The sequence below is a fragment of the Tachyglossus aculeatus genome, chromosome X1 (assembly GCF_015852505.1).
Source record: "Tachyglossus aculeatus isolate mTacAcu1 chromosome X1, mTacAcu1.pri, whole genome shotgun sequence".
NCBI classification, from domain to species: Eukaryota; Metazoa; Chordata; class Mammalia; order Monotremata; family Tachyglossidae; genus Tachyglossus; species Tachyglossus aculeatus.
This window is the reverse complement of record NC_052101.1, coordinates 75,027,177-75,171,355: the sequence shown is the minus strand read 5'-3', so window position 1 is coordinate 75,171,355 and position 144,179 is coordinate 75,027,177. Positions and strand designations below refer to the sequence as shown.

At 42.9% G+C, this 144,179-nt stretch overlaps 1 protein-coding gene and 1 non-coding gene across 3 annotated transcripts; one reads left to right on the top strand and one right to left on the bottom strand.

The window, feature by feature from the left end:
* Positions 1 to 28,146: 28,146 nt before the first annotated feature.
* On the bottom strand, positions 28,147 to 124,046 carry IL17RD (interleukin 17 receptor D). Of its 2 annotated transcripts, XM_038739853.1 has the most exons (13): positions 123,924 to 124,046; positions 58,209 to 58,263; positions 54,829 to 54,954; positions 43,875 to 43,993; positions 42,978 to 43,098; positions 42,315 to 42,359; positions 42,066 to 42,217; positions 36,741 to 36,806; positions 36,014 to 36,068; positions 35,295 to 35,405; positions 34,263 to 34,447; positions 29,952 to 30,894; positions 28,147 to 29,156 (listed from the first exon to the last, which is right to left on the bottom strand). In XM_038739853.1, the coding sequence occupies exons 1-13, from the start codon at positions 124,044 to 124,046 to the stop codon at positions 29,041 to 29,043; spliced, it is 2,217 nt and encodes a 738-aa protein (XP_038595781.1). In that variant the 3' UTR covers positions 28,147 to 29,040. The 2 variants fall into 2 exon arrangements, with proteins under 2 accessions (XP_038595781.1, XP_038595782.1); XM_038739854.1 differs by lacking the exon at positions 54,829 to 54,954.
* LOC119920083 lies at positions 112,819 to 112,956 on the top strand. The gene has a single exon (XR_005447850.1). It is a non-coding gene; the product is annotated as a small nucleolar RNA SNORA7 (small nucleolar RNA).
* Positions 124,047 to 144,179: the final 20,133 nt, after the last annotated feature.

Here is a 144,179-nt window from a genome sequence, read left to right as displayed (position 1 = left end):
GTCCATACTGTGTGCAAAGCACAGTACTCAGTGCCTGGGAGAGTATAATACAATAGAGTTGGTAGACACATTCCCTGCCCACAAGGGAATGTACATAAATGCTGTGGAGCTGGGGGGGGGCGAATATCAAGTGCTTAAAGGGTACGGATCCAAGGGAATAGGAACGCAGAAGGGAGAGGGAGTAGGGGAGATGAGGGATTTGTCAGGCAGGCTCAAATTCACTCATTCAATCGTATTTATTGAACACTTACTGTATGCAGAGCACTGTACTAACAGCTTCGGAGAGTACAATATAACAATAAGTACACATTCCTTGCCCACAACGATGTAAAGACCAAGTAATGTAAAGCCCATTAATGCATTCCCAAGATTGAAAGTGACTAAAACAATATACCTATATTCAAAAAACTGGTTAAAGAAATCAACACTATAGTTACACGATGATAGAAATGCACATTTGTGCTGATAATTGTGTATTTTGAATTATATGTTTTATGTGTACATATTCAAGTATTTCATTTTCAAAAGTTTTACCTTTCCCATTCTAAGCAGTGAAAACGCACATTTGGATAATACACTATGGATCTGTTATTATCTATGCTAAACAGACCTTCCATTATTCTAAATTGAAATGAACTCTAATCACCTTGTTCAAGTCACTCAAAATACTTCAAAGGTTGAGGAGGAGAGGGAGGACTGGTTAAGCCCAGTAAATTTTGCAGGACTATCTCTATAAGAAACTAGTTTTTCTACATCCTGATATGGTTTCACATGGCCTAACTTTGTTTATTATAGCATTCTCTTCTTTAACATCATAACATGGTTATCATTTCTACATTGTGAGAAAATGAAGACCCAGGCCCAGGATATTTTTTGTCACACTCCAGAGATCCGTGCCACAAGCAACCCACTGAAGCAGTTAGTATTTAAAATGGCACCATTTAAAGTGATGTTATGAGGTCATATCAATGAATTTCACCAACAGTTTCAGAAAAAAAAAACTACTTAATTAGGCCCAAGGAGAAAAGAAAGTGAGGTTTGATTTTGGAGAAAAAAAATCTCCCCCAAAGCATCCTATATACATATGCACACATGTATGTATGTATGTTTAGGATACTTATTAGGGTAACCTCCCTCATTCTGTCAGACCTATGGGAATGAAGTAGCATGGAGAAGTAGCATGGCCTAGTGGATAGAGCATGGGCTTGTGAGTCAGAAGCACATGGGTTCTAATCCCAGCTCTGCTACTTGTCTGCTGTGTGACCCTGGACTAGTCATTTCACTTCTCTGTGCCTCAGTAACCTCATCTGTAAAATGGGGATTAAGAAGGTGAGCCCCATGTGGGACATGGACTGTGTCTAACCTCAGCACTTAGTACAGTGTCAGGCACATAGTAAGCACTTAACAAATACCATAAACAAACAAACAAAAAAGTAGTGTCCAGCCCTGCCAGAGTGGAGAGTGGGCAGAAACTGAGATATGAGACCCACATGGCCTTATGGAAATAAGACTGGGGTCACCTAATGGCCCGGATTGTCTCCCTCCTCCTTACCAACACCAATGGTGAAGCCTATCTTTCCAATTTACAGAAAATAGGGAAGGTGGGGCAGTTTTTAACCAAGGACTGTTAGCTGGAGCAGAGAGGAGCCTGAACACTGTCCCCTGCAAGTTGCTTTAAGCCACTTATTTTAATGTTCATAATTTGGATTTTTTTTAATCTTTAATTTTCTCTCATTATTTTTTATAATTTAATGTTGTTCTCTGTGTCTGTCTTTCCCCACTAAAATTGTAAGCCTCTTGTGGGACAGGGGCTGTATCTGAATTGTTTACCTTGTATTTACCCCATGCTTAGTACAGGGCTTGACACATATTAAACACTCAACAAATACCAAAATAATGATAACCTGTCAGGACAGAAATGTTTGACTGGAAATATGCCTGAAATGCACTAGATTCAGGCACATATGGACAGATATAGAACCAAAACAATGTTTTAACATGTAGAGAAGAGGAAATGAGTGCTCTTGGGCTATTTAGACTTTTGTGCATAAACTGATTTTTACAAGAACATACAAGAACATGCAAAGACTAAAGTGAAATATTTGTGCTTGGCTAAATTTAGACACACAAAAAAACAAATGCAAGGACTCCTAAAGTTTTCTGTATATGAATCACTATGCACAAGGAATATCAAGAAGCAGCGTGGCCTAATGGATAGAGCGCATGGAAGTCAGAAGGACCTGTTTCTAATCCTGGCTCTGTCACCTGTCTGCTGTGAGACCTTGGGCAAGTCAATTCACTTCTCTGTGCCTCAGTTACCTCATTTGCAAAATGGGGATTAAGACCGTGAGCCCCATGTGGGACACGGACCATGTTCAACCTGATTAGCTTGTCTCTATCTCAGTGCTTAGTACAGAGCCTGGCACATAGGAAGCTCTTAACAAATACCATAAAAATAAATATCACTAGTAGGCATTTTTCATCTAGGATAATAAGCATTTGCTGGACCTTCTTTCCTTAGGAGACTTATATGTGGGACACTGTAGAAACCCAAAAGTGTTTGCTTATTTTTCCCCAAATACCAAACTCAATGTTTTACGTTTGGTGCTAAAGTAAATTTCCCACCACACAGAAGCAGAAAGTCTGACTTTAGGCATAAATAGGGTAAAATGCTTCTTCTGTCCATATGCCTGTGGTTCCCCACTTTATCTCAACTAATAGCAGCTGCTTGGTTATCTTGTCATCTACCTCCTCACAAGTTCCACCTGGCATAAATACATGCTACAAGCATTGTTTTGAGGCTGGTGGGCTTATTACAATTTAAAACCTCATACTTTGTGATCCTGCTCTGGCCCCAGTTGGTAGCACCGATAGAACTGATCTAGAAGTTAGATGTGCTGAGCATACTAAGTCTAGGTTTCAAACTTGAAAGAAGGTTGGACCCTACCATTGATCTAGACCTTCCGTTTGATCTGAATCCTGATGTCAGTTTGGCTCCACTTTCTCTGAGTCTCCCAAAGAGCACTCTGACCTTCTTGAGTCAGTTTTCTATCATTTTATCTTTCCTTACATCATTGGACAATGTGTTGCTTAGACAACATAATTCCATGACAACATTCAATTTTGAGCTGCTGGTGGAGAGTCATAGCCTTGGTCTTTTTCATTGTCTGTCAGTGAGTCTTTGATGATTCTGAAAAATGGTCCACAATCACCTGCTTGCCTCTTGTATGGGTGGCCTCTAGAGTATAGTCATTGGTGTATACCTGACTGACCTCAAGGGTTTTCTTCAATGATGTTCTCCTCCAATTGTCTCCTTAATCCCCTCCAATTTGTTCATTCAGATGTATTTGAGTGCTCACTGTGTGCAGAGCACTGTACTAAGTGCTTGGGAGAGTACAATACAATAATAAAAAGACACATTCCCTGCCCACAATGAACTCACAGTCTAGAGGAAGGGAGACAGACAGTGATACAAATAAATCAATTACAGGTATGTACATAAGTGCTGTGGGGCTGGAAGGGGGAAAGAACAAAGGGAGCAAGTCAGAGTGTTGCAGAAGGGAGTGGGAGAAGAGGAAAGGGGTACTGAGTCTGGGAAGGCCTCTTGGAGGAGATGTGGTTGCCAACTTGTACTTCCCAAGCGCTTAGTACAGTGCTCTAAACACAGTAAGCGCTCAATAAATATGATTGAATGAATGGTCATGAGTTCAAATCCTGGCTCCACCAACTGTCAGCTGTGTGACTTTGGGCAAGTCACTTCACATCTCTGTGCCTCAGTTACCTCATCTGTAAAATGGGGATTAAAACTGTGAGCCCCCTGTGGGACAACCTGATCACCTTGTAACCTCCCCAGCGCTTAGAACAGTGCTTGCACATAGTAAGCACTTAATAAATACCATCATTATTATTATTGTTAATAAGGATTAGAAGAAGGGGAGAGTAATTGTCTGTTGGACTTGAGGAGAGAGTGTGTTCCAGGCCAGAGGCAGGACGGGCTAGGGGTTGGTGGTGAAACAAGTGAGACTGAGGCACAGTGAGAAGATTAGCATTTGAGGAGCAAAATGTGCCGGCTGGATTGTAGAAGGAGATTAGGAAGGTGAGGTAAGAGTGGGCAAGGTGGTGGTGTGCTTTAAAGCCTATGGTGAGAGTTTTCGTTTGATGCGAAGGTGGATGGGCAACCACTGGAGGTTTTTGAGGAGTGTGGTGACATGTCCTGAACGTTTTTATAGAAAAGTGATCTGGGAAGCAAAGTGAAGTATGGACTGGAGTGGGGAGACAGGAGGCTGGGAGGTCAGCAAGGAGGCTGCTACAGTAATCTAGGTGGGGTAGATTGAGTGATTGTATATATATAATGGTATTTCTTGTGCTTACTATGTGCCAGGCACTATACTAAGTGCTGGAGTGGAAACAAGCAAATTGGGTTGGACATGGTCCCTGTCCCACATAGGGCTCACAGTCTTAATCCCCATTTTAAAGATGAAGTAGATGAAGCACCGAGAAGTGAGGCGACTTGCCCAAGGCCACAAAGCAGACAAGTGGAGGAGCTGGGATTAGAACCCACGACCTTCTGACTTCAAGGCCTGTACTCTATCTACTACGCCATGCGCGACAGCAGTTTGGATGGAGAGGAAAGGGCAGATTTGGTTTCTATCCCCTTCACTTCACAGGAAAACGCCCTCTCAAGCGTCACCAATGATCCCCTTCTTGCCAAAGCCAATCAGCCTCTATTCCATCCTAATCCTCCTCCACCTCTCAGCTGCCTTTTACACTGCCAACTGTCCTCTTCTCCTGGAAACATTATCCAACCTTGGCTTCACTGATATTGTCTTCTCCTGGCTCTCCCCCTATCTCTCTGGCCACTTATTCTCAGCCTCCTTCGTGGGCTCCTCCTCTGCCTCCCACCCCCTAACTGTGGGAGTCCCTCAAGGCTCAGTTCAGGGTCCCCTTCTATTCTTCATCTACACCCAATCTTTTGGAGAAGTAATTCCCTCCCATGGCTTTACCCTCTCTATGGGGATGATTCCCAAATCTATATCTCCAGATCTGATCTCTCCTCCTTCTCTGCAGTCTCACATTTCCTCCCTCCTTCCAGACATTTGTACTTGGATGTCCTGCCATCACCTCAAACTTACCATGTCAAAATGAAAACTTCTTATCTTCCCACCCAAACCCTATCCTTCCCCTGACTTTCCCATCACTTTAGACAGCACCACCATCCTTCCTATCTCACAAACCCTGTAACATTGGCATTATCCTTGTCTACTCTCATTCAACCCACATATTCAATCTATCACTAAATCCTCTTGGTTCAACCTTTACTACATTGCTAATTTTTCCTCCATCCAAACAGCTACCATGTTGATCCAAGCACTTATCCTATCCTGCCTTGATTACTGCATCAGCCTCCTGGCTGATCTCCCAGTCTCCTGTCTCTCCCACTCCAGTCATTCTCATTCTACCGCATTTATTGAGTGCTTACCGTGAGCAGAGCACTGTACTAAGTGCTTGGGAGAGTTGTTCTGAGAGTTCAGAACAATAATAAACAGACATATTCCCTGCCCACAACAAGCTTATAGTTTAGAGGAGTGGCGGCACGGAGACAGACATTAATATAAATAAATTATAGGTATGTACATAAGTGCTGTGGGGCTGGGAGGGGGGATGAATAAAGGGAGAAAATCAGGGTAATGCAGAAGGGAGTGGGAGAAGAGGAAAGGGGTGCTTAGTCTGAGAAGGCCTCTTGGAGGAGTTGTACCTTCAATAAGGCTCTGAAGGTGGTGAGAATAATTGTCTGTCAGATTTGATGAGGAAGGGCTTTCCAGGCCAGAGGCAGGATGTGGGAGAGGGGTTGGTGGCGAGATAGATGAGATCTAGGCACAGAGAGAAGGTTAGCATTAGAGGAGCGAGATTTGTGGGATGGGTTGGAGTAGGAGAGTAGCGAGGAGAGGAAGGAGGGGGCAAGGTGATTGAGTGCTTTAAAGCCAATGGTAGTTTTTGTTTGATGTGGAGGTGGATGGGCAACCCCTGGAGTGTTTTGAGGAGTGGAGAAACAGGTCCTGAAGGTTCTCTCTGCTGTATGGGTCATTTTTCTACGAAAATGTTCAGTCCATGTTTCCCACTCCCGACTCTACCAGTCTCCACTTTGGGAGGGAGAGTCAAGCAGAGGCATACTTATTCCTTCCCTAGCTTGAGCAGTGGCTAGTGAGGGGAAGGCAATCTGCTTCAAGTTAAAACTCGCCTATGCTGGGCAGCAGCACATGGGAGAGAGTTAAGGGCGGAGACTCAAGCTTGCTACATGGAAAAGGGCAATGGTAAACCATGCCCATATTTTTACCAAGAAAACTCTGTAGATACACTTCCAGAATGATTACAGGTGGAGGTGGGGCATTCTGGGAGAGATGTGTCCATGGAGTCACTATGGGTCAGAGATGACTCCCCAAGCACTTAGTACAGTGCTCTGCACACAGTAAGCGCTCAATAAATACGATTGACTGAATGAACGAATGCCTCGACAGCATAAGACAAGTCAAGTCTCCCCCTCTAGACTGTAAGCTCGTTGTGGGCAGGAAATGTGTCTGTTATAATGTTATATATAAGGGCTACTCTCTCAAGCCCTTAGTAATAATAATAATTAATGATGATTGTGGGACTTGTTAAATACTTACTATGTGCTAAGCACTGTTCTAAGCACTGGAGTAGATACAAGTTAATCAGGTTGGACACAATCCCTGTTCCACATGGGGCTCACACTCTTCTCCCCGTTTTACAGATGAGGCAATTGAGGCACAGAGAAGTTAAGTGACTTACCCAAGGTCACATAGCAGACATGTGGCAGAGGAAGGACTAGAACCCAGGTCCTTCTGAAGCCCAGGCCCGTGCTCTATCCACTAAGCCAAGCTGCTTCTGACTGATTGATTGATTGATGTTCTTTGTGTTTGAGAGAAGAATGTTCTGAGGGAAGGAGTGGAGTCGAACAGACTCGAACAGAAGTCTTTGTTATCTGGTACCTAACCACCTAGAAACTCTAGAAACCGGCACCTCTGAAGGCCCTCACTTCATCTACTGAAATGTTGTGGTGGAGTTTAGGACTGCTCCCCTGGGGTGTTTGCATAAACTCTGCTAATCTAGTTAACAAAGGGCTGTAACTTGCCATCAGTCAGTGAGCTTCAGCAACAGGTTATCTCCAGGTCTGATCAGTAAACCGTTGTCTGTCCTTGCAGCCTTCCATGTGATTATGTAACACCCACCCCGCCATGCCCTGATTCTTAGCTGTATCTGTTATTGACTAACCCACACCTCCCCTCCTCCAGAATGATCATTTACTGTACTTCAATATTTTAAATAAATGAATTTTTTTGGTTTTTAATTCCATCAGTTGTACTTACTGAACACTTACTGAGCACAAGGTACTGAGTATGAGAAGCAGCATGCCATAGTGGATAGAGCAAGGGCCTGGAAGTCAGAAGGTCATTGGTTCTAATCCCGCCTCTGCCACTTGTCTGCTGCGTGACCTGGGCAAATCACTTCACTTCTCTGTACCCCTGTTCCCTCATCTGTAAAATGGGGATTAAGACTGTGAGCCCCACATGGGGCAGGGACCATGTCCAATTAGATTTGCTTGTATCCATCCCAGCGCTTAGTGCAGTGCCTGGCACATATTAAGTGCTTAACAAATACCATCATTCTTACTACTAAGCACCTGGAGACAACAACAAAAGCGCAAATACAGGTTCCCTACCCACAAAGAGTTTACAGTTTTTCAACAAAAACCCTACAGTGACTGCTTTGTTAAGTTTCTATTCAATCAATCTCTGTTTTGCTTTAATCTCTGTTACTTCTCTGGGTTTCTCCACCGAATCTGCCCTCTCAAAGGTCACCAATGATCTCCTTCTTGCCAAATCCAATGGCCTCTACTCCACCCTAATCCTCCTCCACCTCTTACCTGCCTTCAACATTGTCTACTACCCACTTCTCCTGGAAAGGTTATCCAAACTTGGCTTCACTGACACTGTCTTCTGGTTCTCTTCCTATATCTCTGTCAGCACAGTCTCATTCTCTTTCACAGGCTCCTCTTCTGCCTCCCACCCCGTAACTGTGGGAGTCCCTCAGGGCTCAGTTCTGGGAACCATGTATTTTCCATCTACACCCACTCTCTTGGAGAACTCATTTGCTCCCATAGCTTCAACAACCATCTTTCTGCTGATGATTCCCAAATCTGCATCTCCAGGCTTGATCTCTCTCCTTCTCTTCAGTCTCGTATTTCCTTCTGCCTTCAGGACATCTCTATTTGGATGTGCTGCCAACACCTCAAACTTAATATGTCCAAAATAGAACTCCACCTATTCTCACCCAAACCCTGCCATCCCCCTGACTTTCCCATCACTATAGACAGCACTACCATCCTCCCTGTGTCACAAGCCCATGTCCTGGGCATTATCCTCAACTCATCTCTCTCATTCAACCCACATATTCAATTTGTTACCAAATCCTGTCAGTTCAAACTTCACAACACCACTAAAATCTGCCCTATCCTCTCCATTCAAATAGTGCTCTGAACATAGTAAGCACTCAATAGAAGTGCTCATAGAAGCATTCATTCATTCAATTGTATTTATTGAGTGCTTACTGTGTGCAGAGCACTATACTAAGCACTTGGGAAGTACAAGTTGGCAACATATAGAGACGGTCCCTACCCAACAACAGGCTCACATCTAGAAGGGGGAGACAGAGAACAAAACAAAACATGTGGCCAGGTGTCAAGTCATCAGAATAATAGAAGTAAAGCTAGATGCACATCATTGACAAAATAAATAGAATAGTATGTACAAGTAAAATAAATAGAGTAATAAATCTGTACAAACATATATACAGGTGCTGTGGGGAGGGGAAGGAGGTAGGGCGGGGGGGGATGGGGAGGGGGAGAGGCAAAAGGGGACTCAGTCTGGAAAGGCCTCCTGGAGGAGGTGAGCTCTCAATAGGGCTTTGAAGGGAGTAAGAGAGCTAGCTTGGCGGATGTGCAGAGGGAGGGCATTCCAGGCCAGGGGGAGGATGTGGGCCGGGGGTCGACAGTGGGACAGGCGAGAACGAGGCACAGTGAGGAGGTTAGCGGTAGTGTTGCCTAGTAGATAGAACGTGGACCTGGGAGTCAGAAGGACTTGGGTTCAAGCACTTAGTACAGTACTCTGCACACAGTAATCACTCAATAAATATGATTGAATGAATGCTGTGTAACCTTGGCCACAACTTCTCTGTGCCTCAGTTACCTCATCTGAAAAATGGGTATTAAGATTGTAAGCCCCATATGGAACAGGGACTGTGTTCAACCTGACTACCGTGTATCTAGCCCAGCACTTAGTGTAGTGCCTGGCACATAGTAAGCACTTAACAAATGCTAAGAAACTAAGACAAATTAAATATGATTGATTGATTGGTTGCTGCCACACTAATCCAAGCACTTACCTCATCCTGCCTCAATTTCTACAACAGTCTTCTTGCTGACTTTCTAGCCTCCTGTCTCTCCCCACTCCAGTCCATACTTCCCTCTGCTACTCAGATCATTTTTCTACAAAACATGTTTCCCCACTCCTCATGAACCTCCAATGGTTGCCCATCTACTCTGTATCAAACAGAAGATCCTTCAAAGCTTTAGAGAAGCAGTGTGGTTTAGTGGAAAGAGCATGGGCTTGGGAATCAAAGATCATGGGTTCTAATCCCGGTTTCGCTACTTGTCAGCTGTGTGACTTTGGACAAGTCACTTCACTTCTCTGTGACTAAATTACCTCATCTGTAAAATGGGGATTAAGACTTTGAGCCCCACGTGGAACAACCTGAATACCTTGTATCTACCCCAGCGCTTGGCATGTAGTAAGTGCTTAACAAATTATAATAATAATAATGATGCCATTTGTTAAGCACTTACTATGTGCCAAGCGCTGTTCTAGCACTGTTCTAAGCACTGGGGTAGATAGAAGATAGCCAAATTGCCCCACGTGGGGCTCACAGTCTTAATCCCCATTTTACAGATGAGGTAACAGGCACAAAGTTAAGTGACTTGCCCAAAGTCACACAGCTGATAAGTGGAGAAGCCGGAATTAGAACCCACAACCTCTGACTCCCAAGCCTGTGCTCTTTCCACTAAGCCATGCTAAATAGCATTGTTATTATTATTATTATTATTTAAAAGCACACCTCCAATCAGTCAATCAATTGAATTTATTGAGTGCTACTGTGTGCAGAGCCCTGTACTAAGCTCTTGGGAGAGTGCAATATAACAGAGCTGGTAGAAGTTGTTAAATGCAATTTTTCTGCCCTGTGGCCTTTGGAAATTCAGGGGCAGTAGTCGGACCTTTCTGTGCATGGGTAGCTTTCTGGCTCAGAGTGAATCAAAGTTTGAACTACTATAGCAGAAGCATATATCAGTGTCTTAAGGGTGCTCATTCTGGCCTGTAAATGAGTACAATAAACTCACCAACAATTTGTTTTGTTTTAACTAGCTATTGCTCTTCATAGATAGAAAATTCAGTGAAGTCAATATTGCCAGGAGACCTGGGTTCTAATTCTGATTCCTCCACGGGCCTGCTGTGTGATCTTGGGAAAGTCACTTCACTTCTCTGTGCCTCAGTTACCTCATCTGTTAAATGGGAATTCTATACCTGTTCTCCCTCCTACTTAGATTGCTAACCCTGTGTAGAAACAGTCCCTGTCTCTGACCTGATTATCTTGTATTTTCCCCAGCACTTGCCACATAGTAAGCTCTTAACAAATACCACTGTTATTATTATTATTAGATACATTCCCTGCCCAAAACAGGTTTACACTCCAAGAGGCCTTTCCTGACTAAGCCCTCATTTCCTCTTCTCCCACTCCCTTGTGTGTCACCTTCGCGCTTGGATTTGCATCCTTTATTCACCCTTCCCTCAGTCCCCCAGTATTCATGTACATATCCATAATTGATCTATTTATATTAATGTCTGTCTCCCTCTCTAGACTGTAAGCTCACTATGGGCAGGGAATTTGTCTACTAACTCTGTTTTATTGTACTCTCCCAAGCACTTAGTACACAAGTGAGTGCTCAATAAATACCACCAATTGATTGATTTGATGTTTGTTTTAGGAGATAGCCCAGCCTAGCTCCCCTGGAAGCCTGGCTCTGCATTCTCCACTGCCTTCAAAAGGAAAAGCAAGCACTTATACTGGTTGAGACAGTTCTTTGGCTCCTCACCTATCCAGGCAGAACCACCCTCGGTTTAATCCACACCCTCTCAACATGTTTAACTGTTGTGGAGGCAGGTTTATGCCTGTCCTTCACTTCTGCAAGGGACAGGGCTCCTCTTCTCTTCCGTAGTGGCAATCAGGAGGGAGTGTTCTCGAGCATGGCACCATAGAATATATTGAATAAAACAGAACTCAAAACAAATTCCTGCTTTATTCCATTGGCAATGAGGAAGGGATCAGACAAGACCCTTTCAATTCTGATAAAGTCAGTCATAGAATTGTGGTGTAATCTTTGAAGAGTAAACATAAGGTATGGTTATTGCTGTCATATAATAATAATAGTCATATTTGTTAAACACTATATGCCAAGCACTGTACTAAGCACTGGAGTAGATACAAGATAATCAGGCTCCACATGGGACTCACAGCCTAGGAGGGAGGACAGGTATGGAATCTCCATTTTACAGATGAGGAAACTGAGGCACAGAGAAGTTAAGTGATTTGCCCAAGGACACACACAGCAGGCAAGTAGTAGAGCAGGAATTAGAACCCAGGTTCTCTGACTTCCAAGTCGGTGTGCTTTCCACTAGGCATGCTGCTTCACCATTGTAATGGATGCCTGCATTTCTGGGGGGCATAAAAATGAAGGAGAGAAAAGAGGTAAGCTGGGGAGTAGTAGGAATGCATATTCTAGCATATGCAAAGCACTGCACTAAGTGCTTGGATAGCACAAAATGATTAGTTCAAACTTGGTGGCTGTCCTCCACAGACCCTCGATTGAAGTGGGGGAAGATAGATACAAAGAATAATGAGTGAAGGTCAAGAACAAGAATAAACTATAAATTAAACAAATCAAGATAACAGTATTACAATAAACAAACCAACATTGCTACAATAACTAAAATAACAGGTCTTGGGAGGGAGGATCCTTCTTACAGCCCCAGGGAAGAACTCTTAGTTGCAGCCCCTTTACCTCCTGAAAGTTGTAAAAGACTTTAAGGCAGGCTCTTTATGTTCTGGATAGTAGTAGAGTATCCGGTCTGGGAGCTTCTGATCGACCTGAGAGTCTGGGATACACGATTTTCTGTACTTTCTACCCAATTCCCTGTACTTTCTACCCACCCCTGACTCTGCAGGGGTCAGGGCTTTCATCGTGGTGGTTTTCAGTCACAATGTGGTGGGTTGGCTGGCCCTGGAGCTTTTAGAGCTTAAAGAGGTTCTGGATCATGTGGGGGACTGGACTTTCTGCCCATCCCCCCATTCCTGCAGGAGACAGGGCTTCTATGGTGGTTTCTGTTGGCAATGGGATTTCAGGACTAGCCCCCAAACCTTCTGATCTTACAGAAGTTCCTGGACACTTGTGCCTGCACTTTCTGCCCATCCTCCTGCTTTAGAAGTGTACCTAAAGATATGTTATATTTATAGTAATTCATATGGTATTTGTTAAGTGTTTACTATATGCCGGGCACTGTACTAAGTGCCATAATTGTGGTATATGTTAAGCCCGTACTATGTACCAAGCACTGTACTGAGTACTAGGGTAGACACAGGATTATCAGGTTAGACACAGTCTCTGTCCCACATGGGGCTCCCAGTCTAAGTAGGAGAAAAAACAGGACTTGAATCCCATTTTACAGATGAAGAAACTGAGGCACAGAGAAGTTAAATGACTTGTCCAAGGTCACACAGGCAAGTGGCAGAGTCAGGATTAGAACCCAGGTCCCCCAACTCTCAGGCCTCTGCTCTTTCAACTAGGCCATGCTTCTTTTCTTGTATTATGCTGTCGAGTCATCTCTGACCCAGTGACACCATGGACACATCTCTCCCAGAATGCCCCACCTCCATGTTTTGTTTTGTTGTCTGTCTCCCCCTTCTAGACTGTGAGCCCGTTATCGTAGGGACCATCTCTATATGTTGCAAACTTGTACTTCCCAAGCACTTAGCATAGTGCTCTGCACACAGTGAGTGCTAAATAAATACGATTGAATGACTGACTGAATGAGTGAATCTGCAATCGTTCTGGTAGAGGATTCATAGTGTTTTTTTGGTCAAAATGCAGAAGTGGTTTACCATTGCCTCCTTCCGTGCAGTAAACTTGAGTCTCTGCCCTTGACTCTCTCCCATGCCGCTGCTGCCCGGTACAGATGAGACCATGCTTCACTGCAGTTCATTATGAAGCATAAGTTTTGTTATCAGGACTGCCAACTAGTTCTAACATATTAAGAAGGCCTCCTTGACTGAAATTTGGGGAATTAATGGTCTAGATGTTTTGTAATAGATTTATAAAAGACACCTCAAAGATGCTCTGTGCCATCACAGTAGCCCTCTTCAAGCAAGGGAAGTCCAAGTTCAAGGACCAATGTAGACAGTGAATGGTCACTTCTTCAAGATACTGGCTACCAAGCAATCGTCAAGACAGTTGTTATGGTAAAGAGACACAACTGAGGCCAGTTCAGTTCGAATGATTTGGAGGCTAAAATGCCACTCACAGCAAAACAAAGCATCCTTAGGATAGTCCATGAGAGTATGATTGATCAAGTCAGGATTGGAGGTGCTCAGTCCGACACTCACCATCATGGAGAAGCAGCATGGCACAGTGGATAGAGCACAGGCCTGGGAGTCAGAAGGTCTTGGGTTACAATTCCAGGTCTGCCACTTGTCTGTTGTGTGATCTTGGGCAAATCACTTCACTTCTCTGGGCCTCAGTTACCTCATCTGTAAAATGGGGATTAAGACTGTGAGTCCCATGTAGGACAGGGACTATGTCCAACCTGATTGCCTTGTAACTACCTCAGTGCTCAAAACAGTACTTGGCACATAGTAAGCACTTAACAAATGCCATCATTATTATTTGAATTAGTCAGTCAGTTGTATTTATTGAGTGCTTATTGTGTACAGAGCACTGTACTAGGTGCTTGGGAAAATACAATACAATGATAAACAGACACATTTCTTTCCCACAACAAGCTTGTGATCAGGGGTATCAGTATGGCCTAGTGGAAAAGAGGACAAGCTTAGGAGTCAGAAGGCCTGGGTTCTAACCCTGGTCCTGCCACTTGCCAGGCTGAGTGACTTTGGGCAAATGAACTCACTTCTCTGGACCTCTGCTTCCTCAACTGTAAAATGGAGATTCCATACCTGTTCTCCCTTCTACTTAGATGGTGAGCCCCATGTGAGTCAGGGACTATGTCTGACCTGATCATCTTGGCATTTAGTATAGCGCTTGACATGTGCTTAACAAAAATTAGTCTTATTATTATTCATCCTCATGAACTGTTTAGCGCTGCAAATGAAAAAAAAAAATCCTTTAACCTGAAAGGTGAGCAGGCATCCTGGGTTGGGGGAAATGTTGGCAAGCAACAGATGTCTTCAGGGTGGCCGGGGGGATCAGGCACTGCACCCCTCCTTGGCCTGGAAAAATGTAGGTAGAGCAGGCCAAAGAAACACTGGAGCATGAGTACTCGACAGCCTGCAGCCGCTGTGATAATATAATAATAAAGTAGCTTTTCACCACCAGATACCCAGCCAGTGAAGAAGAGGCATATGTGTCTCATAAACCTCAGTTGGCCACCCACGATCTGAGTAAACCAGGGCAGTGTCATAAGTCCAGTCCTGTTCAATCTATTTAAGCTTCTTCAGTCATTATTTGTATTTATTAAGTGCTTACTGTGTGCAGAGTACTGTACTAAGCGCTTGAGGACAGGGATCATATCTACTCTACTGTACTCTTGCAAGCATTTAGTACAGTGCTCTATTACTGATTAATAGTCTATACAGCATCAAGTTTGAAGTTATAACGGGAAATCTGGAAGCTTGAGTCAGACCATGCTCCCAATACACTGGGAAACTCATTCAACTAAATAGGCTATGAGCATTATCTTAAGTCCTTGAGTCAGCTCTTCAGGAACTCCTGTGAGCTTCTGATGCACAGACACAAGAAAATTCACAGATGATTATGAATTGCTTCCCACAATAGGGAGAGCAGTGTGGACTGAGAAAAAGCCTGAAGAAAACTGAGGATATGTTCCAGAACACCAGTCTATACTCAGAAAGCCCTAAAACACTCAAAGATTTTTCCACCACCAACAGAACTTAATACTCTCACTGAATTATGGTTCCTAAGCAGAATATTATCAAATGGGGCATGGATAGACAGACAAATGGGAAAGCAAACAAAGAAAAGCAAGTCAAACATATGATGAAAACAGTTTAATGACAACAGGACATCTCTAGATTGTAGCCTTGTTATGGGCAGAGAACATGTCCACTAATTCTGTTGTAATGTACTCTCCCAAGTGCTTAATTCAGTGCTCTGCACTTAGTAAGCACTCAATAAATACCATTGATTGATTCACTGATCAATAATAATAAAGAATAATTATGGTATTTACTAAGCACTTAGTGCTTAGTATCGAGTATCGATACTCTGTATCGAGTATTGTTCGAAGCACAGGGGTAGATACAGATTAATCAGTATGAACATGGTCCCTGTCTTACATGGGGCTCACACTCTAAGTAGGAGGGAGGACAGGTATTGAATCTCCATTTTTACAGTTGAGGAAACTGAGAAACAGAGAAGCAAGGTGACCTATCACACAGTATCCAGCACTTAAAACAGTGTCTGGCACACAGTAAGCACTTAACAAATACCACAATTATTATTATTAGCAAGTAAGTGACAAAGCCAGGGTTAGAATCCAGGCTCCCTGACTCCCAGGCCCATTGTTTTCCCACTAGGCCACACTGCTTCAGGTTGAGACTTACATCTTACACCTGGTTTTAAGCTGTTTTGCTCCCTGTCTGATTCAGATATGGCACCAGACACCTTTATCAATTGATCAATCAGTGGTATTTATTGAGCACTTACTATGTGCAGAGTACTGTACTAAGCTCTTGGGAGAGTACAACACAACAGAAGTAGCAGACACGTTATTTTAATTTTAGGCACATAGATTCCCTCCCTCTCAGTCAGTCAGTTGATCACATTTATTGAGTGATTACTGTGTGCAAAGCTCTGTACTAAGCATTTGGAAGAGTACAATACAATAACAAACAGACCCATTTCCTGCCCACAAAAAGTTTGAGTTCTGAGTCTGAGAAGTGGCATTCATCTTCAGGAAGACCTGGGAAATGCACACAATGGCTTTAAAGCAAACAGTGGAGGTGAGAGATCCTGCCAGAAAAATGCTCTAAATTCAGGTGGACTACAATGGGTTTGGGATTCAGAGGTCATGGGTTCTAATTCCAGCTCCTCCACTTGTCAGCTGTGTGACTTTGGGCAAGTCACTTAACTTTTCTGTGCCTCAGTTACCTCATCTGTAAAATGGGGATTAAGACTGTGAACCCCATGTGGGACAACCTGATTACCTTGTATCTCCCCCAGCACTTAGAACAGTGCTTGGCACATAGTAAGTGCTTAACAAATGCCATTATTATTATTACTATTATTATTATTACAACAAAATGTTCTGTATGTTATGTTACATAGCATTGTTATGTTACACTGTGGGCCCGGCCTATCATGCATAATGGTCTGTGTATTAACCCAGCTTGGCCTAATGGATAGAGCAGAAGCCTGGGAGTCAGAAGGACCTGGGTTCTAATCCTGACTCTGCCACTTGTCTGCTGGGCAAGTCACTTGACTTCTCTGTGCCTCAGTTACTGTATCTGTAAAACGGGGATTAAGACAGTTAGCCCTATTTGGGACAGGGACTATGTCCAACCTGATTATTTTATATCTACCCCAGAGTTTAGAACAGTGCTTGACACATAGTAAACACTTAACAGATGCCATCATCATCATCATCATTATTAGATGAGATGAGAAATAGCAACTAGAGAAGGAAAATCTCTGGTGTCCTGGATGAATGGGGGAGGGGTTTATGAGCCATCCCACACTTTAGAATACCATTGATCAATTGATTGATTGATTTAGAAGTGGACAGCAACAGCAGAAGAAGGGGAAGGGGAAGGGGGAGGGGGAAGCTCAACTTCCCCTGGGTTGGAGAGGGTTGGGCAACCAGTAGGCAGCCTCTGTTGTTCCAGAAGGGGGCAGAAACATGGTCCCAAACTGAGGATCTCTTCCCTCTCATTCATTAATTCATTCTTTCAATCAATTGTATTTATTGAGTGTTTACTGTGTGCAGAGCACTGTACTAAGCACTTTGGGAGATTACAATACAACAATAAACAGACCCCATTCACATTTCATGACCACAACAGGCTTACAGTCTCCTGCTGCTGGGCTCTCAGCTAAGCCTGGAACTCTGGCAGAGAGGGATTCCCCAGGAGCTAGAGGGCCATTGGGTGGAGAATGGGGTGAGGATCCCCACCTCTCCTCACTCTAGCAGACCAGAAGAGGGATGAAAATGGAGAGCAGAAGAGGGTTCTCCCAGGGACTGTCCAAGCAGGATGGTGGGTTCCCAGATTGGAGGTCTTCCCCTTTCCCAATCTCCCCGAATAAGCAGAAAAGGCAGAGGGCAAGGTGGAGGACAGGTAGGCACTTCACAGACTGAAGGGTGGGTACAGGAGAGGTTGATCATGTCCTGTGACCTTGCCTTCAGTTAAAGGTCTGGACTATCTTGTAGTAGAAACTCCTGAGGTTCACTGAAGGAGTTTTAGTTCAAAGAGAAAGAAAATCTGGGAGGGTTGCAGGAGAGTGCTACTTGGAGACTCCTGGGTTGGGGCAGGGCCTGGAACCATCTGGCCTGGAGGTTTTTTACAGCAGGCCCAATTCCTCAGGCACCCTGGAAAGGTCAGGTGAGCTGATCCCCTGCACCACCACCCCCGCCCCCCCCCCCCAGCCCCCAACAGTCTCACTTTTGATAGAAGAGATATAATGTAGCCTGCCTCTCTGAGGGTAAGTTGTTTCACCTTTCAGTCTCAAGAAGAGAGAGAAAAAAGAAAAAAAAAAGCCAGGACAGACTAGAACAGGGCAGGTGGAACAAGAACAATATTTTCAACTCTAGGCCTTGCTTTAAAAACTGATAATAATAATTATTATGGTATTTGTTAAGGGCTTACTATGTGCAAAGCACTGTTCTAAGTGCTGGTAAAAAGTGTCTGAAAGAATGCCTTCATGTGTAATAACAAGGGATTTTTCTTCTGCTCCACTTTAACGTGTTCATGTTTGGCAATACCTAGTGCATAAAAGGCTCAGACCTGAGATCTGAAGAGATCAGAGACATCATGGAGAATTTATCATACTAGAATGAAAACCAGGAAATTCATTGTGCTTAAAAAAGAACAGGCTACCTTGATTTGAACTTGCAGCAAATATTTTGCTTGCTGAAAAGAGATACCCCAAAACACTGAGGAAAAAATGGTAAGAAACAGAACAGTTGTCAACTTTTTCTCCCTTTCTGGTTTCACAGGAAATGAGGCATATACACACAGTGACCAAACTGCTGTCTGGGATTGTCAGTCCGAACCATGATTTACAACTGTGTCTGTTTATTGTTGTATTGTACTCTCCCAAGCGCTTAGTAGGGTGCTCTGTAGACAGTAAGCACTCAATAAATACGATTGAATAAATGAACTGTGTTCACCTAACATTCCAACAGCAAATTTCAGACCTTGGAGACAATACAGGTAAACAGACACACCCAGTGAGCATAATCATGTAATATGTGGTAGCCACCTCCTTTTCTGTATGTATGGCTTTAATTCTGTTTACTTTTTCATTCTTTGCTCTCCAATAATAATCACAACCTTTAGCATAATGCATAATCTGCAAGGAAGTGTGAAGTTAAACAATTGAAACAGAAATGTTGAATTCTCATGGTTCCTAAACCTATTACACAGTCTTTTAGATTCAGCTCTCCATGATTGGTTTGTTGGATTCAGCTGCAGCAAAGCAACCTAATCACAGCTGATCTGGAAGTCCTTTGAGAGCAAAAACCTTGCCAAATAATTACACGCTTCCAAAAAGGATTATAAAATAGTCAGAAAACAAGTTAGATGCATCTCTCATGATTTGCACTCACTTTTTAAATAATATATCATTTTAAAGCAGACAGGTGACATGAAAAAGGTGGAAGTGTATACCACTGTATATATGCCATTTTGTAAGCAAAAGTCTGCCATAAAGAATGGCCTCATAAATCTTTAGAGAAACTGGGGGGCCGGGTGAGGGGGGTGGGGGGGGGAGCATACACCTAAACCTGACCTTGGTTTCCTTAAAAGTCTGTTGAGTTGTATGTGGCTTTTGTTTCTTACATTTGAAACGTAGCCCCCTCACTCTTTCCAGTGCACTGTTCAGTTCTGCTGGTAAGACATTTGAAGTTAACACCTTTACCACTTAGAATGTTTGCTAGAAACCTTACTGCATAGGAGGAGTTGCATTTCTCTTGGATGACTAGCAGTGTGTGTGTGTGTGTGTGTGTATCTTTCTTTTTGGAAACGATAAAAAAAAGCCCTTGAATATAATAGGTGATTGTTTGCATTAATGCCTCAAGCAAACCCGACTTGAGTTCACATTGAACGTGGGGCACATTCATCAAATTGGTATGTGGGCAACTCTAGCAGCCATTACAGGGAAAGAATCCTCAAAATCAAGAGCAGAACATGTCAAGAAGAATCTGCTAAACCATAATTCTGGCAGGCACTTGAAGCCGAAATGGTTGGACAATTCAGCATGCATTAATTTTGCCAAACTAGCCCCTTGTTGAGCCTTTACATTTACTGGTCTCAGCTCCGCAACATTGCCAAGATCTGTCCTTTCCTCTCCATCCAAACCGCTACCCTGCTTGTTCAAGCTCTCATCCTATCCTGTCTGGACTACGGCATCAGCCTCCTCTCTGATCTCCCATCCTCGTGTCTCTTCCCACTTCAATCCATACTTCACGCCGCTGCCCGGATTGTCTTTGTCCAGAAACGCTCTGGGCATGTTACTCCCCTTCTCAAAAATCTCCAGTGGCTACCAATCAATCTGCGCATCAGGCAGAAACTCCTCACCCTGGGCTTCAAGGCTCTCCATCACCTCGCCTGCTCCTACCTCACCTCCCTTCTCTCCTTCTACAGCCCACGCCGCACCCTCTGCTCCTCTGCAGCTAATCTCCTCACCGTACCTCGTTCTCGCCTGTCCCGCCATCGACCCCCGGCCCATGTCATCCCCCGGACTTTGAATGCCCTCCCTCTGCCCATCCGCCAAGCTAGCTCTCTTCCTCCCTTCAAGGCCCTACGGAGAGCTCACCTCCTCCAGTAGGCCTTCCCAGACTGAGCCCCTTCCTTCCTCTCCCTCTCATCCCCCTCATCTTACCTCCTTCCCTTCCCCACAGCACCTGTATATATGTATATATGTTTGTACATATTTATTACTCTATTTATTTTGCTTGTACATATCTATTCTATTTATTTTATTTTGTTAGTATGTTTGGTTTTGTTCTCTGTCTCCCCCTTTTAGACTGTGAGCCCACTATTGGGTAGGGACTGTCTCTATATGTTGCCAACTTGTACTTCCCAAGCGCTTAGTACAGTGCTCTGCGCACAGTAAGTGCTCAATACGATTGATGATAATGATTATAAACTCCTTGTGGGCAGGAGAGCTGAGTTTTGTTTCTGTTGTGTTTTCCCAAGCACTTAACTACAGTGCTTTGAGTAAAACTCAGTAGGTGCTCAATACCACTGATTAATTTATTGATTTTTATTACGTTTTCTTATAACCCCACTACAAAAGATATTCATTACTGTGTATTGTGCAAAACTTCACTAGCTACTAAAGAAATGTTTATCATCACCCTCACTGAGCATTCAGGAAACACTTATGCAAGATTTCTGTGCAGGGAAAAAAAAAAACACACTACCAAACTTTAACACAACACATTTTATTTGAGACAAATTCCTAAAATATCACAAAAGTACATTTTACAGATATCACCAGTTTACATCAATATACAAAAGCAAGAAAGTCACTAACTTTATCCACGTACAAGTACAACATATGGCTACATCATACATCAACTCTTCACTTTTTTCCCCACAGAAACCTACAGAGAACATAACATTTAATAAACTCATCACAAAGAACATTTTCACAGATTATTTCTAGGACCTAATAGTCACAACAGGTCTTTTTCCCTTTGAAATATTCAGCTTGGATCTGACTAATAACAATAGCTTGGCTTGCAAGGACCCACTAATAACAGTTTGACAAAATGGTACAGAATCCACATTTTTAACAGCCTTAGCTATAGTTAAGGATATAACTATCCTGCTGAATAGCTAAATAGGAACATTTGATACTAGTACTAGTCACAGTTTAGCAGGACGACATAAAAGCATTAGGTTGACCTAATGGAAACAGGCAGTTGGTGTTTTTCATTTGAAATTACATCCCGGGGCATGCCTCCAGTTTCACCTGGAAGTCCACCTGATTGCTACTACAAAGGGATGCTGAAAGGCTCTGAATTGCCTCCCTCCACTATCATCATCTTAATCAAGAACTTATTGAGCCTCTATTACCAATGCTCAGTCCCCTTTTCCCAGTAGGTATAGCTTCAGACATTTGGCTGCCCAGAGGCAGGGAAAAATTTGCCACCCTATCCCATTCTGCACGGCATCACTGCGAGAGCATGCGTTATCACATGATGACATCATACAGAAGTCCGTTCAAGCCTCCAAACCCTCAAGTGTTTCTCTGGAAGGGCCCCTGACCCACCTCCAGTGGTCCAGAAATATTCTCTCCCCTCCCTAGTTCCTGTTCCCGCAGGTGCTGCTTCCCAAGAGCTGGAGGCTTTTCCACTTCTACCCACTGGCCACCCCTCAGCCCCTCCCCTGGTGGACCAGCCTTACGCAGTTTGCCTGATGTCAGCCCCCAGTGTTAGCCTGCCTGGACTTCAGTAACTGCCTTTATTCCCCACCCCCCAAGATAGCAGCAAGGAGGGAAAATCGTACTGGGGGTGGGGGGAGAGAGGAGGGCTGAAAAGCTCTAAACAGTATCAGATCCTGTTTACAACAGGATTTCCTCTGAAGTGGGACTGGTAGTTCAGGATTCCAAGAGCAAATGTTCCATCTGCAGAAAATTTAGCCCACTAAAATCTAATTTGGAGCCCAACATTGGGTCTCTAACAGAAAATTCCCTTCAAAACGGATATTTGTCCTGTGCAGACATGGTTTTTGAAAATAATACCTCAAAATGGAAAAATAAAAGGGTGTTTTATGAGGTTTTGCTACTGGCCTCATGAGAAACGTAACTGGATTTATGTAAAGAAACTTCCTGCTTTTGAAAAGCACCATAAACCCATCCGATTAAAATTACTGGCAACTTTCTGGACCGACCAATTGGAATTACCAACTTTGTCAAACTCATACCTGAGAAAAGGTTACTTTTCCTTTTTGAAACCTCTTCGTTAGAATATTTCTATTTGATCAGATCACCAATTATAGGGGAAATTTGTCACAGATCATTCTGGGCAGTGCTTCCTTTCAGGATTCTTAAATGTGAAGAAACATTCAGAAATTGCAAATAAAAATAAAAGTAGTAATCAAACAAGACCTTTAAAGCAAAGGTAAGGTTGCATCTCCAAAGACTGCCAAAAATTCCCCTCGATTTGGAAATGCTTAATATTACAGGGTTTGGTCAGAGCCATATAGGCCCAAATGGCTTTCTTTTTATTTAACCTTTCCACCCTGCATTTAATTGTGCCTGGAAAGACACTTTATGAACAATTCTTGCGTCGTCATCTCCATCAAAAGTGATAAAATATTTAACCACCTACAAAACAGCATGGAATCCTAAAATCATTACAATAATTTTACATGCTGAGATGACATGATTCCTGATTTATCCGTTACATATTTTAGAAATGTAAAATCCAGGAGGGTGAGAACTCTTCTTGCTTTAACTTGCTTTACCATGCCGTTTACAAAAAGCCTTGGTTAAACAGTGCTCTGAATCTTAGTGACAGCAGTTTGTGGTAGAAAGGAGACAAATGTTTGCTGTAAATGAAACACCTTCCCTTAATATTAATATTAATAATAATAATAATATAGTGGCATTTGTTAAGCACTTACTATGTGCCAAGCACTATACTCAGCACCCGTATTAAGCTAGATCACCCCTTCCTACTTTTTCCAATATTTTCCCCCCACTATACCCCAACTCACACTTTTCATTCCTCTTGAGATAACCTACTCACTGGGTCTTGTTCTTATAGCTCCCACTACTCACCTCTCTCTCTCTCACAGCCTCCCTCCTACCAAGTGCTCTGACAGACCTCAGATCTTCCCACCTTCAAAGCCCTTCTGAAATCACATCTCCTCCAGGGGCCTTCCTCAATTTCTAATCTATCTGATATTTGCCTCTTCCTCCTACCCCCTGGTCTCACTAGACTTAAGCTCCAGGAAGGCAGGAATCATGCCTACCAACTCTATTATACTGTACTATTCCAAGAGCTTAGGATAGTGCTCTGCACATAGTAAATCCTCAATAAATATCATTGATTGATTGATTGACTTTAGCACTTCTGAGCAACCTATGCACTTTGGTACTCACAACCTCTGGTAGCAATTATATACATATCTTACATACCCTATATACTTAAGCACTAACACACATACATATACATCCTCTTTTCCTGCTTCTTCCTATCTGTAATTTATTTTAGTGTCCACCCCCCCGACTGAATTATAAGATAACAATAATAATAATATTAATAATAATAATATAGTGGCATTTGTTAAGCACTTACTATGTGCCAAGCACTATACTAAGTGCTGGGGTAGATACAAGATAATCAGGTCCCACATGGGGCTCACAATAAGTAGGAAGGAGAACAGGTATTGAATGTCTATCTCCCCCTCCCCACAAGACTGTTAGCTCATTGTGGACAGGGAATGTGACTGTTTATTGTTGCATTGTACTCTCCCAAGCGCTTAGTACAGTGCTCTGCACACAGTAAGTGCTTAATAAATACAATTGAAAGAAATCCCTATTTTGCAGATGAGGGAATTGAGGCACAGGGAAGTTAAGTGACTTGACCAAGGTCACACAGATACGTGGAGGAGCTGGGATTGGAACCCAGATCCTCTGAGCCCCAGGCCTGCAACCTTTCCACTAGGCCACACTGCTTCTTTGTCAGCAGGGATTGTGTATAACTAATCATTTTGTATTCTCCCAAGAGCTAAATAGAGTGTTCCACACATAGTAGGCATTCAATAAATACTATTGATTGATTACCCTGCACCATGCACATATATAAAATCCAGAAAGTGTTTCATTGATGCACAACTGGTTTAGAAAAAGGGATTACCAATAACTCAGTTTAGAAGAGACAGTGGCAGATTTCTCAGGGTCTGTCCTGGGTTAAAGATTACACAATTCAATATATGAATCTATTATTTGGATGAGAGCTCACCTCCTCCAGGAGGCCTTCCCAAACTGAGCCCCCTTCTTCCTCTCCCCCCCCCGCCTTACCTCCTTCCCCTCCCCACAGCACCTGTATATATGTATATATGTTTGTATGTATTTATTACTCCATTTATTTATTTTATTTGTACATATTTATTCTATTTATTTTATTTTGTTGATATGTTTTGTTTTGTTCTCTGTCTCCCCCTTCTAGACTGTGAGCCCACTGTTGGGTAGGGACCGTCTCTATATGTTGCCAACTTGTACTTCCCAAGCGCTTAGTACAGTGCTCTGCACACAGTAAGCGCTCAATAAATATGATTGAATGAATGAATGAATGATGAAATGAAGACCAAAGAGGAAGCCAAACAGAGAGGGACTGGCACCACAGATATTAGAATTAGAACTGAAAATGGCATTGACCAAAATGACCAAATAGAAATATAACTGGAAAAAAAACCCAAACAGGATAAGGTGTTGTACGGACAAGCACTTGGAGGAAAAATAAACCACCTACACATAAAATAAGGAATGAAAAGGTAGTGGACATGAGTTAAATGAAGTCTATCACTCAAATCAACACTGCTGGGTGGTACAGAGTACCATATCCAAGCCAGGACAGAACATTTTAAGAGGAATATAGAGAAACTGACACAGGTCAAGAGAAGCAATGAAAATTATTAAAGATCTATAAGTTAAATTTAAACACAAAATGGGAATTCAGTCATGAAGATTTTTTAACAGAAGGGTGGTGACCAGCTGTTCTCCTACCACTAACAGCAAAATGAGAGGATTCGATGTCACAGGGACATGTCAGTCAGCAGTGGAAGGAACTTTCCTTTTGACTACCAGGAGAGTTCAATTCTTGTGCTTGCTACTGAGGGATGTTCCAAAGGGTCAATCACTGAATCGTGTAGAATAAGCTGGAATGCCATCTGTTTAAGATCGCTCAACCACAAAGGTAGGGGGAATGGCCTGGATGAATCTGGAGCCCCTTAAGACCAACTCCTACTCCGAAATATAGACAATATCAGCCAGACTCTTCCTTTGTTTATCTCCACTGCATGTTTGAAAAAGAGAAGAGCAGGTAGGACTACTCTAACCTTTCCTACTTATTGTGAATTGGGTTGAGCTTTTTATTAGCTATCTTTTTCCACATAACATTCAGGTCACTCACAATTTTCCTATAACACTGAAAATTTGGATTAAGTGTTGTGGCAGTTTGGTGGTGAAATGACTACCTTGGTCAGATTCAGTTTTATGAATCAGCAAATTAATCTAAGGTAGCCCTTCTAACTGCTGCGAGACTGGCATCATAATCCTGAAAGGAGTTGTTATTTCACTACTCATTCAGAATCATCTCAAAACTCCTGATAATTAAAGCTTGTACTTTCCAAGCACTTAGTACAGTGCTCTGCACATGGTAAGCGCTCAATAACTATGATTGAATGAATGAATAATTGTGGAAAAAACAGAAATATTCCAGAAAAGATAGTGATGACAGTCTAGAAAGCTAGAGCTATTATACACAAGTCCCCTTATTTTCTAAATGGCACCACAGTACTAAAAGTTTTAAGTAACTTTCCTAGAAGTCTGCAGTTTTGGCCTCAAAAGCAGAGAACTATTTTGCCACCCAGAAGCAGAGGCAATTTCAAGAAAGAAACGGAACTGGCATGGGTCTTGATCTTTTAAGGAGTACCATAGGACTATTTAACAGGGAGATACAACTAAAACACTAGTTTAAGAGAAAGGGAGGGACAATTGTGTTCAAAAGTACACATTAGCACATTCTACGAGTTTTGGCTCTGGCAGCAATCTGCCTGTTTGGCAATGCTAAATGTTCACCTGCTGCTGATTTGAGTTTATAAAGGAGAATCTCAAGATCAAATTATACTAATGAAAAATTATATATTAGCTTCATAAAGGATTCAGGACAGTTTAAACACATCTTTACCTACCTACAAGTGTAAAAATCTCAGTATCATTAATTGGATCACAAATTCAAATTATTTTACCCAAGGTGCAATACTGAATTTGGATGAATAAACTTATAGCCATAGCTAGCTTCTGAGGCTACCTGGACTTGTCTTTTGAATCCCCTTTTCAAAATTATCTTTGTATACAACATTCTGACTTGTGTCGAAGCCAAGGACTTAGGACACATCAGACTCTTGCCCAACACCCACTGAATGACTTCAATAATTCCCTTACGAGGGGTTTCTACTTCACAATTTAACATCAAATTTTCCATGTTACAGATCTGATGATTCCTATCTGACATCCCCTCACCCTCCACTCTAAACTGCCAAACAGCTGCCGGTTGGCCTATCACATCTCTGATGCACACAAACAGATAAGTACTTTGCTGAAACATGAAGCTACCAGCTGCTACTATAAAGCCTTGAGCTGACCAATTTGCATCAGATGGCATTTGGATGGCTACTTTCAGCAAAAGCCTCAAACTCTTTTCCTGGTGGGAAGAGTTGGGTTGGTTTTCCAGCTCCATTTTTCAACGTTGCCATAGATGCTGACGTAGAGTAGCAGAGGCAGCAGTCCCAGTTGTTAGTGGGGAAATGTTACATTAACAGTGGCATAGATGGTGACTCCATGAGTGATGGGGGCCTTAGCATCCATGGGTTTCCAGCCGTAGAGGCAAAGCCAGAGTTTGTGCATCCATTAGCTTTAGGGTTTAACAACCAAGCCTCACTCATCCCAGGTCTCAGACAAAACCCAAGTAATGTTTCTATGTGAGGCTGACTGAAATCAGGTCAGAAATTACTGTGTCCTCCCCCTACCCCCCCCCCCCCCCCAAAAAAAACCATCCTAACCTCACTTGCTATCCTAAAAGTTCTGCTTCCCTTTTTACCCTAAAAATGAAGATTTGGCACCACTGAACAATAGTATTCAAGAACAAGGAGGCAAGCATTTATGCTCTGAGGTCAGATAAAAATGAGCATGTCACTCACTGTACACCAGCTTCATTGGATTCAGGAGGAGAGCCAGAAATGTCACTCAAGAAGAACTTGAAAAGCATTTCCAGGACTGAAAACATCTGAAAAGGGGTTATTTATAGCAACTTTCCTCCTAGAGTGGTCTCCTATTTATTACTACATAGGGACCAGAAAATGACAGCGAATCCAATATTGCAACTATTTAAGATAGGGGATGGGGATGTTACATTTTGCAACTTCAGTTTTTACAGACATGTTTTCTTCTTTAGAAAACTATTCAGATGGTTGATTAGCCATTTTCTTGTCCTGTTCTTAAAAGCCCATTTTATCTGTAGAAATGGCTTAACGTACACTCTGCACTGTTTTTTCCTCAGAGGAGAGATTGTACTACAGATAAATTGGCCATCATGCTTGTGTAGTTTGCAAAAAATTCATCCTTATTACCAGGCAATAAGCCACAGCTCTAATATACCATCACTAATCACTAATACAAGAAACAACTTCACTTTGCTTTTTTTTCTTTAAATAAACTCCAGTGACACCAACATCTAGGAAACACAACTATAATTAGCACACCTGGACACTTTGTTAACTTATGGTCAGATGGGAAAGAGAAACATGCAGCACCAAGATAAGAGCATGAATACATTCCCTATGCTAGAGTCCAACAGCTAATTAAAAAAACCCAACAAAAAACATTTAGTGGAATGAATGCAGAGGCGGGTGGGGAGGGAAAGGAGAGACAAGGGACAATTTAGGGATTGGCCCCTTATTAACTAGATATAAAACACAATCCCCCAAGTAACCAATTGCTTTCCAAAAAAAAGTGAAAGGTATATGTACTGGTGTGTACACCTGACCTTTCGTTTATTAGTAAGTTCAATTGGATCATAGACTAGCAGCAGAAATCTGATTCCTGAGATATTTCCTACTGTTTTCCATTCCAATCTAAATATCTCAGGACAAAGGGCTTTCCTGTTTGCTATGACATATGATCATTTATCGCAACTAAATTAAAATTCTCAAAACAGTAAATCTGCATCTGCTTATTTATTAAATGTGGCTGCTCAATTAAATATTTTACTAGGAAGGGGGGCGGGAGGGAGAGAGGGGGGAGGAGAGACACCGATATGAGATTTTTGAGATGCCAATTCCAAATGGACAGTTGGTAGTTGGCCTCTCTCTGTTTCTATGCCCACATGTTAAGAGGTTTTTCAAAATATTGTTTTAAAAGTTCAAAAATGCAGGGATGTGTGAACACAGTACAAGACAGGTGATAGAACATGGAAAAAAATGTTTTCAGAATCTATATGTATCCCCTCTTTGCATTCTTCTGTAAAAGGTTTGCAGAGAATTGTGAAGATTTTATCATGAGAACAAGGTGGGTGGTAGGAGGAGAGGGGAAGGAGGAGAATCTACTGGTCAAAAACACAACATCCAGTGAATAGATTTCAGATACGGGGATGATGTGGTGGTTAAGACAAACATTGTTGCTAAAGTGGCAATGCATTAGAATCTTCCATTGGGTTATAAAGGTGCAATTGCCTGGAGTTCATCAGTGTAGATTTGGCAATTCAGTTCTGCTTTACACACATCAGAGATGACGAATTTGGTGGCAGCAAGAACAGACGTTTCTTCCTCGCCTATGAAAAGAAAAGAAAAAAGGGCACGAGGAATGATTTTGTTGCATCTATTTAGCAGTTAACTCTCTGAACTGAGCAACAGCAGAATTTTGATGGAGTTTAGCTGGATGCAATATTCCTCCAATCTCTGAAGGCCTTTAAGGATTTTCCCCAAACCTTTTTAGAAAATGATTTCACATAGAGACAGAACTCTCATTTAGTTTGGTCTTTGTCAAAAAAACAACAAAAAAAAATGGTCTAAGAGGAGGTAAATTCTTGCAATGTGGTTTCCCACACAGAAAATTTTAGGTTTGTGATTTATGAAAGGGAAACTGCTGAGGAAAGGTCATCTGTGAGCAGAATAATGTCCTCCTAGGTTTAATCTATCCAAGGTTGTGTCCTTAATGGGATCTGAAATGATTCTCCATCAGTAGGAAAAACTGATTATTTATAGATTGTTTAGCCTAGCAAATGTTCCTACATGTGATTTGGGTTTATTCCTGCTACAATGCAGATAAAGTAATTCACTATGTAATGTGACTGCCCAAAAGGGAATTAAGATACCCTAGTGTGGACCCAATGAGAGAATAAAATGTCTCTCAAGGGTACTAGATTGGTTTGTGTCAACCCATTTTGAACTGAGGTTGATGAAAAGAGCTCAGGAGGATGCTATTTAGTAAGTAACCTAATACATTGTTTCACACCACGGGCTAGGATTCATCAGCAGAACTGATAATGCCTCCAGGGTAGGGACAGGAATTGCACTGAATGTGTTAGGTACTACCTAAAACACAATGTTAACCTCCTGCATCTTACCCAAGCCTGAAGAGGAAGAGACACTCCCTGCAATGGAGGATATTTCTATCTGGTCCGTTAAAAGTCCTTCCATGAGTGTTAGAGACAGTTCGGATGATGGGACAGAAGAGTCATAGATCCCCGAATCTCGAGGCATATCAGGGGGGTTGATGGCTTTTACAGCATGCAACAGTGGGTGGCGAACAGAGCTGCCTTCGCGAACATCCCGAGACACTGTGTCTTCTTCCAGACTTAAATGCTGGATGATCAAATGAGAGTCTAAATTGACTGCCCCAAGACAGGCTGCATTGGGTTTCAGGAAGAAATCACCCTCCAACATCTGTTTTCCAATGACATCATTCAACACCAAGCCAGAGTCAAACTTCTCCATAATGGGCTCATGGTAATTGAGTGGAGGAGGAGGAGGAGGGAAATGAATGAATTGTTTCTCAAACCAATCGGGTTCCAGATCGATGAACTGATGCATGTTGCAAATGGCAACATAAAGAGATCGTCCAGATTTGCTCCGAAAGTAGTTCCTCTTACTGATGTTGACAGCAGACAGCTCTGAATCCTGAAGGCCAAGGTCTCGCGAATGTAAGTGAGAGTAAAGCTGAGGAAGGTGATCCATGAGTTTGTATTTGGCACTCATATCCAGGACTCCGGGAATATCTCCCTCACAGGAGTAATCAAAGTAGACAGCAATGAACTTATAGAGCTCGTGTGAACTCTGCTTGGCCTGACGGAGTTTCTCCACTATGGTGGACATGGCCACCAGAAAGAGTTCATTTTGCCCCATATCTCGGTTTCCTCCCCTATGCTTACTGTTCTTCTTCTCCACAAAGTACTTCATTCCTTTTGAACACACGACAATGATGAACTGGGAATCTTTGATTTTTTGAGTCACCCACTCTTTCTGTCCCTCTCTACAGATCTTGAGGTCTTCCCACAAATCCAGTGCCACCTGGAAGAGCAAACGGGATCTTGGTTTACAATGATTTAACATTTATCGAGTATCCACACTTTATTAGGAGCTGCAGATGAAGTAAGATGGACATCTTGAACAGAGTACAGAACTACTGTACCACCAACTACATTAACTGATTAACAGGAACTTGAGGAGGAAGTAGTTTAGGCCACTAAGAAAAAAACATAACTGGCTTTAGAAGAATCAAGTGGATCATGTTCCCCAAGTCCCAAAATGTTGTTCAAGAACCAAACAGACTTTGAAAAATGACAAGTGGATTTGACATCCAACATTGTCTTCCTCGATTCTCTGCTTATTGTTATGGGCTCTAGCCCTGATATTCTCAGAGGAAGGGTCTATGGTCACAATTAAGCATGGCTGCCCATTGGAGAATTGTTGCCAAAGAGGGTGCAATGTCTGTAGTAGTTTGGTACAGGGTAATCACTCAAGTTCCTAAGTAGACTATGAATGATAGCTTAGGACAATGTTTCTCAATCTTTGAGTCTGGATCTCTGGAAGAGTTGCAAGAAATTTATGTGAGGGTTGTGGAGAACAGAGTTGAAAAGATCTGAACAGTTGTTCAGTGGTGGCTATTAACTGGAAACAATGATGGACCATTTTCTTGACCACTGAGAAAGGGTGGAGTGTGGTGGGGTTTGGTGGGGGGTGGAGAGATGAACAGTGCATTACACTTCCCAAAGAAATCTAAAATCTACTTTCAACTGCCTCAAAACTAAGCATGTACGGTAGTTAAATCATTTTGTTACTTCCGACATGGGCTTTCTGTGAAACAAAGAACCTCTGTGGTTGAGTGTATATGGTGATGAAGTAGGAAATGGCTAAAAGAGTCTTTTCATAATCAGAATGCTTGCAGCTATGATCTTTTTAGGGAAGGAGGGTGGAGAAAAAAACCAAAAGCATGGCAATCACTTTGCCCACAATAAAATGCTACTAAACCCTTCAATTGCAAACACCCTCATCCAACTCCACTTTCAGCTTAGCACATTACTCTGCATACTATAAGCACTCCAAAACTATTCGATTCCCCAGATGTTGAAGGCATAATATGCTATGAAAAAGTACTTCATCATCAGCACCATGCAGGCCTTAGGTAATGTAAGGGGGAGAGGGAAAGTAAATCAGGAGGCTGCATAAACCATACCATAATACAATGTATTAATGCTGCCATACTCAGTGAAAGAAAAAAAAAACCCAATAGATTGTGAATAAAGTGTTTAACACTGGGGGCAAAGTGATTGGACAAAAAGCCTTCTAAGAGAAATCAATCCCTGAATTCTGAATAGGCTTCAATTACAATCAATGTTTAAGGAGAAGTGTAAGGTTCGGTCACTCTAGTAGGATCACGACTTGGGCTTCTAGAAGAATGATTAACTGAAAATCTCTCTCCCTTTAATGTGTCTCATCTTGGAAGCTTTTAATTTATAGGCTGCCTAAAATTCTTTTATTTTTTAAAAAAACAACAAACAAAAACACGGCAGAGACTCTGCACAGAAAGGGGTAACTCCAAGAAAGACGACAGGAGAGTGCATAAACGGCTTACATACACCAGGGGGCAGACTACTATAATAAAAAAGGGAATGGGAGAGCCGGACGGGCACAGTGTCCAGTGAACACCTTTGTCAAAAACAGTGACAGGAACTAAAACAGGAAATATATTGAAATGATGGATGTGAGCATTTTAGAAGCAGAAGCCTCATCTTCTTGACATGCTGTAAAGTGGATGTGAGGGTTTATGATGAGGCAGAATAGAATCAGCACTCTGCTGTGGTCACTTTGGCCCCAAATGGATTCTGCATGTAAAATTCTTAGGTGCACAGGGCGCATGACAGAAGCTATCATCACTATAATCAATCATTTTTATTGAGTGCTTACTATGTGCAGAGCACTCTGCTAAGTGCTTGGGAGAGTACAATACAACAGAATTAGCAGGCATGTTCCCTGCCCATAATGAGCTTACAGTCTAGGGGGGAGATGGACATTAGCATGAATAATTAATTTATAATATAAGATATTGTGATAGATAATATAATAATATGATGCAGTTAATCAATCCCTTCAAACGAGGTCTTCATGACAGGGCAGAGGCTTATCTATTGCTTTCTAAGGGAGGCTCCATCATCACTATCAACATGAGGGAACTTGGAAGAAACACTTTCAAGAGTAAAAAATAAACTGGACAAAAATCACTCAACTGAAAAATACACTTTCTAAATTCAAACGAAGAAAAAAATGTGCCATTCTATTTCTTTCCTTCTGTCTAGGCTGTCTCTGGTCCTACAGTGTTCTGTGATACAAACGCACACAGCTGTCCTCCAGGTTTAAAGACGGTGCTACTGACAGTAAACAACGGTCAGATCTGTGGGGGTGGTTGAAAGACCTATACACAAAAACTGGCAGTCCCTGCCAGTCTACGCTTACATAAACACTATAATTGGCTGATATCAATTCACAGTGCCTGTACCTGGCTGGTATCACTTTGGCTATCATTGGTTCTTGCATGTTAAATTTTTGACTCCACTTCCCAACATGTTCCATCCCAAATACCTACTTGCTCATTCCCACTGCCCTGGGGGTGTGTGACTGATAGGGATGAGAGGGTGCAAGTGGAGCCATGTGGCTTACTAGCGCTACAATTCCATTGTGGAGGTTCTCAGTCCCGAAATCTTCTTGATTGGACCGAAGCTTGTCCATCACATATGACGGGAGGCTCTGTCATCACCCACTGACAATTTTTTTTTTAATGGTACATGTTAAGCACTTAGTTATGTGTCAGACACTGTACTAAATGCTGGGGTAGATACAAGGTTGGACACAGACCGTCCATGTCCCACATGGGGCTCACGGTCTTAAATTCCCATTTTATAGATGAGATGGTGGGCACAGAGAAGTTAAGTGACTTGCCCAAGGTCACTCAGCAGACAAAGTGGTGGAGTCAGCATTAGAACCCAGATCCTTGGTCTCCCAGGCCCAGGCTCTTTCCGCTAGGCCAAGCTGCTTACTGTCAATGCTACACAGAGGCCAAAACCACATGGCCTTTTCACATACTACCCCACAGAAGCAGCCGCTACTTATGGAAAAAGGATCAGAGCAACTGAGTGCGCCCATTTTTAAATACCTGCAGAAAACTTTCCTCTAGGAAAGGATCCCACAGCACTGCTTTATCCCAGGATAAACCAGAACCTCGAAGTCAACAGCCATTTAAAATTGGATTGCCTAACAAGCGCAAACTTTCCTAGAACAATCCACATCTTAAAGGGTTCATTTGCCACTAGCAATTTTGGGGGCAAAAGTTGAAAGGGGAAGAGTGAGGTGGAGAATGAATACATGCCCTACTCCCCCCTTACCTCACAGCCACAGAAATCTTGAAGGAAATAGGCAAAGCACTGGATAACATTAATGTGCTTCTGACAGTCTTTACTGGAGTAACAGACGAACACTTTGGGACGAGGTCGAAGTCTTTCTCCGTGGAGTGCTGCAGTGTACGTGGAGGACTCTGGACTCTCCTCATCTAAATGTGAATATATATTTTCTAAATTGAAAAAGAAGATAGGGTTGATACCCAACAGCAATATTTTCCACTTTATCCTTAGGATTCTAACCCAACACATATTCCCAGCAATCTATCAAGCAAGGGCAAACTACTGTATTTCCCAACTTAAGGGACTTCTCTGCCTTGATAATTAGTTGTTGGTTCACTGCTAAGAGCTGGATTATTAACGTGTGAGCAGAGAATGGCAGGAGATTCTCACTGTGTTTGGTGTTAGCGGAGAAGGGCTGCAGAGAACCAACTGGCCAGCAGAGGGAGCTTGGAAACAGTAACATACATCATCGTGTGTACTAAAAAGAGCGTTCATTTGGCTTCCGAATAAAAGTTAGTGGGTTTTGGACCTTTGTTTCTCTTTGCACTGTCTCAAGCGCTTAGTATAGTGCTCTGCACACAGTAAGCACTCAAATACCACTGATTGATTGATTTGTTTCCATCATCCCTCACAAGTGGTTATAGCTTTAAATGTCTATACTTTCTATTACTTTTCCACCTCAGCGGATAATGATACTGTCTGATGCCCGGCACCTGGAAGCACAATCGAGATTGACTTTGTTCTAAGGCATTTGCGGGGCTCTTGGCTTCCTAAGAAAGAGCCTCTCCAAATATTATTTATATTTATTTAGTGTCTGTCTCCCTCTATAGGCTGTAAGCTTCTTGTGGGCAGGGAAAGTGTCTACCAACTCAGACTGTACTCTCCCAAGCACTTAGTACAGTGCTCTGCACAATGTAAGCGCTCAATAAACTCGATTGAGTGAAATCAGCATCCTCTCTTTTTCCACATTTGCTACCGTAAGCACACTTTATTCAAGAAAACTGCACAAAGAGATACCTTGTTGCTTTTTACGACACATCACTGTGAAGAGCGTAGCAAATGCCGATATGATGACAAGCGGTACTGTTATCGCAATGGCTCTTATTGGTCCAGCCCATGGTGAATGCACTGTGAAATACAAAAGAAAATGAGTAGTGTAGCAGGTTCTGGATTCTCCAATCTTTCTTTCACTGCACCCTTGGAAACATGAGGTAGAGCTCATTTTCAGAAAGACTGCAATAATACATGCAGGAATTTAAGACAATAACTACTTCTGGATGTGAAGACCTTTCATTTCCCTTCCTTCAGGGACCCAGAGTAGTGGGCTAAGCCTTAGAAGAAATTATGATGACACTCTCAACACTTTGTTTCCCAAGAAAATTCACGAGCAGCCACATTTCAACAGCTGGCTTTGTCTCCCTGGCTTTGTGCTAGGAAGGATGGATTTCCAACACACAATTTAAATAAATTACCAAGCCACATTGAAGTACTTATTTAATCCAAAGAATTTAGGGTTTGCAATACTCACAGTCTCTTGCTCTACTTACTGAATGACCAATAATGTACTTTAGCAGGAATCCCTTTCCAGGCACAGATAAAAAAAAAAAAAAGGAAATCAGATCTGAAAGACTTCTTTTGGGAGTAGCACAGATAAAACCCTGGGACACGTGGAAAATATCAGAGACCTGACCTTCCAGGGGCCAGAGGAAGGATTTCAGATTAAAAAAAATTATTACCTGGCTTTAGGACATAATGCATCATCTTCCTGGTCATGTTTGTGTCATCCACCAGCTTGAAAGGAGAGAAGATAAAACCCTGTTATGAAAAACTACCCATAACTACATCAGTAATTATGATGATTATTATTATGATATTTTCTAAGTGCTTAATGTCCTAAGCACTGTTCTAAGCACTACGGAAAATGCAAGATAACCAGGTCAGAAACTGTCCCCATCCCACACAGGGCTCACAGTCTAAGTAGGAGGGAGAACAGGTATAGAATCCCCAAGTAACAGATGAGGTAACAGGCACAGAGAAGTGAAGTGACTTTCCCAAGATCACACAGAGAGCCCGTGGAGGAGCTGGAATTAGAACCCAAGTCCCCTGACAATATTGACTTCATTAATTTTTCTATCTGTGGAAGAGAGACAGCTAGTTAAAACAAAACAAATTGTTGGCTAGTTTATTGTACTCATTTACAAGTCCAGAGTGAACACCCTTAGGACACTGATATGTGCTTCTGCTATAGTAGTTCAAACTTTGATTCACTTTGAGCCAGAAAACTGCATGCACTGAAGGCCTGACTACTGTCCCTGAATTTCCAAAGGCTACAGGGCAGAAAAATTGGGTTTAACAACTTCTACCAACTCTATTATATTGTACTCTCCCAAGCACTTAGTACAGGGCAGAAAAATTGAATTTAAAACTTCCTCACTAATGGCAATTGTTAAAAAAAAGTCATACCTCAATGATATATTCCCCTGGAGAGACATTTTGAAGAAGGCAGCTAGTTATCTCTGTGTTATGCTCCTACAAAATAAAACACAAATAAAGAAAATACACAAAACTATTTCAGAAAGTCAATCCAAATACTTTCATATTACTGAATATTAACAACCAGTTATCTCCCCATCTCCCTCCTATCATTCCTCTCCAAACTCCTTGAGCGAGTTGTCTACACCCACTGTCTCAAATTCCTCTCCTCCAATTCTCTCCTTGACCCCCCTCCAATCTGGCTTCTGTCTCCTTCACTCCACAGAAACTGCCCTCTCAAAAGACACCAGTGATTTCCTTCTCGCCAAATCCAACGGCCTCTACTGCATCCTAATCTGCCTCGACCTCTCAGCTGTCACTGTGAACCAACCCCTTCTCCTGGAAGTGTTAACCAACCTTGGCTTCACTGACTCTGTCCCTCCTGGTTCTCATCATCTCTCTGGCTGCTCATTCTCAGTCTCTTTCACTGGCTCCTCATCTGCTTCCCACCCTCTGTGAGGGTCCCTCAAGGTTCAGTTCTGGGTCCCCTTCTATTCTCCATCTACACCTATTTCCTTGGAGAACTCATTAGCTCCCATGGCTTCAACTACAACCTCTATGCAGATGATACCCAAATCTACATCTCCAGGCCTTATCTCCCTCCCTCGTTCCAGTCTCACTTTTACTTCTACCTTCACGACATATCTACTTGGATGTCCTCCCATCACCTCAAACTTAACTTGTCCAAAACGGAGCTCCTGATCTTCCCACCTGAACCCTGTCCTCCCCCTGACTTTCCCATTACTGTAGATGGCACCACCATCCTTCCTGTCTCACAAGCCCATAACCTTGGCATTATCCTTGACTCCTCTCTGTCATTCAACCCACGTATTCAATCCGTCACTAAACCCTGTAAGTACCACCTTCACAACACTGCTAAAATCCACCCTTTCCTCTCCATCCGAACTGCTACCACGTTAATACAATCACTCATCCTATCCCTCCTGGATTAATGCATAAGCTTCCTTGCTGACCTCCCAGCTTCTTGTCTCTCCCCACTCCAGTCCATACTTCTCCCTGCTTCCCAGATAATTTTTCTACAAAAATGTAGAGGACACATCACCACACTCTTCAAAAAACTTCAGGGGTTGCCCATCCACCTCTGCATCAAACTCCTGACCATTGACTTTAAAAGCACTCTATCACCTTGCCCCCTTCTACCTCTCCTCGCTTCTCTCCTACAACCCAGCCTGCACACTTCGCTCTTCTAGAGCTCACTTTCTCACTGTGCCTCGATCTCACCTGTCTTGCTGCTGACCCCTAGCCCATGTCCTGTCTCTGGCCTGGAATGCTCTCCCTCCTCAAATCCGACAGATAATTACACTCCCCTTCTTCAAAGCCTTACTGTAGGCACATCTCCTCCAAGAGGTCTTCCCAAACTAAGCCCCACTTTTCATCTCCCACTCCCTTCTGCATCACCGACTTGCTCCCTTTACTCTCCACCCCCCACCCCCCGCCCCACAGCACTTATGTACATATCTGTAATTTTATTTGTATTGATGTCTGTTTCCCCCTTTCTAGACTATAAGCTCATTGCAGGCAGGGAATATAACTGTTTATTGTTGTAATGTACTCTCCCAAGCTCTTAGTAGAGTGCTCCGCACACAGTAAGCTCTCAATAAATATGACTGAATGAGTGAATAAACCACCAGCCCAGAACTATCCACAAGGTTCTGGGGAAGATCTACCAAAAGTGGTACACTTCAATCATCTATTATCTATTGCCTATTTCAATCAATCATTTGTATTTATTGAGTGTTTACCATATGCAGGGCACTATACTAGGTGCTTGGTGTTGATAATATAAATAAATAAATTTTGCATATGTACATAAGTTCTATGGGGCTGGGGTGGTAACTAGCTGTAATTATTTATCTTAATGTCTGTCTTCCCCTCTAGACTGTAAGCTTGTTGTGGGCAGGGAATGTGTCGGTTTATTGTTATACTGTAGTCTCCTAAGCACTTAGTACAGTGCTCGGCACACAGTAAGCACTCAGTAAATGCAATTGAATGAATAAATGAATAAAGGGAGCAAGTCGGATGCAAAAAGGCGTGAAAAGAGGAAATGAAGGCTTAGTAAGGGAAGGCCTCTTGGAGGAGATGTGCCTTCAATAAGGCTTTGAAGTAGGGGAGAGTAATTGTCTCTCAGATATGAAAAGGGAGGGAGTTCCAGGCCAGAGGCAGGACATGGGAGAGGGAACAACAAGATAGACAAGATCGAGGTACAGTGAGTATATTGGCATTAGAGAGTGAAATGTGCAGGCTGGGTTGTAGTAGGAGAGTAGGAAGGTGAGGTAGGAGGGGGCAAGGAGATTGAGTGCTTTATAGTTGATGGTAAGGAGTTTTTTTGATGTGGAGGTTGTTAGGCAGCCACTGGTGGTTCTTGAGGAGTGGGGGAAACATGGAGTGAATGGATTTTTAGAAAAACGATCTGGGCAGCAGAGTGAAATATAGACTGGAGTGGGGAGAGACAGAAGACAGGGAGATCAGCAAGGAGACAGATACAGTAAACAAGGTGGGATAGGATAAGTGCTTGGATTAACGTGGTAGCTGTTCAGATGGAGAGCAAAGGATGGATTTATTGATAGATTGGATATGTGGGTTGAATGAGAGAGAGGAGTCAAGGACAATGCCAAGGTTATGGGCTTGTGAGACAGGAAAGATGGTGGTGCTGTCTACAGTGATAATGTCATGGGGAGGACAGGGTTTGGGTGGGAAGATAAGGAGTTCTGTTTTGGGTATGTTAAGTTTGAGGTGATGGTTGAACATCCAAGTAGATATGTCTTAAAGACAGAAAAAAAATGTACAAGTTACTCAATTTTAGTGAGCACTAAAAGTCTTTGTAACCAGTTATGTCCTCTGCTTAGTCCTCTTCATAAACTTTTGAGACCAAAGAAACTACTGAATAATCCCGAGTTAATAGAAGACTAGACAAAATATCCATTATCAGCTTAATTTTTATCTCTAAGAATATTTATTTACAAATCCCAGAGGAAAACCCCCCCACAAGAAAATGGTTCCCCATATAAAGAAACATGGCCAATGCCCATGCAACCAACTATTGAGCCTAATTTATTCTAATGTCTAAATGTATTAAACAATAGTATTTATAGAGCACTTATTGTGTGCAGAATACAGTACTAAGCACTTATTAGAAGCAGCATGGCCTAGTGGAAAAAGCACAGGCCTGGGAATCAGAGGATCTGAGTTCTGCTGTGTGACCTTGGGTAAGTCACAACTTCTCTGTGCCTCAGTTCCCTCATCTGCAAAATGGGGGATTCAATACCTGTCCTCCCTCCTGCTGTGAGCCTCATATGGGACCTGATTGCCTTGTATCTACCCCAGCGCTTGGTATTATTATTGTTACAGTGCTTGACACATAGTAAGCGCTTAACCAATACCACAATTATTATCACTGTGAGAGCACAGTGGAGACAGAAAACATAATTCTTGTTCACAAGGGGCTTCCAATATAACAGAAAAAGATTGACATAAAATAATTTACAGTTGGATAAACTCCATTTCTCCTATATGTAAATTGCTTATGTAAATCAATATGTATGGAAGTATGCTATGGTGGTACAAAAACAGGACGGATGAGAACTAAGGAGAAATATTAATCAGCCAAAGCCTCCTGGAAGAGGTGAGACTTCAGAAGATGGGGAAAACTGTGGCCTGGAAGATTTGAAAAGGGAGAGAGTTGCAGGAAGGAGGAAGGGTGTGAGCTAGAAGTTGGAAGTAAAGTTGAGAACGAGGAACAGTGAGGTGTGATTTAAAGGAACTGAAAGTGTGAGCTGGGCTATCGTAGAACAGACTTGAGCAATTAGATGGAGAGCGTTGATGGAGTGCCTTAAAGGCAGTGGTCAGGAGCTTTTATTTAGCAAAGGTAAACGGATAACCATTGGAAGGCCTTGAGGAGTGGCGTGCTCTGCACACAGTAAGTGCTTAATAAATACGATTGATTGATTGATTGAATGAATGAATGAATGAATGGAGAGACGTGGGCAAAACGACTATTAGAAAGCTGATCCAAATAGCAGAGTGAAGTAGAGACTGGAGAGGTTGGAAGCAGAAAAACCAGGAAGAAAGGCTAGGGGAAAGAGCACAGGCCTGGGAGTCAGAAGGACCTTGGTTCTAGTCCCGGCTTGGCCACTTGTCTGCTCTGTGGCCTTGGGCAAGTCACTTCATTTTTCTGTGCTTCAGTTACTTCATCTGTAAAATGGGGATTAAGACTGTGAGCCCCATGCGGGACATGGACTGTGTCCAACTTTATGGGCAGGAAATGTGTCTGTTTATTGTTAAATTGTACTCTCCCAAGCACTTAGTACAGTGGTCTGAACACAGTAAGAGCTCAATAAATACAACTGAATGAACAAAGCTTATTATCTTGTATCTACACCAGTGCTTAGCACAGTGCATGGTACATAGTAAGTGCTTAACAAATACCATTTTCCCTCTAGACTGTAAGCTTGCTGTGGGCAGAAAACGTGTCTATCAAATGTTATATTGTACTCTCCCAAGAGCTTAGTACAGTACTCTGCACACATTGAGCACTCAATAAATACAACCGATTGAGTGAAATAGTAGTCAAGCCAGGATATAGTTAGCATCTGGACCAGGGCAATAGCCATCTGATAGGACATAGCAACCAAGATGAAAGAGTGAGAAATAAAAGATAATGCCAAAGTTGTGGATTTCTGAAACAGGGAGGATGGTGGTGCTGTCATTAGGGAAGATGACAGACTGTGAGCCCACTGTTGGGTAGGGACTGTCTCTATATGTTGCCAACTTGTACTTCCCAAGGCTTAGTAGAGTGCTCTGCACACAGTAAGCGCTCAATAAATACGATTGATGATGATGAAGATGGCAAGTACCGTTTTTGACATAGGGAGATTGCAATCTCATAAAGACATCCTTATAGAGAATGTCTTGAGTTAGGCACTTTGGGAGGAGCATAAATTTATACAGAACATTAGAAGCCTATTTAGTGCACTGTTGCATACATTGAACTGCTCAGCTACAATGCACTGAACTGTCCTTTAGTAATTTGAAAGCGTTAATGCTCCTTCCAAAACAACTAACTACCACATAGTACACCTTAAGCACAGTGTATGCTGGTACCCTTGTTCCACCTACATATTTAGTGAGGATTTTCTGGAATGGCGATTTTCAAAGACAAACCAAGACTACTTTAAATTTTGTTTGGTTTGAATTTTAAGCATTCGTGGTATACTTTCATTCAAGTAAGGAACGTACCTGTCTGCAGGTTTTTCGCTTGAAAGGCCCTTCATGTTTAAGCTTATAGTTAAGGTAATAACAGCGAAACCCAAAGCTTTGGGGTGCGTGGTCAAAAGACACTTTCATGTTCAAGCCTTGCTGGGTGACATTCAGGTGCTTCGGTTTCCAGACTATTGAGAGGGAATACCTATGGTTAACACACTTCAACAGCAGCAACAATGGAAATTGCTACAGCATTTCTAGAGAGCATTTTTCTATTCTACTTACAAGGTTTACAGGCCAGGTTGTCTGGTTGCAACAACAGCTCACATGCTATTAAATAAAATACAGTAAAAAGACAATTATAAATGGTTGACTTCCACATCATACAGAGAGCCATATGCATGTATTATTTCAATAGCACCCTTGGTTTACACATACAAAATTCAGGTAGTGACTCCATATGCTTGAATTATTTGAAAATCTTTTACACAACTAATTTACCTCCTTGTCCTAACAAAAGCACTCTTCGTGTCTTCAGTCAAGGTGTATAAATGCTATATTACTTGGGAGAAAAGGGTTGCATACTCTGTTCCCAGATTTCCTTATTCCTATAAAGTAATTACTGAATTTAAATCCACTGAGTTTTCTAAACATCTGAATAAAACTGCCTTTATCATTAATATCTTTATAACAACAGGAATGTCATTTGTAGATGTTAGTTTATTTTTTTTAAGTTTTAATCCCAGAAGTTATTTTCTGTACAAAAAGGAGCCCTTTTCTTGGGCTCCCTGAATGGAGATCACTGCACACATTTCCCATGGATTCTTGGTCTAAATGTGAATTTGCATCCTGAAAGTGAGTCATCATCAACAACTGCAATCAAGGAAAATAAGTGCACTGAGTGGAGCAGGAAAGGAGAAAATAATAGATAACCGAGGCCATACTCACGCCGAGTTCTGAAGAAGTAAGGGTGGTAATTACTTTCATTTTTAATGGAAGGAAATGGGACAATCTTTATGAAATAATCTGTTTCAAATTTCATGTTCAAAAAGGGCTGAGATTCAATTCCCTAAAAGGAAAAAAGAAGAGAGATACACCCTGGAGACCTGCTGTTATCACTCTTCCCCTGACAACTCATTCTTCCTAATGAAGATGATTTACCAAAATGGTCTCAACGAGCTCACCTCTGTGCCTAGGTGAGAGCAGAGGGAGCAGGAACCACATCTCTTCTCCATGTCACTTGGGTTTCACATACCAAGCCTATTTCTTAATCCCCTCACTCTGTCAAAATACATGTTTTCAGCATATAGTTTGGCCAGCAAGTTGATTAAGGAAGTAGAGAACTTTCTTCCAAATCATTTGAGCCTATTTTAGCTCGGCGTGCCACATTATTAGATGAAACTGCTTGTGTGCATGTGCAACAGGTGTGCGGGTTTCCTTTTCCTTAACACAAAATTTCGTAAGGAGGCAATCCTCACGTTGTGTAGGACAACTGGGTGTGCCTGAAAACTGACACCAACAACGCCATACCATTATTTTGCAAAAATATTTTTTCCTTAGCAACATTGTACTTCAAAGAATCTGTTGGGAAGTACAAATAAGCACATATTTTGAAGAATCACTGGCACGTGATTCTCCAGTTACAGAGAATTGTTTTTACTACATAGAGGCGTTGAAGTGCTTCTTCAGGAGTGTGGAGGAAGCTGATAATGTTGCTGCAATTGCTTTTCCAATCATGACATGTGAGGATGAACTCGCATAGTCCTTTTCCATCTCTAATTTCCTATACACCTTTCAACAGGCCATTCAGGAACAGTGACATGTTTTCAACAGGACATTACTTACAGTTCTTTTGAAACTACTGTTGAGCTGTTTTGGGTCTTTGAGAATCATTTGTTGGCACTGTCTTCCCTCTGACTTCAGTTCTTCCAGTACTACTCGAAATCCTTTTAAGAATTCAATGCCTAGGGAAAACAGAACACTTGAAGAGCAAAACTAATCATTTCTAAACTCATTTTTCTTGTTTCCAACTCAGATTGCATATGAACTGATTTGGTGAGCACCCCAACTTGCATAATGGGTAACGAGGTTCAATCCTGTGTCTGAAGACTTCGGCTGTTGACTTCGATGGGATGAAAGAGTTCATTATGAGAATATTAAAATTAAAACCATTTATATAGCTTCTTGGAAGCTAAACAAAAAAAGCAATTCCATTTGAAAACCATAGATTATGTTAGTTAGTGCTGCTATGATTATTGGACTGTGAGATTCAATCTGATATTGCTTTTAAGAATTTCCTAGATTTTCAGTAACCAACTCTTAAAATTCACTGTGGAAAGGAAGAATCAATGGGGAAAGCATTTGTGGGACAGCATCTACCAATCTGATGAAATTATTGCAAATTGTATTAATGGAAAATTGATCAAAGTAGTGTACTAGGGCTAATATATTAGCTTGATCTGCTCTAATGAGGTCACTAAAATGCTTAGTAACCACCAATCTCGGAATGAAAATGCATGTCCAACAAACCCAGATGCATTCAGCCACCGAATCCCCTATATAGCTAAACGTGAAATTCCTTTTCAACAAGTTTTCACTTAAAAAGCAAACACAATGAACTAACCCAGCGTATTTTGTGTACATTCAGTGGCACTACTAGGGTGATGGTAGTGAGTATGGCAGCTACTTAAGAAACAGTGAAGGGCCTGGAACAATCCTTCCTCAAAGTCCAGAAGCACCTTTTCTCGGGCTACAAGAAGTGACCCTCTGCTGCTCCATGCCCCAGCACCCTTCTTTCACTGCATTTTTGTCTTGATTCTTTCAAAGGAATTCACCTCTGCTCATTACAGGAGTGAGCCCCAGGCTTTGTATTTACAGAGTTTGGATTCTGGCTAATCAGCCACTGTAGGATACCAAATTCACTTTAAACCAGTGCTCTATTTTTTGCACACTCTTAATATTGGGAATCAAATCATTTTAAGCAGTGTGTGTGTGTGTGTGTGTGTGTGTGTGTGTGTGTGTGCACGCATGCGTATGCATTTGTGCATGTCTGACAGAGCAAAAGCAATTACAATGAATGCAATTAAAGGGGTGGGCAAATCCTGGGGGAACTGTCTTTCCTCTCCAATGCATTTTGTGGTTCTCAAGCTATTTCACTGATTAATCAATCAATCGTATTTATTGAGCGCTTACTGTGTGCAGAGCACTGTACTAAGTGCTTGAGAAGTACAAGTTGGCAACATATAGAGACGGTCCCTACCCAACAGTGGGCTCACAGTCTAGAAGGGGGAGACAGAGAACAAAACCAAACATATTAACAAAATAAAATAAATAGAATAGATATGTACAAGTAAACTAAATGAATAGAGTAATAAATATGTACAAACATATATACAGGTGCTGTGGGGAAGGGAAGGAGGTAAGGCGGCGGGGATGGAGAGGGGAGGGAGGGGGAGAGGAAGGAGGGGGCTCAGTCTGGGAAGGCCTCCCGGAGGAGGTGAGCTCTCAGTAGGGCCTTGAAGGGAGGAAGAGAGCTAGCTTGGCGGATGTTGGGAGGGAGGGCATTCCAGGCCAGGGGGATGACGTGGGCTGGGGGTCAATGGCAGGACAGGTGAGAACGAGGCACAGTGAGGAGATTAGCAGCAGAGGAGCGGAGGGTGCGGGCTGGGCTGTAGAAGGAAAGAAGCGAGGTGAGGTAGGAGGGGGCGAGGTGATGGAGAGCCTTGAAGCCGAGGGTGAGGAGTTTCTGCCTGATGCGTAGGTTGATTGGTAGCCACTGGAGATTTTTGAGGAGGAGAGTAACATGTCCAGAGCGTTTCTGGACAAAGACAATCCGGGCAGTGGCATGAAGTATGGATTGAAGTGGGGAGAGACAAGAGGATGGGAGATCAGAGAGGAGGCTGATACAGTAGTCCAGACAGGATAGGATGAGAGCTTGAACGAGCAGGGTAGCGGTTTGGATGGAGAGGAAAGGGCAGATCTTGGCAATGTTGTGGAGCTGAGACCGGCAGGTTTTGGTGACGGCTTGGATGTGAGGGGTGAACGAGAGAGCAGAGTTGAGGATGACACTAAGATTGCGGGCCTGTGAGACGGGAAGGATGGTAGTCCGTCAACAGTGATGGGAAAGTCAGGGAGAGGGCAGGGTTTGGGAGGGAAGACAAGGAATTCAGTCTTGGACATGTTGAGTTTTAGGTGGCGGGTAGACATCCAGATGGAGATGTCCTGAAGGCAGGAGGAGATGCGAGCCTGGAGGGAAGAGGAGAGAGCAGGGGCAGAGATGTAGATTTGGGTGTCATCTGCGTAGAGATAATAGTTGAAGCCGTGGGAGCGAATGAGGTCACCAAGGGAGTGTAGATCGAGAACAGAAGGGGACCAAGAACTGAACCTTAAGGAACCCCCACAGTAAGGGGATGGGATGCGGAGGAGGAGCCTGCAAAAGAGACTGAGAATGAATGACCAGAGAGATAAGAGGAGAACCAGGAGAGGTCGGAGTCTGTGAAGCCAAGGTTGGATAGCGTGTTGAGGAGAAGGGGGTAGTGCAATATATGTACTCTGGTGGAGACAAGGGTAATCATCTTGAACCTCATATAGCAATAGCTTTGTTTCTGGCATCCTTGGGCAATGGGTGACGTTGCCTAATTGGATATTCCAGATAATGGAGTTCTGCGGAGGTTTTCTTCATTTTTAACTTAACAGTACAAGGTTTGAAAATGGCTATACTCGTTGTTCATCAGTGTGGGCAAATGTGACTGTAAGACCAATGTGTAGTTGACAGTCCTCTAGGCTGTAGGATCATTGTAGGCAGGGAATGTGTCTACCGACTCTGCTACGTTGTTCTCTCCCATGCTTAGTACAGTGCCCTGCACACAGGACGTGTTCAATAAATACAATTATTATGTATAGACTTTAAGTTTGGTCTTAATCGTGAGTCTCCCAGAGACTGAGTGTGGTGCCAGTATGGCACCAAAAAACCTAGGGTGTTCTTTGACGTTCCCAAAATACATTGAGATTTAATTTTCCACCTTGCATCATCAGTGTATTATTTTTGCAACAGACACAACGGCGTTAGCTCTGAGCCGAGCTGCTTTTTGGTGGTGGTGGTGCAGTAGCAGCACCAAGGTTGGAGTTTTCCCACCCTACCCTGTGTGTTTACACTCATTTCTCTGGTTTTTGTGTTTGATTCATGGAATGAAATAGAAAAAAGTGTCATTACTAAGAAGCATATAATTTGGGTGTAAAAATTGCTGGAGGGCCTCATTAAGGAGTGAAAATTAAAAACACAACTTGCTGGATGTTACAAAAAACAAATTACTCTGGAGTGGTCCAGTGAAGTTCCTATAGAGCCACAACCTTCAGGTCAGTCAATTCACTCCTACTCCCTCTCTCTGCCAAATCAGTTGTAGTAATATTGAGTACTGACTCTGTGCTGAGCACTGTACAAGGTGTTTGGAAGAGTTACAATTGTGTAAGTAAATGCAATCCCTGGTTTGGAGGGGTTTACAATCTAGTGAAAATCTACTGAAATGCTTACAATCTAGTAACTCTTCAACACCTGTTAATTACTTTAACCAAGATTAAACAATGGTTTATTGATGTTTAACAGAGTATATAGTGTGTGTTGTTTATTTCCTCCAGAAATTCTGAAATGAATCCTTATAGTATGCAGGACTATAGAAACATACCCCCAAAAAGGAGGTCATTTTTTTTTAAACATTTAGTTTTATCATGAATGGCTGTATTTTCCTATTATACAGTCAATCACAATACAACCACATTTTCCAGGAGCATAAGACTGTACTGAAAATTAATACACCAGGCCCCGTTTGGGAGGCAGAATAAAGGACATAATTGGGTCATTTCCATTTGTTTTCTGAAATAAAGAAGGAAAATAAATGGAAGTAGTCTTCCCCCTGTCTTTATCAGTGTCCTTTCACAGGTGGGAATTCAAAAACTTCCATGATTTCTGCAACAGTATGTTTCGCTTCAAACCCCTTGTCAATTTTAATCCACTCATCTCATTTTCAGGATGTTAGCTGATTGGTTGTGAAGGAATATCTCTAACCACTTCAATGAAGGGTTTTTAATTTTTTTTCCTTTAAAACTTTTAAATTAATCTACATCAGAAGGCACTTCTACAAATTGATACCAGGATACAAAGCTATCCAGGCCTGCCTCAATTTTCACTTTTAACTAAAGTCCAGGCACAAAGCATCCTTTAAAAATAGCATCTTTTAAATTATACTGATACTGAAATTTTGTAATTTCTTCATGACTGATCAATTTTCTCAACAAATATCTTCTATAATAGAATTGTTTGGCAATAGAATAAATTGCTACCTTCACCCATGCTTCCTCTGGGAAGCAGTGTGGCCTAGTGGAAAGAACACCGGCCTGGGAGTCAGAGGACCTATGTTTTAATCCCAGCTCCGCAACTTGCCTCCAGTGTGACCTAGGGCAACTCCCTTAATTTCTTTGTGCCTCAATTCTCTCATTTGTAAAGTGGGGATTAAGACTGTGAGCCCCATGTGGGACATGGACTGTGTCCAATCTGATTAGCTTGTATCTACCCCAGCTATTAGTACAGGGCCTGGCACGTAGTAAGTGCTTAAATACCATAAAAAACCGTCTAAGTTTCTAAAATATCCTTTAATTATCTTGTGTTTTGTAAGCAATTAATGGTTAAATCCTTGAAAGCTCTAGGATGATTATATTTTCCAATCACCAAAAAGCTTTACTTTAGGCCAGCCTGCAACATTAGCCCATGTGAAAACAGTTAGTGTTTGATTTTAGTAAAACCAGTAACATTAGATTCATTGCACCTGCTAGGACAGAATTTGACAAGGATCTTCAAAACAGGTTATTGTCGTCATTGGCATAATGCATTTGTATAGGCTACAGATCATGTCTCCATTATATCTGAAAGAAATCCACAATTTTCTGCAGCTTTATGTTCATTAGATATGTCTATCCTTCCAATGTTTTGATAACATTTAAAATGTCAAAGTACATCCACCTAAAATGATCATGATTTAGTCAACTGCTTTTGCTTATAAAATACTTTGCCCTTCCAATAGACATTAGGCCTAAAATAGGGGGACTCAGAATACTTCAATGAAAACCATGAATATCAAACACCGTCTACCTGCTTTCATTTAGATGCATGCAGAGTACATGATTTTCAACAGTTCTGTCTCAGAACTGAAGTAGAACTTGAATAATTGTTCTGAGTTTTACTGTCATAATGTGGATGAAATAATATTGTACTCTAGAACGAAAACATCTCCATTCCTCCATTTTCAAGATGTGTGCAAATATCTATTTTAATTCCCTTGTGTGCCTTTTACTGGTATTTTGGATTTCACACTGGTAACATAGCACTGACAGACTGTAAACTCATCATGGGCAGGGTACGAGTCTGCTAATTCTGTTGTATTGTACTCTCCCAAGCGCTTAATACAGTACTCAGCACATAGTAAGCACTCAATAAATACCATTGATTGATTGATTGATATTTTATGAAGCATGCAGGTATATACACAGAGAAATGAACAGACAAATGACAATGGCAGGCAGGGACAGGAAGAAAAGGGCACTTGGCTCTACTCAGGTAAACCGGAGGGCAATTAGAATGTTTTCCAAAACGTTTCGGTACTAAATGAGCTTAGCTTTGTGAACCCAGATGTGGTCTAGCGGAAAGGGCACAGGGTCAGGAGAAGCAAGAGACCCAGGTTCTATTCTAGTCTGCTTGTTCAAGCTCTCATCCTATCCCGTCTGGACTACTGTATCAGCCTCCTCTCCGATCTCCCATCCTCTTGTCTCTCCCCACTTCAATCCATACTTCACGCCGTTGCCCGGATTGTCTTTGTCCAGAAACGCTCTGGGCATGTTACTCCCCTCCTCAAAAATCTCCAGTGGCTACCAGTCAATCTACACATCAGGCAGAAACTCCTCACCCTCAGCTTCAAGGCTCTCCATCACCTCGCCCCCTCCTACCTCACCTCCCTTCTCTCCTTCTACAGCCCAGCCCGCACCCTCCGCTCCTCTGCTGCTAATCTCCTCACCATGCCTCGTTCTCGCCTGTCCCGCCATCGACCCCCGGCCCACATCATCGCCCTAGCCTGGAATGCCCTCCCTCCCCACATCCGCCAAGCTAGCTCTCTTCCTCCCTTCAAGGCCCTACTGAGAGCTCACCTCCTCCAGGAGGCCTTCCCAGACTGAGCCCCCTCCTTCCTCTCCCCCTCCTCCACCTCCGCCTTACCTCCTTCCCTACTCCACAGCACCTGTATATATGTATATATGTTTGTAGATATTTATTACTCTATTCATTTATTTTATTTGTACATATCTATTCTACTTATTTTTTGTTAATATGTTTGGTTTTGTTCTCTGTCTCCCCTTCTAGACTGTGAGCCCACTGTTGGGTAGGGACCGTCTCTATATGTTGCCAACTTGTACTTCCCAAGCGCTTAGTACAGTGCTCTGCACACAGTAAGTGCTCAATAAATATGATTGATTGATTGATTAACTTCTCTGTGTCTCAGTTTCCTCACCTGTAACATTGGGGATATAATACCTGGCCCCTCTCAGCCGGTGAGCTCTGTGTTAGACAGAGATGCTGCTGCTAAACTCCTTACTGTGCCTCGTTCTCGCCTGCCATCGACCCCTGGCCCACATCCTACCTCTGGCCTGGAATGCCCTCCCTCCACACATCCGCCAAACTAGCTCTCTTCCTCCCTTCAAAGCCCTATTGAGAGCTCACCTCCTCCAGGAAGCCTTCCCAGACTAAGCCCCCCCTTCATCCTCTGCTTCTCCTCCCCTCCCCATTGCCCCCACTCCCTCCCTCTGCCCTACGCTCTTCCCCTCCCTACAGTACTTAAGTATATTTGTACATATTTATTACCCAATTTTATTAATGATGTGTATATATCTATAATTCTATTTATTTTGATGGTATTGACACCTGTCTACTTGTTCTGTTTTGCTGTCTGTTTCCCCCTTCTAGACTGTGAGCCCATTGTTGGGTAGGGACTGTCTCTATATGTTGCCAAATTGTACTTTCCAAGCGCTTAGTACAGTACTCTGCACACAGTAAGCGCTCAATAAATACACTGAATTAATGAATGAAATTCTGATTATGTGGTACTTACCCTAGCTTTTAGCCTATATAGTAAGTGTATAATAAATATCATTAATAGTAGTATTATTATCATTATATTGATAATTTGAATGGTGGGGGAGGGAATCCCAGAGATGCAGCTTTCAGGGTGGTAAGGTACCAAATACCAAAGATTTTACTGCATGATGATTTCAAGTACTTGTGCCAAATGTTGCTTTCTTTTTATTCAAACCAACCTCTCTGAGGAAATGGGGAGGGCAACGGGGAAAATCAAAGTATTTTTTAAAAAGATTCCAAGAAACTAGTTAACATTTAAGAAAATGCACCTTAAGCCATTTGCACACAAAAAAAGTCAACAACCAAATGGATTAAGCTAACAAATACCAGCACTAAAGATGTCATTTCCAACCCAATTGTGATGAAAATGCAGCCTCCTAGTCCTAAATGCAGCTTAAGCATTCCCATTTAGCAATTGTCATATGTGCTCAATGTGGGTTCATTGGAAATTCCCTTTGGATATCCAGTTTTCTCTGACAATCTCAAGGCAGACATAGAACTAGAAAAGAGGCATGATCATTTAAATACCATAATGTTTAAAGCAGGAGAAACTGCACTCTAGAGAATTAAATATTTCAATTTACATATATTGCATTATTTAACAAAGGCAAACAAAACTCTTGAATAATAAGGATGAATTTCATGGACATAGATGTCCATGAATACTCTTTATATTAACTAGAACCAGGATATAGTTACCACAAAATTTCACACTGGTTTCGTAAATTATGCAAAATTGACCTCCCCATTGTATGATTGCCCTGCAGGTCAAAATAAACGTTGTTAGTAACTAAAGTAAATATTACAATATGTCCCCTAAATAAGAACTTCAAAACAATGCCTCCAGGAGGTGTTCTAGAGACATGGTGATTGAAGAAGTAAAACGGGTCAATGGCAATCAACCAAGAGGTGGAGAAGGATGACATGGGAGGGAAAGTCACCCAGCAGAGATCGACAGTCCCCACTTCTTCACCTCCCAACAGTAGGAACAGGGAAGGGTGAGAGGGAGACAGTGTAAAATAACAAGAGGGAGATGGAGACTGTAAGCTCCTTGTGGGCAGGAATCATGTCTACCAACTCTGTTTCACTGTACTGCTCCAAGTGCTTAGTAGAGTGCTCTGCATACGGTAATCAATCAATGATATCTACTGAGCGCTTACTGTGTGCAGAGCACTGCACTAAGCGCTTGGGAAAGTATAATACAACAGGGTAAAAGGTTCTGCTTTGGGTCCTCTACTCATCTCGTTCTTCACTCGCTCTCTCGGGGAGCTCATTTGCCCACATGGCTCCTAATATCACTATGTTGATGACTCCAGATCAACCCTACTGGCTTCCATCCCAAAATACCTGATAATCTCCCATTTCCTCCTGACTCCAAGACATCCCACATAGAATCCTTCTCCTCCAATTCCCACACATTTTAATCACATATGGCAGCTTCCTGTTTCCCTCCTAAACCTTCTCCTCCTCCTAACATTTTCATCCCAGTTGATGCCACCTCCATCCTCCCTCTCCCATATGCATGTATCATAGGTGTGAATTTTGGTTCCTGGCTTTCACTTCCCATTCAGCCTCCCGTAAGCCCTGCCAACATTTTCTCCACAATATTTCCATAATTCGTCACTTCCTCGCCAATACTATGGCCACCAACCTGGTCAAAGTACTCAAAACGGTGCTTGGCACATAGTAAGAGCTTAACAAATACCATCATCATTATTGTCATCTTCCAGCTGTTCTACTGCATCAGCCTCCCTATTGGTCTCCCTGCTGCTAGCCTTTCCCCTCTTCCATCTAGAACTCTTCTTCCTGGATTGCGTACCTGAAATGCAATTCAGAAGGCATCACTCCTCCTCCTCATAAACCACCAATGTGGTAACACTTCTCTCTCTGCATCCAACTTCTGATAACTGGTTAAATAATTTTCCACTAGCTGTCTCCTTCTTGTCTTTTTGGGCTTTCCTCCATTATATCCAAAATCACACTCTTCACTCTTCCTAAGGTAACTTACTATTTCTCAGTCTTGACTTCCCCATCTCTTAACTACTGTGCATTCCCTTTCCCTCCCCAAACCACAAAGTCATGTTCCTCCTCAATTTTAGTGCTCTCCTAAAAAGCCACAACTTTCACTAGGCATTCCTCAACTAATCCTCACCTCCGTGGTCATGTCATTCCAACCTCAGGCATCTTTAGCACTTATACTTTTACTGCTTTATTTAATTTATTCATTCATTTTTTAATTTTTGTTGTTACCAGTACCGTCTATTTTCTCATGTTCATTTTTTACATACACAGTCTGTGTCTACCACCCGCCCCACCCGCCCATTACACTGTAAATGCTTCAAAGTTAGGAATGTCTTCTACTTTAATTATATGGGTCCAAATCCCTAGTACAGTCTTCTGCATTCAGTAGGCAATCAAAGATTGACATGCAACATGGCCGAGTGGAAAGAGCACGGGCCTAGGAGTCAGAGGGCCTGGGTTCTAATTCTGGCTCCTGTGTGACCTTCAGAAAGTCACAACCTCCCCACAGCACTTGCATATATTTGTACAGATTTACTACTCTATTCAGTTTACTTGTACATACTTACTACTCTATTTTGTTAATGATGTGCATATTGCTATAATTCTATTTATTCTGACCGTTTTGACACCTGTCTACATGTTTTGTTTTGTTGTCTGTCTCCCCCTTCTAGACAATGACCCCATTGTTGGGTACAGACTGTCTCTCTATGTTGCCAACTTGTACTTCCCAAGCACTTAGCACAGTGCTCTGCACACAGTAAGAGCTCAATAGATACGATTGATTGAATGACTAAATGAACGAACTTCCCTGGGCCTCCGTTTCCTCATCTTTGAAATGGGGGTTAAATACCTATTCTCTTTATCGCGATTATATTGTGAACGACATGCGGGACAAGGACCAGGTCCAACCTGATGATCTTGAAGGTTTTTCAGTGCTTAGTATCGAGCTTAGCACATAGAAAACATACAACAAATACCATAATTATCATTATGATGATGATGATACCATCAAGCAACTATATTTTCTATGTTATCCTCCCATGCCTCTTTCCTTAATCCTAGTGAGGAATGCTGTGTTCCAGTTAATTCTTGCAATGCAGAACAAAATCCCATTTAGCAATTCATACATCTATTCTTAGACACACTTTTTTGGGCACATAATCTCTGTACTTAAATGATATATCAAGGTTATTGCTGGAAAATAACAAATGTAGATACAGCTAAATTTTTTTCTGACCAGCTGGAGCAGAAGAGAATCTCTAGATTTTAAGCTTATTGTGGGCAGGGAATGTGTCTGTTATACTGTACTCTCTCCAGTGCTTAGTACAGTGCTCTGCAAACAGCAAGCACTCAATAAATACATTGATTGATTGAAGAGAGGAGCAAGTGAGAAAACTGCCTCAGCTGCTACTTCAAGGGAAGGCCCCTGCTCTTAGCTAGTATCAACAGCATCCTCAGCAGCTACCTAATGGGAATACCACTCTATCCTGCACGTTTACACGTGTCACCAATGATCAACTAAACATTTTCTAAAACAATAATTCTATAAAATTCCACACTTCTGAGAGAAACCTCATTTGATATATTTATTTCTCCTCAACTTACCAAGAGCATTTGCTGTCCAAAGCACGGTGACTGCAACCTGGTTATTACAGGCATATTGGTTGATGGTTATGTTCTGTGCATCAGAAATCACATGCTTTCCCACTGGATTCAAAAATGAAGTGCAGTCTAGAAAGTTTGTAGAATAGGAGCATTTTTTTACCATACGAGTCATTAAAAAAATATTTTTAAAGCCAAATTAACTTCTTGCATTACACAGAACCAAGTAATAAAGAGAAGGGAACTCTACCATATATGAGCATTTTCAGTGCACATTTTGTCTCGAACGTTGTTGGAAAATTAAGGAATCTTCTTCGGGCTAAGGTGTGGTTACTTGGCTAGAAGGTGATACTGTATCTGTAAAAGCAATTGTGCACAGGCATGTGGAATCAATCACGGTGTAAATATCACAACGTGAGGGATTTTTAAGAAGGCAATGCCAGTGTCAAAGGAGAACTGACACTATAGTGACATTTGCGATGCCAGAGTGATATGCGGATCTACTGCTCAGGAAAATTATAGTGGTGTTTTGGAGCCATTATTCTCCTCTTTAGAGGGATGTGTGATTTACATCCTTGCCTGGGGGTAAAATACTAGGACAGGTTTTAGAGGTGTCCTCTACTCGGTGGTATGGATTCTTCCCATTATTTACAATCACTACTTGTTTTTTGTCACTGGCAATGAAACAATCCACCGAGTTTTCAGAAGAGCTGTCAGAAACAGATGGTGCAATAAGTTCTTATAAGTTCTTTTCTTCTAGAATACATTTTTGGGTAAGTAGGTTATGGAGAATAGCTGAACATTCAAACACAGGATTCAAGTTTTGGCTGCCCACAGAGGAATATTTTACTTTACTGTTAAATCCTTTGTGATTTACTGCTGAACTAGAAATTTCACAAGCAAAATGCCCATAAAAAGTATTAAATATCATTTTAAAGTGATGCTTCAAACCCAAGCATACCTGAAAATCAAGTGTTTTCCTACTCTATGCAGCATAAAAGAGATAAGCTTGGAAATCTTAAGCACAAGGTCTCAGGTCATTATTAGTAGCTAAAGCCTCAGGGGGCCAGTTAGCTGGTACTGAGAGTTGGAATGACAGGGATAGTAGCATCTTATGCTAGTCTGTTAGATTTCATACTAAAAAAGGCACTTATAAAAGCACCTAGTCCCTACAGGGATATGTGCTATTTAATTATATTTTTGTTATTCTCATTCATAGTCTCCTTCCCTCTCTCCCTCTCATGCACATACATACCAGAAGTGATTCAGATTTTATCACTCTGCCTATGCACATTTTGTACAATAATGTTTGAAAGTAGGAGTGGGGGACAGGAGTTTGATATTTTTGAATAGCAATTTTTGTCTTTCAATAGAAGCATACCCTGAAAGCCAAGTTAGGTCACTTTGGAATGATTTACTCAGTATCCCAACAATTGTATTTCAATAACTGTAAGCTCGTCATGAGCAGGGAAATTGTTTATTGTTATATGGTACTCTCCCAAGTGCTTAGTACAGTGCTCTGCATACCGTAAGTGCTCAATAAATGCAATTGAATGAAAGTTGAAAATGCTTCAACAAAATCAGCATACCAAAACTCATTATACTTTATTATGTGTCTAATTTTCTACCAACAGTCATCAAATCTCTATTAGATTGTAAACTTCTTGAGGGCAGGTAGGTCACTTACTCTTCTTGTATACTCCCAAGCACGTAATAAAGTGCTCTGCACCCAAAAGGTACTCAATGAATTACATCATTTCTTGGAACCCTGAGTCAATCACACTGCTATATAATGGAAGAATGCATATCAACTCTTGATTGTTAGGAGCACTTCTCTTCCTTCCCATTAAACTCAAGGAGAAGGGGACATTCTTAGCCTAATTTTTTAATGATATGGCACCAAAATGTTGTGGTGGTCATGGCCTATGCATATACAACAAAATGTTCTTTGAGAAACATGGCCCTACATCAGTAAATACTATATGATTTAGAAGATTATTCCATACTTTAGATTTGATTAAAACTGGGCAATTAATCTTTGATACAATCAGACCTCAATTGCATGGCAATTGAACAACATAAACCTCTTCTTGAGGACAAAAGTACCTTTTTAACTGGAAAACAGTGGCTAGCTTTCAAAGGCGACTGGATGCATTTAATAACAAGCTTAACATTTTTGGATGTCGCTGACTAAAACTTTACACAAATTACATTTTCTAAAAATCAATGAGCGCTCCAATTGTTTTGGAATTGTAGATCAATTGTGAATTAAAATTAAGAGAAGGATGCAGATCACACACAAACACACTGAACACTTTCCATTAGGAAAACAACAATAAGACACTGTCAAACTCCAAAGTGAAACTTCTGACCAGTCGAAAATAATTTAGAAATAGTAAAATCACAATCTGCTTTCCCATGAAAAACATCTATTCTTCATATGGAATACACAGAGCACAAAGACTAAAAATATGCACTAAAAATGTCATTTGAGCTAAAACATCAATTTTAGATGTCTTAGTATATGAAGATTCTCTTTGAGTGGATCTTTCATCAGTGCCAGGGCATTTATAAAGGAGAAAAAAAGAAAAACCCTTTGTATTAGTAGTTTGGAATGCTCACAGCAATGTATAAGAGCACTTTATTGATTCATCTCAGGAAATGATAGAAAAATACTACAGTTGCTAGGTTGCAAATAAGGCCTTAGTACAGCCTCCACCATTTGACCTTTACAAGCAGCAGTCTCTGCCTTACCATAATTTCCTTTTCTCTTTATTCATATTAATAATCCTACTCCATTGATGATTCATAAGTAGGGGCTGATATAAATTAAGCCTAAGCCTGCCAACATTTTTATATACCGTGGTTCATCAGGTTAGGTTTTGTAAATTCTGGGAGTTTCTTTCCCTCTTCTTCCTTCCATTCTGCAACACTGATGAGATGCCCTATCCTTGGCCTGACTCCAGTTCTGTTTCAAACCCTCCACATTTTCTTTAGCAGTAGCATCGGGTCTGACCCAATTTTATTCCTAGGGCAAATACAGAGTACTAGTTATTGAGCAGTAGTGCCCCCTCGTAGCTTCAATTCATTATAGCTATTATTTAACAGTAATACTATCATCCTGAATTAATGTAGCTTTGAAAAACACCAAGCGCTTCACACGTATTACCTCACTAAAGCACACAACAGATCTGCACCAACAAAAAGTTCATTGCAAAGTTAAAAATAGAACGAGACTGTAGTCTTACATGTGGTTGACAAGCCAGATCCAGTTCTGAAAAAAATTATCAAAGCCATCCCGCTGTCTAGGATCCCAGGACTTAGGAAAGCTTTATTTTGTTCCAAATACCAATCCTTACAAGTCTAATTAGTTGGTTACTTACTGTCATATTTAAAAGTGATATTGAGCAGTCCACTGTTCCTGGCTGATACCATTCCCTGCAGAAACACAAGAGAATAAGACAGAATGAAGCTAATTTGTTTTTCAACTGTGAATCCCACTCTCAGCACAAGTGCGTATCATTAAGGAGACCACATGTCGCTGCCAAGGTAAGGGCTGAAATCAAGCATTCTTCCTAAGGGTCGTGCTTTCGTTGCCAGCATACATCCCCAAGCTCAGCAGACTCAGCCTCAAGTGCCAGGAATACTACAAATGTAAGCCCACGCGACTGTAAGCTCCTTTTGGGCAGGGAACATGTCTACCAACTTTATTGTACTGGGCTTTTCCAAGCACTGAGTACAGGGCTCTGCACACAGTCAAGCGCTGAGTACAGGGCTCTGCACACAGTAACGGCTCAATAAGTACCACCGATGGATTGGTTTCCTTGCCTTGGTTGGCTAAAATAGTGGCAGTCTATAAACTGCTAAACTGGGAGGGGAAACCCAGATTTGCCAGCTGGAACAATTACGACTAGAACACGTTTTCTCCCCTTCATCCCCAGATGTATTATGCAACGTTTCTAGCAAACAAGCAAGGCTAAAGACCCATTAAGTCACAATAGACAGGAGATTCTGAAATCTGAGACTATAGCTCTCATTTGGAAAGAGGGAATGAATATGAATGAAGTTATTAGGTTTCATTAGAAAAATGCTTCATACTCTTCATACCCTTCAATGCTGACAAAGGATGGCTCTTAAATAGGCTTTAAGATCTTACTTTTCCCTCGAGGCAACATTACCAGGTAGCCATCTGTACATTTAATAATAGGAATAACAACTCTAACAGACCTCTTTAATTACAGAGTTCACATCACAATTGAATACCTTCAGCCTCCTGCTGACGACGCATTTGCCCTCCAATTTCATTGTCTCTTCTACCTTAGAGCACTGGCAGCAAAGACTTATATGTGTAACTTTGTCACTCGGGATTTATTCATGGCATTCTCTGAGTGAAGTTAATTTCTGAAGAGCTAAATGATGGAAAAGTATTCCAACTACACAGCCCAAGTTTCTATTTAACAAGGGAGAGGCTAAAAAAAATACCACGTGCAAGTTGCCCAATGGTGCAACATGTGACTTGTTTTACTGATGCAGTGTTTGGTGAAACAAAAACTACATATGGATTTAACACGAAGTTTCATGCTACAAATCACCATCACGGCTCCATATGTTGTGTACAAGAAGCACTGGTTATCCCGACGCTAGCAGCTTATAATGAAACTGTTTCCCAAAGCTTAGGTGCACAGCTCTTATTTCTGTAGTCCACGTGGACATCTGGATTGCACAGCTGGGTAAGGGAAAAATACAAATCTCTGACAAGTGAGGAATAAATTAGGTATCTTCATTCATTCAATCATATTTATTGAGCGCTTACGGTGTGTAGAGCATTGTAATAAGTATTTGGGAGTGTACAATACAACAATAAATGGACACAATCCTGAGACTTCTTGGTGGAGTGAGGAAAGGGGGTAAAAAAAGGGGGCAAGAAAGCCTCTAGGAACAGGGGAGGGAGAGGGAGATGAGGAGATTGGAAGGGGTCAGGAGTGGACAGAGCCTTACAGTGTAATTCTGATTCACCTGCGGGGCTCAGCCACCTGGAATGGAACTTAATTGTAGCCAAATTTCCCACGATATAGACATTGTCAATACAGCCACATTTTCAAGGACCACAGCCTGGTTGTATCATGGAGTACTCCTATGGTCTTCGGTTCAAAAGTTAACCAACCTGCTGGGATTAACTAGACACTTCATTTCTGTGGGTTTCTTTGAATCTGTAGTAGTTTTCCTAATATCCCCACAAACAATTCTACAAAAGCATCTTCTTGTTGTTGTCTTATGCTGCAGAGTCATGTCCGACCCATAGTGACACCATGGACACATCTCTCCCAGAATGCCCCACCTCCATCTGCAACTGTTCCGGTAGTGTATCCATAGAGTTTTCTTGGTAAAAATATGGAAGCGGTTTACCATTGCCTCCTTCCTCTCAGTAAACCTGAGTCTCCGCTCTCAACTCAGTCACGCCGCTACTGACCAGAACAGGCAAAAGCATCTTATACCCCTTATTTTCCAGTTGGTACCCACTTAAAGAGGGGTAATGGTCCCTTTTACAGAGACTCATTCATGTCCTGTCTGTCTTTCTCCCCGGCCAGTAATGTGAAGCCCACGGTTCCCTTTCTTCTTCAAGGTTTCCCATAATGCTGCTCAAGGACCTGAATACTGCCCCTCCTCAATACCTGTCATTGGAAGCTATCACTAGTGGCCACATTGACTTCTATCTATGCTGCTCCTCTAGCAATTAAATTACCTCATCTGCTATCATAGAATCAAACTGCCAGAATTCAGGTGGTCTCCAACTGTTGCCTCTGAAATTCTGCATCATGTGGGTTTGTTCCTTTTTCCTTTTATTGACCTGGATTTGAGTTAAATGATTCCATTCTAAATCAACAGGTGATATCTATTTCTCCAACATGAATACCTTCAAGTTTAAGGTTCTGGATTCATTTTGGAAGTGAGTGCTTTCTGTCCATTTCACAGCATTTTTAGGAATGAAAAGGTACACACACAGGTAAAAATTTAGATGCTAACTTCACCCACCAGAAATACACATTCAAGAAAGGTAGAAGGGCTTTTACAAATTATCCTCCTGTGATTTCAGGCAATTACTAAACCAAACTAAATAATGAAGATTAACCAAATATACAGCACTTTACAGAGTGAATGCCTAGTTTCCTTTTGTCTGAAAGCACTTCAAAACTCAACTCATCCCTTTGAAGATAAATAAGTAGGATTGGGATTCCAATTTCATAGATGACAAAAGGGGACAAACCAAGAGCAAGGGAACTTCCCCAAACAGATGAGCTTATCACACAAGCAGGGGACAGATCTGAAGCTCCAACTACTCAGAGTGAATGTGTAGTTTCAGAATCTCCTCACCACTTCCCTTACCTTTTGCCCCTTCCTCACCCTTTATCTCACACAGGTACACACACACCCTATACTAGACTCCTCTTTCAAAAAAGCATTGTTATGCTTGAGGCATTTTATTTCACAAAGTTTACACTCAGAATACGACAATAAAAACAACCAAAATGAAATGCCACAGCTGAGGCCACTTCAGAAGAGTAATTCACTTCTGGATCACTGAAGTTTGTTTTTGTTTGGAAAGTCAAAGGAGAGGAATATATTTTAACTATATAACTCTATTCCAAGTCTCCTGGGATTACCACTGGAGTTATTTTTTCCAAATGTTACTCACTGCTTGAGAAGAACCTCATTTACTGTCCCTTACAAAATCAAACTGCCAGAATTCAGAAGTTCCCCAAATTGCCTTGTGTGTGAGCAGACTGTCTGAGCACAATTCATTTTACTTCCTCCTAAGTGCCAGGAGCAACCCCTCTTACTACACTCACCTTTCTTGCCTCCCACTCATTGCATATTTTTTCCCCTTACGGTATATCTTCCCAGGAGTACAGGCCTGGGCAGCCACTGGTAAAATTATTTGGAAAGGAACTCTGATCCCTAGTTTGCTTCACTGCACTTGACACTGGTGCCAGGAAGGAGGAGTCATTCTTAAGCAGGGCTGGAATTTTTTTAGATGTGTGAAGGTGAAGAAAGAAAATCTTGCATTCCTGAGAGTTAGACACAGGGCTCAAGGAAGCAAAAGCAGGAGAAAACATGTTTCGGTTCCTCTTTCATTGCTAGAAGAAATTGGACTCTACAGTAAACTCAGTGTGTTTCACTGTTTAAAAGCCAATGCTTGCTCTGACACCAAAAATCAAATTATCTCTAACAAGCCCCTCACACTTTTAAACTTGGAAATTTAAAAGAAAAGTTATATCCTTCCTGGAAGATTGAGGGATGGAGCGACTGTAAAAACATCTTTTTAGCATTGCAGGAACTATTGTTTTAACACAGTCAAGGACTTGCATCACCTCTTATAAAGGCTTCTAGTCAGAGACAGTACAAAGAAGCAATCAAGTTGTTCCTTTTTAGAGATTAAACTACTTAAAGGAAAAGAATAAGGCAGTTCAGAGATGGGTGTACATAATCTCACCTTCATTCCCGTGTGGCTTGCATTTTGATTTTAGAGATACAGTAGTTTGGTTTAAACTTCACACATAGAAGTCCTGAAACCACATTATCCTCAGTTCTACTAAGATTCATATTTTCACTAAGAATTTTTGAGAGAACATGACAGCAGAATTAGAGAATGTTGTTCTGGCAACGCATGCTTGTCTCCAAACAACGCAATGCGTGGTGGAGAGCAGAGTTGTGTGCGTGTGTACACTGGACATGGTGCACAATTGAGTTTTCCTTAACTGGGGTTCTGCAAGAACACAGCCCTCACATTATTGAAGAACTTGATGAATTCATTTATAATTTAAAAAAAACACTTTTTTGGCTTTCTAGGCCACTAAAATAACATGACCATTCCCTCTCTATCTTTTTAAAAACCATTTTATGGACATGTGTCATTACAAATTGGTTGGTCTTTAGTTAAAACAATATAAACAGGATGATTATAGAGAAACAGATGCTAAAAACAAATTAAATCCTCCCATTAGCATCCCAAAATACAACTCTAAGCAGTTAGGAAATGAAAGCATTTCAGTCTGACCTGTACCCCTAGCTATTTACTGCCCTTTTGTGTATTCCTCAGATGAAACATCCCTTAATTCTATTGGAATTGAATAACCAATATTCTCCACACAGTTATTCCTTCCCATGCTAGAGATTGCTAGATTTCCCAGTAAGGTGCTTTAAGAAAACATGCAATCAGAATGCTGGAAGGGACTTTTGGGGAGATCTTAAAGATCTCCAGAGCTGATGAGTGAATAACATCTCTTGATAACCTACTACAGAATTTTTTACATCTTGACAGACAAGAATATCCTTAGTTCCAACTAATTTTTTTCCCACTTTAATCCTATTTGCTCTTATTTGTTCTGCCATGGAGTAGAACAGCTGAGCTGTGAAGCATCAGTTGATCAGTCAGTGGCATTTATTGAGCAGTTTACTGTGTGCTAGGCACTGTACTAAGCACTTGGTAAAGTACACTACAACAAAGCTAGTAGATATGACCCCTGCCCACAAGGAGCTTACTGTCTAGAGAGGGAGACAGATATTCAAATAAATTAGATAGGGGATATAGTTGAGTGTTGGCCTGTGTACATAAATGTTGTAGGGCTGGGGTGAGTATCAAAGTGCTTAAAGGGTACACAGCCAAGTCCATAGTCGATGCACAGGAGAGGGCAGGTAAGAGAAATGAGGGCTGAGTCAGGGAAGGCCTTTGGAGAAGAGGTGATTTTAAGAGAGTTTTGAAGGTAAAGAGAGTGATGGGCTGTTGGATATGAAGGGAGAGGGAGTTCCAGGCCTCCCCGGGGTGGGGGAGGGAACAGAGAAGAGTTGGGCAAAAGGTCAGCAGTAAGATAGATGTGATCAGGGTATATAAAATAAGATTGCTGTTAGAGGAGCGAGTGTGCAGATTGGGGTTCAGTAGAAATCAATTAGTTAAAGTACGGGAAAGGGAGCTTTCGAATGCCTAAAAGCTGATGGTAAGGAGTTTGATGCAGAGGTAGATGGGCAACCACTGGAGGTTCTTGAGGAGTGGGGCAACTTGGACTGAGTGGTTATGTAGAAAAATGATCTGGGCAGTAGGGTAAAGTATGGACTGGAGTGGGGAGAGACTGGAGGCAAGGAGGTCAGCAAAGAGACTAATGCACTAGTCAAGACAGGATAGGAAAAGTGCTTGGATTAGTGTAGTAGCGTTTGCACGGAGAGGGAAGGGTGGATTTTAGCAACGACATGAAGGTAGAACTGACAGGATTTGGTGACAGACTGAATATGTGGATTAAATAAGAGGTGAGTCAAGGATAATGCCAAGGTTATGGGCTTGTGAGACAGGGAGGATAGTGGTGTTGTCTACAGCAATGGGAAAGATGGGGGAGGGCAGGGCTTGGGAGGAAAGATAAGGAGTTCTGTTTTGGATAGTTAAATTCAAATTGTTGGCAGAACATCCAAGTAGCGATGTCCTCAATGCAGGAGGAGATGTGAGACTGCAGAGAAAGAGAGAGGGGTCAGAACTGGAGAGGTAGGTTTGGGAATCATCTGTGTAGAGATGGTAGTTGAAGCCATGGGAACGAATGAGATCTCCAAGGGAGTGGGTGTAAAAAGAGAATAGAAGGGAACCAAAAACTGAGTCATGATGGACTCCCACAGTTAGGGGGTGGGAGATAGAGATCCTATACATAAAAGGCCTTTACACACTTGAAGACAGTTAAGTCATCCCTCAGTCCTCTCTTCCATTAAGGTTAACCACCTTTTCTTTTAGCCTGTACTCTGAAAACTTATTTTCCCTCATTTTAATCATTTTTGTCACTTCTCTGGACTCTCTCCATAGTCTCCGAATCCTTCTTAAAATGTGATTACCAAAACTAGACACAATACTCTAATAAAGGCATGACCAATGTAGAGTACTGGATAACTTCTACTATCCCATAATTCTTAGGCACTTAGATTCTTTAAGTGCAAGTTTGTTATCGATGAAACCTTAATTCTGAACAGATGCTTCCCTTTACTTTATTCAGAAAAAAATCAGGTTCAAATGGGCTAAGATAGGAGTGTTGATGTAAAGAAAGGGGGAAATTATTCTTATTCACATTCTACAAATTTTAAAATTGAAGCATAAAGGGGTGGTGATCTACTCTGTGTCTTACAAATCAGGGATGAAGTTTGAAATATAAACAATGTCATTTTATTCCCATAAAATAAGAGCACATTTAACTAATAATTTTCCTAATACTACCAAAATCTAAACCTAATACTTAGAAATTAGGCTCAGTTTTGGAGATAATTTTCAAAGGAACACATCCAGGACTCAGTAAAGCAGAAGACAACCTAAGATTGAATTAGTAAACAAAAAGTAAAAAACCTATACAATAAAATCCTTTTTCCAGGAAACATTACCAAACATTTAAGCTACTCAGCAGTTGTGATATTTAATTAGCTTACAATTAAGAATATTTGTTTGTCATGTCTATAAATATTAATGCTGTGGCCTCAGGGTACCACATTCTTAGTTAATTAACCACTAACATTTGCTGAACTTACATGCAGCTTTTAATTTGTTCCAATTGTAGTTAAGAAGCAAGTCTCCGTTGCCTGAAGCTTTCCTATAAAATTCCTTTGGTCTGCACACTTCTATGAACAGAAGCGGAAGCAGTGAACGGGAAACATAATGGAGAAAACATCTTTTACTTGGAGGGGGGAAAAACCAACTAATAAACTTTACATGTGTTCTAAAGAAACAAAATGTAAAGTCAAAATCCACTCTCCCTAAGGTAAAAGGCAAACAAACAACAGCTACTCTATAAGATAATTTTACAAAGAGAACTTCAGAAACAAAAGAGGCCACAGAAAGGAAGACTCGGGTTTTTAATGTACTGAAGAATCCTCCAGAGCGTTAACATTTTTCATTACTAGATGCATTTGAACTAGATCAATGAAATTCTGAAACTGCAATTTACTTTTGGGGGGGGGCTTTAAAAATATTATACGCTGCCTGCTTTTCTCTGAAGGGAAAACAGAAGATGTATTGCTAGAAGTCTATTTTACCTTCATTAACCTCATATTTGAAAATTAACAATGTTCTTTAAAGAGATATCAAAAGAATATTATATATATTTAAAGAATAACCTTGTCCCTGCTAATTGGAGACAGTGATCTTAAAACTAAAATCACAATTTTTTTTTGTCTTGGTTCTAATACCCTGTCTTCTTTGTCACTTCCCCATTAGACAGACACCCCCATCTCTGATATTCTGTCATTGAAATGAGTGGGGGGAGTGATTCCATGTTTCTATAACTTCTGAAGAACCTTAGTGTTGCAGATTCAATGAGCAAGTTTAACAGTGACTCAAGGAAGAGGAATAATGTGGGAATCATTCCCTCTACTTCATTTCAAGCCTTTAACTCACACAAACGAGTGTGCAAGGATGGAGAAGACAAGTTGATGTAATGTGAACAGAATGCTGGTGACATAAAACTACCCAGAAAATCTTTTAAATCATCGAATCAACCTGGGGCTTGAATCAATTTAAAATATCCCCTTATCTCTGCAAGCCGCTCCTTAGAGCGATCAGGAATCTGATTTTCTAAATAACAGCAATGTGTTCATTCTGACATTGTCATTTTTTTTTTAATCGGAGGGTGAGCAGTTCTCCTCTTTACCAGGCAACCACAATGTCAGTGCTCAGAACCCCACGATCTATGTGCTTAGGCTAATTAGAGAGGCCTGGTCATGTTGGTAGGAAATCACTTCCCCCAGAGTGTAGCCTTGTGCACTAGACCAAAACCATAATCACGATTCATCTTTCATGTGTTGGTAATCAGCACACATATGTTACTAATTTCACGCTCCCAGAAGGAAAAAACTGAAGGGACAATTGTTTCGGGGCTCTAACATCCAGCTGAATGATCTGTGTTTACCACTCACTGTAGTTGCTCAAACTGAAGGTTTTAAGTCTGACAAATATGCTTCAATTTTGAAGCTTTTCACTCCTCAACTGAATAAAAGAATCAAATTTTTCAGGGTAAAAATTAGAATTTGGAGTATTACCTTGTTTGGATTTTGATGTTTTCTCCTCAAAGAACATTAGCGTACTTTCTGCCATTGTAGAAATCACAGTATTTGATTATAGAGAAAAAAAATTCCCCCAGGGATTTACCATTTACTTACTACTTAGCAGTGAGAACATACCTCGCATGATTAAACGCCAATGATAACAACAACACACATAAAAGCATGGAATTGTCTGACTTTCCTGCACTATGATTAAAATTAAGTCTTGGTAAACTCTTTGCTTTTTATACAAAGCATCACATGGACAGGTTTTATTTCTATTTAAGGTTTAAAAGAGAAATATACATACCCAAAGCTGTAAGGGACAAGAAGTTATAATTTCATTCACAACACATGAACCTTATTAAAATCAATCTGTACAACTTGCCTCAAGACAATCCAAACTCTGCTCTCTAAGCCACACATGCAACTCCCGTGATGAAATGTGTCAGTGCTTATACACTCGGAATTAGTATCTTTAAGGTAGGAGCTATCTATCTTAGCTGTAATTTTAAAGATACTTAAATATGCACATGCACCGATTTTATCCTTTATTTTTTCAGAAAATATATACCAAGCAAAGAAGGCTGAGTCTAACCAATCTGAAGTCAGAGAGACTTGGCAGCTGTAGGTAGAGTTTAGATTCTTCGTTATATGGGCCTAGAGAGATGCATCCAAGAGGAAGCTAAATAGTGATTAGACAATGGAGACCTTTTTTTAAAAAAACTATAAACATGATTGTTACACCTAAGCTGAGAGGAAATGTCAGGATCAAAACAAAACTACTAATATAATCTTAAAGACCACACAGAAAGTGGTGTGCTGAATTGTACCAACTTCAAATACAATGTACTCCGGCTCAGGAACAGGATATCTAAATACTATAATCACATCTGGAATTCTGCTTTAAGAACACACAAATGCTTTCAAGAAATCAGGGTGAAAGGGAGAACAGCGTGGTTTGATATTGCCATGGGAACTTAGTGTACTCGTGAGATAGCACCTTTGTATATGCTGTACAAAGTGTGCTTCTTTCAGGGTGAATTTGAAAATTATGAAAGGAAATGCTTTGGGCTTTACTACTGGTGGAATCATCACAGGAACTACTAAAGTGAGAAAGACCCTGTCAGCATGTCAAGTCTATCTATGTGGTGGTCTTCAGCAAAGATAATGATGATTACTATTATTATTGATGATGATGGAGTCTCCCTTTGAAAACTTTGAATGAGCTTCATTTTTGTTACTTCCGGTGTGTTCCAAAGGGTGCATGGAGGTCAAGGTGGGTGGCACATGGCTGGCTACAGATTATGCACGTGAAGGTCAGCTTTGCAATGCTTGAAACCACCTTTCGTCTAGCATGTTTCATCTTCACTGCAGCAACACGGATTGAAGAGTGGAATGGCAGATCCAACACCAAGAGGACTGTCCTAGGCCAAGCTCTGTTATCAATGGAGTCCAGTTCTGAGGGAGGCCTTCAGAAGGACTTCGTACCCTGAAGCATGTTCCAGGGCTGAGCTCTGCAGAAAGATCATCTTGGGAAGCCTTTTAACATATTAAATGACCACAGCAGTGCATTAAGCCCTTATTTCTCCTACCCTCTGTCCCTTCTGCATTGCTGCCTGTGCACTTGGCTGTCCCCTTTAAGCACATGACATTCACCGCCCCCTCAGCTACAAGGCACATGTATATATCTGTAATTTAGTTGAATGTCTGTCTCCCCCTCTGGACTGTCAGCTCTTTGTGGGCAGAGAATGTGTCTATCAACTGTGTTGTATTGTACTCCCCCAAATGCTTAGTACAGTGCTCTGCACACAGTATAAGTGCTCAATAAATGCCACTGATTGATTGCAGCTGAGCTGTAATCAGCAGTGCTTCTGTGCTTGCGATCCCACAATGTTGCAGTACCTTGGTGTTCAGGATATGATATTACCATTTTATGCCAGCTACCAGCATCAGTCAGCAAAGATGGAACTACAAACGCTGTTTTATATGCCATCAGTATGATGCCTCACCACCATATAAGAACATTTTCTGCTAAGCCTAGCGGAAGGAGCAATGGCCTGGGAGTTGGAGGACCTGGATTCCAGTCCTGACTCTGCCACTTGCCCACTGTGTGACCTTGGGCAAGTCACTTAATTTCTGTGCCAGTTTCCTCATCAGTAAAATAGGGAATCAATACATATTTGCCCTCCTTCTTAGACTGTGAACCCCATGCGAGGCAGGGACTGTGTCTAACCTGATTAACTTTTATCTACTAACTTCTACATAGTAAGCGCTTTAACAAATACCATCATTATTGTTGTGCCTATATTATTGTATTTTCTCAAATACTTAGTACATTGGCGTGCACAGAGTAAACATTCAATAAATATCATTGATCAATTGATTTCTTGTGATGGCCACAGTATAAAGGAAACAAAAATATTTTGTCTTTCCAAATACTGTGCTGGTCATGTCAAGGCATCTTGCAATATCTGCCATTTGTCTTCTGTGTGACCTTGGGCAAGTCACTTCACTGTGCCTCAGTTACCTCATCTGTAAAATGGGGATTGAGACTGTGAGCCCCATGTGGGACAGGGACTATGTCCAACCTGATTAGCTTGCATTTACCCTGGCACTTAGTATGGTGCCTGGCACATTTTAAGCACTTGAATACCATTAAAAGTAAAATAATCGATAAAAACATTTGGCAAATAGACACTGCTTAAATAATAGCATTTTTATACCATCGATGGATACCACTGGAGCAGGAGCTGTGGTATTGGGCTTTGGCTAAGTAATGACTTGGGGTTTTTTGCAGACTGATTATCAGCCCAAAGCATTTCAAAGCTCATGCAAAATATTCAGAGAGTAACTGTACGTCTTGAAGAGTGTTGGCCACTAGAGCAAAATCAGCTACAAATAATAGTTCATGTAAGATAGGCTTTGCCACTGAGTGACTACAAATTCAAGGGTCACCTCTCCAGAGAAGCAGCGTGGCTCAGTGGAAAGAGCCCGGACTTGGGAGTCAGAGGTCATGGGTTCAAGTCCCGGCTCCACCGCTTGTCAGCTGTGTGACTTTGGGCAAGTCATTTCACTTCTCTGGGCCTCAGTTACCTCATCTGTAAAATGGGGATTAAGACTGTGAGCCCCACGTGGGACAACTTGATCACCTTGTATCCTCCCCAGTGCTTAGAATAGTGCTTTGCACATAGTAAGTGCTTAACATATACTAAAATTATTATCATTGTTAGGCAATACTACATGCAAAACCCATGTTCCATGCCTCTGAACACAGCCAGCAAGGCCATGAACATCACGTTGAAAAGCATCAGTTTAAGAAGAGTCTTGCTTCATGGCACTTGTGACAGCAGAGGGTATTGAGAAGCAGACTCCATCTGGACCTCTGAATATCATCCCATCATGGAGCAACTTTGTGATGGTCGACTTTTCTGGACAGTCCCACTTGAGAAGAATGACTCACAGACCATCAAGATTTACTGAATCATAAGCCTTTGTGAGGTCAATAAAGACTATGTTCAAGTCCTGGGTCTGCTCTCTGCATATATTTGGCAGCTATCTAGCAGCCAAGATCATGTCAGTAATTAATAGTAGTCTGTGTTTGGATCAAAAGCTGCTTTAGCTTTCAGGTTCAACATTTCTCTGACCAATAGTGAGCCAGGAGAGATATCCCACATTGGGCATCACACAAGGTCTCACTCCCCTCATATACATAAGTGCTTGGAACAGTGCTCAGCGCTTAGAACAGTGCTTTGCACATAGTAAGCGCTTAATAAATGCCATCATCATTATTATATATAGATGGATAGCCCAACATTAGACTTTTTAAAAGGCATTTATATTATTTCTTAAAAGTTTTTTTTGAGAGCCAAACTATTAAACAAGTGCTGCTTGCTCTCTCTCTCTCTCTCTCTCTCTCTCTCTCTCTCTCTCTCTCTCTCCACCCTGCCCCTATCATAGAAAGACTGCCAAAATGGTTGCAAGGGCAGGTCTGGGCATCCCTTCCAGAGATCTATCTTAGCTGAAATCTGGGCCCTTAACCCTCTCCAAACTTTTTTGTTTTAATGGTATTTGTTAAGCACTTACTATGTGCTATACTATACTAAGCACTGGGGTAGCTACAAGCTAATCAGGTTGGACATGGTCCACCCACATAGCGCACCCAGTCTTAATCCCCATTAGGTTGAATGAGGTAGAATTCAAGGCTACTTAAATCTTCACTGAGACAGGTCTTGAAGTAAATTTCAGGCCATTCATTTCAGGGCCTGACTTAGTGAAGATCATGGTCTCTTCCACATAGTTTCACAGTGAAGTAGGACCGAGAACTGGGAAGGCTAGAAATCCACACCTATGCTCTACCTGATTCTGGACCACAACAATAGTTACCATGTTGATCCAAGCACTTATAATAACAATAACAATATTAATAATAATTGTGGTATTTGTTAAGCACTTACTAAGTGCCAGGCACTATACTAAGCACTGGGGGGAGGGAAATACGAGCAAATCTAATTGGAACACAGTCCCTGTCTCACATCAGGCTCACAGTCCCCATTTTATAGATGAGGTAACTGAGGCACAGAGAAGTGAAGCGACTTGCCCAGGGTCACACAGCAGACAAGTGGAAGAGCCAGGATCAGAACCCATGACCTTCTGACTCCCAGGCCCATGCTCTATCCAATAGGCCATGCACTTATCCTCTCCTGCCTTGACAACAGCATCTGCTCCCTCACTGACCTGCCTGCCTCCTGTTTCTCCCCACTCCAGTCCATACTTCACTCTGCTACCCGGATTATTTTTCTTTTAAAATAAAAAATCTCCACAACGACATTCAGTACACATCTCCCCATCCACTTCTGCAAACAGAAACTGTTTATCATCAGCTTTAAAGCATTCCATCAGCCCACCCCCTTCTACCTTACCGATCTCTTACTACAGCCCAACAGGCACACTTCACTCCTCTACCACCAGCTTGTTCACTATGCCCCAATCCTGTCTAGTTCGCCACGGGCCCTTTCCTACATCCTCCCTCAAGGGAACTTCCTCCCTCTTCATATTCCACAGATCAGTACTCTCCCCACCTTTCAAAAGAGGTCTTCCCTGACCAAGCCCTTTTTCTCTCCTCCCACCCCACTTCTCGGTTGTCCAGGCCCTTGGATCTGTACCTTTTAGACACTTGGTATTCACCTCATCCTCAGCCCTATATGTTGTACACATCCGTAATGTATTTTCATCAGGGGAGGTCAGGAGTAAGGCCCTCGAGTGAACGGAGTCAGAGAGAGGGAAAATGGGTTGGAGGAGAGGGGAGAAAAGTTAGAGTGGACAAGAAAGACAGAGGAGAAGGGTAAAAGCGGGGAGAGAAATACAAAAGGAAGAGTCAAAGAGGGGGAGAGGAGATAGGGAGAGAGAAAGGGGGAGCAGGAGAAAGTGGGTAGAGGGAGGGGAAAACCCAAATAAAGGTGGGCACAGGAAAAGGCTAGAAGGATAAATTTACTCATCGCCACCCCTGTATCACCTGTGGTGTTAAAATTATAACTTTCAGCAGCTCATGGCTTATCTGCAGGTATAGCAATGTCCTCTGCAAGCTCGTCCCAGACTATCTAAAAAGTGTGGCCTAGTGGATAGAGCATAAACTTGGGAGTCAGAGGACCTGGGTTCTAATCTTGACTCAGCCACTTGCCTGCTTTGTGACCTTGGGCAAGTCATTTAACTTCTCTGTGCCTGTTTCCTCATCAGTAAATGGGGATTAAGACTGCGTGCAACGCGATTAGCTTGTATCTACCCCAGTGCTTAGTACAGTGCATGGCACATAGTAAGTCCTTAAATATCATAGAAAAATTGTGCATGTACAATATTGGAACCTATTTCATTTCCCTTTCATTTATGTAACAATAGTGAAATGTATTTGGTCACAAACAATTTTACAAAGGGGTTTGCACAGAGTAATTTACATATATCCCTTTTAAAATGTGGTCCTGTACATTGTAGCCCAATGAGTTTGATAGGCAAGGCAGGCCTCATAAAAGTGCTTTGAAAAGGGGGGTGGAGGGTGTGTGCCCACGCACCCACAGTTTCTCCAAGTCAAAATTCAGGAAGTCAATAAAGCTTCCTCCAGGTGTTAACACTTACAGGCTTACTCTGGCCGCCTTCAGCTTGTGTATTATGTTGTCGGAGATTTAGGACACATCAATTAGGTCTTTCCTCTGGGCTGAGGAAGACTTTGTCCTCATGCTAACAGAGTTAATGTTTTGACTTCCTGTGCACAATAGGCCCTACCAGGGGGTAATCTCATTGGTGACCCGGGCAGCTTTGTCAGGATCCTCAAATATTAACAAGCATGTTAACAAGCTTCTCCTCCTAGAGACTGTCACTCCCCCTCCATTCCCCCACCAGTAATTCATACAAATTTCAAAACGATTTAGTATAAAAATATAAAGCAATTGTATATGTTAAAAGAAAAAAAATCTCTTCATGTGAATAAAAATACTTTACTACGGAAATGCCTTCTTTCCTTCTCAGCATCAATTCATTCCCACAGGCAGGGGAAACATGCCCCTCTTTTTCTGCTTCCCTAACATTTTCTTTTATTTTTTACCATTGGATTGCCTACAGTAAGATGTACACATACATGTTGGAAGAACTTGAACCAACAGTGGTCTTTAAAATAATTTTTTTTTGTTCCAGATCAGAATAATCAGAGCTTAACTCTGAAAGGGTATAAAAAATATTTAAAATATCAATTTCACAAAATGCCATTTTGAAAAAAAAAACCTTCCCCTTTCTGCAATATTATCATACCACTAGACACACCATAGGGTAATATAGGCTGTGTGACTTTGGGCAAGTCACTTAACTTCCCTGTGCCTCTGTTACCTCATCTGTAAAATGAGGATTAAGACTGTGAGCCCCACGGGGGACAACTTGATCACCTTGTATCTGCCCCCAGCACTTAGAACAGTGTTTTGCACATAGTAAGTGCTTTAAAAATACCATTATTATTAAAACATCTAGTCCTTTTTTAATCCAGCCACAAACTTTTAAAACATATAGTCTCCTTGCTTCACATTTTCAGTACAAATATGCAATTTCCATCCAACTCCAAAGAAGTATCATCAGTATCACAAGAGTGGTGTTTTATGTGTTCAGTCACAGATGGTCCCTGAACAGAGTAATGCTTTCACCATACTGATTTGATTCCTCACCAATCATTATATAGTATGTGTGAGTGAGGGTGCGGGGGGAGTGAGGGTAGTAAAACAATCCCAATTTGCACAATTTAATGTCTTCATATTCACCAGTTTTAAGACTGCAACTGCTCTAAATTATAAACATTAGAAAATGGCAAAATAAAGGAGAGGGGATGGAGGAACCAGTCTCCTATCTTAAGTGTAGATTATTCTAAGGAAGGAACATTTAACCCCAAGCAAAAGCAGTATCTGCAACTGTCGAAATAGGCTGGCCTCACTGGCAAAAACAGCATTAACAAGATGATAATAATAAGATGGTACTTGTTAAGCGCTTGCTATATGCCAAGCACTGTTCTAAATACAAGGTAATCAGATTGTCCCAAGTGGGACTCAACAGTCTTAATCCCCATTTTAAGAATGATGGAACTGAGGCACAGAGCACTGAATAAGCGCTTAGTACAGTGCTCTGCACACAGTAAGCGCTCAATAAATACGATTGATGATGATGATGAATAATAATGATGGCATTTATTAAGCACTTACTATGTGCAAAGCACTCTTCAAAGCTCTGACACACTGATAATGACACTAGAGACACAAAGGCTTGAATAATATGATTTATTGAGTGCTAGCTCTGTGTAGAGAACTGACTTGCCCAAAGTCACACAGCTGACAAGTGGCAGAGACGGGATTAGAACCCATGACCTCTGACTCCCAAACCCAGGCTCTTTCCACTAAGCCATGCTGCTACTATCCATTGATAAAAGAATATCTATCCATCAGTAAATTATTTGTACTCCTAAAGCCCAAACTCAATTGAATTTGATGAATCTTACAAGACCTCTTAGATTTAGCATAAAGCACATTAAATTAGTGGTGATGTTATTGATTAATGGTCTATTTTTTAGAAGCAAGAAGGCATAGTTGCATAAATTAACTTTAGAAGTGTAATGTGCTTTTGGGAACAGTGTTAGATTTGGGGCACCGTTTTGAGTTGCCGGGAAAAAAATTAAAACTTTAAGATACATTTTGGCAAGTATTAGCAATTAAAATGTAGTTTGTATTCTTCCACAAATATTTAAATCCTTTACTAAGGAGTCACACAAACTATAGAAATCTGTTACTTTGAAATTTTCGATGAAGGACCAATTTCTTTTGCTGGAGTCGGTAAGGCCAGTGATAATCATGTCAAATGTTCCTTTTTCTATTCTATTTAAAATATTAGACCATGAGCAACAGATCTATTCGCGTATTTATGCTTCCTCAGTCTCCTAGTTTTTGTAATAAGGTCAAAAATCTAAACTTGAGCTATTAAGAGATCAATACAAAGGAAGATCTTCCTAAAATGTTCATGAATCTACCTTCTTTTAATGTTATTACACCAATTAGGCCCCATAAAAAGATGAGGAAATTATGTGTTTGTCAGGAAGTATTGTGTATTTTACTTTCTTAGACTACCTAAAATGTTATTCTGGTGAGGAGGAGGACACAGGGCTGCAGGGAGTTAGGAGGAAGAGGATTCAAAACAAATATATGAGTGCAGTAGTTAATTTAAGAGACAAATGTTTCCCTTGAGCTAAGGGAAGGGCTGCAAAGTACCAAGAGACCAGGTCCTCACTGCTGCCTGAATTTACTGCACAGTTACTATGAATGTAAATCAGATATTCAGTGACTACAATCTGAGGTACAGCTGTACTCTCTAAAGCTTAAGTGCACAAGAAATACCACTGATTGATTGAAATATAGAAGCAGCATGAAATAGAGAAGCAGCATGGCTCAGTGGAAAGAGCCTGGGCTTTGGAGTCAGAGGTCATGGGTTCAAACCCCAGCTCTGCCAATTTGTCAGCTGTGTGACTTTGGGCAAGTCACTTCACTTCTCTGGGCCTCAGTTCCATCATCTGGAAAATGGGGATGAAGACTGTGAGCCCCCCCATGGGACAACCTGATCACCTTGTAACCTCCCCAGCGCTTAGAACAGTGCTTTGCACAAAGTAAGCACTTAATAAATGCTATCATAATAATAATAATATGCTTAAACAGAATTTAAAAGGTGCAGAAGGGAATCCGTTCCCTTAAACCTCAGAGTACGTTTAAAAAGATGTTAGCAAAACCTGGCTCCAGACAAATATCCTCAGCTGTAATGAATACCTGTTGTAAATTGCTTGTGTTTTGAATCTGATTAGATAATTTTATTTCTCACTATGGTTTGGATCTTAACTTTTTTAGGCTTCTCAATTTCTTTTAGAGTTGAGGGAAAAAACCCCATTCAGCATTTACCAGTGATTGTTTCTATAATTGATCAATCAATTGTATTTATGGAACACTATGTGCAGAACACTGTATTAAGCCCTTGGAAAATTACAAGATAGTTAAAGATAAATATCAAATATTTGATATTAAATAGCAAATCAGGGTCTATATCACACCCTGTTTCCTAATGTTAAGCTCTTAGAATTTATTAGGAGTCTTAGGATCATGTAAAGGGGTACCCAAATACCTTACCCATGATTGATTGATACCCATGCAAAAACAGAAACTAATGTGAAAAGTACTGTACTGAACTTTGGGCTAACTGGGGATATGGACTGGTACTGAGTTGGAAAAAATGTGATAGAAATGAATTAAATTCATTTTAACAACTAAATCCATATTCAATAATTAAATTATCTCAACAACACTAAATGATTCTTTGATCTTCTCTGATTCCCCAACTTTTTGTACAACCTGATTGCCCCACTTCTTTCTAGGAATTTGGGGAGGAGAGATAAAGGCAACAATCTACACAGTGATTTCAAGAGTTGAGAATTCCACAAGTGGCGTTCCTTGTTAAAATTTCATTTTGTGATTTCAAAGTACAAGGAAACTAGTCTCACAAGGTGTTTCAGAAAAATCAATTGTATTTATTGAGTACTCACTGTGTGCAGAGCACTCCACTAAGCTCTTGGGAGAGTACAATAATAAAAGAGTTGGTAGACATGTTCCCTGCCCACAACAAGCTTACAGTCTACAGGGGAAGACAGATAATATAAAATCAATCAATCAATCGTATTTATTGAGCACTTACTGTGTGCAGAGCACTGTACTAAGCGCTTGGGAAGTACAAGTTGGCAACATATAGAGACGGTCCCTACCCAACAGTGGGCTCACAGTCTAGAAGGGGGAGACAGAGAACAAAACAAAACATATTAACAAAATAAAATAAATAGAATAGATATGTACAAGTAAAATAAATAGAGTAATAAATACGTACAAACATATATACATATGTACAGGTGCTGTGGGGAAGGGAAGGAGGTAAGGTGGGGGGGATGGAGATGGGGAGGAGGGGGAGAGAAAGAAGGGGGCTCAGTCTGGGAAGGCCTCCTGTAGGAGGTGAGCTCTCAGTAGGGCCTTGAAGGGAGGAATCAATCAATCATATTTATTGAGCACTTACTGTGTGCAGAGCACTGTACTAAGCACTTGGGAAGTACAAGTTGGCAACATATAGAGACAGTCCCTACCCAACAGTGGGCTCACAGTCTAGAAGGGGGAGACAGAGAACAAAACCAAACATATTAACCAAATAAAATAAATAGAATAGATATGTACAAGTAAAATAAATAGAGCAATAAATATGTACAAACATATCAGGTGCTGTGGGGAAGGGAAGGAGGTAAGACGGAGGGGATGGAGAGGGGGACGAGGGGGAGAGGAAGGAGGAAGCTCAGTCTGGGAAGGCCTCCTGGAGGAGGTGAGCTCTCAGTAGGGCCTTGAAGGGAGGAAGAGAGCTAGCTTGGTGGATGGGCAGAGGGAGGGCATTCCAGGCCAGGGGGATGACGTGGGCCGGGGGTCGACAGCGGGACAGGTGAGAACGAGGCAGGGTGAGGAGATTAGCGGCAGAGGAGTGGAGGGTGCGGGCTGGGCTGTAGAAGGAGAGAAGGGAGGTGAGGTAGGAGGGGGCGAGGTGATGGAGAGCCTTGAAGCCGAGGGTGAGGAGTTTCTGCCTGATGCACAGATTGATTGGTAGCCACTGGAGATTTTGACAGAGGAAGAGAACTAGCTTGGCGGATGTGGGGAGGGAGGGCATTCCAGGCCAGGGGGATGACGTGGGCCGAGGGTTGACGGCGGGACAGGCAAGAACAAGGCACGGTGAGGAGATTAGCGGCAGAAGAGCGGAGAGTGCGGGCTGGGCTGTAGAAGGAGAGAAGGGAGGTGAGGTGATGGAGAGCCTTGAAGCCAAGGGTGAGGAGTTTCTGCCTGATGCGTAGGTTGATTGTTAGCCACTGGAGATTTTTGAGGAGGGGAATAACATGTCCAGAGCGTTTCTGGACAAAGATAATCCGGGCAGCAGCATGAAGTATAGATTGAAGTGGGGAGAGACACAAGGATGGGAGATCGGAGAGGAGGCTGATACAGTAGTCCAGACAGGATAGGATGAGAGCTTGAATGAGCAGGGTAGTGGTTTGGATGGAGAGGAAAGGGAGGATCTTGGCAATGTTGTGGAGCTGAGACTGGCAGGTTTTGGTGACGGCTTGGATGTGACGGGTGAACGAGAGAGCAGAGTCGAGGGTGACACCAAGGTTGCGGGCTTGTGAGACGGGAAGGATGGTAGTGCTGTCAACAGTGATGGGAAAGTCAGGGAGAGCGCAGGGTTTGGGAGGGAAGACAAGGAGTTCAGTCTTGGACATGTTGAGTTTTAGATGGCGGGCAGACATCCAGATGGAGATGTCCTGAAGGCAGGAGGAGATGCGAGCCTGGAGAGACGGGGAGAGAGCAGGGGCAGAGATGTAGATTTGGGTGTCATCAGCGTAGAGATGATAGTTGAAGCCGTGGAGTGAATGAGGTCACCAAGGGAGTGAGTGTAGATCGAGAACAGAAGGGGACCAAGAACTGAACCTTGAGGAACCCCCACAGTAAGGGGATGGGATGCGGAGGAGGAGCCTGCAAAAGAGACTGAGAATGAACGACCAGAGAGATAAGAGGAGAACCAGGAGAGGACGGAGTCTGTAAAGCCAAGGTCGGATAGCGTGTTGAGGAGAAGGGGGTGGTCCACAGTGTCAAAGGCAGCTGAGAGGTCGAGGAGGATTAGGATAGAGTATGAGCCGTTGGATTTGGCAAGCAGGAGGTCATTGGTGACCTTTGAGAGGGCAGTTTCCGTGGAATGTAGGGGACGGAAGCCAAACTGGAGGGAGTCGAGGAGAGAGTCGGTGTTGAGGAATTCGAGGCAGCACGTGTAGACGACTCTTTCAAGGAGTTTGGAAAGGAATGGTAGGAGGGAGATGGGGTGATAACTAAAAGGTGAAGTGGGGTCGAGAGGTTTTTTTTTAGGATGGGAGAGACATGGGCACGTTTGAAGGCAGAGGGGAAGGAACCAGTGGAGAGTGAGCGGTTGAAGATGGAAGTTAAGGAGGGGAGAAGGGACGGAGCGAGAGATTTCATGAGATGAGAGGGAATGGGGTCAGAAGCACAGGTGGCCGGAATAGCACTTGAGAGGAGGGAGGAGAGCTCCTCTGAGGATACTGCTGGGAAGGATGGGAGAGTAGCAGAGATTGGAGAAGGTGGGGGAGTGACTTTGGGGAGGTCAGACCTGATGGATTTAATTTTATTAATGAAGTAGGAGGCCAGATCCTTGGGGGTGAGGGAAGGAGGAGGGGGAGGAACCGGGGGCCTGAGAAGGGAGTAGAATGTATGGAAGAGCTGATGGGGATGATGGGCATGGGTGTCAATAAGGGAGGAGAAATAGTTTTGTCTGGCAGAGGAGAGGGCTGAGTTAAGGCAGGAAAGGATAAACTTGAAGTGAACGAGGTTGGCATGGTGTTTAGACTTTTGCTAGCAGCGTTCGGCAGCTCGAACATAAGAGCGAAGGAGGCGGACAGTGGCAGTGATCCAGGGCTGTGGGTTAGTGGTACGAGAGCGGCGAAGGGAAAGGGGAGTGAGTGAGTCTAGCTGAGTAGAAAGGGTAGAGTTGAGAGCAGTAATCTGATCATCAAGATTGGGTAGAGAGGAGAGGGAGGCGAGGTGGGGTATGAGGCATTCAGAAAGGTGGATGGGGTCAAGAGAGCGGAGATCTCTGTGAGGAAGTAATATGGATTTACAGGGGAAAGGAGTGTGAGTGAGGAGGCAGGTGAGATTATGATCAGAGAGAGGGATTTCAGAGTTGGTGAGGGTGGACACAGTGCAGCGGTAGGAGATGATGAGGTTGAGGGTATGACCAAGTTGGTGAGTGGGCGAGGTGGGGTGGAGCAAGAGGTTGGCAGCGTCAAGGAGAGATATAAGGTGGGTGGCAGAGGAGTCACCAGGGCTATCCATGTGGATGTTGAAGTCTCCAAGGATCAGAGTGGGCATGGAAAAGGAGAGAAGAAAGGTGAGGAAGGGTCAAAATCATTAAAGATTTTGATAAATAAATTGTGGATATGTACATAAGTGTTGTGGGGCTGAGAGAGGGGTGCACAGAGGGTGCAAATCCAAGGGCAATACAGAAGGGAGTGGGGGAGAAGAGGAAATGAACACTTAGTCAGGGAAGGCCTCTTGGAGGAGATGTGCCTTCAATAATAATGAAGGTGAGGAGCTTGATCTTCTCTCTGATATGGAGAGGGTGGATGTTTCAGGCCAGAGGCAGGATGTGGGCAGAAGTCAGAGGTGAGATAGCTTAGATTGAGGACAGTGATTAGGCTAGCATTAGAGGAGCTAGCTCCTCTAACTGCACAGGCTGGGGTGTAGTAGGAAAGCAAGGAGGTAAGGTGGGGGGTGGGGGCAAGGTGATTGAGTGGTTTAAAGGAAAAAAGAAAAAGGAAAAAAGATTACCCTTTCAAAACTCAGGTAGGGTAAGAGGAAGCCTTGAGGGCAGATGAGCTAACCATTCCTACATGAGAGGAAGAGCCCCACACAGTGTCCAAAAAACGGAGGTTTAGCTCATCAGTATTGCCTTCTTTTGTAATCCAGGAAGCGACATTCCTGAGTTCTCAAAGTGCAGCCTCAGGCACAGCTGGCTCCTAGTTCATCCTTCTGAAATGGCAGGTATCCAGTTGTGGGAGTAAAACTGAAAGATCTGCTAGGTGCTCCCTTTCAAAATCTGGCACCACCCCAAACTTTCCTGGTATCCACAGATACAGCTCCCTACACTTTGAAACCCTTCCATAAAACAGTTCTTGGTAATCACCTTAATTTATTCAAATAACAGGGTAGTGGTGGATTTCAACCACAGATCTCCCATCAATTAGCCCTACTGCCTCATCTCCCATTGCTCCTTTTCACACAGCCTGCAACTTCAGACCAACATTTTCACTCTTCTCTCTTCCTTCCAATTTTTATTCTAGCTGATTCATATAGCTGAGCCACCACCACTACACTCCACTATTTCACTTCTGTCTCTTGTATCCTTTAAAACCACAAAAAGGCCTCACCTTTCCATCCCCACATTTCAGTGATCCCTGTCATAATCCCCAACCAGCATTAAGTGCCTGATATACATGAATTGGACTTTCCAAGCGCTTAGTACAGTGCTCTGCACACAGTAGGCGCTCAATAAATATGATTGAATTAATAAATGTGTGTATTTTACCCTCTTCACACAGCACACGAACACAAGCACATGCGCGCACACACACACACACACACATCATTATAGGTGGGAATGTTCAAATGATAAAACCATCATTGTAAATTACTCTTGGGGCTCAATATGTGCATGCCAATGTACTCAAGTATTTATGCTAATTTTATATTACTTGAGGGAGGAGCCATGTCTTTTCTACACTCTTGTTCTCTTATTCTTCTAGCTGTGAACATGTTATGCACTAGAGACCCTGCTAAAAAAAAATTGATTCCTGATAAAGGAAAAAAGTATTTAATAGAATAACTGAAAGCTCACTGGTTTTCCCAAACGTCAAAAAAACCCCAAACTGAGCGAACACACAATTAGAGTTTTAAAAAGTCTGCCACATATTCCAGAGGAAACTAGTGTTTTGCGACTTTAAAACTTGCTCCATTTCAGGATAGTATCTAGGTTTATTTGATCTTGACCAATTTACATGAACAACAGTATGTCTTCAAGAAGCACTGGGAAACAGCATGGAAAGAGCACAGGCCTGGGAATCAGAGGATCTGTGTTCTAATCCCAGTTCTGTCACTTGTCTGCTATATGATCTTAGGCAAGTTACTTAACTTCTCTGGGCCTCATTTCCCTCAACTGTAAAATGGGGATTCAATATCTGTTCTCCCTCCTACTTAGAGTGTGAGCCCCAGGTGGGAAAGAGACTGTGTCTAATGACTGACTTGTTTGACACATAATAAGCACTTAGCAAATACCATAAAAATAACAATTAAAAACTTTATATACAGCACAGGACTGGAAGTCAAACTTTTCTGCCATATTAATTTATCTAGTAAATTATACAGAGCTTTAGCACACAGTAGGTTCTTAATAAAATAGTATGCACTACAGAGCACTGCCAACTTCTAACAGATAGCTGTAACATTGGATCATCTCAATAAAATTTAAAAATGGTTTTAAACCTAGAAAAAAGCAGTGGCCTATAAGAAAAAGGTTTTTTTTTTCTTTCAATATACAAAATGGCAGCTTTGCAACTGTTGGCTGAGGTACTTTCAAATGACTTGAGAATTGGAGACATTTACACATTGAAATGGGAGGTCCATTTGAAACACAGAGGTGGGTGGAGAAAAGAGAAAGTAGAGAGATAGTTATAAAAAACATATGATTGGGAGTCAGGAAGCTGCATGGCCTCATGGAAAGAGTATGGGCCTGGAAGTCGGAAGGACCTGGGTTCTAATCTACCCCAGCACTTAGAACAGTGCTTGGCACATAGTAAGTGCTTAACAAGTACCATTATTATTATAATGGTACTCTTCTAGACTGTGAGCCCACTGTTGGGTAGGGACTGTCTCTATATGTTGCGAACTTGTACTTCCCAAGCACTTAGTACAGTGCTCTGCACACAGTAAGCGCTCAATAAATACGATTGATTGATTATTATGATTATTAATAATCACTATTATTATTAATAATCATAATAATCCCGGTTCTGCCACGTGGCTGCTGTGTGACCTTGGGCAAAACACTTAACTTCTCTGTGCCTCTGTTCCTTCATCTGAAAAATGGGAATTCAATATCTGTTCTCCCTCCTACTTAGACTGTGAGCCCAGTGGGACCTGATTGTCTTGTATTTACCCAGCGCTTAATACAATGCTTTGCACATTGTACACACTTAAATACCACAATTATTATTATTTAAGATACTTGAGTTCAATTCCCAGCTTTGCCACTGGCTTATTGCGACCTTAGGCAAGTCATTTAAGCTCTCTGTTCCACAACTTTCTCATCTGTAAAATGTATGATACCTGCTCATTCTACTTCTTACATTGTGAACCCCATGTGGGACAATGTGTCCAATCTGATTATTTTTTATCTATTCCTCTTAGCCCAATGCTTTGGCACATAGGAAGAATATCATAAATAATTACTATTATTGAAGGGAGAAACACAGAGAAAACTTTGGTCAAATTGATTCACTAGATGAAAACTAATTATTAGGACAGGATGGCAACAAAATGAGAGTTCTAAAGAAGCCTTCCATAAGCCCTCTTTTCCTCTTCTCCCATTCCCTTCTGCGTTGCCCTGACTTGCTCCCTTGATTCATCCCCCCCTCCCCCCAGCCCAGTTCCACAGCACTTATGTACATATCCGTAATGTATTTCTTTATATTAATATCTGTCTCCCCCTCTAGACTATAAACTCATTGAGGGCAAGGAATGTGTCTGCTCATTGTTGTATTGTACTCTCCCAAGCACGTAGTACAGTGCTCTGCACACAGTAAGCGCTAAATAAATACAATCGACTAATTCAGAGTAACTCCTGACAAGAGTGGGGAACCTCTAATAACAAAGGACCACTGTAGCAGAAGATTGGTGAACGGCCAGTATAACTCCCAACTATAAGAAGAGTTCCACTTCTTATATCTGGTTTGTCTCACTTCTTTATTTGGCAAAATGACAGAATCTAGAACCAAGGTTAGTTTCAGTAAATACCTTAAAAATACAACTTTGGGTGGGGAGACAGGAAACATGCCTTCAGTAAGGGAAAACTGATCATCTGGAGTAATTTTTGAAGGAGTCAACAACAATTAAAGAGCACCAGTGGATATAATATATTTAGTTTCAAAATGGCTTTGACAAGAAACAAGACCAAAGTCTATTTTTTAAAAAAAAAATCTAAGTAATCATGGGACTAGAAAGCATTGCTTTTTATGGATACAACATGGGCTGAAACTGACTCATTTCTCTGGATGAAAAACTGTAAATAGTGGCTTACTAAAGGAATTTGTTCAAAATCTAGTGAAATCAACTGTGTGGATGATAGTAAGCTGTTCCGGGTGGTGAAATGCCATATAAAAGGACATATAGTCGAGGAAGACCTTCCAAACCTGAGTGAGTGAATGGAAAAGTGACAGATGAGCTTCATTTGGTGCAAGTGAGGAATCATAATCCAAACTAAAACCACATAATGATGTCTCTGAGCTATCAGTCATGACTCAGAAAGTAGATCTTGGAATCTTTGCTGGTTGCTCCCTCAAATCATTAATTCAATTGGCAGTAGCAGCCCAGATGGCCAACTGACTGCTAGGCATCATTACAAACCCAAAAGCAGAATTTTGCCACTCCAGGAGAGTAAACATCGCACATCCACATCTGAGATATGACAGGCAGGACATTTCAAGAAGGATATATAGGTGGAAAATGAGAACCAAGTCGTTAAGAGGGATAGAGTGGCCTCATTGTGAGGGAAAACTGGAAAAATGAGGACTAGTCTGTAATTAGACCAGAGACTTACCGTCTCCTCTAGACTGTAAGCTTTTCTCCAGACTGTAAACTCCTTGAGGTCAGGGAACGTGTAGACAACTCTGTACATAGAATTCAGGAGCCAGGCTGTTGTGACTTTGGTATGCTAGACCATAGCCAGTACAAGGACTTGCCTCTACAAGCCTCACCTGCACCCAGGGAAAGAGAACTGGAAGCCACTCCTCCTGCATCTCTCTCCATAGACCCCTGGGTCCACGCCCCTCCCGGCCTGACCCCCTAGTGTCTGCCCTTTTCCACACTTTGACCCCACTGCCCCTTCCCCTTAAATGGGGATTCAGACTGTGAGCCCAACATGGTACAACCTGATTACCTTGTATCTACCCCACCACTTAGAATAGTGCTTGGCACATGGTAAGTGCTTAACAAATACCATTATTACTATAATTATAATTATTATTATTATTATTATTGTGACCTGGAGAAGATGCCTCACAAGAACTGGGATTCAAATAGAAGCAGAGTTGGAGTTGCTCAGAAACCCTTTCTGCACTATTTTCTCTTCTCCTCCCAGGGGAGATACCCCGACTAGTCCTGACCAAGTTATATCACTTGTATAATACTAAAAATGCCTAGCAAACTGGATTTTGAGTATTGGAAAATAATAATGATAATAATAATAAGTGACCCTGGGATTGTTTAAGTGTTTACTATGATTGGCTAAGCACTGGGATCGAATCAAGATAATCAGGTTAGACATAGTCCCTATCCCACCTGGGGCTCATGATCTAAATAGGAGAGAACACAGATATTGGATTCCCATTTTACAGATATGGAAACAGGCACACAGATTAATCTATGGTATCCACTGAGCACATACTGTGTGTGGAGCACTGAACTAGGTGTTCAGGAAAGTACAACAGAATTGGTAGACACATTCCCTGCCCAGAAGGAGAATATGCAGTCTAGACAGGGAGATGAACATTAAAATGAATTACAGAAGTACATAAGTGCTGTGGGGCTGAAGGTGAGGTGAGTATCAAGTACTTAAAGGGTACAGATCCAAGTGTATAGGTGATGCACAAGGGAGAGTAAGCAGGGGAAATAAGGGCTTAGTTTGGGAAGGCCTCTTGGCAATGCGATTTTAGTGAGATTTTGAAGGTACGGAGAGTGGTGGTCAGTCATATTTGAAGGGGAACGGAGTTCCAGGCCAGAGGGAGGGGTGTGGGCAAGGGTTCGGTGGTGAGATAGAGGTGCAGAAGTTAAGCGACTTGCCCAAGGTCACGTAACAGGTAAGTGGTGGAGCCGGGATTAGAACCCAGGTTTCTGACTCCCAGACCCATGCTCTTTCCACTAGGCCCTGCTGAAAAGCACTGCAAAGTGGATCAAGTTCAGATTCGTAGCTTAAAATGAAAAAAGTTGCTAGTGTTGGAATCTCTGGAATTTGATATATCCACAAGATGGAAGCAACAGCCAACCTGAAATCTATTCTATATGCCAATTGTATATATTAAATTTGAAGCTTGGAACTAGCTACAAAAAGCTATTTAAATTTTTATATCATTATAAGCATTATTGGGTAGTAACAGGGTTAGAGCAAGGGGCTCTTCCTAGAGATGTAATTTATACCAACAAAATAAAGTAGCATCAATAAAATTCAAACTGAAGAATGCCAAAGAAAATCAATTTACATACCACTGCACTGCCTTCACATTTCCACAAAGCAGCAATCAACCTGTTTTTAAAGCTAGGCCTAGCTTCCCAAGGAAGTTATTTCCCAATTAAGATTTTTCATACATAAAGAGTCCCATGGGTACTTTGGTACATTCTCTAACCTTTATTATATTAGTCCATGTCAATGCTGTTTGGATTGTAAGCTCTGAAAAAAACAGGGATTGCATCTTTTAATCTGATTTATCACAAATAATCATAATTATTCATCCAATAGTATGAGTACAATAATAGAGTTGGTAGACACATTCCCTGCCCAAGATGAGCTTGCTGCCTAGAGAAGCAATGTGGCTTAGTGGAAAGAGCCTGGGCTTGGGAGTCAGAGGACATGGTTTCTAATCCAGCTTTTCAGCTGTGTGACTTTGGGCAAGTCACTTCACTTCTCTGTGCCTCAGTTACCTCATCTGTAAAATGGGGATTAAGACTGTGAGCCCCATGTGGTACAGCCTGATTACCTTGTATCCCCCCCAGTGCTTAGAACAGTGCTTGGCACATAGTAAGCACTTTAAAAATGCCATCATTATTATTATTAGAGGGGCATTAATATAAACCAATTATGGATATGTTCATATGTGCTGTTGAACTGAGGGAGGGGTGAATAAAGGGTGCAATTACAAGTGCAGGGGTGAGGCAGAGGGAGTGGGATAAGGGGAAATAAGGGCTTAATAGGGGAAGGCCTCTTGGAGATGTGGTTTTAATAAGGCTCTTATTACTAGACACTTAAGTACTGTTCGAAGCCATTTGATTTCTACACCAGGAAAAACCTAGTAATGGGATAAAAACAGCAGTGTCTACTTATTATGCTTGTTAAAGCATGGAAATATGAATTGATTGAGCAGAATATTTTCACCATCACTGCTTTCTCAAACTTTCATGAAGTCAGCACCAAGCAGAGAAAGTAACAAAAAAAAAGCACTCTACTAAGTAGAGGTCAACTTTGACAGCATGGAGACAGGTGCCATGCAGTTGCCGGCTAGAATAATAATAATAATTTTGGTATTTGTTAAGCACTTACTATATGCCAAGCACTGTTGAAGGGGCTGGTCTCCCCAGTGTGAGACATAGCACCTAGGTGGATTAAGAGTCTGTCCTAATAATTTTTTACCAAAAATATTCTTTTAAACAAAGGAATAAATTCAGTTTTAGAATGTAAAATAGGAGCTAACACATTCCTTCTGGGAATTTTGTATATGAACTTTGTAAAAGCATCGTCCAGATGTGCTTAAATTATACCATTATAAATATACTTTATTAAAAATTTAAAGGTTTATAGGGCATTTTTGGTTGGGGTTAGCATACTCTTTAGTTGACAATGCTAAATGATACTAGAGGACACAGAACAATACTAAAGCTGCAGCCAGTCTGCTGAGAAGACATCTGTGGTGGAGAAACTGCAAAATTTTGCCCCAAATGTAAATCCATCTTACTAAACACTTTTATAAATGTTGGGGCTGTTTTAATTGTCAAAATACATTCAACATATGACACAAAGTGTGTGAAAATGTCGGGAATCCTAAAACTGCCAAAAGGCAAACATTTAAGCAAAATATTTTTCAACCGTAAAAGTCAACATTAACAAAATTTTGGTTCATAAGGCACTAATATATGATATTGGTTTCTTAAGTGTTCTACTTGGAAACCATTTAACAATGACACTTTTCTGACACTGAGGTTTCCTACAACTTACATGTCTTGTTCTAGGGGCCCTCTTAAAACAGATCCAGATCAAAGCAAAAAATGAATGCTACTTATTGAGAGCTTACTATGTGCCGAGCACTGTATTAGGCGCTTGGGAGAGTAGAATACAGTAGAGTTGGTTAATTAATTATGGCATTTATTAAGCACTTACTATGTGCAAAGCACTGTTCTAAGCACTGGGGAGGTTGCAAGGTGATCAGGTTGTCCCACGGGGGGCTCACAGTCTTAATCCCCATTTTACAGATGAGGTAACTGAGGCACAGAGAAGTTAAGTGACTTGCCCAAAGTCACACAGGTTGACATGTTCCCTGTCTACAAGGAGCTTACATTCCAGCTGGGGAGACAGACAGTACAACCAATTAAAGTCAAGAAACTACCCTCTCAAAGGTCACCAATAATCTCCTTCTTGCCAAATCCAACATCCTCTATTCCAGTCTAATCCTCCCCAACCCCTCAGCTGCCTTTGATATTATCCACCCTTGGCTTCCCTGACATTGTCCTCTCCTGGTTCTCCTCCTATCTGGCCACTCATTCTCAGTCTCTTTCACAGGTTCCTCCTCTTCCACCCATCCCATAATTGTGGGAGTCCTTCAAGGCTCAGTTCTGTGTCCCCTTCTATTCTCCATCTACACCCACTCCCTTGGAGAACTCATTTGGTCCCATGGCTTCAACTACCATCTCTATGTGAATGTTTCCTAAATCTCTATCTACAGCCCTGATCTCTTTCTCCTCTGCAGTCCTGCATTTCCTCCAGCCTTCAGGACATCTCTACTTAGATGTCTCACCAACACGTCAACTTTAACATGTCCAAAACAGAACTCCTCATTTCCACCCAAATCCTGTCCTTGCCATGATTTTCCCATCACCGTATATAGCACCATCATCCTCTCTGTCTCTGTAACATAACTGTGGCACTATCCTTGACTCATCTCTCTCATTCAACACAGATATTCAATCTGTCACTGAATCCTTCCCCTCTCAGGATCACACCTGGAGAGTTTCCATTACTCCCCCAGTCTCAACTACAGGAGGTAAAGTCAAGAAGAGGCATACCCATTCCATTCCTGGCTTGGGCAATGGTTAGTGAGTCAAAGGCAATCTGCTACAAACCAAAACTCAACTGTGCTGGACAGCAGCGGCACGGGAGAGAGTCAAGGGTGAAGACTCAAGTTTACTGTGTGGAAGAAGGCAATGGTAAGCAACTTCTGTATTTTTACCAAGAAAATTCTATGGATACACTACCTGAATGATTGCAGATGGAGAGTGGAGCGTTCTGGGAGAGATCTGTCCAAGGAGTTGCTATGGGTCGGAAACAACTCGACAGCATAAGGTAAGACAAGACACTGCATCCTATTAATAATTATGATATTTGTTAAGCACTTACTACGTGCCAGGCACTTTACTAAGTGCTGGGGGTTCGACCTTCACAATGTCACTAAAATCTGCCTTTTTCTGTCCATCCAAACTGCTACCACGTTAAGCCAAGCATTTATCCTATCCTGACTTGATTACTGCATCAGCCTCATTGCTGATCTATCTGCCTTCTGTCTCTCCCCAATCCTGTCCACCCTTCACTCTGCTGCATGGATCATTTTTCTATAAAACTATTCAAGTCCACGTTTCCCCACTCCTCAAGAACCTCCAGTGGTTGCACATCCACCTCCTCAAACAGAAACTCTTTACCATAGGCTTTAAAACAGTCGATCACCTCGTCCCCTCAACTTACCACCCAGATTTCCTACTACAACCCAGCCCACATACTTTGCTCCTCTAATGCCAACCTTCTCACTGTACCTCAGTATCGTCTATTACACTGCCGACCTCTCACATACGTTCTGCCTCTGGCATGGAATGCTCTCCCTCTTCATATAATGATAATGATGATGATGATGATGATGATAGCATTTATTAAGTGCTTACTATGTACAAAGCACTGTTCTAAGCGCTGGGGAGGTTACAAGGTGATGAGGTTGTCTCACGGGGGGCTCACAGTCTTAATCCCCATTTTACAGATGAGGGAACTGAGACCCAGAGAAGTTAAGTGACTTGCCCAAAGTCACACAGCTGACAAGTGGTGGAGCCGGGATTTGAACCCATGACCTTTGACTACAAAGCCCATGCTCTTTCCACTGAGCCTCACTGCTTCATATCTGACAGATGATCATTCTCCCCACCTTCAAAGCCTCATTAAAGGCACCTCTCCTTCGAGACCTTCCCCAACTAAGTCCTCACTTTCTCTTCTCCCACTCCCTTCCACACCACCCTAGCACTTGGATTTGCACCCTTTATTCATCCTCTCAGCCCCACTGCACTTATTTACATAGCCATAATTTATTTATAGTAACGTCTGTCTCCCTCTGTAAAATGTAAGCTCATTGTGGGGAGGGAATAGGTCTACTAACTGTTGTATTCTCCCAAGTGCTTAGTACAGTGCTCTGCATACAGTAAGCACTCAATAAATGATTGATTAATAAGTGCTGTGGGGCAAATATCAAGAGCTTAAGAGGGGCATGGAACCAAGTGCAAGGGTGACACAGAAAGGCAGGCAAAGAGGAGAAATTAGGGCTTAGACAGGGAGAACTTTTTCAAGGAGGTATGATTTTAGTAGGGCTTTGAAGGAGAGAGGAGTGGTGGTCTGTCAGTTATGAGGGAGGAACACATTCCAGGCCAGCAGCAAGATGTTGCCAGTGAGACAGACAAGATCGTGGTACAGCGAATAGGATGAAGTTAGAGGACTGGGGTGGATTTGGTGAGAAAAGAGCACGGTAAGGTAGGAGAGGGAGAGTTAAGCTTCCCTCCTGCCGTGGAAAACTCTATGCTCTGTGTGCACTGGGCCAGGGATAAAAACTGTGGTACTGTCCCCTAGAACCCCTTCCACCATGGCCGAGCAAACCATCAGGGGTGACTGAGGATGATGATTATGATTAGGATATCTGTTAACTGCTTGCTATGTGCCAAGTACTGTTCTAAGAACTGGGGTAGCTACGAGATGACCGGATCCTTCATAAGGCTCATGGTCTAAGGGGGAGAGAGAACAGGTATTTAATCCCCATTTACAGCTGAGGAAACTGAGATTAAAGAGAAATTAAGTGACTTGCCCAAGGTCATAAAGCAGGCAAATGGCAGAGCTGCAATTAGGAACCAGGTCCTCTGACTCCCAATCCAGTAGACCACTCTGCTTCTCTGTCACCTTCCCTTCTGTTAGCCAGGACCCCTGTTTCAACTGGCCAGATATAAAAGCTTCTGCCACATGCTCTCGGAACCTTTCTAATGCAGCCCAACATCCACAGTAACTGCCACCTTTGCCTCCCCCCACCGAGGGCACCCGCTCCTGGCATGGGCTGTGCACGCAGGGCCAGGGATAAAAGCAACTGCTGTGCACTCTCGGCAACCCCTCCCACCCAGCCATGCTACCTCCAGGAATCACAATTGGCCCTCCTCAATGCCACCAAGGAGACTCCATCCCACCTGGCCACAAAGAGAAAAGCATCCACAGCATGAGCCCGTCACAAAACCTCAGGAAGGCTGGCAGCTGCTGGAGCAATTGCTGAGGCTACGGATGTGCCATGGACTCTGTGTCACGAGGAGCCAGAAATTATTCTCCTCTAGCCATAGCACCCTACTCATTTGGTTTGTATTTTACATATTTGTCTTTGCTTTGTGTGTTGTTGTTTCATCATTCTCAATGTATCTGTCTCTGGTCCCTTCTTCCCACTTACACTTGTGAGTGCCCTGTGGGACAGGGACCATATTCAATTACACCTGTATAGTGTTTCCCAATGCTTAGTTCAGTGTTCTGCACATTATAATCACTCTACCACTCTTACTACCACATGAAATCAGTTTGCCAAATATCATGACACCAAGAAAAGGGAACATCTGTTGATATTCTAAAGGGATAGGTTCAAAACAAACAAAATGCTTTTCCACACAAAGGGTGGTAAGCACATGGAATTAATTTCTATAGGAAGTTGTATGAGCTGAAGATATTGATGAATTCAAGAGGAGTTCAGATAAATTTATGTATGAGAGATCCATAGTGGATGACCAGAAGTTAAAAATGTAGAGAGAAAGGTTTGCATTGTTGTACAGGTGACTCCCAGTCATGAGGATGAATGTCAAGGAGAGTAGCTGTCACCACAGTTCCTCCAAGCATCCTCTTGCCACTGCCAGAGACGGCAATCTATGCTAGATGGGTCCAGTAATGTCTAGTCTGATCCAGTAATGGCACTGCTTTTAGACTGTTTTCTAACCATTATGGAACATTCTATCCAATCCCATGATTACTCGGGGTTGGGTTTTTTTGTTTGTTTTCTTGTGGAACCTTATTAAAAGCATATTGGAGATCTAAAATATATTATGTCCATTGGTTTCCCTCTGTCCACATTCTTGTTGACCCCTTCAAAGAATCAGCACATTGAGACAATTTCCGCTGAGAGGAACCATGTTGTCTTTCCCAACAGGTTGTGGTTTTCTAAGTGCTCACTGATCTTAAAATTAATTATAGATTCTACTAATTTTCCAACTATAGAAGTGAGACTCACTGGTCTATAATTCTCAGGATTGCCTCAGGATGATCTTTGAAACCCTTCTTACAGATGGGAATAATATTGACTATTCACCAGTCCTCCATGGTATGTATGCATTCTGGGCACTCGAGAATTTCTCCACTTTCTTTAGAATTCTTAGGAGGCCCCGTCCCAGTGATTTATTTCCTTCCAGTTTATCAATCTGGTCTAAAATATCCCATGTGACCAATTGGATAAGGGGTGCACAGAGAAATCTCCAAGACTGCAGGTGACTCTATGATCTTTATGGTGGTAAATTCCCACAAAGATGGGGATAAACTCTATAGAAATCCTGTCTTCTTCCAAAATAAATGTGGTGTGGGCATCTAATATGTTCTTTTTTCCCCTATTTCTTTAAATGGTATTTTTAAGTACTGTACTATGCACTGGGGTAGATAGATTTAAGATAACAGGTTGGGCACAGTCCCTGTCCCACATGGGGTTCACAGTCTAAGTAGGCGGGAGGTTTTGAATCCCCATTTTAAAGATGAGAAAATGAAGCACAGAAGTGAAATGACTTGTTCAAGGTCACACAGCAGGTAATTGACAGAGCAGGGATTAGAACCTAGGTCCTCTGACTCCCAGGCCCCTATCTTCTTTACATCCCTGAGTGCCCCTTTAACCCCATGAATAGGTTCTCTAGCCAGCTTCCCACTTGTCATATATGTGAAAAACTTTATTAGCTTTGGCATCCCTTGGTAGGTGCTTTCCAAGCTCCTTTTGGGCCTCTTTAATTTTCTTTTAAAACCCAAGCTGCCACTCAACCTGGGTATTTCTTGATCTGTCAGGTGAAGTTTCATTCATTCATTCAATCGTATTTATTGAGCGCTTACTGTGTGCAGAGCACTGTACTAAGCGCTTGGGACTAAGCGCAGTCCCCTTTTAGACTGTGAACCCACTGTTGGGTAGGGACTGTCTCTATATGTTGCCAACTTGTACTTCCCAAGCGCTTAGTACAGTGCTCTGCACACAGTAAGCGCTCAATAAAGACGATTGATTGATTGATTGGGAAGTACAAGTTGGCAACATATAGAGACAGTCCCTACCCAACAGCAGGCTCAGTCTAGAAGGGGGAGACAGAGAACAAAACAAAACATATTAACAAAATAAAATAAATAGAATAAATATGTACAAATAGAGTAATAAATACGTACAAACATATATACATATATACAGGTGCTGTGGGGAGGGGAAGGAGGTAAGGCGGGGGGGATGGGGAGGGGGAAGAAGGGAAGAGGAAGGAGGGGGCTCAGTCTGAGAAGGCCTCCTGGAGGAGGTGAGCTCTCAGTAGGGCTTTGCAGGGAGGAAGAAAGCTAGCTTGGCAGATGTGTGGAGGGAAGGCCAGGGGGATGAAGTGGGCCGGGGGTCGACGGCGGGACAGGCGAGAACGAGGCACGGGGAAGAGATTAGCAGCAGAGGAGCGGAGGGTGCGGGCTGTGCTGTAGAAGGAGGGAAGGGAGGTGAGGTAGGAGGGGGCGAGGTGATGGAGAGCCTTGAAGCCGAGGGTGAGGAGTTTTTGCCTGATGCGTAGGTTGATTGGTAGCCACTGGAGATTTTTGAGGACCTCTGATGACCTTTTTTATATTACAGAGCTTCTGATTGATTACATTTTTTTTGGTTCTATGGCACATATTTTGCCTGGGCTATTCAAGAGATGGAGACAACTCTTTGGTGAGGAAGAAAAAATTACTTACTTTTCAGTAGTCCTTTTAACTCTTAAAGTTTCTCATCTCTGAACTGCCTTCCCCCCCCCCCCCCCCCCCCTTGAAAGCATCAAATGCTGTACTTCAAGGAAAGGCCAAAGTCTACACCAAGAAGACGTAGTTGTTAGTTTTTCCTTTCAGTAGTATCAAACAAGTATCTGTAAGAAGTTTGTTAAAAGAGTCCACAAAGGACACAAACTCAGTATGGTAGTGAGGTGCATGAATGTGGTTCATGGTGGATAAAGGAGTGTAGCCTAAACAGTAGCTGAATATTTATTACTAGTAGTAGAATGGTATTTAGTGAGCCCTCCTTGGAAGCAATGTAACACTTGGAACTTACACTCTTACAGTGTACATTTAAAAAAATATTATTATTATTACCTCTTACAGTGAAAGTGGGGGTAACAGGTATATTTACTTACAGAGTAATCAATAAATAATTGGATGTACAATAGATTATGCACACACACAACAGCTGAGGTGAGCATAAATATGTAACTGCTGGGGTGGCTTTTGGATTGATACAACTCAGGGTGTTGGGAATTAATCAAGGAAGTCTTGGAGGAAGTGGGATTTTTAGGCAGGCATTAATATTATTATTATTAATAATAATATAGTAGCTGTTTGAAGTAGATCAGACACAAACCCTGTCCTATATGGGGCTCACAGTCCAAGTAGGAGGGAAAACAGGTATTGAATCACCATTTCACAGATGAGGAAACAGGCACAGAGAAGTGACTCACCCAAGGTCACACAGCAGGCAATTGGCAGAGCTAGGATTAGAACCCAGGTGTCCAGACTCTCAGGCCTGTGCTCTTTCCATTAAGCCATTCTTGAACATGGAGAGAGTCTGTTGGATTTGGAGGGGAGGAAGAGCTCCAGGCTAGAGGGAATGGGCATGAGCATAGGGACAAAGGTGGGAGAGTCATAAGCAAAATAAAGCTGAATTAGTTCAAGAGGAACAAAGGGTGATCTGGGGAGTAATAGTCAAGGCCCTACTGAGAGCTCAAGGCCCTACTGAGAGCTCACCTACTCCAGCAGGTCTTCCCAGACTGAGCCCCTTCCTTCCTCTCTCCCTCATCCCCCTCTCCATCCCCCTATCTTACCTCCTTCCCTTCCCCACAGCACCTGTATATATGTATATATGTTTGTACATATTTATTACTCTATTTATTTATTTATTTTAATTGTACATATCTATTCTATTTATTTTATTTTGTTAATATGTTTGGTTTTGTTCTCTGTCTCCCCCTTTTAGACTGTGAGCCCACTGTTGGGTAGGGACCGTCTCTATGTGTTGTCAACTTGTACTTCCCAAGCACTTAGTACAGTGCTCTGCACACAGTAAGCGCTCAATAAATATGATTGATGATAATAGATGAAGAGAGGCGATATGTAAGATGGTGAGAGTTAATGGAGAGCCATGTAGAGGATAATGGAGTTTTTATTTGAAGTGGAAGAAAATGGGAAGCCAATGTAGGTTTTTGAGGAGAGGATAGTATAAGCCTGTTGTGGCAGGGAATGTGTCTACAAACTCTGTTTTATCAGACTCTCCCACACGCTTAGTACACTGACTGCCCTGCACACGGTAAGCACTCAGTAAATACCATTGGTTGATTGATTGATTGAAGATGTGTGTGTAAGGTGATGCTTCAGGATGCTCCATGCAGCCATATACAGCATATTGGTATAGAATATAGTTATAATATATATAACTATACAATATACTATCTAGATTGTAGTATATATTGAAGGGGGGGAGGGGCTGGAGGCAAAGACACCCGGTCTAATTAGAACAAAGATTTAAGAAAAGTCTGTGGAGAAGCAGCATGGTCTAATGGCTAGAGCACGGTTCACTTGAAAGTCAGAAGAACATGGATTCAAATCCCGGCTCTGTCTGTGGTGTGACTTTGGGCAAGTCATTTAACCTCTCTGTGCCTCAGTTACCTCACCTATAAAATGGGGATTAAGAATGTGAGCCCCATGTGGGACATGGACTGTGTGCAACCTGACTAGCTTGTATCTACCCCAGCGCTTAGTACAGTGCCTGGTACACAGTAAGCACTTAAATACCATTTAAAAAAGAAAATACCAGCAAACTTCAAAAGGAGTAATTTCAAGCTATCCAGTAAATAACAGGGCTTTGAATACAGATTACAAAACCTGCCAGAGTCATTAGCTATTTGCATACCAACTCCCATTACAGTTTCTTTTTTTTTCTTTCTTTAACTGCTTAGCAAGAGAGTTAAATGCAAATTGTTAATACACTTTGAAACACCATGTCCAGAGACCATTTAGTTTGCACCATTATAAAGTCACACCCCCGATCTCTCACACACCTTGGAAGAGCAAATCACTTAAAATAACATAAATCCTTGGGAAAACTAAAGTTTAAGAATCTTTAAAATGAGGCCAAGCCAAAGGTCCATGTTTGATGAAAAAAAAGTGATATGCTAGTATCTATTGTGCTACATTTGGTACTATTATATTACTTATCCAGAAACAGGATATTCCCAGTCAGGCTTCCCGTCAAGTCAAAGTCATGTCAGGCAAAGTGTATTCACGGATCAGTGCTACCTGAACTCATACAGTATTTCCAATACTCTCCCTAGTCTGAAAAGTGATTTGCTTGAGCTGAATCTCTGCATATTAAGGGTGTTCATCACTGAGCATTAACCTCCCTATGTCCGACTCTGGTTTGAAAATGGCTTTTAGCTCTCCACTGAGGTGTTACCAGGCAAAATAGACAACCCTCTGGGAGAAGAAGAGGGGCCATTAAAGAGTCGAATCCGACGGGTGAGGTTCAAACACGGTGTTCTTTTAGTTTGGAGTGAAACATCTCCAATTTCCTCTTTCCTCCTACTTGCAAATCTGGAGTGGCCACTTTAAAATCTCCTCTCTGCTGCCTTTTACACCACTGATCATATGCTCTTCTTGCAAAACCTTCTTGAACTTTGGCTTCTAAGGAACCTTTTAGACAGGCTCTCATTCCTTTTAAATCTCTTATTCAGTTTTTCTACTTTGTACAACTTTTACTAAAAATAAGAATCCTCATCCTCATTTAGTTTCTGAACTGCATGTTACTCACCACTCACCCATTATACCAAACTCGTGACTGATCTAATCTCATCACTTCGAGCTACCAACACTACACAGATAATACTCATTTATATCTGTTCCTTTACAGATATTCTTTTGCTACCCAGGTTCACAGCTCACTTCATCAATGGAATAACTCAATGTCATCATCATCTCAAACTTAATTGGACCAAGAGCTCCTCATTATCTCCCTAATATGCATTACAACATCCCCAATTCTACCATCTTTCCCATCCATAATGCTAGGATTCACCTTTGATTTCCCCAATTCCTTACCCACTACTTCCAGTCAGCTGTTAATTTTTTTTTCATTTTCCTTTCCTCATTCCTCTTCTCCGTAACACCCATGCAAAATCTAGTCCAGGCCCTGGTTTCATTAAACTGAATTATTGCAAACCTTCTCTCAAGGCAACCTATTCACTATGCATCATTCTCATTGTCCTCGCTGCCAAACTCTTGCTTAAGCTCTTGCTCTGCCTGGAATTCCTTCCTACTTCACATCTGGTAGACTACTGCTCTCCCCATCTTCAAAGCAATTCTAAAATCACACATCCTCCAGGAGGCCTTCCCTGATTAGCCACTCACCTTCACCCCCCAGCCCCTCCCCACACAGATACATACTGGGATTCTCATCTCCTCCACCTGTTCCCACACTCCGTAGCATTCATATACATATCTTGGCTCTATTACTTCCTCCTATCTGTAATTTATTTTATTATCTGTCACACCAGCTAGATTGTAAGCTCCCTGAGAGCAAGGATCATGTCTACTGCAGTACTCACCAAGTGCTTGGTAGAGTGGTGATGATGGTATCTGTTACGCACTTAGTACATGTCATTGTTCTAAGCACTGGGGTAGATACAAGGTAATCCAGGTTGTACGCAATCCCTGTCCCACATGGGGCTCACAGTCTTCCAGGGCTCACAGTGTTCTGCAAGGATTTAGCACTTAATAAATATGATCAATTGATTTATTTTTCTGGTCTTCTACCTTCCCCATAGCTAGCTCCCTGTCAATTAGTCCCACACTCCAAAAGCATTTTTCTCACATGTTCCACACATCACCACACTCCTCAAAGTCTGTCAGTGACTTGATCACCAACCACATTGAATCAAGCTCCGTGGTTTAGGTTCCTGGATCACTTAGTTTCTGGCTACCACATCTTTCTTTTTGCTTTACCTATGCCAATTTCTTCACCGCCTCTTTCATTTGCTTCTCCCACTCACTTCGTGCTTTCTCCCAGGCCTCCTCATACAGCTGGGAATGCTTTCCTTCCTCTCCTTCAAAGCCTACCTTGAAATCTCTCAAATCATTTTGGGGCAACAGCTTCACCCCTGAGCTATATCAACTTCCAATCTGACCCTCTCCCTGACTATTTGGCCATGATTTCCTTCCCCAAATCTACCTTACATGGATGTTGTGAAGACAATTTAAACAGTATATGTAAAGGGGTCTGAGAAAAGGGAAGGATCTCTCTCTCACACACACACACACACACACATACACTCTACCTCTATCGTGTATTTTCACATCACTTAATTCAGGCATATCCAAGGATATGACCACCCCATAATAATACAAACCTGGAGGATATGACCTATATTCTTTGATGTCTTACCCTATGAAGACACCTGGCTAGCCCCGAGATTATGGTCAAGCATTACTGATAAGTAAATCCCTCCCCTACCCCACCTTCCCCAGTAGCTTTCCTGTATGCCACTTCCCTACTCCCAAACTCCATCCCTATCTCCCCTTTGTCTCTTTTGTCTTCTCATGATCCCTCCCCAAACTTTGATCAGTCTGCTCCCCGCCCCCACCCATCAGCCCACCTCAATTTCAGAAGGGGAAAGGGAAAGAGAGTACTGGTGGTTCAATCAATCAATAGTATTTATGCAATACCTACCACACTTGAGAGAGTACAGTAGAATTTGTGGACATGATCCCTGGCCCCACAAGAAGCTTGTAATCACTAAAATTAAATTCTAAAAATATGAAAAAAAAATCAGAATGAGTCATGGGGGCTAATCCAGCCAGAGGGAGGAAGAGAGCATCACTGCGGCCCGGATTATCTTTGTCCAGAAATGCTCTGGGCATATCACTCCCCTCCTCAAAAATCTCCAGTGGCTACCAATCAATCTGCGCATCAGGCAGAAACTCCTCACCCTGGGCTTCAAGGCTGTCCATCACCTCGCCCCCTCCTACCTCACCTCCCTTCTCTCCTTCTACAGCCCAGCCCGCACCCTCCGCTCCTCCGCCGCTAATCTCCTCACCATACCTCGCTCTCACCTGTCCCGCCATCGACCCCCGGCCCACGTCATCCCCCGGGCCTGGAATGCCCTCCCTCTGCCCATCCGCCAAGCTAGCTCTCTTCCTCCCTTCAAGGCCCTGCTGAGAGCTCACCTCCTCCAGGAGGCCTTCCCAGACTGAGCCCCTTCCTTCCTCTCCCCCTCGTCCCCCTCTCCACCCCCCATCTTACCTCCTTCCCTTCCCCACAGCACCTGTATATATGTATATATGTTTGTACATATTTATTACTCTATTTATTTATTTATTTATTTATTTTATTTGTACATATCTATTCTATTTATTTTATTTTGTTCGTGTGTTTGGTTTTGTTCTCTGTTTCCCCCTTTTAGACTGTGAGCCCACTGTTGGGTAGGGACTGTCTCTATGTGTTTCCAATTTGTACTTCCCAAGCGCTTAGTACAGTGCTCTGCACATAGTAAGCGCTCAATAAATACGATTGATGATGATGATGATGATGCTTTTAAAACAATGCAAAAGCCAGTATGGGTGGATGAGGAGCATGGGGAAAGTTGGGGGAATGGATGAGAGGGTGAGTTTGGGGAAAAAGCAGGACAGTCACCGAGAACCAGGCAAGGCTGAGTGGAGAGGTTAATCTCGGCTTTGCAACATGTCTGCTGTGTGATTTTGAGTAAGTCACTTCTCTGGGCTTTAGTAACCACATCTGTAAAATGTGGATTAAGAGAGTGAGCACCATGGGGGACAGGGACTGTGTCGAACCTGATTAACCTGTATCTGCCCTAGTGCTTAGAATGGTGCCTGGCACATAGTAAGCACTTAACAAGTACCATAATTATTATTATTATTTGACTAACCTTTACTAGCTTGGCTGTATGGTTGGGGATGGTTTTAAAGCAGGTAAGTCTCTGGGAAAATATACCGCTTGATATAACCATTCAAGATGCTATCACATTTTCAAGGAACATAAATCCATTGTATCATGGGGTATATTAGTACAGGGAATGACCAACACTGGATATTAATAATCATAATGAACCCAAATTTCCACTCTACTCTGGAGAACATGCAGTTCTCTGCAAGCAATGGGGAGAAAAATGGCCTCTGCCCCCTTTCTTTCTGATTCCTCTGGGGCAGGTATTCTCCACAGCCACTGGGGACACAGGTGTCATTTATGACTTCCACAGATGCATAGGGAACTGCAGGACACAGCAGCCTCAGCTGCACACAGGTCAGCCCACAGTGTACCATCAGAGAGAGGCAGCGCTGCAACCAGGGTGGGTGAAGGTGATAGGCTCTCTTTCCCCTCCTGCGACTAAGTCCATGGTCTGGTTCCCAGGAGAGGAAGAGTTGTGCTTCATAAGAGTTGCCGCCTTTTCATCTTGGAATATTTTCCCTGCCATTTAGACTTTCCTGGCACAAATACACCAAATTCCATTTTAAAAAGAGTTTAGTACTTGAGGACTAGGTGGTGCTAATCATCCTAAAAGGGGCTGCTCCACTCAGAAGGAACTAATTACAAAGAAAGGGATCTAAACCGAGTTAGTACATGTGACACTGACTGATTTTGCTCCTGCTCTTTGTATTAACATTTCCAGACTTTTCCTTGAAAATACACTTAGAAAGGTCTAAGATGGCCAAGAAGTGCAGTCATTTAAATATCACTTATTTAGATCCCTCTACCAGAAGGTATAAGGTTGTTTGCAAGACAGAGAAGGTCTGCTTAATCAACTAAAATGCATTCCTTACACTGTGATTCACAGCAACTTTCCTGAAATCAGACACTTTTGCACTAGACCATGAGATTGAAGCGATTTGAAATGGAAATATTTCCTGTCCACTCGCTGCCAGTTTCTGTTCCCCGAGTGATATAACAGATGACATCCAGTACAATAAATTCTTTTATTAACCATAAATTTGAGACTGCTTTAGGGATTTGAAGTGTTCAGTTTCATGCTGAAAAAATGTAATGTTATCCACAGACCGTCGTCAGTGTGTAGCAAAAATAGGGAGACAAGTTATGGTACTTTAATCAATCTATAGCAAAAACAATCTTTTGCATTTAAAGTAGTATTTGGGTTTTTAGGATTTTTGTAAATGAGCATCACAAAAGTTTGTCTAGAGGAGCCGGGTTACTCCTAACGAAAATACTTTGAGTCGAAAGCATATCCCAAATGCAGGTTTATATTACCAGCAATCTCATTTAAACACACAGGAAGTTGGATTTACAGCAAGGCCCTGGAGCTTAAAAATTCAAAAGTTAAGATTAGAAACCTAAATCAAATTCTGCGCTTCTTTAACAAACATGCCTACCTTCCTTTAATTATAGTGCAGTTAAAATCTAAATGCCCAAAGTTAATCCTTGAATGCTCCACAAAAGATAGTCTTACCCAAGCCTTTTTGAACCAGAGAAAATAGCCTGCCTGCACACTGTTCTGAAGTTGTTAGTGCCTGTGCTAAGCTTCTTCTTTAAGGCTACCTGGACATGAACAAACATAGTATAAACCTGGAAACAATTACTTTCTCTGTTGTGGCCAAAACAAACCGGAATGAAGAAACTCATTCCTTTAAGTTGATTTCCTACAGAGGAGACTTGTGGGAACTGTGCCACAACATTTGCATACCATGGCATGATGAGAGTTCTAATTCTAACCAATATAGAATATAGCCAGTCCAATATTCTCCCAACAGAGTTAAAGAATCATTCACACACTATTACATGATCCCACTCCTTTCTGGCTATTCTTTGTCTCCTAGATTTGGGTCTCCTAGACTTGGTGTGGGGGAAGGAAAAAAAAAGCAGAAAGCTGTTTGTAAGCCCTGCAGCTCATTCTCTGGTGTCCTGAATGTTCTACTATTAAATCTCTGCATGAAATTTCACAGTCAGTGGTCCTTACTCAAAAAGGCCCTAAAAAGTGAATGGCACGATTACTGATTTACTTCTACAAATGCAGTTATTCTGAGGAACCTAATTGTATTCTCCCCAGCTTATGAATTAAAGATAGAGGGGTTTAGCTTCTGTTGTTTTGGAAGTACTACAGAAGAATAACAACTTGACACTTGTTGACATTTTAACTTACTTTTTTTTTAAATCAGCAGCAGCAGTATTAACTTGACTTGTTCTTGATATTTAAATCAAGTCAAATGAGAGCTAGGCCACAACATTAGATAGTGATAACGACCTACCCTAAATTAATGAAAAACTACTGTAAAATGCTATGCGTGCACTCAGTATTAAAAATAATTCAAGTCCAAAACTCAAGGGGTAGAACGGAAACTGTAAGACTTAATTTCGTAAGCATGCTTTGTAGACATAGTTTATATGGTTCCATTATGTGTTTCTTTCATTTATTGGGGTAAATGTTTCATTATTCTGAAGTGTAAAACTAGGTTTATTATTGGCTAAAATGTGAGGAAGCATTCAGCTGTTAATGTATTCCTGGTCGAAAAGGTTTTGGTAATAACACATTCCACATTGTAATAGGTGAAAATTGCCAACTGTTTGCACTAAACATGAAATTCAAAAAACATTAAGTGTTCTAGAAAGCTAGATGGAGTCTTTCAAAATTGGAGATTAGATCAGCAGTACAACTATAAGGAAGTCCTGCACTCTATTTTGGCCTTTGACAGAGAAAGGAGAAAGTTTTAAGAAAATGGTCCAAAAAAATTAACCTAAAAATTGTAGACAAGTTGCCTGGGTGGAAATTGTGGGCAACAGTTATTCAAAATAGAAACCATTTAATAATTTTGAACTGCTCAATATATGGAGTTAGCCTGTTCCAGAGTTTAATCTCAAAAGACTCAAAGTAATTTTAAAAGTACCTTAAAGAAGAGTTCACTTCCCCCAGCTATTTAATCACAGAAAGAGAAGATCCCAATCCCTATTGATTTATAATCTCTAACCCAAATCTTTGTGGCTTTATTGTGGTTACACCGTCCTTACAAACCAGCTGGAACAAAATATGTACATAGTTTTAATAAGAAAAATAATGAATTTAGGAACATAAGTGAAAAATACAGGCAATTTGCAACTTCAGTATCTTGGCAACCGAAAATCCAGCACCTCAAAATTTAGGGGAGAACTATTAAGGAAAGACTAACTAATTCTTACAAGGGATTCCTATGACAGATCATCCTTAGCGTGCTTTACGCAGAGGAAACTACACAGTTTTACTTTACACAAAAGCAGAACACTACCAGATGTTGCATTTTCTTTGCTTAATTTCTGAAAACCTCCATGACCTTCCTCTCAAATTAAAAAAGCAATACCATTTTTCTTAAAAACCACAGGAGCTATCTTTAGTGAAGCATTTTAAGGATTTTCATTAATTCATAGTCAGCCAACCAGGACTTTTCCCACAGTCTTTTACAAAAGTCAGGAAAGTCGCTGATTGCTTGGTTGGATCTGAATATGATCAGAAGTGAAATCAGAACTATCTAGCTCCTCCTATTAGGAGACTAGAAATGAAAATGAAAGGCTGAGTAAAACTGATTACTGCACATGACCAGGATCCACCATCTTGGACAATACGCACAAAGTAATCTTGAATTTTCCAAGAACCTTCCAATCACCTGCAAAAGTGAAGACATTTAAAAATAGCTGGAATCAAGCAAAAGTTAGAATTTAATGAACACTAAAAATGAAGAATGCACATCATGCAAATTGATGAACATATTATAGGAACACACTATTTATTATGGGCAGGGATCTGCTGTACTCAATTTATTTTTGTGTTCGTCTCCCCTATTGGAGTGCAAGCTTACAATCTAAGTGGTGTGACGCTTTAAATTACAGATCAGAGGAAGCAATGGAGTAGAAAGATATGTCTGCAAGTGCTACAGAGGGGGATGAGTACTCAAGTGACTGAGAGTACAAGTGGCAGTTGTAGGAGATATACGGTGAAGAGATGAGAAATTAATCAGGGGCAACTTCCTGGAGGAGAAGATTAGGAGATCAGTGGTCTGATGAGAAGGGGAGATGGGAAGTTGTGGGCAGAAAGGAGGATGTGAGCAAGAAGTCGGCAGTGAACAGGTTGGTACGGTAGTGGGACATGGGCATGGAGGTGGGAAGAAAACCAATTGAATGCCTTAAAACCAATGGTTAAGAGTTCCTGCAAGCAGGAAGGGAGCAAAGGTATTGAATCTCCATTTTGCAGATGAGAGAACCGAGGCACAGGAAAGTTAAATGCCTTGCCCAGCAGGTAAGTGGCAGAGCTGGGATTAGAACCAAGGTCCTCTGACTCCCAGGCCTGTGTTCAATAAGCTCCCCAAGGAAGTGGGGGTAGATTGAATAGAACCTTCCTTTCCCACTGCCAAAATCCTTGCCTCCACCCCCCTCCATAGAGTACCAGCCTGGGAGTCAGAGGACCTAGTTTTAATTAATCCCAGCTCTCCTACTTGTCCGCTGTGTGACCTTGGGTAAGTCACTTAACTTCTCAGTGTCTCAGTTTCCTCATCCGTAAAATGGAAATTCAATCAGTAGCTGTTCTCCCTCCCCCTTAGACTGTGAGCCCCATGTGGGACAGGGACTGCATCTCGTATCTACTCCAGTGCTTAGTATACTGTTGGCACATAGTAAGCACTTAAATGCCATTCTTATCCTTATCCCATTCAAGGAAATATAATCAACATACACGTATCTATATCCATGTATATACATATTTATAGAGTACTTGTAGCACACTCACGGGGATTATCAGTTACCCAAAAAGAGAAGCAGTGTGGCTTAATGGAAAGAGCCCAGGCTTGGGAGTCAGAGGTCGTGGTTCTAATCCTGGCTCTGCCACTGATCAGCTGTGTGACTTTGGGTAAGTCACTTAACTTCTCTGTGCCTCAGTTACCTCATCTGTCAAATGGGGATTAAGACTGTGAGCCCCACGTGGGACAACCTGATTACCTTATATCTACCCCAGCACTTAGAACAGTGCTTGGCACATAGTAAGTGCTTAACAAATACCATCATTGTCATCATCTAAAACCTCCTCAACACAAAAGGACCATAGCAGCCCTGACAACATGTACTGGAAATGTATAACAGGCTGCCTCCCTGCTCCTTCCTGTGCTAAAATCCTGGAGGAGTCAGCAAGGAAAACGGCTATCTCGCAGCAACCAATATCAGCTGCAGCCTGTGACACATTATCTATGTTGTCCTTTGATTTCGAAGGAAATACTATTGACGGTGAAACTTAACTTTCACCTATGGTCAATGTAGAACGCACAGTCCAGGCCAGAACAGGCACAGATAGATTGCCTTTTATTGTGCTGCTGTTTGCAATGCCTGACACTGTTTTTGATTTTTCCTCTTTGTCTTGAGATCCTCTCAAACATTCTATTCAAAAAGAGCCACTCCTTTCTTGATTACAGTGCATGATGCTGCTCTATCTGCTGGTTGTCTCGTAGTTTTCAGCTATGACATCATATTGTCTACATTTTCATTTCATTATGTTATTTCAATTGATTTCATTATGCTCATCACTGGAAGCAGCACATGGCCCAGTGGATAGAGCAGGGACCTGGGAGTCTGAAGGACCTGGGTTCTAATCCCAGCTCTGCCACTTGTCTGTTATGTGAGACTGTGAGCCCTACCTGGGACAGGGGCTGTGTCCATCCCAATTTGCTTGTGTCCACCCCAGTGCTTAGTACAGGTGCCTGGCAGATAGTAAGTGCTTAAATGCAACAGTTATTATCTTGGGCAAGTTACTTTCTGTGCCTCAGTTACCTCATCTGTAAAATGGGGATAAAGACTGTGAGCCCAATGTTGGACATGGACTGTGTTCAACCTGATTTGCTTGTATTTCTCCCAGTGCTTTGTACAGTGCCTCACACATAGTAAGCGCTTAACACCATAAAAAAATTATGGTTTCCTTTGACTAATTCTCAGCATCCCAAGTCATATAAACCTTCTAGCACCCATATATTTTCTACCCACCCTGAACACTTTTGTAAATTCAATTTTGTAAATTCCTTTGATTACTCTACTTGTAAATATTTTCGTATTCGTCTCCCCCATTAGAGTATAAAGTATTGGGCAGGGAATGTGTCACTTGCTTGTTCTGTGCTTCTCAAAGGTTTGGCACAGTGCATTCCCCCAAAACGTGCTCAATAAATATTATTATTACTATAATATTACAATATAACATTATTACTACTACTATTCCCACCCCTTGCTGTTTTCAGTTGGCCAATTTCAGCTTGCATACAGCCGCTATTTTGGTATCCATTCTTTTTGCATGTTCTACCATGCTCTAATGCTAGGAGACTAACTTTGCTGTTTGGGAACCTGTCTTGCCATGTGACACTGAAAATGACCCCTAGGTGATGCTGACAGAACTGCCCAAGGAGTCAGTTGTAGTTGTAAAAGGCCCGGATCTCATAACAGAGGAGAACATTGAAAAGTCCTGCAGCTCGATGGCCCTTTAATTTTGGTTTGAAGTTTAACCCCCGAATACCATGATGCTACAACACTCTGAAAGTCTCCCAAAAGATGTACTGGACTTCTTGATTTGATTTATTAACTGCTCCATTTACCTTCTTTCAAACCCAGGGCTATCCAGGGCCTTTATAATAATAATAATGATGGCATTTGTTAAGCACTTATTATATGCAAAGCACTGTTCTAAGTACTGGGGAGGATACAAGGTGATCAGATTGTCTCACATGGGGCTCACAGTCTTCATCCCCATTTTACAGATGAGGTAACTGAGGCTCAGAGAAGTTAAGTGACTTGCCCAAAGTCACACAGCTGACAATTGGCAGAGTCAGGATTTGAACCCATGACCTCTGACTCCCAAGCCCATGCTCTTTCCATTGATCCACGCTGCTTCCCTGTCCTTTATACACTGAGGACATCACTTCGGAGTGAATAGGAATGTGTATTCACATATCTGCCCAACTTTCTGACAGACTGGGTGTGTTCTTGTTTCTGGTTAGTGATAATAATAATAATAATTGTGGTTCTTGTTAAGTGCTTTCTATGTCCTCAGCACTGTTGTAAGCACTGGGGCAGATAAAATCTAATCAGGTTGGATATAGTCCCTGTCCTACATGGGGCTCACACTCTTAATCCCCATTTTACAGATGAAGTAACTGAGGCCCAGAGAAGTTAAACAACTTGCCCAAGGTCACACAGCAGACATGTGGCAGAGCCAGGATTAGAACCCACGTTCTTTTGACTCCCAGGCCCCTGCTCCATTCACTAAGCCACGCTGCGTCTATGCCTCTGCATGTGTGCATCCAATTAAGGTGGCCCCTGCCTCCTTCCCTGCCCACCATCACTGGGAAGAAGCCCCCGAACAACATTTAGAACATTAGAATGGTTGTGGTCCCCTCTTTTTTTACTCCCCTCCCCACTGGCTCCCTCAAAGCTTCTTCCCTAGTTCACCTCCAAATACAAAATGAATCCCCGTCTGCTCCCCTTTTCAGTTTAACCCTATACGGCTGCTTTTTAAAACACTGCTCAGAATGCATTATTCCCCACAAAAGAACTCTGGCTATACCCAGTTCCCATCCTTAAATCCTCTGGAGTGAAAAAGACACCTTACTCACAAACTCATCCATCTCTGATTTCTTGCTCATGCCTTTTCCCCCCTTCTTGGAACTCCCTTTCCTCCCTCCACCCCAAAATCTGCTAAACCACCTTCAAAGGGACTTCCTAAAAAGTCATCTCTTCCAAGAAACATTCCCTGAGTAATCCCCACTTTCTTGATCAGGTCATTCCCTCAGCCACCTTCACATACCTGCTATGCCTACTTTTGCTTCTATCATCGAATCCATGCTCAATCTTTTTTTTAATGGTATTTGTTAAGCACTTACTATCAATCGTATTTATTGAGTGCTTACTGTGTGCAGAGCACTGTACTAAGCTCTTGGGAAGTACAAGTTGGCAACATATAGAGACAGTCCCTACCCAACAGTGGGCTCACAGTCTAGAAGGGGGAGACAGAGAACAAAACCAAACATATTAACAAAATAAAATAGAATAGATATGTACAAGTAAAATAAATAGAGTAATAAATATGTACAAACATATATACATCTACGCTGATGACACCCAGATCTACATCTCTGCCCCTGCTCTCTCCCCCTCCCTCCAGGCTCGCATCTCCTCCTGCCTTCAGGACATCTCCATCTGGATGTCCGCCCGCCACCTAAAGCTCAACATGTCGAAGACTGAGCTCCTTGTCTTCCCTCCCAAACCTTGTCCTCTCCCTGACTTTCCCATCTCTGTTGACGGCACTACCATCCTTCCCGTCTCACAAGCCCGCAACCTTGGTGTCATCCTCGACTCCGCTCTCTCATTCACCCCTCACATCCAAGCCGTCACCAAAACCTGCTGGTCTCAGCTCCGCAACATTGCCAAGATCCGCCCTTTCCTCTCCATCCAAACCGCTACCCTGATAATTCAAGCTCTCATCCTATCCCGTCTGGACTACTGCACTAGCCTTCTCTCTGATCTCCCATCCTCGTGTCTCTCTCCACTTCAATCCATACTTCATGCTGCTGCCCGGATTATCTTTGTCCAGAAACGCTCTGGACATATTACTCCCCTCCTCAAAAACCTCCAATGGCTACCGATCAATCTGCGCATCAAGCAGAAACTCCTCACCCTGGGCTTCAAGGCTCTCCATCACCTCGCCCCCTCCTACCTCACCTCCCTTCTCTCCTTCTACTGCCCAGCCCGCACCCTCCGCTCCTCCACCACTAATCTCCTCACTGTACCTCGCTCTCGCCTGTCCCGCCATCGACCCCCGGCCCACGTCATCCCCCGGGCCTGGAATGCCCTCCCTCTGCCCATCCGCCAAGCTAGCTCTCTTCCTCCCTTCAAGGCCCTGCTGAGAGCTCACCTCCTCCAGGAGGCCTTCCCAGACTGAGCCCCTTCTTTCCTCTCCCCCTCGTCCCCCTCTCCATCCCCCCGTCTTACCTCCTTCCCTTCCCCACAGCACCTGTATATATGTATATATGGTTGTACATATTTATTACTCTGTTTATTTATTTATTTTACTTGTACATTTCTATCCTACTTATTTTATTTTGTTGGTATGTTTGGTTCTGTTCTCTGTCTCCCCCTTTTAGACTGTGAGCCCACTGTTGGGTAGGGACTGTCTCTATGTGATGCCAATTTGTACTTCCCAAGCGCTTAGTACAGTGCTCTGCACATAGTAAGCGCTCAATAAATACGATTGATTGATTGATATACATATATACAGGTGCTGTAGGGAAGGGAAGGAGGTAAGACGGAGGGGATGGAGAGGGGGACGAGGGGGAGAGGAAGGAGGGGGCTCAGTCTGGGAAGGCCTCCTGGAGGAGGTGAGCTCTCAGTAGGGCCTTGAAGGGAGGAAGAGAGCTAGCTTGGCGGATGGGCAGAGGGAGGGCATTCCAGGCCAGGGGGATGACATGGGCCGGGGGTTGACGGCGGGACAGGCGAGAATGAGGCACGGTGAGAAGATTAGCGGCAGAGGAGCGGAGGGTGCGGGCTGGGCTGTAGAAGGAGAGAAGGGAGGTGAGGTAGGAGCAGGCGAGGTGATGGAGAGCCTTGAAGCCGAGGGTGAGGAGTTTCTGCCTGATGCGCAGATTGATTGGTAGCCACCGGAGATTTTTGAGGAGGGGAGTAACATGCCCAGAGCGTTTCTGGACAAAGACAATCCGGGCAGCAGCATGAAGTATGGATTGAAGTGGGGAGAGACACGAGGATGGGAGATCAGAGAGAAGGCTGATGCAGTAGTCCAGATGGGATAGGATGAGAGCTTGAACAAGCAGGGTTAGCGGTTTGGATGGAGAGGAAAGGGCAGATCTTGGCAATGTTGCGAAGCTGAGACCGGCAGGTTTTGGTGACGGCTTGGATGTGACTTACTATGTGCCAGGCACTGTTATAAGTGCAGGGGTAGATACAAGGCAATCAGGTTGGACACAGTACTCATAGGAACAAGGGGCTCACAGTCCTAATCCCCATTTTTCAGGTGAGGTAACTAAGGCAGAGAAGTGAAATGACTTGCCCAACGTCACACCGCAGGCAAGTGGCAGAGCCTGAACTAGAACCCAGATCCTTCTGACTCCCAGGTTTGTGCTCTATCCACTAGAGTACACTGCTTCTCTGTAGTACTTTTTACTACAGTAAATTTGGCAATTGATGTCTGCACAGCTCCCCCTTTAGAAGGCAAACTCAAGGGTGGAGACTGGGTCATTTACTTCTATGGTATGTTACCAACAACCTAGCAGAGCACTAATGGGTATTTAGAAAAGCAGCATGTCTTAGTGGAAAGAGCACAGGCTTGGGAGTCAGAGGTCATGGGTTCAAATTCCGAGTCTGCCGCTTGTCAGCTGTGTGGACTTTGGGTAAGTCACTTCACTTTTCTGGGCCTCAGTTACCTCCTCTGGAAAATGGGGATTAAGATTGTGAGCCCCACATGGGACAACCTGATCACCTTGTATCCTCCCCAGTGCTTAGAACACTGCTTTGCACACACTAAACGCTTAATACCAAAATTATTATTAATATAATATTAATAATTAATATTTACTATTGTTATTATTACTAGGGGTCAGAGGTCGTGGGTTCTAATCCCAATTCCGCCACTTATCAGCTGTGTGACTTTGGGCTAGTCACGTCATTTCTCTGTGCCTCAGTTACCTCATCTGTAAAATGGCGATTAAAACTGTGAGCCCCATGTGGGACAACCTGATTACCCTGTATCTACCCTAGCGCTTACTATGTGCCATGCACTGAACAAATATCATTATTACTATTATTATTGATGATCAATTAATAGTGCTTACTGAGTGCTTTACTCTGTGCAGAGAACTGTACTAAGCACTTTGGACAGTTAGTAGACAGGATTCCTTACAATCTGCCTAGGGAAGCAGACACTAAAATAAAATCCACATAGGGGAAGCCCATCTCCTCCAAGAGGCCTTCCCAGACTTTGCTCTACTTTTCTTCATCTCCCACTCCCTTCCACATCACCCTGACTTGTTCCCTTTGTTCTTTCCTCCCTCTCCCAACCCCACAGCATTTTATGTACCTGTAATTTTATTTATATTGATGTCTATTTGTATTCATGTTTGTCTCCCCGCCTCTAGACTGTGAGCTCGTTGTGGGCAGGGATTATCACTCTTTGTTGCTGTATTATAGTTTTACTTTCCCAAGCACTTAGTACAGTGCTCTGCACACAGAAAAGTGCTCAATAAATACGACAATGAATGAATGAGTGAATAGAGTATAAAGATGCATACATAAGTGCTGTTGGGTAGGGGGTCATCACCCCAGTGCTTGAAAAGTGCTGAAGTAGTAGTAAGGGGGAAATGTGCAGGGAGACCATGATGATGTTTACTGTGACCTCCTGTAATCTCAGGCTCCCCCGCCTCTTTCTCCATTATATTCTTTGCAGGTGTACATGTGTCTACTACTCAAGTGATAAAAGGAAAGACAGCATAGGGTCTGCATGAAAAAAAATTAAAGTCTTAGGGATGATTGCTCTATCTACATTTAGTCCTGACTGCAAAACACTCATTTGATAAACAAAACCTTCTCTTGACTCCATGGCTCCCTCCACGTATCATCTCATCTCCCTCTTACCATTCTTCTCCAAACCCCTTGAATGAGTTGTCTACACCCACTATTTTCAGTTCCTCACCTCCAATTGTCTCCTGGACCCTTCACCCACCAAAACTGCTTTCTCAGAGGTCACCAATGACCTCCTTCTTGCCAAATCTAATCGTGTCTAGTCCATTCTAATCCTCCAAGACTTCTCAGCTACCTTTGAAAACGTGGACCACCCCCTTCTCCTGGAAACATTATTCAACCTTGGCTTCACTGACACTGTCCTCTCCTGGTTCTTCTCCTATGTTTCTAGCCATTTCTTCTCAGTCTCTTTTACAGGCTCGTCCTCTGTCCTCCTGCCCCCCATCTCAGGGCCACACCTGGAGAGTTCCCAGTACTCTACCAGTCTCGACTACAGGAGGGAGAGTCAGGCAGAGGCATGTCCATTTCATTCCTAGCTTGGGCAGTGGCTAGTGAGTAGAAGGCAATCTGCTACAAGTCAAAACTCACCTGTGCTGGGCAGTAGTGGCACGGGAGAGAGTCGAGGGTGAAGATTCAAGTTTACTGTGTGGAAGGAGGCAATGGTAAACCACGTCTGTATTTTTACCAAGAAAACTCTATGGATACACTACCAGAATGATTGCAGATGGAGGTGGGGCATTCTGGGAGAGATAATAATAATAATAATAATAATGGTATTTGTTAAGCGCTTACTATGTGCCAAGCACTGTTCTAAGCGCTTGGGGGGAATACAAGGTGATCAGGTTGTCCCATGTGGGGCTCACAGTCTTAATCCCCATTTTACAGATGAGGTAACTGAGGCACAGAGAAGTGAAGTGACTTGCCCAAGGTCACACAGCTGACAAGTGGCAAAGTGAGCATTTGAACCCATGACCTCTGACTCCCAAGCCCATGCTCTTTCCACTGAGCCACGCTGCTTCTCTGAGAGATGTGTCCATGGCATCACTATGGGTCGAAGACGACTCGACGGCATAAAACAAGACCTCTGTCCCGCATCCCCTAACTGGCTCAGCTCTGGGTCCCCTTACATTCTCCATCTACACCCACTCCCACAGAGAACTCATCCACTCCCACAGTTTCAAGTACCATCTCTATGCAGGTGATTCCCAAATCTCTCTCTCCAGCCCTGACTTCTCTCCTTCTTCGCAGTCTCACATTTCCTTCTGCCTTTAGGGAATCTCTACTTGGATGTCTTGCCAGACATAGCAAACTAAACATGTCCAAGACAGAAAACCTCATCTTCCCACCTAAAACCTGTCTTTCCCATCACTGTAGACAACACCACTACCCCCCATCTCACAAGCCCATAACCTTGGCATCATCCTTGACTCTTCTCTCTCAAACCCACATAACCAGTCTGTCACTAAATCCTATCGGTTCTATCTTCGCAGCACTGCTAAAATTCACCCTTACCTAGCCATCCAACTGCTTCTGTACTGATCCAAACACTTGTCAGATCCCTCCTTGACTCTACATCAGCCTCCCCACCTGTCTACACTCCAGTTCTTACTTCACTCTGATGCCTGGAACATTATTCTAAAAAAAATTTTCAGTCCACATCTCCCCACTCCTCGAAAAACCTCCAGTGGCTGTTCACCCAGCTCCTCATCAAACTCCTTACCATCAACTTTAAAGCATTCAATCAGCTCTCCCCTCCTACCTTACTTTGCTGATTTCCTATCATATTCCAGTCTACACACTTCACTCTAGTGCCAGCTTGCTTCAATCCTCTAATGTCAGCTTGCTCACTGTGTCTCAATTTCACCTATCTTGCTGTCAACCCTTAATCTACACCCTCCCTCTAGCCTAGAACTCTCTCCCCCTAATATTCAACAGTCTCCCCTCCTTCAAAGCCTTATTAAAATCACATCTCCTCCAAGAGGTCTGCCCCAACTAGGCCCTCATTTCCCCTACTCACCCTCCCCTCTGCATCGCCTACGTACTCGGATCTCTACCCTTTAAGCACTTGATATTCATTGAACCCTCAGTCCCAGAGCATTTATGTATATACCCAGAATTCATTTTGATGTCGGTCTCCCCCTCTAGACTATGTGTGCCTTGTGAGCAGGGATCACATCTACCAACTGTTGTATTGTATTGTACAGTAAGCACTCGATAAATACCACTGATTGATTGATTAAAGGGCATGTCGATGGTAGGGGAGAAGCACGGAAAACCACCTAAACACTGTCAAAATATAGACAAAGGTTTCCTAAACCATATGGTCCTCCCCACCCCAAGTAAAATGTCCCTCTTCAGCCCTTATCAGATTAGAAAACCTCCATTTTTTCTAACAAGCTCTCACAGGCTGAAAGAAAAATGACTCCTCTCAGAATGGACCCTTACAGACAGCTACAAGTGGCTGTAGTTCTCTGGAAAAAAGTGCAAAAATAAAGCACTTGGGGAAATTGATCTTTTTTTTACATTATCAAGTTAAAAGGGGTTAAATTTAAATACTAATCCCTGGTGATTTCAAAGAAATTAATTTGAAATGGGAAACATTAAGTGTTAAAAATAAATATTAATCAATATCTTAACAGGATTTTCACAGCTTTAAAAAATACCAATTCATTTTTGTAAAACCTCAAGGGCTTATAATGCTGCTGTTTCACAATATTATTGTAGTATTTGGTAGCAAAAGCAGACTGAATAATCTCCACCTTAGTTAACCATAAATGTGTTTCTCTCACTATTGGCTTGACTGGTTTTAAGTGTTTCAGGTTACAGGCTACATGTATTTCGAAGAAAAGGTCAGATCGGGTTTATCTTTTTGCCTTTATGACTTTTGGTTTGCTTATGAATCAAAGTCATCACATCAATAATTGAAAGCTCTCAAGAATATTTATGAACCAGGCTCTCTGTCCCTCATCCTTCCTTTGAGAAATTTATTATTTTAATACTAACCACACATTGAACCTCAGAAATCTGAAAATGGACTGAAAACTGACCCGTAAACCAGAAAGAAGGTAGCTTTAGCATGGCCCTGAAAAAGTTAATAATGGAAATTTCTTATTGTGAACACTTTGTTAACATCTTCTGGTTCATTGATTCCACTCTGCTTTAAAGTACCAATATAAAAATATACCTTTTATTTAGTAACAACAGAGGAATACGGATGCTAGTTAATTAAAACTACATCATATACAGGGGTATTTAATAGTTACCAGCTGTCTTGTCCAACAGATTAGAGCAAAGATGATGAAAAGGTTTGATGAGGACTTGACACTTCAATTCAGACTATTGATAAACACATTAATTGGATGATATGAAAAATGAACAAATATACTTAAATTGAGCTAGTAGAAAAACATGACAAATTGTTCAGGTTGATGTGAAAATAACTTCTTGTATTTATAATTTTGTCGAAGGTGACTACGAAAATGACATATTTATAATTTTTATAGAAGGTGGCTAATAATATACCAATTGCCTCAAAAGATCCATTGTCAAAAATCAGGGTACTAAATTTCAGAAAGTTACTTTTTTATGCTGCCTTTCCCACTTTGTTGTTCATAAGATGGAAGAGCATATTTCATATAGCTGGGGTGGAAGTTAATTCTGCTTCTCCCACCGTAAGCTTCAATAATGCTGACAATCGTCACAGTATTTGACCCTTAAATTTTAAGGTGACTTTTTAATGTTCAGAGTTGGTTGGGGGGGTTTTCAATTTTGAATAGGTAAATCTACAGGGCAAGTTAATTCCAAGTACTGGACTTTGCCAAGTTTCTAAGAGAAGTAATATAAGCACAAAATGAGTTACTTCAACAAGCTAAAACTACATCGTCCAGTAATACTATAATATTATTTAGGTCTATTTTACTATTCATTCATTCAATCATATTTATTGAGTGCTTACTGTGTGCAGATCACTGTACTAAGCGCTCAAAAAGGTGCCTTTAGTACTTCAAGTATGAAACATGCTAGCAAGTTAACTTTGGAGCTTTCCCAGTTACAGATATGGCTTGGTATCTGTGATGACCTCAACAAGTCTATCTAAAAGGAATATGATTATTTCAAGGCTTGTGTCTTTTCAATCAGTCAGTGTCCCTGCAGTGTTTAGAGTGGTAGAGAGGAAGTGGCCTGTGGCTAAGCAGAGGAAATAGCAAGGAATTTTAATAGAGCAAATAGTCACTTTACTTCCAACAGGGAAGAACTTCAAAGGTATACTTAGCCCAGAGGAGACAATGTGTTACAGGGGCCATCAGTCACTTAATAGTAATGTCAAGCCTATTCAAAACTTACATGCCAGCCAACGTGAATACTACACAACAAGACAATATCTAAAACTGGTCAGGCAAGTTAAGTTCACTGGACATGGAGAAGCTATCGAGGAACAGATCAACTGCTCTGAGTCTAAGAAATGAGACCCTAAAAATGTGTGTGATGGAAAAGAACTCTATCATACATAAGCTAGATTTTGGAGTTGAGGGGAGGAGTCAGAGGCATGCAAGTTCAGGTTCTATTGTCCAGCCAAAAATTAGGCAAATGCCCAGTGACCCATTATGATAACCATTGCATTTAAGTGCTTAAGTGATTATGCTATTTATGGGGAGGTAACAGGCCTTGAGCAGTGTCTCCTGTACTTTCCCAGATGCTTACAGTACAGTGCATTTCACCCAGTAAGTACAGTGCTCTGCCCACAGTAATTACTCAATAATAATAATAATAATTATGGTATTTGTTAAGCACTATGTGCCAGGGTACTAAGCGCTGGGGTGGATACAAGCAAATCAGGTTAGACACAGTACCTGTCCCACATGGGGTTCAGTCTCAATCCCCGTTTTACAGATGAGAGAGCTGAGACACAGAAAAGTGAAGTGACTTGTCCAAGGTCCACAACAGAGAGATGGCAGAGCCAGGATTAGAACCCAGGTCCTTCTGACTCCCAGGCCCATGCTCTATCCACTATGCCCATGATGCTTCCCTGCAAGAGCCATTGATTGATTGAGAGTTCAGTAAGTACCATTATTACTTATGTGTCAAACATTGAGCTAAGGACTGGGATCGATGCATAAAAATCAGATCAGATGATCCTTTTCACACAGGATTCACAATCTAAGAGGTAGAGAGAACAGATATTTTAAGGCCCCATTTACAGAAAAAGAAACTGAGCGGGGGGGGGGGGGGTGTTATGTGTTTTACCTAGGGTCACACAAATTAGTGGCAGAGCTGTGATTAGAACTGAGGTTTCTTGACTCCCAATCTCATGCCCTTACCATTAGGGCATGCTGTAAGCCTTCACTTTTTCATGGAGTAGAAGAAAAGTGGCAGCCAGCCTCTAAAATTCATCTCCGACACAATCCCCAACTCTGCCCCACAAGCACTGTCCCTGACAAGGATGTTCTAAAATTAAGTCCTACTTGAGACTGTGCACCCCTTGTGGCTAGGGACCATGTCCAACCTGATGATCTTGTTGCCTACCCCAATGCTTAGTCATAGGAAGTGCTGAATAAGTACCACAAATCATACTATTGAGAATTCTTTTCCATTTTACACAATGGTGCCCAAATCTAGCTTATCTGTCATTGTATTAGAGAGGAAAGAGGTTTGAAAAAAATGGATAAGCTAGCTTGGCAAAACAAGTGAGAAGGGGTGACAGCAGCAGCCCTGGAAGGATGGAAAGATAGATTTTCCTATTGTAAAGGGGATAGGAAAGTAATGTGGGCACATGCACATGAAAGGCTTGGAGAGAAATGATTTGGGGGGAGCTAGGCAGCATGATCAAAAGACCTAGCCAGGAGTGAAGAATATAATCTTTAAGGAGGAAAAAAAAGCTAAACAAGAACTAAGGAAGGGATAAAACATCTTTACAACCATCTCTTCTGCAAAGAAGAATAAACTGGATTGATGGACACCAAAGGGTATAGGGAAAAATACAAATTTACTGGACATTCACTGAAAATGTTACTGTTATTATTATTAATAATAATATATTTAACTGTTTACTTTGTGTCAAGCACTGGGGTGGATACATTATAAAAAGATAGGACCCTGTCTCCATCCCATATGGGGCTCGCAATCTTAAGGGCAAGGGAGCCCCACTTTTACAGAGAAGGAAACTGAGGGACTGAGAAGGTAAGACTTGCCCAAGATCACATAGCAAGCAAGTGGCAAAGGTGGAATTAGGATCTATGCCTCCAGACTCCCAGACCTTTACCACTGGCCATGCTGCTTACGTTGCTAAGTATGCAGTCTCTTTTAGGCTGCTCTTGGAAGAACAAAAAAGTTGGATAAGCTCTTAAAGTAAATGACAATGAATCCCAATTCTCAATCAAGTGAAAATGTGATATTCCCAGAGGTATAGGATATTCTTGGAGACTCGTTTCAGTGTCCTAAATTTATTTAGCTGGAATTCTTTAAATATATTTGAGAGTTTTAGTATATTTGAGCTGTTCCCATGTGGAACAGAGACTGCATCCAAACTGATCATTGTATATCTACCCTAGTGCTTGGTACATAATAAGCACTTAACAAATACCATTAAAAATTTTTGAGGAGGCATACGTAAGTATGGATTGAACAGCAGAAGATACCTTCTAGCCCCAGGGCACGGAATGCCGTATCAGGAAACCAACACCACAGATTATTATGTTTCACAACCAGTTCATAAATATTGAGAAAAGGAAGAACAGAGTTTTTAGAAAGAGTTATATAATTCAAATGATTAGTAAAATAAACAAAAGTTACTGTGTGCAGAGCACTGTACTAAGCTCTTGGGAAAGAACAATAGAATAGAGTTGGTAAACATGATCCCGGCCCAGGAGGGGCTCACAGTCTACAGGGGAGACAAACATTGAAATATACTACATACAGGAGAAATTAAAGTAGAAAATATGGATATGTACTCACATGCTGTGAGGCTGGGGTATCAAAGCGCTTAAGGGGTACACAGCCAAGTATAGAGGTGATACAGAGGGTGGGGAGGGAAAATGAGGACTTAGTCTGGGAAGGCCACTTGAAGGAGATGTAATTTTAGGAGTGCTTTGAAGTGATGAATTGTCAGATATTAAGAGGCGGGGAGTTCTAGGCTAGAAGGAGGATATGGGCAAGAGGTCAGTGGCTTGGTACATGAGATCGAGATAGAGTAGGATAGTGTTAGAAGAGTGAACTGTGCAGATTGAGGTGCAGTAGGAAATCAGCGAAGTAAAGTAGGAGGGAGGGAGTCTATTAGTACCTTAAATTTGATGATAAGGAGTTTCTGTGTGATGTGGAGGCAGAGGGGCAACCATTAGAACTTTTTGAGGTGTGCAAGATATGAAATGAAGTGTTTTTCAAAAAAACTGATTCAGGAAGCAGAATAAAGTATGGACTAGAGTGGGGAGACACAGGAGGCAGGGAGGTCAGCGAGGAGGCCGAATATATAGCCGAGGCAGGATAGTATAAGTGCTTGTACTGGCGTGGTAGCAGTTTCGATGGAAAGGAGAGGGTAGACTTTTTAGACATATTTTGAAGGTAGAATTGACCGGATTTTGTGACAGGTTGAATGAGAGAGCTGAATCGAGGCATAGAGAAGCTAAGTGATTTGCCCAAGGTCACACAACAGGCAAGTGAGAGCCAGGATTTGGTACCCAGATCTCCTGACTTTCCCAGGCTGTGCTCTTTCCACTAGGCCACGAAATGTCTGGAACTGGTTAGAGGAAAAGGGGTGAGTGGAGAAATAATGCCCATGATGTCTCTTTGGTCACCAGCAGCCACATCCCCACTCTTGCCATTTTACTCCACCTCTCAGCCTCAGATTTTGTCTGCCTGACCACTCCAACCCCCAAAGTTATTAGCTTGTTCACGGCTCCCCCCACCCCCCCCCCACCCCCCACCAAAAGCCCACTTGCCACTGGGCTGGCGGGAGCTGCCAGTTTTCTGATTAGTAAATGTTTAGATTTTCAGCAGATTCCCTCAAGGAGGAAGGTCAGTGTCATATCTTTGTCCATATGAGGAAAACACAAGGGAACACTGAATACCATGCTGTTTTAAAACCATGTATTTTTACTTGTTTAATATGAATATATTTTTCTACCTTAAATATCAGAATTAGACTCAGGAATACAGGTTACTGAAGTACTCTGCATTTCAGGCTTTTGAACAGAAATTGTAGTATCTTACTACTATGCTTCACTGACGAAATTATTTAAAGAAACTCAACAGGAAGCAAAACCTTGGGGATGCAGTTAATATTTAGAATTCTGAGTGCATAGCAGAATGGCTTACCAGAAAGAATACTATAAATATGTTTAATACAAAATGCAATTATTAAGGTGGAATGTGGTAGGAATCTTAGCTAGGCTTCCCTTGAAGCCTATTGCTGTGAGTTAAACATGGTTACAGAAAAAAGGAACAGTTATGCCCCCACAGAGGCATCATGCTATTATAAAGTGACACTTAGTTTAGGCTTTTGGGGTTATGATACTCCCTTAAAATTGGCTCACTGTGAAAGGAAAAACAACTGTGGTGTCTCAAGAAAGTGAAAAATGGTAGAGTTCTGTACTGATCAGACTCAGGCTATGGGTCCTGTGGGATCTGAAGCATCATGGCCTACGAGAAAAAGCACAGGACTGGGAGTCAGGAGACCTGGGTTCTAATCCCATCTCCACCACTTACCTGCTTTGTAACCTTGGTCGAGTCACCCACTGTTGGGTAGGGACTGTCTCTACATGGTGCCAACTTGTACTTCCCAAGCGCTTAGTACAGTGCTCTGCACACAGTAAGCGCTCAATAAATAAGATTGATTGATTGATTAGCTTCTCTGTGCCTCACTTTCCTCAACTGTAAAATGGGGATTCAATACTTGTTCTCCCTCCTACTTAGACTGTGAGCCCCACTGGGACCTAATTATATTGTTTCTACCCCAATGCTTAGTACAGTGTTTGGCACACAGTAAGTACTTAAACACCACAATTATCATTATTATTATTATTATTTTGAAGTACTATGGCCAGATCACAAAGACACAAAGTTGATCCCAGCTGTTTCAGCCTAACTAAATTGATCAGCATGTTTACTGAGGACTTACTGTGTGCAGAACACTGTACTAAGCGCTTGGGAAAGGACAATATAACAGAGTTGGTAGATGGGATCCCTGTCCCCAGTGAGCTTACAGTCTACAGGGGGAGACAGACATTAAAATAAATTATGGATACGGGAAATAGAGTATAAAGATACATACATAAGTGCAGTGGGGGCTGGGGTGAGCAAAGTGCTTAAGGGGTATACAGCCAAGTACATAGTCGAAGCAGAGGCAGGGCAGATAGGGGAAATGAGGGCTTGGTAGAAAAAGCCTCTTGGAGATGTGATTCTAGGAGGGCTTTGAAGGTGTGGAGAGTGGTGGGCTGTCACATGAAGGGGGAGGGAGTTCCAGGTTCGAAGGAGGATGTGGACAAGGGGACGGCAGTGAGACAGATGTCAAGTGGGTAGGTTGGTGCCAGAAGAGCAGAGTGTGAGAGCTGGGTTATAATAGATCAGCGAGGTAAAGTAGGAGGAGAAGAGCTGATTGAGTGCCTTAAAGCTGACGGTAAGAAGTCTCTGTTTAATGTAGAAGTGAGTGGACCACCACTGAAAGTTTTTGGGTGGGGAGCTATAGATTGAATGGACATGGCCAAATGGGAAAATAACTTGGAACTCACTATTGGGGGACGGTGCACAGGGGAAACTGTCCATGCATGGCAGTGCCCTAGGAAGTGAGTATCACCCCTGCCAAAGAACCAGGTGTAAAGAGTTGGCTAGCCCCCAGGTTTCTGGGGAGCACAGCCTCTAGGAAAAAGAGCTGCCCCTAACTGTTATCCTCAGTTGTCATGAGGTACTGCTGGAAGGTTTATTCCAAAGCAAATTTAAGTTTTCTATGTGCATACTTTTCAAAACAGCTCTTTTAAGAGACACCCTTCAAAACTGCACTCATAGAGCTTTGTCAAAATTTGTGCAGCCTGCTTTGAGGAGGCTTGCCCAACACAGTTCCAATCAGTTAGGAAAAAAACATATTCATTAAAAATAAATCAAATTGGTAGGGTGCATTCCTCTAGTTGTTGGATTGTGCGTTTAAATTAAAACCCCGGCTAACAGATAATGACAATCTGATTTTATATGGCAGTGGTTTGGCAACTGAAAAACAGAACAAAACAAAACCCTCATAAGGGAAGCCCTCTGCCCAGAACTGTTGGAGAGATGGGTTAAGGAAATTCTGGGATATTAGGTTTCAGCCAAGCCAGAAGAATTTTTTTGCTTGCATTATTATTATTAACAAAGAGAGGAATAGAGAAGGGAGGATTTTCCCTTGCTGAGGACTTGGCCAAATCCTTCAGCCCGCCTCACGTTTCCTCCCACTTGCATTATTCTTCCCCAAACGCCCGATCTGAGGCTCGGCAGGGGCAAAGCTTTTAAAGTTCCATAGACCGGAACCAAGGCTATTAAAGGGGCAAGAGATGGGGGGTGGTGAGAGGGACAAGGAATGGCGCGCGGGGGGGGGGGGGGATAAAGGGGAAAAGAGTGGAGAGAAACGCAGGGTGACGAGGAGACGGGAGGTGTGTGTTTGTGGCAGGAACTCTCAGCGGGACTAGGGTAACACCCATCCCACCCGGGAAATCCGCTGGGACGAATAGGGAGAGGGGAGAAGGAACAGAGGGGGTCGGGAAAAGGAGTTTAATCCCAACAGGAACAAAAGGTGTGGGGGGCAAGAGAACAAACGGCGGCTCACCTCTTCCTCCTTATCCAACTTTCCTCGTCTGCTGGCCCGGATCGCTGGGGCCCCGGACGCAGACCCCCGAGCCGGCCTCGCTTCATTATCAACACAAAAGCCCTAGACCCTCGGCGGCTCCTTTCATCGCTAGCCGTCCCCCCACCCCGTCCCTCCTCCCTCCCCCCACACACTCACTCCTAGCCGGAGGGCAGCGGAAGAGGGGCCACAGAGTGTGACTTCTTTACACATTCTGGCTATCGCTTTTCCCCAAGACCCTCACTCGCCCTCCCTCTTCCCCTGGGGGGCGGGGGGGGCCAACCCGTTTCACCGATCTCCCTCGCCCCATGGCCGCCGGTCTACTCCCTTTTCTTCCCGATCGGTCCCAAGTCGCCGGGCAACTCGCTCTGCGCTGCGGGGAGCGCAAAGTTTGCACGAACTAGAAAAGCGACTGAAACTCTTAACTCCCCGCGCTCTCTTCCCTTTCCACGCTCGCCCGAGCGCTGAGAGAGGCAAGAAGCAGCCCGCGGCAGAAAGAAGGAGAGTTAGGGAGCCACCGAGTTGGGCACACCTGTCTGGGCTTCCTTCCTTCCCCCCTCGGGATAGGTCCGAGAGAACCGATCCCATCCACTTTCCCAGGCTTGCTCGCCCTTCTCTCTCGGACGGGACCTGGGTTCCCATTCCCCGCTGTTAGAGTCCGAGGCTACATAGGTGGCTCCGGGAAGAAGTGGGCGGGGGGGGGGGGAGTTAAAAGCGGGGGGAAATAAAGTTGCCAAACCATCTCACCCTCAAGCCACAGGTGTCCCCGGCTGGCCCTCTCCTGCCCAAGCCGGCGGCGGCCAGGTGGGAACCATTCAAACAGGCGTGGACCGTGAAGAAAAAGGAACAGAGCTGGAGCCAGGGTGCCATGGTCTGCAGGAGCAGCGGCGCACCCTGAATGTGGTCCGAGCAGGAGGAGGCAAAGCGGTGGCGGCAGCCGAGGGATAGGTAACACGGAGCATGCGCCAAGCCAACCTGGCTGTCCGTCCGTCCCGTGCCCCGCCCCCGGCCACCGACGGGGGCAGCTAAAGCAAAAGTGCCGGGAGACCAGAGTGGGATCTTTCCCCTCTCCTCCAGAATCCCAGTACCGTCAGCAAACAGAGAAATTTCCGGAACTGGAATTCCCAAGAAAGGAACTGTTACTTCCTAAGGAATCTTGCAGAGGAAAGAGTTGATTCCTCCTCATCTGAAAAGAAATGCCCTTGTAACTTACTACCCATAGTGATTCAAGGGGAATGGAGCGAAGCCCGGAAAATGTGTTTCTCTCCTCTTCCCTTCCCTCCCCAGTTCTGTAAGCTAAACTTCGGATCTCCTTTCCCCGATCCTTTCGTGTTATTGGAACGGTTTTTGAACGCGTATGATGCGATGCCCGCAGCGATCTCCGAAGCTCCAGGACGAAATAAAGACTTTTCTAGGGATGGGGGGTGAGGGGGAATTCAGGGACAAACCAATCAGATTGCAGCGGTGAAATTCTTAAAAGTCCGCAGTAAAACGAAATACACTTGGAATGTATACAGTACCTCTCTCTGAAGGAGCATAAAGTGCTTCACATTTATCATTCAGGAGATTCTAGTTGGAAGATGAGTTGGAATAAGTCAAACAGTTCATAAATTTGAGGTAGCAGTTTGAGATCTAGTCAGCTATAAATTTCTTCCCTTCTCCTCCAGAAGCTCTTCCCCATTCCTATCTCTTCTCCCCATCGACACATCGACTTCACGACCATTCACAGATATTTGAGGATCCGATATGTTTTAAACTAGGCGGTCAACTCCTGTGAACCAAAATTAATAGGAGATCCCCTACCCTCTTGGAGTCTACACATTCAGACAGCTATATTGGCATGGGGCAGAGGTTTGAGGTCAGGGAGTGCAAATCATGCAAGGCATGACCAACCAGAAATCTGTAAGTGTGGTAACAACACAATACTATTATTATTTATTATATTTTTAAGTGCTAGAGAAAGGTTCAAGACATAAATTCAGGCATAACCCCTGTCTCATCTGGACTGACAACCTAAAAGTGGAGCAATTGATGACAGGCACATACAGGGAAAGAAACAGTGGATGACACACAACAAAAATGCCATGACCCCTGGAGTATGACTAGTGAGGGAGCCCTGGGCTGCATAACTGTTGTTCTGGCTTTATGACTGTAGTTCTGGCTTCTGCTTATCCCACTCCAGTGGGGTGGTGGAAGGCAGAGGAGGAAGCAATAAAATGCCTATTCATTTTTATCATACCATCATCAAGGTATGATGGTATTTATTTATTGAGCACTTACTGTGTGCATTTTAATATACTGTCAGTGTGCTTAATTTCTTTGGGCCTAGGTACACGGTAAAATGCCTAATCTCAAGTAATGCAAAGCCAATTGAACATGCTTTTCCAATGTTCCTTTCTTGCATGATGTCAAAGCCATGCCTTAGAAATTGCCTCAAGCCATCCTGTTAAAATAGCTTGGTGCTTGCACAGTGTGTAGATGGAACAAGGTCACAGAGGAGGGGACAGGGTTGATAAATGAGGGCCGGGGAAGCCGCCATTCTTCAATGAGGGAAAACAGGGATGATTGGTTGGGAATGAAAACAGGATGCCACCAGAAATTTTAGATCTTTAGATCAATCAACAAATTGACCAATCAATGCTACTATTGAACACTTAATGTGCACAGAGCACTGTACTAAGTGCTTGGGGGAGTACAACAGAATTGGTAGACATGTTCCCTGCCCACAAGGAGCTCACAGTCTAGAGGGGGTGACCAACATTAATATAAATTACAGATACGTACATAAATGCTGTGGGGTTGAGGGTGGGGTGAATATCAAGTAATTAAAGGGTACAGATCAAGTATATAGGTGACAGAAGTGAGAGGGAGTAAGGGAAATTTGGGAAAGGCCTCTTGGAGGAGATGTGATTTTAATAAGACTTTGAAGATGGAGAGTGGTGGTTTGTCATATATGAAGGTGGGGGGGGGGGGATTCCAGCCAGAGAGATAGATGAGATTGAAGTAGAGAGAGTAGGTTGCATTAGAGGCATGAAGTGGGCAGTCTGACTTGTAGTAGGAAATCAGCGAGGTGAGGTAGGAAGGGATGAGCTGATTGAGTGCTTTAAAGCAGATCGTAAGGAGTTTCTGTTTGATGTGGAGATGGCTGGATAACCACTGGAGGTTTCTTAAGGAGTGGGGAGACATGGCTTGATTTTTTTTTTTTTGAAAAATGACAAAGGAGCAGTGACAAGAAATTAAGCAACAAAGCACAGATATATGGCATTTTAATCAGGAAACCTGTGCAGCACATGTTGGGAAAAAAAAATGTTTTGCTCATTCTGAAGGTCTCCCCCCAACCTTATACTCTATTCATGATGAGAATGGGAGGGTTGCAAACAAGAGAGGAGGGAAAAGTTAAAAATGTTGGGTAACAGGATAACGCGAATGTAAAGTGATCATACAGAATAAAGTGAAAGATGAAGAAAAGCTCCAAACAGTTGATGGGAAGAATAGTATAATGCCTCCTGAGAGAAGGGTCTGAATAGGAAATGTTGAAAAACAGTCAGTCTTATTATCAATCTTTGCCCTGCTAATGCTGCAGTTGGCCAATCAACAAGTATTTGTTGAGGACAGTCAGGTTACAAAAAAAAATGTACTAGACATCAAAACAGGTATGTCCTCAGCATTCTGGCACTCTGCCTCCATCAGCACTAAGTCCTCCATCATCATCAAACAGCATTTACTAGTGTGCTGGGCTGTGTACAGCTGCTACTGCTTCTCCTGCCAGGGGTTTCAGGTGTACAGGTTGGCCATTTCACTGCATAGTCCCTGACAGAGTGCTGGAAGTGGCAGCAGCAGCAGCCATAGATACCCACTCCAAGGGTCCAGGGGGGCGATCACCCACACAGCTGTTTGAGCAAAAAAACCCTCCTCACTCACTCTGGGTCCCTGACAAGACATGTAATCAGGACTGAAAAGACTTAAAGTGGTGGCCTCCCCATCCTCACCACCTCTCCCATTTAAATTCCTTACTCCGTTTCTGCCTCCGTGCTCAAAATGAAAAGTTGGCAACTCTGGAAGCAGCTCTGGTTTGGAGCAGGACTGCTGGCCACTGTAAAGGAAGCGGTGGCCAGAAAGAGGTTTTGACCACATTTCCCTCCTTTCTCATCCTCTGCATACCTGCTACTCTCCATTATTTATTCAAATAAGCTTTTAATAAAACACCTTATTAAGAGCACATCTCCTCCAAGAGGCTTTTCCCAACTAAACCCTCATTTCCTCTTTTCCTACTCCATCATCCTTGCACTTGGATTTGCACCCTTTATCCACCTCTCCCTCAGCCCCAGCATTTATGTACATATCCATGTTTACATTAATGACTACCTCCCCCTCTAGACTCTAAGCTCCTTGTGGGCAGAAAATGTGTCTACCAACTAACTCTGTTATATTGTACTCTCCCAAATGCTTAGTACAGTGCTCTGCACATAATAAGCACTCAATAAATACAATTGACTGATTGCCAGCCACTTACTCTGCACTGGACTCCCACCTATGGCCACCATGAGCACTGTCACCACCCCTAATCCTAGCCAAAAGCAAGACTCTTAGGAGTTATACTGGCCATTTTGGGGGTGGCAGGGCAGGGCCCTGAAATTTGGAAGTGTTCATGCATTGTGGGTCTCATGGAGACTTTAAACTTACCTGAGGCTTTCACCCTAAAATAAATCAAAACCATCTTCTTTAGATTAAAGCTTGCAAGCAGAGGAGAGGGCAAAGTGGAGAGGAAATAAGAACTGCTCTGAATTATCATAAATTCCAGGACACAAAACATCCCCTAAATCCATACATGATTATATTCACTACATAAGGAAGACTTAAAACAATACTTCTACCTATTGTAAGCACTTTTTAAATGGTATTTGTTAAGTGCTTAATGGTATGTGTCAAGCACTGTTCTAAGCATTGGGGTAGATACAAGGTAATCAGATTGGACACAGTCCCCAGTGGATCCCCATTTTACAGATGAGGTACCTGAGGCACAGAGAAGTTAGGTGACTTGCCCAAGGGCATACAGCAGAGAAGTGGCAGAGCTGGAATTAGAACCCAGGTCCTCTTACTTCCAGTCCTGTGCTCCTTCCACTAGGCAACACTGCTTCTCAAATATTGACTTTTTATCTTAATTACTACCTACGGGTAGTGGTCTTATCTCTATTATGCATCTTAAGGAGTTATTTGGTCTCCTCTACTGGACTATCTCCATTTTATTTCCACCTAGACAGCTGGCAAATTACTGGGATGCTGGCCACTAGGCAGAGCTTCCAACCACTGGTAATGCCTTGTATGATATACTGGAAACCAAGGTTAAAGGCAGACTAGAACAGTAGTACCTCTGCTCTCTACCACCCTTTTGGAAAATAAGTGCAAAAAATGTAGTTTACCCCACAGGCCACTTGTTTAAATTTCCTCCAAGGAAGTTCTATCTTCCATCTATGTTTGATGCCCCCCCCCGCCCCCCCTCCCACCATGCACCATGGAAAGGTTGCAGATATTGTTTGAATGTCCACGGTTCTGTTGCCATATTTGGTATGGGCCTTAGACCCTGCAGCCCACTGGCTGGGTCCAGGAACCAAACCAAATAAAGAGATAGACTCCGCCCAGCTCTGCACCAAATCTGCACCAATCCAGTCCCCACTATTTTCAAATCTACCAATCACTGTGATCAGCAACAGCAGTATATAAGCCCGTTGTATCGGGCACTGGGGGCCTTTTCCCTTAAGGAAATGAGCCCTCTGGGTGCATTACCCCCTATTCGGTCTTCGGCCTTACCAATAAAACTTCATAAAAGCTTTCGGCTGTCACATGCTGTCTGACTAATTCTTTGGTCACCCAGCGACTTGGTGGCCATCCAGAACAAACGCCGCCATCATTTTGGTGGCCCGTACGGGGAAGATCCAGTAGATGTGACTGCCGCCGTCCTGGCTGACCACAGCACAGCCCGAAGCCATCAGAGTGGTGAGTTCTTTTTTTTGAATTGTTCTTGTCTGTTCTCGCGGAGGCACCCTCTGGTTCCCGGGTACACTAGAGGGGAAGAAAGGACCAACTGGGTCGGTCCGGGAAAAGGACCTCTTGTCAGGAGGCAGTCCAGGAAAAGGACCTCTTGTCAGGAGGCAGTCCAGGAAAAGGACCTCTCGTCAGGAGGAGGTCCGGGGAAGGGACCTCTCATCAGGGGACGCCTTGAGTTGGAGGGACCACAGCTTGGGCAAGTGGGACGCCATGTGGCGCTCGGGCATAACCTGAGACAGGCACAGAACCACAGTTGTTCTTGTCTGCTCTCCCGGAGGCACCCTCTAGTTCCCAGGTACACTAGGGGGGAAGGAAGGCCGACCGGGTCGGTCTGGGAAAGGACCTCTCATCAGGAGACGGTTCAGGCATTTCAGCACCAGTGGGACACCACTCGGTGCACGGGCATAACCTGAGACAGACACAGAACTGGGATTGTTCTTGTCTGCTCTCACGGAGGCACCCTCTAGTTCCTGGGTATACTGGGGGGGAAGGAAGGCCGACCGGGTCGGTCTGGGAAAAGGACCTCTTGTCAGGAGACGGTCCGGGTATTTCAGCACCAGTGGGATGCCACGCGGCGTTCGGACATAGCCCGAGACAGACACAGAACCGGAATTGTTCAAGTCTGCTCTCGCGGAGGCACCCTCTAGTCCCCAGGCTCACGAGGGGGGAAGGAAAGCCGACCGGGTCAGTCATAACCCGAAACAGACACAGAACCTCAAAAAAGGAATGTTTTCCACCCATTATGGGAAGTTTTTTGTGTTTTTTTTCAATCACCTCAAAAGAGGAACGTTTTAATAAGGACAAATTTGGTTTGGCCGATTTAAAATGCCAGTAACTGATTTTTTTTGTGTGCACTACAAAATGGCCCCAGTATAAATTAGAGGATCAGGAGGTCTGGCCCGAATATGGGTCACTAAATTATAATACCATTCTCTAGCTGGACTTCTTATATTGCAGGCAGTTAGAGAAATAGTCAGAAATCCCATATGTCCAAGCTTTTATGGCTTTGTCCCAGAGCCCTGAGGGGAAGAACTGCCATGTTTTTTCCTGGGCCCCTCCCGGGAGTCCAGCTCTAGTGCCTGATTCCCTGGATGTACTCGATGATCCTCTCCTCGGCCAGGGACCCCGGGAGGATGGTTTTCCATACCAGTCCATGTCGTGGGCCCTAAGCCCTTCCAGCACCCAGGGAGGCACACGCTATGCCCTTCCAGAGACAGAGGAAAGGATACTCCCCTTGAGAGAGGTCACAGGGGAAAGGGGACAGATAGTGCGGGTACAAGCACCCTTCTCTTTGAGCGAATTGGAAATGGCAAAACGGAAATTGGGACAATATTCTGCGGACCCCATGTGCTTTCGGGAAGAATTCTGGAGTCTGATCCTGCAGTACAATCTGTCATGGGAAGATCTTAACCTGTTGCTTTATAGCTGTTCCTCGCTCCAAACCAGATTGGAATTATCAGGGAGACAGTACTGATAGACAGCTCCAGGATCATATGATTACATGCCTACTGGCGGGCATGGAGAAAGGAATTAGGAAGCAAGTTAACTATGATCGGGTCCGAGCTGTGACCCAGGACTCTACCGAGAACCCAGCTATGTTTAGACTCAGACTGGCGGAGGCAATTCGAACGTACACCCAGCTTGATCCCGACTCGGTAGAGGGAAGTGTCATTCTGAATATGCATTTTATTAATCAATCAACTGAAGATATCCACCGAAAATTACAGAAGGAGCTGTTGGGGCCACAAACCCCCACGAATCAGTTGATAGAGGCTGCCTTTAGAGTTTTTAACAACCGTGACCAGGCAGCCTGGGATGAGAGGGACCGCAGGGCCAAAGTGAAGGGCAGAAAGCAGGCCCAGTTACTTGTGGTGGCCCTGATGACGGGGCAGTCTCACCCTGGAAGGTCGCCCGACGTGGCTACAACGCTTGTCCGTGGCCCAGGGTCCGGGAAGCCCTGTTTTGTGTGCCACCAGTCTGGCCACTGGGCTCGGGAGTGCCCCCAGGCACGGAGGCCTGGTCACAGACGCCAGCCACCTGGACCGGGCCCCTTCTGCCAGAGACGCGGGCACTGGAAGCGGGACTGCCCACTACTGGAGGCAAGCGCCGACCCAGAGGCTGGCCAGTTCTCGGCTGTTGGCATGTCTAAGAGTCGGGACTGACAGGGCCCAGGGAACGGCCAGGCCCCCACAGGAACCATCTCCATGGCTGAACCCAGTGTGAGTGTGGAAGTGTCCAGTCACATTATAAATTTTCTTACCGATACGGGGGCCCCCTATTCTGTCCTTCCCAGTTTTCGCGGTCCTACCCATCCATCTGGCGTAAGGGTGGTGAGGATCGACGGCATCTCAAAATCTTGTCACCAAACTGACTCCCTACCATGTCTATACCAGCAGGAATTGTTTGAACATAGATTCCTTATTATTCCCTCCACCCCCGCACCCTTACTGGGGAGGGATATCATGACCAAGTTGGGATCGTTTTTTTCATTGGTCCGTCCAGTTGGCATCCTCATTGCCACAGCCAATAGGGTGGACTTACCTGAATACCTTGTGGAAAAAGTTGACCCCTTCGTTTGGGATAAAGGTCTCCCGGGCCGAGCCATTAATGCAATCCCAGTCGAGCTGCGCCTAAAGGATCCCTCCGATTTTCCACACCAATGCCAGTGTGAACTCCCAACAGAGGCACAGGCAGGGATCCAACCAATTATCAAGCGATTTCTCGAACATGGGTTACTTGTGCCATGCCATTCCCCTTGCAACACCCCTGTCCTCCCAGTGAAGAAACCAGACGGGACTTATCGCTTTGTCCAGGACCTGCGGAGGGTGAATGCAGCTACGATTCCTATACACCCGATAGTTGCGAACCCATACACTCTCCTTGCACAGGTGCTGGGGGATACTAACTGGTTCTCAGTAATAGATTTGAAGGATGCCTTCTTTTGTATCCCCTTGAGTAAAAGGTCCCAGTATATTTTCGCTTTTGAGTGGACCAGACCAAGGGAAAAGTTGGGATGTCAGTACACCTGGACGGTCCTTCCGCAAGGATTCCGGGATAGCCCTCACCTTTTGGGGGAATGCTTGGGCCGAGATCTCCATGACCTTGAATTACGTGAGAGCACCCTCATTCAGTACGTGGATGATCTCCTCCTTTGCAGCCCAACTAAGGAGGGCGCGAAGGAGGACATTGTCCGTACACTTAACCACCTGGCCTGTTATGGGTACCAAGTCTCCCCTTCGAAATTACAGGCCTGCAAACGAGAGGCTCGATATCTGGGTCATGTATTAAGCCCTTTAGCGAAGACCCTAAGCCCAGAGAGAAAAGACGCTATCCTGCAAATCGCAGCCCCCCAGACCAAGCGCCAGTTGCGTGCCTATTTAGGAATGACCGGTTTCTGCCGCATCTGGATTCCAAACTATGGTATCCTGGCCAAGCCTCTGTATGATGCCCTTGCTGGGCCAGAGGACGAGCCGCTGGAGTGGGGTGGCGAACAGATGGACGCATTTCGAACTCTCAAACGGAAACTTTCCTCGGCCCCAGCCTTAGCCTTGCCTGACCTAGCCAAACCCTTTGCCTTATATTACGTGAGAGCACCCTCATTCAGTACGTGGATGATCTCCTCCTTTGCAGCCCAACTAAGGAGGGCGCGAAGGAGGACATTGTCCGTACACTTAACCACCTGGCCTGTTATGGGTACCAAGTCTCCCCTTCGAAATTACAGGCCTGCAAACTAGAGGCTCGATACCTGGGTCATGTATTAAGCCCTTTAGCGAAGACCCTAAGCCCAGAGAGAAAAGACGCTATCCTGCAAATCGCAGCCCCCGAGACCAAGCGCCAGTTGCGTGCCTATTTAGGAATGACCGGTTTCTGCCGCATCTGGATTCCAAACTATGGTATCCTGGCCAAGCCTCTGTATGATACCCTTGCTGGGCCAGAGGACGAGCCGCTGGAGTGGGGTGGCGAACAGATGGACGTATTTTGAACTCTCAAACGGAAACTTTCCTCGGTCCCAGCCTTAGCCTTGCCTGACCTAGCCAAACCCTTTGCCTTATATGTAGATGAGTGGTGACACCACTGTGCCGCGGTTCTAGGTCAATCTTTGGGACCAGACTTTCGGGCGGTAGCATATTTTTCCAAGTGGTTGGATAGTGTCACCTCTGGTTGGCCAGCATGTCTCCATGCGGTAGTGGCCACCACCGTAGTGGTACAGGACAGCAGAAACCTGACTTAGGGCTAACCCCTTACCGTCTATACTCCACATCGAGTCCTAGCAGTGCTAGGAAATGAGGGCGAGCGTTGGCTCACGGGAGGCCACTTGCTGCAATACCAGGCCCTCCTTCTTGACACCCCTGAGGTTATCTTAAAGACCTGTAACTCTCTGAACCCAGCAACCCTTCTCCTTCTCCCGGAAGATGGGGAAGGGGACTGGCCAGCCCCAGTTCATGATTGTCTAAACAAAATTGACGAGAGTTACTCTAGCAGACCAGACGTTAGGGACTTACCCCTTGAAAACGCGGATGCTAACTGGTTCACGGATGGGTCCAGTTACATGGACCAGGGAGTCCGATATGCAGGGTACGCGGTAGTGAGCCTCCACGAGGCCATCGAGGCACGGCCCCACCCTCCAGGGACCTCTGCGCAGGAAGCAGAACTAGTAGCCCTATCTCAAGCTATGGAATTGGGAAAGGGGATGCGTCTTAACATATTTACTGACTCCAAATATGGCTTCCATGTCTTACATGCTCATGGGACTATTTGGAAAGAGTGAGGTCTCCTTACTGCCCGAGGCACCCCTATCAAACATGCAGAGGAAATCCTCCAGGTACTTGCAGCAGTTTGGGAACCCCGGGAAGTGGCTGTAATTCACTGTCGGGGACACCAAAAGGGGAATACAGAAATAATCAAGGGAAATCGTTTTACAGACTCAGCTGCTCGACAGGCAACCCGCACCCAAACCGAGGACACCTCTTGTCCCAGATTTTTCTGATTCTCCCCAGGAGGACACTCCCTCACAATACACCTGTGACCGAATCGGCGACCTCCGGCTCCGCGGGGAAGAGCACCAACCCACGGGACAGAAGTCAACTGAGGAACCTGAACCTGAGGGGGATGCTGTCCCCATCTTACAGGCTCTACGAGAAATAACCCCGACCGTGACACCACCACCATCTCGCTGTCGGGCTCACGGCCGGTTTCCGGTATACCCATACGACCCCGAACGCATCTATTTATGAGTTCATCACCCACTGTCAGCATGAAGCCATTCCAGAAGACGGACCATCGACCCTCAGCAACCCCTTAGGAATAAGGGTCGTATGTCTTTGAGGGGGGAATGATGGGGGCCCCCCCCATGCACCATGGAAAGGTTGCAGATATTGTTTGAATGTACACGGCTTTGTTGCCATATTTGGTACGGGCCTTAGACCCTGCAGCCCACTGGCTGGGTCCAGGAACCAAACCAAATAAGGAGATAGATTTCGCCCAGCTCTGCACCAAATCTGCACCAATCCAGTCCCCACTATTTTCAAATCTACCAATCACTGTGATCAGCAACAGCAGTATATAAGCCCATTGTATCGGGCACTGGGGGCCTTTCCCCTTAAGGAAATGAGCCCTCCGGTTGCATTACCCCCTATTCGGTCTTCGGCCTTACCAATAAAACTTCATTAAAACTTTCGGCAGTCACATGCTGTCTGACTAATTCTTTAGTCACCCAGCGACTTGGTAGCCATCTGGAACAACCGCCACTATCATGTTGACGATGCCTCCTTTAGAATGTTAACTCCTAGAGAGCAGGGACTGTATCATTTCAGTTTTCTTTAACTGAAATGGGATGAAAAAGAAAACTTAGTATGTGTTATACAATAAGTTGTTGTCTTATGCTGTCGAGTCGTGTCTGACCCACAGTGACGTCATGGACACATCTCTCCCAGAATGCCACACCTCTACAAGTTCCAAAATGATTAATTTGCAATAATAATAATAATAATGAATTACCTAGGATTTATATGCCACATTACTTCAAAGCTAAGATGACCCTCCCCAAAATCCATACTGCTTTTCACAGTGATCTTTATTAAGCACTTACTGTATGTCAAACCCTAGGATAGATACAAGAATCAGATCGGGCATAGTTCCTGTCACAAAGGGGGCTAAAAGTCTGGAGTTGGGGGCTAGGGGGCTGGTGTTTTTTATCCCCATTTTACAGATGAGGAAACTGGGAGACAGAGAAGTTAAATTATTTTCCCCAGGTTACTTAGCAGGCAAGTGGCAGAACTGTTTCTAGAAGCCAGGTCTCCCGTTTCCCATTCCCTCCCCACTAGATCATGCTGCTTTTTCGCAGATGCCTGAGTGGAAAGAAAAAAAATCCGAAGACAGTACTGGGCTTACAGAGCCATGGCTTTTTTTTTCCCTGGAGAGAAGTGAGTGACTCTTTGGATTTTCAATTATCTGTACAAGAGTTTCCCTGAGGCATGATTGTTCTTAATCTCCCAGAATTTTATGTTACCTTTAACAAACAGCTTCTCATGCTGCACAAACCATAGACCTTTTTGTAGCTATCTGGGATGATTTTTGAAAACTCTATTATTAAATGTACTTTCTTTTCATAGTCCTCAGAAACTAGTGTCTCTCTCTTTTTTAAAATCTCTTCAAATTGGTAGTTTGTCATCTCAAAATTCCCCTTCCTTATTCTCCATTCTCTTTTTCTCTGAAATACTTTTTCATATGAGCCTTTCCAAATCGTTATCATCATTAACAATATTTATTGAGCTTCTCTGTGCAGAGTGCCTTACTAAGCACTTTGGGGAAATAGAAGAAATATATGATATCTCATCTTTGTTGATAAAAGTAACCAACACAAGTGGATTAGTGAACAAATGATAACTGTGGTATTTGTTAAGAGCTTACTACATGTGAGGCACTGTACTAAGCACTGGGGTGGATACAAGCAAATTGGGTTGGACACAGTCCCTGTCCTACATGGGGCTCATGGTCTCAATACCCATTTTGCAGATGTGGTAACTGAGGCACAGAGAAGTTAAGTGACTTTCCCGAGGTCATATAGCAGACAAATAGCAGAGCCAGGATTAGAACACATGACCTTTGAGTCCCAGGTCCATGCTTTACTAGACCATGCTGCTTCCTGAACATGCAGATAAGTGCATAATGTAATATATGAGGGCTGAGATGACTGAGAGGATGGTATGATCATCATGCCATAATGGTTGATGGAAGAAATAATCAGGGAAACCTCAGAGGTTAGGTGTTTTTGCTTGTTTGTTTTTTTTAAAAAAAGCTTTGAAGGAAAGGTCAGATGCAGTTTGTCCAAGTCATATTGGCATTCATGGCAGGGACTCAACCATGAATAAATGGTTGGAGGCCAAAAAAAAAAAATCAAGGGTAGGGGGTGATTACACAAGCAGTTTTTCAAGAATGATTCACTGGATATTTTGGTCCAGCTGTTTGTAAATGCAGCATTAAAAAGAATCTTGCAGACAAAACTTTGAAGGGCATTGCTAAGGTCTAGAAGGTTTTTCCTTAGGAAAAATTAAGTTGGTTTTTCTTACCACTGAACACAACTGTATTGCAACAATGTATGGATGGGCATTGCCTGTCAACCTCTGTGAACGCCTTACTGTTGGCTTTAAAGCATGCAATCACCTTGCCCCATCTTCTCTTACCTCACTGATTTCCTACTACAACCCAGCATGCTCATTTTGCTCCTCTAACACCAACATACTCACTGTACCTTGATCTCATCTGTCTCACTGCTGACCCCTCGCCCATGTCCCGCCCCTGGTCTGGAACTCCTCCACCTTCATATCTGAAAGACCACTTTCCCCACCTTCAAATCCTTATTAAAATCACAACTCATCCAAAAGACCTTCCCTTACTAAGTCCTCATTTCCCCTATTCCATTTCCCTTGCATTTGGATTTCTACACTTTATTCATCCACACTCGGCCCTGGAGCACTTATGTACATATCTATAATTTATATTAATGTCTGTCTCCCCTTCTGGACTGTGAACTCTTTGTGGGCCAGGAACACATTCTCCCACAGCACTTATCTACATATCCATCTCCCTCTAGCCTGTGAGCTCCTTGTGAGCAGGGACCGTGTCTATCAACTCTGTTGTACTCTCCCAAGCACACAGTAGTATAGTGCTCTTTATGCAAGAAGCACTCAATAAATACTATTGATGGATGGATGGTTATTGTGACTTCAAGCATTAATACCACAGGCAAATGTTTTGCTTTAAAAATCAGGTTGGGGGTTCCAACTCTAAAACAAATCTGAAGGACTACAACACACTTAAATCCAGAATTATCACTGATGAAACCTGAGATGAAGTATCTGAGTGGTGTCTAGAATAATAATAATAATAAGTACTTACTATGTGCCAAGCACTGTACTAAGAGCTGATGTTAATATAAACCGATTGGATCCAATCCCTGGCACCCTGTATGACCAAAATATTTGAATAACTTCAAAGCAGATGAAGAAACTCTAGAGAAATCCAAGCCAAGATTATGCAACTAGGCCAACAACCACACAGGCTTTGAGAAATTGCAAAGGAGCTGATGCTGAAGAATTGATTGCCCCACATAGTGTGTTACTGACAAAGGAAGAGCTCATTTAGCTAGGTGAATTGAGAGTGATATCCTAGTCAAAAGTCCTCCATTTAGATTTCTTAAAACAGTTTTCAAATACTTAGTGGTAATAAGAGATTGTTCAAACAAATGATCCAATCATTGGCCGAAGTACTAAAATGAGCAGAAACTCTGAGAAGTCTTCAAAATGATACAGACATCTCCATGCTGAAAAAAGGCTTCCAATCACTTAAGCAAAGTCTTCAAGTGAGAATTCATTTTTAATTCTTTCTATGTTTTTATTGTCCTAAGTATTGTATGGTAGAGAACAAGAACTGTGTCCTCTACCTCCACAGTCTGCTTCCTTCCCTCCTGGACACGAGCTTCAGAGTCCTGCTGGCGGAAATCCAGATAGGCCAACCTTGTCCACCTCAACCTCATCCTTGCCTGCTTTAACTCTGCTTTCTCCTCTCCCCGGAAACGTTATTTATCTGTTCTCATTGACTCCCTTGCCCATTGCCCTCACCAGTTGTTTCAGATGTTTAAACCCGTCTCCCGCTTCCCCCATCTCTTGCCCCTAATGACCTAGTCCTGCATATTATTGAGAAAAATCAAATCCATCTCTTGCTCCTCTCCATCCCTCCCTCCTCCTCCCACTTCTTCAACTCTCCCCTCTTTTCCAGCAGTATCTCAAAAGGAGATCTACTGCCCTCCTCAAAATTTGCCCCCTTCACATGCGCCTCCAACCCCATTTTTTTTATTTGTTAAGCTCTTACTATGTGCCAAACACTGTTCTAAGCACTGGGGGAGATACAAGGTTATCAGGTTGTCCCAAGTGGGGCTCACAGTCTTAATCCCCATTTTACAGATGAGGGAACTGAGGCACAGAAAAGTGAAGCGACTTGCCCAAGGTCACACAGCTGACAAGTGGCAGAGTTGGGATTAGAACCCACAACCTCTGACTCCCAAGCCCATGCTCTTTCCACATACCTCTGCACCTTATCAGAATACTTACCCCCTTTCTCCCCTCCCTGAATCCATTCATTAATCGTATTTACTGAGTGCTTTCTATGTGCTGAGCACTGTATTAAGTGCTCAGGAGAGTACAATAAACAGTAAACAGATGCATTCCCTGCCCGCAATGAGCTTAGAGTCTAGAGGAGCTTACAGTCTCCATCTTCAACTGTTCACTTCACTGTTCACTTGTGGCTTCTTCCCCACTACTTTCAAACATGTTCATGTCTCCCCTATCCTAAAACAAAAATTCTCCCATGACCCCACAGCTCAATCGTATTTATTGAGTGCTTAATGTATGCAGAGCACTGCATTAAGCACTTGAGAGAATACAACAGACACATTCCCTGCCCACAACAAGCTCACGGTCACTTCAGAAGCCTGTGGTGGCCCCCTCTTCCATCTCCCTAATCTCTTCAATGACCTCACAAACTTTTAAGATAGAGGCCATGCCTAAGCTCCCACAAGGACCACCATCATATAAAAATAATAATGGTATTTGCCAAGGGCTTAATTTGTGCCAAATACTGGGTATATATAAGCTGATTGGACAGTCTCTGTCCCACATGGAGCTCACAGTCTAAGAGAGAGAGAAAAAACAGGTATTCAATCCCCATTTTACAGATGAACAAACTGAGGTATAGAGAAGGTAAATCATTAAGAGAAGCAGCATGGTCTAATGGAAAAAGCACAGGCCTGGGAGTTAGAAGGAACTCTAATCCTGGTTCCACCACTCATCTGATGTGTGACCCTGGGCAAGTCACTTCACTGGGCCTCAGTTACCTCATCTGTAAAATGGAGATTGAGACTGTGAGCGTCATGTGGGACAGGGACTGTGTCCAACCCAAATTACTTGTATTCAACCCAGCACTTAGTTCAGTGCCTGGCACATAGTAAGTACTTAAATACCATTATTATGATCTGCCTAAGGTCAAACAGCAGGCAAGTGGTAGAGCTGGAATGAGAATACAAATCTCCTGATTCTCAGGCCCTTGCTCTTTCTTGTAGAACTATAACTTCATCAAGTATTTCAATCAAGCGTTTTTTTGAGTGCTGTTCTATGGTTAGTTTTGCAGATTTGCATCCAGCTGTAGGATACTCTGCTGTGCAAATCATTGCAAAACTGACTGTGGCAGTGAAAAGTCCATTAAAAAGCCAGGAAAAGTCAAACCCCTTTCAGAAGCAGCATGGCTTAGTGGAAAGAGCATGGGCTTTGGAGTCAGAGGTTCAAATCCCGGCTCCGCCAATTGTCAGCTGTGTGACCTGGGGCAAGTCACTTAACTTCTCTGTGCCTCAGTTACCTTATCTGTAAAATGGGGATGAAAACCGTGAGCCCCCCGTGGGACAACCTGATCACCTTGTAACCTCCCCAGCGCTTAGAACAGTGCTTTGCACATAGTAAGCACTTAATAAATGCTATTATTATTATTATTATTATTATTATTATTATTACACAAGTTGGAATCAGTTATGATGCTTTGTTTGTCTATGGTACTGCACTTGTCCCGGCTTGTTGTGGTTGCTGTGGATTGTGGCCGAAAGCTGTTAAAATGTGGCAGATAACTGAAGTTAATTCTGCTAAATGCTCCCTAAATGCTCTAGGGAGCTGGAGCAATAGCTGATGCTCTTGTTCCATGTAGCTTGAGAACCCTTGGCATGGAATTGATACTCAAATTTTATATTTCCTTAAGTTATTTTAGCAGTGAGTCTTAGTGGAAAGAGCACGGACCTGGAAGTCACAGGACGAGGGTTCTCATCCCTGCTCCACCACTTGTCTACTGTGGGACCTTGGACAAGTCACTTAGCTGTAAAATGGACTTCAAATCCTACCTACTCTCTTCTACTTAGACTGTGAGTCCCCATGTAGGACAAGAGAATGTGTCCAACCGAGTTATCTTGCATCTACCCCAGTTTTTAATACAGTGAGTTCTGGGTAATTAATAAGCTATTAACAAGTACCATAATTATTATTAGTTATAGCAAACCAAGGATGCTTTCATACCAGAGGTGCAATATGCTTGGAAACCAATTGATGTTCCAAAAATGCCCTTATCTGGAGCAAATTGTACTTCTTTTGAGGGGCAGACCATATCTTGCAGTGCTTGAAACAAATTATGAAGCCCTATGGATAATATTATAGTTTCAATCAAATATAATATGACTACTAAGCTAAGTCATTTTGCTTCCAAAGTTCCACTGTGACCTCTGGTGTGTTGTGATAGATAACTCAAATTAGCCCAACCACTTTTGGGCATTATCTTTTAGGCTAAGTCTGCAATCCAGGCATAAAAAACATTTGTGGGTTTTTGTGGTGGTGTTTTTGTTTGGGTTAGTTTAAAGTTACTTACATTAGTCATAATGACTATTTGTCAATATCAATACTGCATTTTGTTGTTTTTGTTTGGGTTTAAGTTGCATACACGTCATAATGACTGCTGATTTGTTATCACCCCCTCCCTCTGCAAACTCCTTGAGCTAATTGTTTGCACCTGCCCCCTACACTTCCTCTCCTCCAATTCTCCCCTTGACCCTCTTCAATATGGCAGCTTCTGCCCATTTTATTCCACCAAAACTGTCCTCTCAAGTTACCAATGATCTCCTTTTTGCCAGATCCAATGGCCTCTACTCCATCCTAATCCTCCTCAACCTCTCAGCTGCCTTTGACACTGCTGACCACCCCCTTCTCCTGGAAACATTATCTAACTTTGGTTTCACTGACAATGTCCTCTCCCAGTAAAACTCTTATCACACTGGCCACTCAATCTCTTTTGTGGGCTCCTCTGCTTCCCACTCAAGGCTCAGTTCTGGGTCCCCTTCTATTTTCCATCTCCATCCACTCCCTTAGAGAACTTATTTGCTCCCATGGCTTCAACTATTATCTCTATGGGAATGATTACCCAATCTACACTGCCAGCCCTGATCTCTGTCTCCTTTTCTGCAGTCTCATATTTCCTTCTGCCTTCTCTACTTAACATGTCCAAAACAGAACTCCTCATCTTCTGGCCCAAACCCTTTCCTCCCCATGACTTTCCTATCACTGTAAACAGCGCCACCATCCTCCATGTTTCAAGCCCATAACTTTGGCATTGGCCTTGACTCATCTCTCATTCAACCTGTCACAAAATCCTGTTGGTTCTACCTTCACAACATCACTAAAATCCATCCTTTCCCCTCCACCAAACTGCTACCATATTAGTCAGTGCTTATCCTATTCCATCTTGATTACTGCATTGGCCCCCTTGCTGATCTCCCTGCCTCTTGTCTCTCCCCACTTCAGTCCATATTTCACGGTACTGCCCAGATCATTTTTCTATAAAAACATTCAGTTCATGTTTCCTCACTCCTCAAGAAGCTCCAGTGGTTGCTCATCCACTGCCTCAAACAGAAACCCCTCACCATAGTCTTTAAAGCAGTCAGTCATCTTGCCCCCTCCTACTTTACCTCCCAGATTTCCTACTATACCCCAATGCTCACACTTCACTTCTCTAATGCCAACCTCCTCACTGTACCTCGATCTTATCTATCTTGCCACTGAACTCTTGCCCATGTTCTGAGTCTGGCCTGAAACTCCCTCCCTCTTCATATCCAAAAGATGATGACTCTCCCCACCTTCAAAGTCTTATTAAAAGTATATCTCCTCCAAGATGCCTTCCCTGATTGAGCCTTCATTTCTTCTTCTCCTCCCACTTCCTTCTGTCTTGCCCTTGAACTTGGAATTACACCCTTTATTCACCCCTACCTCATCCCCAGAGCACTTATGTACATATCCATACTTTATATTAATGTCAGTCTCCATCTAAACTGTAAGCTCCCTGTGGGCAGGGATCACGTCTACCAACTCTGACATACTGTATAGAGAAGCAGCACGGCCTAGTGGAAAAAGCACAGGCCTGGGAGTCAGAGGACCTGGGTTCTAATCCTGCATATACCAGTTTGCTGTGTGACCTTGGGCAAGTCATTTAACTTCTCTGTGCCTCAGTTCCCTCATCTGCAAAATGTCTCCATACCTGTTCTCCCTCCTACTTAGACTGTGAGTCCCATGTGGGACCTTATTATTTCTACCTACCCCAGAGTTTAGTACCGTGCTTGGCACATAGTAAGCATTTAACAAAATCTATTATTATACACTCCCCAGTGTCTGATACAGGGCTCTGCACACAGTAAGCACTCAGTCAATACAATTGATTGACTGCATCCCACCTGATTATCTTGTATCTACCTCAACACTTAATAATAATGATGGCATTTGTTAAGAGCTTACTATGTGCAAAACACTGTTCTAAGCACTGGGAAAGATCAGGTGGTCAGGTTTTTCCACATGAGGCTCACAGTCTTAATCCCCATTTTATAGATTAGGTAACTGAGGCACAGAGAAGTTAAGTGACTTGCCCAAGGTCACACAGCTGACAATTGGCAGAGCTGGGATTTGAACCCATGACCTCTGACTTGCAAGCTCATGCTCTTTCCATTGAGCCACATTAGTGTATATAGTAAGTGCTTAACAAGTACCACAATTATTATTACAGGAGAAGACTATAGGGAGTATTTATTGTACACCCAGTTCTCTAATAATGCAGGGATTATGTTCTTTAAGGAAAACCTAAGTCACACTACCCATCTTCTTGCTTAACATCCAGTTGCCCCACCAGCAGTTCAGGACATTTATTAAAGAAGGCCTGTATGATGATTACAAATGATAAAAATGAGGCACACAGAAGTTTAGTGATCATCCAGCAATCCAATGGCAGAGCAGGAACCAGAACCTGTGTTTTCTAACTCCTAGACCAACTGTTTTTCCATTAGATCATATTTCTTCACTATACTGTCAACAGTCAGAAACCAAAGTAATTCTTCCATCAGATTTAACTTAGCCTGTGATCCAGCATCAAGAAAACAGCCTCCCCTCTCACTTAGGAATGATGGATACCCTTCAGCAACCTCCTGGCAAATAGGAACTCTGAGACTAGTGAGATGTGGATGTTAATTAGTATGTCTCCAGCTGGTGCTGAGCCAGATAGCAGTCTGGGCTGTACCCTTGGGACTTGTTTAGCCAAAATCCTTCCGGAATGGCTCAACCTGTATCAATCAGTCAATGGTACTAATTGAACTCCTACTGTGTGCAGAACACTCTACTAAATGCTTGGGAAAATACAATAGATTGGTAGATGTGAACTCTGCACAGAAGGATCTTAAACTCTGGAACAGGGAGGCAGACATTCAAATTAGAGACAGGGAAATGGCAGAGTGTAAGGATATGTCCACAAGTGCTTGTAGGGCTGAGGGTGGGTGAATATCAAGTGCTTAAAAGGAATAGATCCAAGTGCAAGAGTGACACTAAAGGGAAAGTTAGT

Bases quoted from the DNA above. Each gene is read 5' to 3' on its own strand.
- IL17RD (XM_038739853.1), bottom strand. From the start codon at position 124,046: ATGGCACCCTGGCTCCAGCTCTGTTCCTTTTTCTTCACGGTCCACGCC. The intron at 58,264-123,923 runs GTGAGATGGTTT...GTGTTTCTGCAG, and splicing joins GGGACACCTGTGGCTTGAGG to GGAATGGTATCAGCCAGGAA. The intron at 36,069-36,740 runs GTATGACTTTTT...TCTCCTTTCAAG, and splicing joins CAGGGGAATATATCATTGAG to CTGGTGGATGACACAAACAT.